Below are 135,515 nucleotides of genomic sequence, written 5' to 3'. Positions count from 1 at the left end.
GGAGGCTGTGCCCCACCCGCCATGAACCTGGCTCCTTTGAGCCGCAGAAGCCCCTCTTCCCCTTTGTGATGCTGTCACCGTGGCCTGAGTGTGACCTCTTGTCTTCTGGCCACCGTGGCCGGTTCTCCTTCCCTGCTGCCCTCAGCCCCGCCACTGCCCCTCAGTCACGGTGGCAGGTGTGCCCCGCCCTCACCCTGGTGCTGGGGTCCCACTGCCCCGGAGGAGGGAGCAGGAGCTTGGTCCAGCACAGGCACCCTCGCGATGCTGTGAGGGGCAAGAGACTGTGTGCCTGTGGGTGTCAGGCCCATCCCTGCTGCCCGGGGCTCCGACACTGGTGTGGGCAGCGCGCGTGTGCGTGCGTGTGTGACGACACCTTGTCTGTGCCACCTGAGGGGGGGATCGGCTGCCTGGGTGAATCCGGAGACTTGGGGGGTGGGTCATGCGGGCAGGAGGGTCTTCACTGTCATTCAGGGATAAAGTTTCGTTTTATTTTTCTACACGTCTCTGCTAGGTAAGGCATTCTGCTGACGAGCGGATGCCCCCAATTCTCCCTGCCAGGGAGGTTTAATTTTTTTAAGCTTTGGGTGCTTTTTTAATAATTTTTTTTACCATGTGGGGAAGGAGATTGTTCCAACTTCCCTGTCTCTCTTCCCCCTGACTCGTCCTGAGAGCTACTGTCCTCTGCCCTGTGCCCCAGCCCAGAACCTGGGGACCAGGGACCACACCAGGACCTGAGTCCAACTGCCCTAAACGGTTCCGACTGAGAGATGGTATCTCTTGGCTCCCGTTTGTACAGCGGGCATGTGTGTCGACTTTTTAACTTCATTTTTTGCGTAATAAAGCCAAACTCCATTCCTGAACACACTTCCTCTCTGGCTCTGAGGAAGCCCAGCACAAAGCACCCACATCCCCCACACAAAGGCCCAACCCCTCCTGTGCAGAACCTGGGTCCCCTGCCTTGCAGAGCGGGGGAGAGGCTGGGCAGGGAGGGCTTAACTTAAACAAAAAACACCACCTTATTTTTCTTTACAAAAGCAAAAAAGGAAACCAAAAAAGATAGCAACCTTTGAACTACATTTCAGTCTGTCTTGTCTTTATCTGCTCTGCAGCTGGGCCTCCTGAGGAGGACCCCAGCCGGGCGGGGGGAGCCCCAGCGGAGATGGAAGTGATTTCACTCCATTTGTTCTGTTAGGGGCTGGGGGCGGGGTACCTGGGCCATAGTGTGGGGTCGCCTGCGCTCAGAGACCTTGTTTTCTCCGGAGCCTGCTCGGTGTGGCCCACCGGTCCTCCCTGCAGCAGGCTCAGCACCGGCCCCCCCATCTGGGCAGCCCCCCAGCACCGCAGGGCCAGGCCTGCAGCCAGCTGGCCCTGCGCAGGCCAGGGCCGGGCGGGTGCTGAGAAAGCCCTTGGGACGCCGTGCAGGCCCCGCGCCGAGCCAGGAGCCCGGGTCGGGGTGAGGGGCAGGCCTCAGTGTCCCGAGCACAAGTTCTGCGCTGCGGCCACCTCATGAGTGCGCGTCTGCGTGGTGGTGGGCTCGCTCAACTCGGGAGGAACAGGGCTGCCCCCCGGGTCTGCAGGGGGACAGTTTGCCACCACATGGTGCAGGAGCCTCAACAAATGTGAGCAGCTGGTTCTGGCCCAGGGCCATGGGGAGGGTAGCTTGGCAGGGGCAGGGCCAGCCGTGCACCTCCCCTGGAGGCTGGCCCCCTGAGGCCATGACATCTGGGGACCACAGGAAGCCCGCTTGGAAGCCTTCTCTTCCAGTGACTGTGAAGTGTGAGCTGAGGAAGAAACGCTCCCACCAACGTTGCACACCCGCCCTCTTGCCCAGGGTTACCACCTGGCCCTGCATTGTGACAAGGGAACCTAAGGGGGGAGGGGGCTGGGCAGACCAGGTGCAGTTTCTGCGGGGGTTTGTTTCCCCCCTCAGGATTGTCTATATTATCTTACAAGTGGTCCTACAACTAACCTAAAACGGTGTCTACTCTCCTATGTGTGTTGCTACATGTTTTGGGGGTTTTTTCAAAAAGGATCTTTCTACGGACACATTTTTGTCACGATCATAAGCCTATTCCCAGGTCCCTAAATTCTCTTCCTCATCCCTCTTAAAGGCCACCTTTGCTTACTGCTGAGCAGCTGGAAGGCCTTTTGGCCCTCCCTGCTTCTACAGTTGGGGCGGCAGGAACGGCTCTTAGGTATCTGTGTCTGCTGTATTTGAGGCTTTTCTTAGGGTAATTCTTGAGTTGAATCTTTCTATCAAAAGTTTATCAAGAGTATGAAGCTTTTTCTATGTGCTGTCTGGTTGCACTCTAGGAAGGTACAGAAAATTATCTAGTTTGTGTGTGAGTTTCTTTTTGTTGGTTTCCCACCCCCCCAAAAAAATCTGCTGGCTTTTGCTCGGGACACCTGGCCCTGGTTACCAGACAGCTTATGTCGGGGGTGGAGGGGGGGTGGCCAGAGATTCAGGTTCCAGTCCATTTGTAAAGAGATGGTTGTCACCCAGGCTGTAGGTCAGAAAAAGGTCTACTGATCAAAAAAAGAGTTGGACGACCACGGCTGACATCCCACCCCCCGCCAGCCAGCCCTGTGACGCCTGGGCGCCTGCTCGCAACCTGAGGTGGCACCCAGGTGGGTCCTGGCCCTCTGCGGGGCGATCAGAGGGAGGAGCCCTCATCGGGGCGGCTGGGGATCTGGAGTGGCTTCCCTGCAAAGTGCTCTTTGCAGTAGTTCCTCGGAGTGTTTTGCCGCCAAGTGGGGAAAGCGGTCCTCAGCCCCCAAAGAGCTGACCGCAGCCGGCTCGGCTTTGAGGCCCTTTGGGGGTACGCTGCCCTCTGACTGGCCTGAGTCTGCGTGCCCAGCCCCTGCTCACTGAGGCGAGCAAGCAGGGTCACAGTGAAGGGCAGGAGAAAGCCAGGGTTTCCACGGCACTTTCCCTTCACCACCAGCTAGATCGGTGACCCCGTGCATCCCAGGCTGCGCTAGGCACAGGCCACGACGGTGGGCAACAGAGATGCCCCTCCGCAGACAGGGTCCGAGCGGCCTTAGGGGTGCACCGAAGCTGTTACATGATCGCACCTAAGAGGGCTGTGAGGTAACGGGACACGCGCTCCGCTCCTGAGGAGTCAGAAAGCTGGAGATGGCAACGTGCAGGCAGGAAGAGGGGTTCCACTTGAAGAGGCAGCAGATGCACATGCCAAGGCCCCGGGGCCAGCTAAACACAATCGCAAGGTTCCCGTGGCAACAACCTCAGGAGGGAGGGCGGGGGTCACCCATGCAGGGCACTGTACGGATGTTACGTTTCATTCCAAGGACAAAGTGTTGAGTTTAAGCAAAGGAGTGTCAGGAGCAAATGTGCATTTTTTGAAGATCCTAGTGGAACACGAAGGCTGGGTTGGAAGAAACCACCAGTGACCCCAGAAGGCAGGTTGGGGTGCGGGCTGCCTCCAGACTCTGGAGAGAAGGTGGCAGCTAGAACAGGATGGCGGTGAAGTGACTCCAGAAGCTTCCAGGGGCAAACCACTGGACTTGGCGATGGGGGCGGCAGAAGGGGTGCCCAGGTTGATCTCGGGTTTCCCGTGTGCACAGTCGGCGGGAGGAGGGGCCCCTCGCTGACCCAGGGAGACCCGGACAGGGAAGGGACAGCGCGTGGGTTTCTACAGCAAACGCAGCTGTGAGCGTGCGTGTCAGGCGCCTCAGAGATGGCTGGCGGCGCTGACGCTTCGCTGCGGTGGCCCTGCCTGGAAGCCCCTCCCCCAACTGCGCAGCCTCGGGTCCCCCTGAAGGCTGCCGCCTTTGAGAGGCCGTCGGAATGGGTGCCCTGTTATTCTCTCTCTCATATCCCACGATGCCTTCCATTCAATTAAAAGCAGTGGCTGTCTCCTCGGATCGCTTGCCCAGCTGCCTCCCGCTTTAGAACGGAATTTCCACCGTAGCAGAGACCTTGGCTCCTAGTAGAGGCTCATTACATATTGTTGAAGAAACGAATGAGTAAACAAAATGTCCATGAGACAGGATGGGACAGCCACAAATAAGAATTACGACTGTCAGGGGCCAGGAGGCACCACAGCCCCCTCCTGAAAAGCCAGGGCCCCGCGTTGGGATGGAGGGCAGGGGCAGGAGTAGCAGAGGCTGCTTCCCAGAGAAGGGCCCTGCGAGTCTGTAGCACCTCAGCCTGCAAAGGCCTGAGAGACACGCGCTTTGGCCGCCTCCTGGGAGCTGGAACTGGGTGCCAGAGGGTCTCCTGGGCCGGTGGTGGGGGTGTCCCAGGGTGGCAGCGCACCGCAAATCTGCTGGGGCCACTGGGGAACGTGTCTGCCTTACACACCTTTGTGTTTTCTGGACCTGCTTAGAGAAAGGCGCCCACACTCAGAGGTAAGGCATCCTCTTGGTTTAAGGCTGGGCTGGGGGTCAGGGTGGGTGACTCTCAAAGTGGGAGGGAGCGGAGATGGGTATTTTCAAAACCTGAGGGCCAAGGGGCGAGGTGAGGGGGGATAACAGCCCATGCTGGTCAGCGGGAGGGAAGTGGGGGGGGGGGGCAAAGTCAGGGCCTTAGCCACCACCTTAGACCCCGGGGACGCCGAAGACCATGGGCAGCAGGGGTGGCCCCTTAGTTTGGGCCTGAACAGAACCAGGGTGAAGCTGCAGCTGACCCTTGGGGTATATGTCCTGGCCCCAAACCAAATGATGACTGTTAATAATGCTGAGGAGCAGAGGGGGAGGGGCAGGTCCAAGGGGGTCGGCTGGTTTCCCCGGGGCAAGCCCTGGGGTCTGGGGAGAGTTGTCAGCGCTGCTCTTGCTGTCCAGAAAAAAACAGGCTCACTGTCCAAGACAGCGCCCCCTGCAGCAGAAAGGGTGCCGCCTCCGCTGGGCACTGTGAGTCCATAGGGAGCAATTGGGGTGTGAGGTCCCGGGGTTCACCTGCCCAGCTCAGGGTGCAAGGTAGCCCAGCTGCTGAGGGATGAGGGTGCGGGTGAGAATTTACTGGGGCCTTTTCATTGCACCCCTTGATTCCGAAGGTAGAAAGCGTTTTCTGGTGTTGGGTTGGTTTGTTTTTTTAAAGGGGTTCAATTTTATGAGAACTGAGAAAGACCTGAACCCCAGATCTCCGAGTGTAGCAGCATTTTCTGTGCTTGGTGTTTTCCTCTAAGTAACTGCATTAGATACTGGTGCTTGGCTAGAATCACGTGCGTGAATGAATGAACTAGTAAATGCACAAACGCAGAGGAGCTTCCTCGCTGCCCGCGGCACCTTATCCACCACCAGGCGGCCTGCGTGGCAGGGGTGGGGCACGCTGCGGGGCCACTTACAGAAATAATATCTCTAAGTGAACTTCGCTCGTCCTCCGAATACTAGTGGATATTTCCAAATTAATCATCTCCATTTTATATGCATTAGCACCAGTCCAAGCGGCACGGCCCTAGCTTGCAAGCCTCATTGCCAGAACATTCTGGGCAACTGCTGTGTTGCCTCCTCCACTGGCTGCAGACCTAATGCCGGAAGAATGACTGGGTTGAGGGAAAGTGCATGGCTTTCCGACGCTGGTTTTCCGACAAAGTCTGGTACGAACAGCCTTCCCCGAGCAGGGCGTGCCTGACCTCGAGTCTCCCCACAGCTGCTGAGAGGCCTGCTGAGCTGGCATGATGTCTGAAAATTGGGTGGTGTTGTTTTTTTTTTCCTCCCCCAGAGACACTGGTGGCTTGTCATGAACTTGCAGCTCTCAAATTCATTGTAATCAGGCATGAGGACAAGGGTTCTCTAATTTGACCTTATAGACAGTAAAGGGCGAGGGGTTGGCCTCAATATTTCATGGTTATTTGACCCCTTCGCTCAAAGCTGCCAAACTATCCACTGCATTCACCCATGGCCGTACAAAAGGGCCTATGTAAATGTCCCCAAGTAACCCCTGGCTCAATTGAGCAGCATAGGAAGAGACCAAGTAAGCAGACTGAAGTTGCTTTTAAGCACATTGCCTTGAACTTCTCCCCTCCCCCACCACAAAATTATTACAATGTATGCAATTAGTATGGATTTCCTAAATATTATCCTATGTAGGAACAAAAGCTCATTGTGGGGTTTTGCTGGTAGTGCTCTCAGTTCACCCGTCACGGCTGCCATGGCAACGTGAGACGGTAGCAATGGAGGAGCCAGCTGCGGGCCCCACAGCTCTGTACCCTTTCCGTAAATCTAAATCTATGCTAAAATAAGGCGTTTATTTAAAAACAACTTACAGGACTCGGGGGATCCTAGTACACTACCATGACGCTTCAAGGCCTGCCCATATTCATGAGTCTCTTCCAGAAGCAAAGCAGGAAGCAGGGCAGCCTCGGGGGTGTGGGAACCAGGCGGTGGCACAGCCCCCGGGTTCAGAAAGGCCCCATGGTCCTCGGTTCAAGGCTCCGCTGTCACTCTGAAAATTCCCGATACTCTGTGAGCAAGGAGCCGCACATTCTCACGCCGCACCCTGCCTCTCAGTTGCGCAGCTGCCCTGCCCTGAAGGAGCTCGTCCCGACTGTGAGCAGCAACTGACCCTAGGAGACAGGAGTGGGGAGAGTAGGCGAGGACTTCTTGTATCCTGCATACAGCATGCACGTTGACGAGCACTCACAGTTTGTAACACATGTACATATATGTTTATATGCATTCAGACTTGGAGTGGGCAGAACGGGGCCAAGTTCTGCCTCTACAAGTTAGTTGCTGACCTGCTCACTTTCGATGAATGACTTACTCTTCTGAAACGCAGTTTTCTCCTGGAAAAAACCTGAGACCTGTTTTCTACCTCCTAGAGCTGCTCTAAGATTAAACGAGAGGATGGTGTAAAGGTGCTTGGTGTGAAACACGGGTAACATCTGCTTGTTACATGGTAACCATGCCTGGGGGCCAAGCGGCAGAGGGCAGAGGTTAATGGCACGGCCTGTTTTAAACCTCAGCTCAGCCACTTCCCATGTAAAGTTGAACCTTTTATTTAGTCCCACTATACCTGGTTCCGTCCTCTATAAAATGGGGATGGTATCAATCCACAGTCCTTTATTGTGAGTTCTGAAGCCCCAGAGCTCTGAAAATAGCAAGGGTTTAGGTTCAGCACAAACGGACCTGGTGGGATCTATGATCAGGACTGACACTCGGCTATGATCTCAACTCCCTCTTACGTTGCATGGGAGTCGCACGATTTCTGCCGAACTGCTTGTGGTTTTGGTGCCGGCTGCAATACGGGATGAGGGTCTGTTGGCTTCCCAAAACCTCAGTGCCCCAAACGCCAAACCCCATCTGGCCCCGAGGGCTGGGGTGAGGGATGGAGGGCCCAGGGCCGGGCCGAGGTTTGGACGCCACGAGGGCCAGGTCGACAGTGTGGACCGATGAGGACGACTGGTTGACGTTGCGGCTTGGTGTCATCGGACCCATTTCGGTTCAGATCTCATCTCTGTCCTCCGTGACCTGGGTGAGCTTGGGGGTGGTACACCAGGCCTCCAGGCAGACAACTTGGAGGGAAGAGGCTGGAGTCAGAAATGACTCCAGGTGACAAAGCGGAGGAACTGGCTCACACCGTTCCGAGGGAAAGGCCTGGTCAGAGGAGATGGGAGCTGGCCTCCCCCTCTTCGTCCTGGGCCTTGCAGCTGAAGGAGGAGCCTCGGCCGCCCAGCGTCCCTCCTCTAGGCCCTGACCCCAGAGACCGGGGAGCCCCACGGGCGACAGAGCAGGCAGGAGGCACAGCCCCCGCCACAGGCCTCCCTTTAGCTGCTTGACCACAGGACCTCCTGGGGCATCTGCAGCCCAGCAGTGCCGTTCCCAGGGGACCCCAGAGGAACTGCCACATCTCCACTTCCCGCCTCCCGCCTCAGCACCCCCTCCCGCTTCCCTCCGCTGATGAGCTGCTTCCTAACGAACAGGGAAAAACAACACAAAACTCTGAAGGCCACGTGTTCCCACGTTGCCTCCCCCCGCCCAGGGACAGCTGCCCCGTCCTCTGCCCCCTCCCTTTCCAAGGGCTGCCCCGTCTCCCCCGCACCTGACCCCACCCACTCCGCCTCCAGGTCCCTCCCCGTCCACCTGGCGGAGGGTCCCTCTTCCCTCCAGGCAGTGCCGCCAGCCAGGCTGTTTCCTCCTGTCTTAAGGGATCTTTAGGGCACACAGCATTCAGGGAACAACTCCTTCAGCTTTTTGGAGGGTTTGAGACTTCAAAATATCAAGTAGAGGGTCCGCTTTCTCTCCCTCTTCCCCTTCTAGTCCTTCTCTTTCCTTCCTTAACAATTCAACCCAAGAGGCATGGGCAGGGGAGGGGGGCAGACCGATCGACAGCTGCCCTCGGTGGCCAGGCTGGGTGTTGGGTCCCCAGCCAGGTGAGGAGGGAACCCCCAGGAGGGTACTTGGTGGGAGATACCAGAGCACGGGGCGGGGGCCAGGGTGAGGAGGGAAGGGAGGGGTCCTTGCATGGGGTCCGTAGCCCAGAGAGGGGTGACACAGGAGTGAGGCAGCAGTGTCCCCCTGACGCGAGGCGTGGGACGCAGGTAAGGTGAGGAGGCCCCCGGCCGGGGGGGCGGGTGATGTGGCCCCCACCCTGCTTTCTCCTTCCCCTTAACACAGATCGCCACGCAAGGCGCCATGAATGGACTTGTTTGTTTCTTGTCTATTTGGGTATCGCCGACCCCCTCCCCCTGACACACACTAGAAGGTCCTGGAGGCAGGAACTTTGGTCACCGCTGTGTCCTGAAGGCATAGGACAGGGTCTGGTGGCCTTTGACAGCTCCTGTTGAATGAATGGGTGAAAGCTGTAGCTTCCCCCACGCCCCCTGAGGGAGCCCAGACAGCGAGGCTCAGCGACACCTGCGTGTGGTGGCTGAGAAGAGAGAAGTGAACCGTGAGGCGGTATCTACTTTGGCCACAGCGAGGAAGAGGGACAACTTTCACTAAAGCAGAAAGGAAGTGGAGGAGCGGGCAGGCTGGGCGGGGGGTGGGTTGGGGACAAATGCCACTAGGGGCACTGCCAAATGCCTCGGTGGGTGGTGGCTGCGCGCCGCGGGAAGCGCGGGAGCGAAGCAGGGAGGCAGGTGCAGCGGGGCGCCGCGGAGCCGGGCGGGGCCGGGCGGGGCCGGGCGGGGCCGAGCTAAGCGGGGAAAGCGGCTCCAGGATAACCCTCCTCTCGCGCGCAGGAATTAAGAAAAGAATAGGAAGTTTGGGGGAACATACAATATTATTTTCAACAACACGATCTTGCTGTTTCAATATCTGCTCTAAATCGCCAGCATCCCGAGCACAGCAACAGTACAAGGGTGTACGCTCATTTCCCCATCCCTGGAGGAAGCTGGGCAGGACAGAAAGTGAATTCGTGCTCCGTACTTCACTAGTTCGGTGGCATCACCGCACACCTTAGCCAGCTCGGCAGCAGGAGGTGCGCGGAGACCCTTGATGCGCGGCGGGCACGGTGGCGGCGTTTATCCCCGTCGCCACCAGGTGGCGCCCGTGCTCCCTGGAGCCCAACCGGGAGGCCCCAGATGTTGGGGGGATCGGGAGTTAGGAGAATGTGGGCTGGGTGGCAGGAAGGACCCCAAACCCCAGGACTCTGCCTCTTTGTCGAGGTTCCGCCTCTCATCCCATTGAATACAGGGTGGGTGGGTGGCTGTGTGTGTGTGTGTGTGTGTGTGTGTGTGTGCACGCGCGTGTCTGTCTGTCTGTGTGTGTACACCCAAAGCTGGCCCCCAAACCAGAGGAGAGTGGAAATCATGCCCCATGACTGAAGGAACAAGCTTCCAACAGACTTAGGTTCAAATCCCTGTTCATCCACTAGTGCTGTGTAAACTTAAGCATGCGGCTTTACCTCTCTCTGCCTGTTTTCTCACCTGTAACATGGGAGCATGTTGCTCACGTCACAGGGTTGTTGTCAGCATTAAATTACATGATGATGATAAACAGATATTGAACCCTCACTAAGGGTCAGGCCTTGCTCTAAGTACTGTTGCTATATCAACTCACTTTGATTTATTTTTAGTTTTTAAAAAGATTGTATCTATTTTTTAGAGAGAGGGGATAGGAGGGAGAAAGAGAGGGCGAGAAACATGAGTGTGTGGAATGTGTGATTGTCTCTCATGCACCCCATACTGGCGACCTGGCCCGCAACCCAGGCGTGTGCCCTGACTGGGAATCAAACCAGCGACATTTCGGTTTGCAGGCTGGCCCTTGAGCCACATGAGCCAGAGCTTATAGCAACTCATTGTTATTTTTATTTTAAAGATGTTATTTATTCATTTTTAGAGAACGTAAGGGAGAAAGAGAGGGAGAGAAACATCAATGTGTGATTGTCTCTCTCCCTACTGGGGACCTGGCCTGCAACCTAGGCATGTGTCCTGACTGGGAATTGAACCAGTAGCTTCTTTGGTTTACAAGCTGGCGCTCAATCCACTGAGCCATAACAGCCAGGGCGCAACTCCTCTTTCAAGTTCTCTTTCATAGGAGAGTGGCCCGTACCAGAGGCCAAGACCCCTCCACAAAAAGGAAGGGAGGCCAGGCCTCACCACCGCATCATGTCCACCTTCCTGCTGGCTCCTGGGGCACTGCCCAGCGCCAAGGCGGCTGCTACCCAAGCAGGGCAGCGGGAGGCAGGGACGGCTTTTTCTGCTCCTGCCCGCCCAGCAGCCCACCGGGAGAGGGACCACAGGGAGTCCACCCACCACAGACAGCAGCAGACAGTGCCTCCCGTCCTGTCTGCCCCCTCCTGGCTTCTGCTGAGGTCTGACAGTCCCCGGACGCTGCCAGGAAAGGCACTCTGTCGTGACCAGAGGATGGCACAGTAGTGGGTGAGTAGAGGCCGCAGCCCGACCGGCGGTTTCAGCCTCGGGGATCACGTGGGAAGAGGCCTTCCACAGGGGGCGGTCGTGATTGCCGGGCCTGTGGAATGTTGGGGGGTGCCCAGAGGCCGCTGGAGGCCAAGAGGTGGTCAGCAGGCAGCAGGCCTTGCTCTAAGCACTGTTGCTATATCAACTCACTTTCATTTATTTTTAGTTTTTAAAAAGACTGTATTTATTTATTTTTAGAGAGAGGGGATAGGAGGGAGACAGAGAGGGTGAGAGGTGTGGGTGGCTAAGCAGGGCCAAAGCTTGAGAGAAACCTGGGCAGTAAGGGTGACACGCGTGCCCTCGCCCCACGACACGTCTCAGGTCTCCAGGAGCCCTGGGCATGGAGGCTTGGGCTGGACCTCCATAGGGAGAGTCACCAGAAGCCCTGTTTTGAGCAATGTGACCGGTCCTGGGGCAAGTGGGTTAAGCCGGGGGTGGGAGTCGGGGGAAGCTGGGGTCTAGGTGAGGGCTGAGGCTTGTGGGGGGGGAGTGGCCCTCAGAGCTGTCACTCTGGTCAGGGCACGGGAGTCGCACCTCTTCTTGGGGTCGCATTGTGCTGCTGCTGCCTCTCAGGCACAAAGCTACAGGATTGGGGTTACCTCGGGTTCCAGGCCTGAGGTTCGGAGTCCTTTGGCCCCATAGCCAGGTGCAGTCATAAACACCTGATTTGTACTGAGGGGTCGGCGCCCTCCCTCCCCGTCTCCCTGGGGCCAGGCACTTGGTCCTTCCAGGTCCCACAGTCCAGGAGCCTTGGGGGATGGGCCCTCCACTGCGCCGGGTCCCCTTTACGCCTGCTCAGATGTGCTGAGATGAAGGAGGCAGAAACAGCATCCCCTTCCCTCCTCCCACCCACTGCGCGCACACAGGCCCAGAACAGAACCACGCCGCAAACAGAAATCAAAGTCTGAGAACGAGTCATGGGAAAAAGGCTGTGTGGCCTCAGCTCAGTCACCGAGCTTCTCTGCGCCTATTTGTTCCCTGGACAACCGGCCAGGCTGCTAACCTCGAGGCGCTGCTGTGACAAGCAAGGCGAGAGCAGACGTAAAGTGCAGGGTGCAGGTGTGATATGCGGTCTAAAAATACAGCTGCTCACGGCCAGAGGGTCCCGTGCCGGACTCTCCCCTCGCGGCCCCCCACGCCCCCGCGGCCCGGGCTGGGGCTGCCCCCTCGCCGCTTTCCTGTAAGGCTGCCGCTGTCGCTGCTGCCTGCCGGGCAACTTCGGCGAGCAGGCTGTCACGGCCACTTCCTGTTTTTCTCCCCAACGAATTTTGCACCAGGCGCTTTCATCACCGAGAGCTGGGGTGATGAGGGGAAGGCGGAGGCTGCCTGGGCAGGGAATCTGGGGGCCAGGGAGCGGTGCCGGCGGGGGGTGGGGGGCGGTTAGGAAGCTGGGAGAGGAGCGGGCTAGACCAGCTGCCGGGGCTCTGGGCTCTGCGGTCTCCACCTCAGAGCAGGCGATGAGCTGGGGGAGAGGCTGCAGGAGACTGGGAGACCGGCCCGCCGGTCGGAGGGGCAGAGGGGTCCTCGTTTGCATCCTCAATCTGGAAACAGTGTTTTGTCCTAGACTTCAGGGGGGCACCGAGGGATGGACTGTGCCAGGCTTGTCCCTGTCCCCCTGAGGCTGCCAGGCTTCCGAGCACCCGCTCCAGAGGCACTGGGTGGCAGCCTCCTCTGGGAAGGGCGCGAAGGTGCTGTGCTCGCCCTGGCCGGGCCCCTTCCCCTCCCATGGCCACAGACCTCTGACCCTCCCTGGGCAAAGCCTCCCTTGCCCAGCCATGACTATGCCCTCCACTCGCTCGCTCCCTCACCCGGCATTTCTACAGACTTACTCATGACAGCCTCCGGGTGTCCAACGCAGAGCTGGGGCCAGGGTGCCGGCCCAGGCCCTGCAGCATCCCTGCCCCCGGGGCAGCCGGGCACGTGGGCAGGCACGGTGGGGCAGACTGTGGGGGCGGCACAGCCTGGAGTGAAGACCCCTCTTGACAAGGCAGCCAGGTGGGTAATATCTGGGCTGAGTATCCAGGCCAATAAAGTAACTGGGGCGGGGAGGTGGTGGGCAGAGGGGAGAGTTGGGAAGGGCACTCCAGGCAAAGGGAACAGCATGTGCAAAGGCCCAGAGTCAGAGCACGAGCTTGGGGAGTCCTGGAGCTGGGAGTCAGGGCCCACGGTGCGGCGTGGAGGGCGTGCGGGGAAGCACCAGGAGGTAGGCCTTGGGCCAGCCGGGTCAGTTCCCTTGACAGTCACATGTGCACCTGGTTCTCAAGTCGCACACGGCCCCACTACTTACCGCAGTCTAGGGCTCTGGTCCAGCGTAGGAGTGGTTCTGAGAATCGGAAATCAGACCTGTTAGCTCAAGCAGGAAGTGGGGACTTTATAGCAAGGGTACAGTCTGCGCCCTGGAACCCAGAGGTGCAGCTCAGCTTGTCAGCCCAGCTGATGCGTCCTGGATCCTTTCACCCAAGAGGACGATTACCAGGGGCGGAGCCCATCTTCCCGGGGAGGAGCTGACTGTCCTGTCTTGGATCAGCCTCCCTTCTGGCTCCATCAGCTCTGGCTAGTGGTCAGGTCAGTGGGCTGAGTGTCTGTCCCCGCGCCCATGCAACAGAGCATTACCAGAAAAGGGGGCTAGAGGGACAGCTGAGTGGCCTAAAAGACGATAGCACCCACGGCCACCCATGCTGCTCGTCCCTGATCAGCACACGCACACCCTGCCTCGCTCGCTCCTTTGGCCTCTCCCAATACCTCCATTCCACTTGTTCTCGCTCAGATCTTTATACCAAGTCAGCCACAGATGCTTCTCTCTTCTCCAAATGTGAGTCAGTCCAAGTCGTGCCAAACTGTTGTGTCCGGGGCTCCGTCCCGAGGCCGCTGTGTCCAGCAGACACCCACCCCCCTCTGCTCCTGCTGAATCTCCTCTCCAGTGCCTCCTTGGGACCCCTCAGTCGACGGATCAGGTGATCCAGTTCACCCCTCGCGCCATACTGGGTCTATGGAAAAGGTCGCGCTGAGATCTGCTGGACGGGCAGAGTGGATCCAACACGCGGGACAAGCTGGCCCATGGCGCTTGCTTTGCTGGTTCCCTCCCTCGGCTTCTTGGGTGGCACACCTGCTGCCCGGGCTCTGCCTACAGGGCACGGAGCCCTCGAGTAGCCTTTCAGGCCCTCCCATGAGGAGTTTTGGGGGGCTTTTGCTAGGAGAGGACGCAGGTGTCCTGACAGCCTGCTTCTTTTTTTTTAATTAATTAATTTTTAAAAATTCACATTTGAAGACATGTTCATTGATTTTTTTTTTTTCCTTTTTGAGAGAGAGAGAGAGAGGAAAGGAGAGAGAAACACCAATGTGAGAGAGACATATTGATCAGTTGCCTCTCATGTGCCCCCTGCAGGGGATTGAACCCACAACCCAGGCATGGGCCCTGACCAGGAATCGAACTGGCAACCTTTTGGTATACAGGACCATGCCCAACCCACTGAGCCACACTGGCCAGGGCCAGTCTGCTTCTTATAGGCGCTGTACGTGGGTCTAGGAATCACTGGAGGATGAGACATTTCAAACCCCAGTTTCCTGGTTTTAGGGGGTTTCCTAGAGTTTCACCCTCCATAACTCCTAGCTGATTGCTTGTCAGTTTCTTCTGGGTGATGTCACTTATCAATAACCAACTCCATGAAGCCCTGTCCAGTTCAGTATTCAGCCTTAGACTGGGCTGTGCCCCAGGGCGGGGTTTTCTTCTTTCGGGTGCGAAGAGGAACTCATTGTCTGACTTGGGGGGGAAGGAGGACGTTTCTTCCCGTCTCTCTCAGAATGCTACCCTTGGCTGCCCTCAGGCCACCTGACCTCTGGAGGCGTTGGAGGCACCACAGGTGTACCCGTGGCTCTTCCCAGGCATCCCATTCCAACTGAGGAGCTCAGAGACTTTTCTGCCCAGCGTGCTCACAGTAGCGTTACACACACGGCGTGGCAGGGAACACGCCACCGTAGAGCAGGTGTGTGAGTATCTGATGCATGGTAGTCACGGGCTATAGGGAAAAAGAATTTCCCCCAGCAAAGTCAACTATTTGCCCCGCTTCTTCCTGATCTTGAGCAGAATTGAAATGAAGCTCAACTTGCTGTGCCTCTGGAAGGCTGCTAGACGTAACTCACTCCACCCAGGTCCTGGACATTTTGCTACCAAGTTTCTTAAGGCATCAGCCTTGGTTGGCACATGTTCTCAGTCCCTTGAGACCATTGAAAATAGTTTTAACTGGTCTGTGGCCACGTGGCAGGAACTGCCGGTGTCCTGCCCAGGAATAAGGTGTTCCTGTTGCTCCTCACTCTGCCACAAGACATCTAGTTTCAAGGCTTTCTTTGAAAAACTGTCTCTTTCAACACCCTACTTCTGATGCCAGTTTATGTATTAACTGGGATTTGTTTGTTTGTTTGTCTGTCTCAAATAACATAAACCAACTCAAACGGGTTTGTACTGGTTGAAGAGTGTCTCTGTAAAATTAGAGGGATGCACCTCCGAGCCCTTGAACTCCAAGGACCGCAGGTGGCCACGAGCAGGAGGCCGGCGACAGACAGGTTCTTCCTGAGAGCCTCCGGGGGCGCCATCCCTGCCGGCGCCTGGACTGCAGACTCTCCGCCTCTGGAACTGTGAGCGTGCCTTTCTGTTGCTTTTAGACCGCTTGGATTTGTCGCAGCAGCCCTAGGAACGTGACACAGATTCTAAGCAGCACATGGGAATAAGGCGTAAGGGCATGGGGGTCTTTCAGAAGAACCCCCGGACAAGAATGCCGGGGGGCCTCACTGAGATACGAGGAACAGGGGCTGAAACGTTGCCCGAAAGCCCCCGTCTCACCTGCAACCCTCTCTTCCTCTCTGTGCCTCTGCCCCGTGGTTCTCTCAGCCTCTCCCTGCACAGAAGCTTCTCTGCTTTCTTTCGTCCTTTTGGTCGGCTAAGAGGCCTCCCAGCAGCTCAGCTTACTGTCCCAGGGCTCAGGCTCCAGGTACCTTGGTTCTCGCTTCTGATTCCACAGTCCTGGGGACGTCACTGATTGGCTCACCTGGGGCAGGTGACCCCCGCCCCCGGCCCCGGCGGCTCAGAGGCGGGCACCGAAAATCAGAGACTGCTGGCTGGCACAGCCACAGGACAGGCGGGGGTGGGGGGCACTACATGGAGGGAACCAGGTGCCCCCCCCAGGGGCCTGGGCACCCCACGTTGGGCACGTTCTTGGTGGGAGCTCCCGGTGGCTGAGGAAGGAAAAAAAGGGAAGAAGAACACCTGTACCTGCCTCCCACAGAGCTTTCACTGCTCCGGGTCCCTGCTGACCACGCCCAGGGTGCACACATATATAACACGTGGTGCGACCCGGCACGGAGCAGTTCTGGGCTGAGCCTGGCCACGTGGCCATCGCCCCTGACGTGCAGGTCTCCATGGCTGCGAACTACTCCGCGAGCTGGGGGGACCCTGACGTTCTCCTGCACAGCAGTGGCCCAGGGGAGAAAGCAGACCCTCTACGATGCTGAGGTGACGCATTTTCTTCCTCTCTTCTTTGGTTCATGGGCCAACCCACTGCTTTTCTTGTCCAGTAGACCCCAGAGCCTTCCTGTCACCTGACTCCAGGGCCTAGGAAGTCCGCAGCTAGTGGAGAAGCTCGGGCCCAGGTGGATGGGGCCCGGAGCCCCTGCCCATCCACAGGCTCTTTTTAGCTTTACACCTGTGGTTGGAGTAACGAACCCCATTTTATGCAGGAGGGGACGGACTGAAGAGTGTGGGGGCAGCGCTGGGTCTCGGGGTCCCCTGGGGAGAAGGTTCAAAAATACTCCCTCACCACCGCCCCACCGGCGTCCAAGGGCAGGCTCTCCGGGGCCGGAGCAGAAGGCCTGGCCCTCTCACCTTCTCCCCCTGCTGTGGCTCTGCCCCCCAGAGCACTGGATTCCCGGCTTTTGACACGACGCCCCCGCTCTCTGCACACCCCGCCCACCCCCAGGGATCAGCCTCCCTCCCCACCACAACCACTCTGACATTTTTTTCCTTAAATAAACTGCCAATTTTAGAACCATTTTAGATTTACAGAGGAGGTGCAAAGATAGCGGCGCGCTCTCACCTCCCCCCACCTTCGCTTCTCAGACCGCTGCCGCCCGGCGTCACTGTGGGACAGCGGTCACGACCGAGGGCCCGAGGCCGACGCTTCACTGTGACGTCAAGTCCGTCCTGCAGTCAGCGCACCTCGGTTTTCACCTGTCGCCCTGCCCCCTCTTCCAGGAGCCCCCCCAGGACACCACGTGACATCGAGTGGCCATGTCCCCTTCGACCCCCCTGGGGTGTGGCAGTTTCTGTCCTTGTCTCTGATACCCTGCCAGCCCGGGAGCCGTGGTCAGGAGTTTGCAGGCCTCCCTCGTCTTGCGCGCTCTGCCCTGGCTACACTCGTGTCTGTGGGCTCCTGGGAGGAAGCCCGCTGAGCTGAATTGTCATTGTCACATCAGATCGAGGCTGCCCGCTGCCAACGTGAGTTGTCACTGATGGTGCTGGGCTTGGTCGCCTGGCTGAGGTGGGGCTTGCCCAGCGTCCTTACTAGAAAGCTTCTCTTTGTCCCCTTTCTTATACGTCCTGCTTTGGAAGGAGGTCACCGGGCACAGCCCACACTGAAGGAGCGGGGACTTAAAGCTTCGCTGCTGGAGGGTACGCAAGGTCCCCACACGACTTATTTGGAATTCGTCCGGATGGGAGACCTGCCTGGTCTCCCTCATTTATTCGTGTGTTTCTATCAGTCTGGACTCACGGATATTTATTTCTGCCTTGGGTTCTAATCCAACACTGTTTTGTTGCTCAAACTGTCCCAGACATGGCCATTGGAAACTTGCTCATGTCACTACCGTGTCCCTCAGGCAGGTCCCCCCTTTGTGGTGTGTGTGGTGGTGTTTGGGGCGCTGCTTGACCATCTGGCACTCCTGGATGCCGCAGGCTCTTCCTGTTCCCACCCTAGAATCTGCCATTTCTCCAAGGAGCCTGGCTCACTCGTGGGGAAGAATGGGACTAGAAGCCCAGGTCTTGCCCCGACTGGTGTAGCTCAGGGGACAGAGCGCCGGCCTGCGAACCAAACGGTCAAGGACTGGTTTGATTCCTGCTCAGGGCACATGCCTAGGCTGCAGGCCAGGTCCCCAGCCAGGAGCGTGCAAGATGCAACCTTGATGTATCTGTTTCACATAGGCGTTTCTCTCCCTCCCTTCCCCTCTCTCTGAAAATAAATACATAAGAAAGTTTGGGGGGGGGGGGGAAGAAACCTAGATCTCGGTGCTGGGCATACCCTTAGTGCTACTTGGGTGTTACCGTTTCTAGGACACTGGAGTTGGCAGAGCAAGGAAATGTACCGGTGGCTGTGGTGGCCTTTTTCACATGGCAATCACAGCCCAGCCCTCCCTAGCTCAGGTTAGAACCCACCTTCTGCTGCTTCTCATCACTCTTTCAGCCAAATCCCCAATTCCCAGCTGCGCCTGCCCCAGATCCTCCTTCTCACTCTTTCCACCCCCACCCCCGCCCCGTAGCCTCCATGACCTCCTTGCTGCTCTCTGACATGCTGCCGCTCAGCACCTTCACACTAGCGGTTCCCTCTACCTGGGATGCTCCTCCCTCAGACACCTGCAGGCAGGGCTCCTCCCTCACCTCATTCATGCCCTGAGCTCAGGGAGCCCTTCCCGAGGCCGCGGCCCCTCCCCCACCCCTCCCCCCTTCTAACCTGTCTAATGTTTCTTTGTGGTACTTACTACTTTATGACACTGTATCTTGTTTCTATTCCCCATAGTTTCTTTCCTCACCAGAGTATAAGCTTTGGCTTGTACAGCGCTGCACCGCGCTCCAGAGCCCAGGGCTGCGGCAGCGCAGCCAGGGGGGTGAGTCAGTGTTGCAAAGCCTGGGTCACCCCCAGGGTACGGAGGCTGAGGGTGGACCCAGCCTCAGGACCCCAAACCCGCTCCCTTTCCACAATTCCTCCGCACCGCGCACCAGGAGGAACGTTAGAGGATTTGTTTAAAAGCCAGCGGCCATTTCTTTTGGTTATTTACTTTTGGCCTCATAATGCCTTTTTTTTAAAAGATGCACTTCATCTTTCCAGTTTTGACCTTTTTCTTTTCTAAATTTAAATTATTTTTCTATTACAGTTGACGTTCCACACCACTTTGTATTAGTTTGAGGCGTGCGGCGCACTGGTTAGATGTCACGGGAACCCTGACTGCGCATCCTCGGAGTAAGGCGCGTCCAGGACCCTCTAACTGTCCACGCTCCGCTCCGCTTCTGTCCCCACGGCCCGCACGTGGCCCCCGGGGCACGGCCTTCTGGCTGTGCTGACTGGGAGCTGCAGTAAGACAGGCGTAGGACATCCTGCCTCAACATGCACCGCGCACCTGCCTCTAAATGGGACGAGGGCCTCAGGGAGCGAAACCCACTCTTAGTACGCGGAATGTAATGGGATATTTTCTACTCTGCTCCATTGTCATACACTTGACCCGCTGAATGGATTTGCGGTCCACCAGTGTATCCATATGTCACAACCTTGCTGCTGCCACTATTGAAAAATTCTGTTCCTGGGTGGAAACACCAGTCCTGCAAAGCACGAAGTCTCTGTTCTAGAAAAAATAACTCAATAGCTAAAATTTTTGGGCGGGCTCACTCTGTGCCAGGTACTGTTCAATCTCAGAAGTGATTCTCAGAGGCGAAAGCCATTATCAGCGCCCCTGTTTTTCAGATGGAGACAAGGAGGCCCAGAGAGGTTAAGTCACTTGCCTGAGGTCACACAGCCCCAACTGTGCAGCAGTCTGGCCCCAGGGAAGAAGCTCTTAACCCCCAAAGCCTCACCATGCTTTTCTTGGCCAAGGCAAAATGACAAGGGTTTGAGTTGGGTAATTTTTGCGCTGCCTAGAAGGAAAGGACCCACAGCCAAGCAGGCTTCCTGCCAGGACGGGCCTCTGAGGCAGGTGTCTGGGGCCGTTCGTTCACATGGGGCTGAGGAAGCGGCCCCTATCCTTGCACCCCTGCGCTGGGGCTCAGCTTGGCTCCTCCCGCCCTGCGATAACCCCGCCGGGTAGGCGCGCGTGGGCGTCGGTGGCGAACCGGCAAGGCCAAACAAAGCAGAACTGCGAGCTGCATCTGCGAGAAGCTGCGGAGGCTCCTCGGCTCTTGGAGGGGGAAGTTCTGCAGGAGCGGGCGGGTGGCGGGGAAGAAGGAAATGGCGCGACCGGCTGCGCGTGCTCCTCGGCGCGGCCTGCAGCCTGCTCTCTGCCCGGCAGAGCCTGTACCCTCCGCCCTTTAATACCGGAGACCCCTTTGCTTTCTCAAAATGGGGCCAAAGGAGTCCCTCGTCGGCAGCTCATGCGGGTGTCCACAGCGTGGCGTGGTGGCGTCCTCCTCGCAGCGAAGGTGCCACTTTTCCTCCAGGGTGGCTCTAAACGCCTCACTGGCCCATTTCATTTACAATTCAAAGGGAATGTGAAGTAGCTTCCTCTGAAGTACACATGACAAGTTAAAAATAAAGTGAGAAAGAGTGATCAGAAACCATAGAGGAAGGAAGAAGGCAAGGCGATCAGGAGCCTGGCGGGGAATAACGACTGGGGAGAAGCAGGACAACTGGCCCTGGCCGTTAGGTTAGCCTGAGGTTCCTGCCCTCCCCCCGCATCCCGCAAGAGGAGGCTGTCCTAATGTGTGTGGTTTCAAAAAGGAAGTGCATCAGGTTTTCAGGAAAGTGAAACGTTCAAAGGAGGGAGGATCTGGAAGCTGTTAGACACTTGCCTAGCTCCCCTCCAAAATGATTCAACCTTTCTGAGCCTCAATTTTCTTCTCCATCAAGGGCCAGCGATGAGGTTCACCTTGGTGAGCCGTGGCCCCTTGCCAAGCGGGGTTCGAGGGGCGGTTGGCAGGCACCTGCCCCACAGAGGGCTCTCTTGGGTGATGCGAAAACGTTCCTCCTCGGTTCCTTCCAGTGAACGCTGAAAACCAGGGCCAGTGTTTCTTTTCAGTGGCAGCCTAGCAAAAGCAGGCCTGAGTCTGGGTTAGGGAATCCCAGGGAGGGCTGCTCGCCTAGCTGTCGGCTCTTCTCTCTGAGAATGTTCCTTTCTCTTCTGGCTTGTGGCAGGATCTCGCTGGATGGGGCTGGAGACCCCCCAGCAAAGGACCAGTGACCTGGGCCTGGGGGCGGGGGGGTGGGGGAGGCTGCCAGCCTCAGGTGTTCTGTGATGAGGCTGTTCGGGCCCACTCCTGGCGACAGGCCCCGCCTTCTTCCGCAAAGGGGCCTGTTGTCCCCACTGGCTCCCCTACAGGTATGCAGGCCAGCGGCCAAGATCTTAGAAAACTGGGACCCGTTAGAAACCCGCTCACGGTGCCTGTGCTCGCTCTCCTTTCCTGGCGAAGAGCGGCAGCGTCTCCGCGCCTCTCCTTGCCGCAGCCCTGCAGGGCCGAGCTGGTCCTGGTAGGCCAGTCTTGGGGGGGAATAGTCTCTCTCCCAGCCTCAGTTTCCTAATCTGTCCAAGGGAACGAAACAGCTGCTGGACCTCGCAGACCTGGTGGAGGATGGGAAAAAGGGGGGAGTTCTAGGGAAAGTCACCTCACAGGGTGATCTGATCCTAAATTCCTGTCTGGGCCGGTCGTGGTGGGCAGTCATGCCCTAGGCCTTTAACTTCTTTACTGAAAGCCTTACCTTTGCCCTAAGCCAGCACTCTCCGTTGTTGTTTCGATGCCTGTAGGTGAACGCACCTTTGGAAATCCAATCCTCATTTGGCTTTCTCTCACCTTCGTGGGATCTTCCCGCCTTAATTTCAAATGCAAAAAATAAATGGCCACGCGGTTCTTCTGTGGAGCATTTGCAATCTTGTTCCCCAGCATCCGTCTTCAGTGTGGCTCAGATAAATTTTTTTTTTTAGATTTTGTCTATTTTTAGAACGAGGGGAAGAGAGGGAGAACGAGAGAGAAACATCAGCGCTAGAGAGAAATATCAGTCAGTTACCTCTTGAATGCGCCCCAGGACAGGGACGGAACCCGGAACCCAGGCATGTGTTCCAGGACCAGGAATTGAACCAGAGACCTTTCGATGTACCAGGCGATGCCCAACCCACTGAGCCACACCGGCCAGGACTCAAATAAACGCTTTCAAAAATTCTCTACGGGGGACCTTTCTTCCGTTGACAGACTAATCAATGAACCAGCTTGCCCCAGACTTGCTGCCCTTATCCCAAAGGGGTGTGAAGCCACTGTTAGAATCTTGAGCAGGGCCGGCCCCCATCCCTGTCTTTCTGCTCACCAAAGCCTGGAGGCTGCTGCTTCCCCCCACCCCCGGCACCCCCGGGCTGAGTTGGGGAGACTTGGAGCCTTGAACCTGCTCCTGGCCTCGCTCACCAGTCCTCACACCCATTTACGGCCCCCCCTGGTTTTTTCTGGCCACTGTTGAAATTCCTTGGGTGTGTAAACGGGAAGGGCCTGGGGGGGCGTTGGTATGGGCTCCGTGACCTTTATTTGGTTGTTTTCCTTTGTATATGTTTATTTTTAAAAAACCAAAACAAAAAGCTCTTGTTTTGAAGAAGGGCAAGATGTAGCTTCCAGAGGCAGCTGGGTGACAACCCTCCAGCCGAAGACGGGGTGGGGTGGGGAAGTGGGGAGGGCAGGGGGCAGATGAGGCAGCGGGAGGACCTGTTGTTTTTCCTGTTGCAAGTAAAAAGGAAACAAAGTGGGAAGTGGAGTGTGCGGGCTGTCAGCAGGCGGGGCGCCCCCATCACGCCCCGCCTCCCTCCCCAGAGGCTCACTCGCGCCCAGCGACCTCGCTCAAGGCAGCCGCTGGGCCGAGCCACCCCAGCCGTGTCAGCTGCACCAGGACCGGTAAGCGCTCGCCTCCGGACGCGTCTAGGGAGGTCGGGGAGAAGACCGGGGCCAAGGGCTTCAGGGAGCCTCGCGGAGTAGCGGGGCCAGCGCGCAGGGTCACCGCGCGCGCGCTCATTCGGTGCGCCCTGCGGCAGGGCGCATCTCCGCGTCAGGCGAGCCCGGCAAGTGGCGCCCCGCGAGCTGGCTGTTAGGACCTGGGCCGAAGCTGAACTAGGGGCCCGGGGCCGCCCCCGGTGCGCCCGCCTAGAGGGGCGCAAACAGCTCCCCTGCGCTCACATCGAGCGCCCTTCGGAGCGGACGGAGGAGCTCCCCGGCTCGGCGGCAGAGCCCCGGCTCCGCTCCCAGCTGTGGGGCGGCCTCGCGTGCACCCTCCGAGGCGCGGGAGACGGGAAGAGTTCAGCCGAGTGCGCGGAGCACGGGCGAGCGGGACGAAGGCCGCCCCAGGCGCGCGGAGGGGCGCGGGCTGCGCTCCCACGAGCGGTGCCGACGCCCCGGACTCCCGCGGAGGCGCGGGGAGAGGGGCGCGCAAGCCACCGCGGGCCCGGGCCCTGCACCTCCTCCTTGGCGGGCGCGGACCCGGGCTGGAGGGGACCGGGCACTCACTCTGGGCTCGTGGACGTGCAGCTGGTCTGTCTCCCTCCCGCCCCGCCGCGTGTTTACTGCATCCGCGCCGAAATCAGCCCCCGGATCTGCAGCGGATCCCGGGTTACGGCGGCAAAACCGCCTCCAGCTTTGCATTTCCGGACTCTTTTTTTTTCCCCCCCTTCTTTTTCTTTTCAGTACATCTTACCCATAATTCGGCCTGAATGAGGCTTTTTTTTTTTTTTTTAAATCGAGTTTCCTGTTTTTATTTAGGCTTCCTCCTCTGCCCCTCTTTATTTGGAAATCGTGGCGAGGGGAACAAGGAAACCTTTTTTGGGGACCGAGATGGGGGGGGCACTGTGTCCCGGCTGCGCTCTGCCCCGATGGGGAGACGGGGTCCTCGGGGCTGGGAAAGGTGCAGTCCTTCAGTGGAAGGGGGTCGGGATGGGGTTTCGGGCGTCGGGGGTGGGAGGCGCCCTGGGGTGGCCCGCGTGCCAGGTCCGGGCGCGGCATCCTTGGGATCTGCCCAGCGTGCGGACTGAGCGCTCGCGACCCGTCAGGTGACTGACTGAGCGGCCTTCGCTTGGTCCGGGTGCGCCCTAGAAGGGGCGCCGGTAGGTCTGCAACCTCCCCGGTCTACCAAGTGGGGCTGCTTAGCCCGGGCTCCTGCTGAGAAGCCTCCCTCGGGCGCCACCCTCAGACATGCTCTGCCCAGTCGCGCGTTGTTTTCTTCTGGGCGCGCGGGGAGCCCTCGCTCTGGAGCCTGGGAGGGGACGGCTCACTGCCCCAAAGGGATCTCCAAACCGAGGATCCAGGCCCCTGCTCACTGCCGTTAGAGCAGACACTGCGGGAGCGCCTGACGGTGCCCTGGGTTCTCGTCGAAGGAATGGGGCCCGGGGAGTTTCCCCCCGAAGAGTCGATCGTTTTTTCCCCAGTGTTCTCGGTTAACCGAGGGCTGACGATGTGGGCTCGTTTCCAGTGGAGAAAACTCAGGCTCAGAAAAGTTAACTTTCTCACCCACGCAATCACAAGTAGCTCTCCAGAGTCGCAGCTGGTTCCGATGCCAAAGCGGTTTCCCTCTGGAGGTGCTGTCGCCTGCAGGTTGGACGAATGTTTCCTAATAGCTCTGCGGGTGCGGGGGTGGGGGGGTGGGGGACGCGGTGCGAACGCACCACCCCCGGTCTCCGCCAGGTCGGATGGATGTGATTAAGTGGGGATGAAAATGCTTCCGATTTGCCGGGCTGGCACCAAACACAGGGAGACAGAAGCAGGCCTTTCTGTGCTGCCCTCTCCAGAGCAGAAATTGCCCGCTTCTTCGCATTTCCGAGTCCTGCTGTGGTTTGATTGATTTCCCCCTTCAGGATTCAGTCGGTCCTGGCTGGGGGTGGGGAGGAGGTGCACAGCCAGGGGCCTCCTCAGACTCATTTTCCTTTTCGGTGCTTTCACAGCCTTACCATTTCATGTCCGAGGAGCAGAAGGTGCTCGGGGTGAAAGACAGCCCACTCCCCACGCCTCCTCGGCCCAGGTTCAGGAACAGCGCTGGCCTCTCTGAGGAAATATAGATGTTTCTGGAATCAGGGCAAGGGGCCCAGGGGTGCTCCGGGGCGTGCCACACCGCCTTGCAGCAGGACAAGCTGCCTTTCTGCAGCCTCAGCTCAGGCGCCACAGAGCGGGCCTGCCTCGTGCTGTGGATGCCGCCTTTTCTCTGGCTTTACAGGGTGTAGCAAGTGGGAGCCCCGGGGCTGCGCTGAGACCGGGCAGGCAGACCTGCAGGGTGCCTGCTCCTGGGGTGGGGGTGGGGGTCGTGGGCGGCGGCCGCGAGCTCACAGGGCGCCCCCAGTCTACACACAGGTGGAGACCGGCCTCAGACGCCTTAGCTTGTGTGCCCAGCAGCCGGGCACTGTTGTGCAGAGGGAGTTTTGGGGTGTACGTGGGGGGGGAGAGGGGTCAGTTCCTGCTTCACCTTGTTTTTCTTCAATTGCACAGTTAAAGGGAGAAGTGAATGTGCAACCTATGAAGCAATTCCCCTTTGGCCGGCTGATTTTTCAAAACCATTTTTGTTTAGAGAGCAGTTCCCCGCCTCCCTGAGCCAGCTGCTCCTGCGGGCCTGACGGCTGGGGCTTCGGGCGCCTCCAGACGCCTCCCTCCCTAGCAACGCTTGCTCAGCCACCGCCTGGGGGTCAGACACGGTCCTCAGCGCTGCTCCTGGAGCAGCCGCCCGCCGGGTCCCTGTCCCAGGACGGAGGGACCTCGGGGGACTGGCGGGGAGGGAGACAAACATCGTCGTCTTTAAATGACAAAGGTTGCAAAACTCCTTCTCTCCTGGCAGCGAACTGTGACAACGGAATTTTCTTTAATTTGGTTGGTGGAAATCCCCCGCAATCATATCAAAAATGCTGCCAGTTTCAAGATGGAAAAAAAATTAAAACCCGGGAACCTCCCTCCTCACTCTTTCCTTGCAGACAAACACTGTTTTTTTGCCTTTTGTCCCAAACCGTGGCCACTCTCCTTCCCCAGGGCCTCACTGTGACGTGTCCCCCCGCCCCACCCCCAAGCTCTGCTGGCTCCTGGCGTGTGAGAACCACTCCCCTCCCCAGGAGCAAACGGTTCACCGCTCAGAGGTCAGGCTGCTTCTAGAAATGGGTGCTTTCCAAGGCGGCCGGCTCCCTGCGCCCAGAGGGAGAGTGATTGGAGGGATGGGTGTGGCGTTTGTAAAGTGGCATTTCAGTCAGCTTCTATTTGTCTCTCCTTGGGGAAAATTGCCTTCCGCTCAGACAGAATGCCAGGGGAGAGACGCGGGGCGGGGGCGGGGGCGGGGCGGGGCGGGCCGAGCCGCAGGAGGAAGGCCGGCAAGCTGCCTGGCTTGGGATTTTCCGTGCTAGAGGATGCTCTGTGCCTTCCCCGTGGCTGCTGCAATGCGTTACCACAGACTTTGCGGCTTAAAGCAGCCCATATTTATCCCCTCATGGTTCTGGAGGCCAGAAGTTCAAAGCCAAGGGGCGAGCCAGCCCTGCTCCCTCCAGCAGCTTGGCCTCTCATCGTGCTTCTGGGCGCTCCAGGGCTCCCTGGTCCTGTGGCAGCGCACCCCTAGTCTCTGCCGCTGCCCTCGCGAGTTGGTGCCTGTCCTCTCTGTCTCTTGTTGAGACACTTGTCGTTGGATTTAGGCCGCACCAGGAAAATCCAGGATGAACTCACCTCAAGAGCCTTAACTTAATTACATCTGCAAAGGCCCTTCTCCCACATAACTATGTTTTCAAACGCAGATCCCAGGCTGGGGCAGGGGACGAGACAGAGCTGTGTCTTTCTGGGATGTGGACAGGTTGTGTTCCTTCTGGTATTTTCTGGGGAAGCCGTTGTGCACGGTCATGTCTGCAGGGAACCGGACACCCCCTGCCTCTGGGTCCTGGGCTGCTGTTTCCCCTGGGGACCTTACGCAAGGATGTCCCCAGAGGCCTTGGCTGTCCCATTGTCTCTAGTCTCCCTGTCCTCCCTCCTGCTTCCCTTTCTGCGACTTGGCCTCTGACTTGGCCGCGCCCTGAGCAGTCAGCTTGGCTCAACTTGGCTCATAGCAGCCTCCCACCTCCGGGGTCCCCATAACAGAAAAGAACATTTCTGTCCCCAACGCCCCTCACCCCCGCCACTGCCGCCGCCCCTGCCCCAGCACCCTGCAATCTAAGTTCTTCACCTGCAGAGAACCAAGCCGCCCCTGTCCCTGCTCTGTCTGCTTGTTTTCTCTCCCTTCCCGTCCTCCCCTCCTTCTCTGCAAGGGCAAGGACAGCCTCCCCTGGGCGGAGGGTCCCACTGAGGCAGGCTCCCCCTTCTCTGCAGCCCCTCGCCTTTCACCGTGTCCTCGCTGAGCAGGGCCAGGGCTCGGCGCTGCGGCTGTGCCCCTGTCCTCCTCCAGGGGCCGCTGTGGCAGGATGGGGCCGGTGGTGCCGGGAAGGATTTGAGAGCTCCTAGGACAAGGAGGATGAGGACTTGGGGGTGTGCACTGGGGGGTTCTCCATAGCTTTCTAGGGGGGGCAGGGCTACTTTCCTGCCTAGCCCCCTCCTCTTTGCTTTTTTTTTTCGCTTTGGCATGAAATCTAGGAGAATTGCTGTCTGATCAATAGGGATGTGGGATCACAGCCCAGTTATTGACACTGAAAACTCATTTGTGTGCAGGTGGGGTGCGGCAGGGTAGGGTGCAAAGGTGAGGATACGGGGATCGCCACATGGGAGATAAAGGATTGTCCTTGAAAGGCAGCCAGGCTGGATTTTCGTCTCAGCCCCTTTTTATCTGCTCAGTGGCCTTGGGCATCTCACTTAACCCCAGGGAGCTTCCGGGTCCGGGGCTGTGACGTTGGGATGGCGGGCCCAGGGTCAGCCCTTGGCCCTCACGCTCGGCCCCGTGCGCCGATGCGCTGGCCCGCAGCAGGACACGCAGTGTCTGTGAAGGCGCTCGGAGGTAGCAGGGGTCCGCAAGGGACGCTTTATTATCCCATTGTCCCAGCGTAGCCACTGCCAATTTGGGTGTCTTTCCCATTTTTTATGTATTCTTAATTTACTTGTGATTAGTAGGCATGTGCTTTCTTACCTTAAACTTTATGTTTCACTTGTGATTAAAGATACGTAACCAAATTTACCATTTCTCAGTATCGTGTATAGCTCTGTGGTATTTGGTGTGGTATTTCGTACATGCGCATCATTGTGCGACCGCCTCTATATCCGCGTCCGGAACTTCACCATCTAGACCCATGAAGTGCCCGCTCTCCTCTCCCCCCGCCCCAGCACCCCCGCTGCCCGCAGCCACCGCGCTACTTTCCATCTCTGTGAATTTGACTAGTCTTGGCGCCTCACATAAGTGGAGTCCCGCAGTATTCGTCTTTTAGCGAACCGTTTATTTCACTTAACATGACGTCCTCAAGTTTCATCAGTGTTGTAGCATGTGTCACAATTTCCTTGTTTTTTAAGGCTGAATAATACTCCATTGTCCGGATGGACTACATTTTGTTTATCCCCTCCTATGTCAATGGATACATGCGCTGCTCTTGTGAACATCGCCGCCATGCGCACAGATGTACAGACATCTGGCCGCTGCCTTGCTTTGAATTCTGTTGTGTACATACCTGGGAGCGGAGTCGCTAGTAATTCTCATGGTAATTCTGTGTGTAGTTTTCTGAGGGGCGAGGCATATGCTTTTGTAATTTCCTTTCTGTGGTGTTTATTTTTAAATTATGCAGGGACCAGCAGAAGTAACGCCTGCTTGAGTGTGGTTGGTAGGGTAATAATATGGGCGTAACCATTTATAGTTCTAATTCAAATATTTCACCTAAAGTGTCACCTGGTGTGCTTGAGTGTGATATTGATATGTTACACAATCACATGCTTATGATTTTGTAATAAAAGATTTTGTAATAAAAAGGAGCATTATTTGTACTGGACCCTGTAGTTCACATACAATATTTTATTCATTTCAGGTGTACAGCACAGTGATTAGACCTTTCAATACCTTTCGCAGTGACCCTCCGATGCATCTAGCACCCATGTGACACCTTAGGTGGCTGTACTGCCTATGTTCCCTGTGCTGTGTGTGGCGACATGCCCGGGACTGTACACAAGTGGCAGTTTGTACTTCTTAGTCCCTTTCATGTAATTTACTTTCTCCAATAACGCTGGCTCGTTAATATTGTCCGCGTTGCCTCGTAACCTAGCCATCTTTGTAACGCAGTGTAAGTGTCCTAAAGCAGGTCACTGTCATTTCCTCAAGGCTCCCCCGTTACGGGACATCTATTTGCTTCCGTACTCACACACACGCACTACTCTCAAAATACTGTAACTCACGTTTTCAGGCATGTGACTTTTTTCACAGTCAAAATGCTCGCACCAAAGGCAACGACCATATTTCTAGCTCTTAGAGCTCAATAGCTTTCCAGGAAAGATTGGTCCAATGTATCTTATAATAGTTTCTTAACACTTTTTTTGGAGTTGAATAACATGGAAAAAAATGTTTACTAATAGGTCTAAGAGGTGGTTGTTTTTTTTTTTTAATTAAAGACTTTATTTATTTTTAGAGAGAGGGGCAGGGAGGGAGAAAGAGGGAAAGAAACACAGATGTGAGAGAGAAATGTCAATTCTCGCACGCCCCCAGCTGGGGACCTGGCCCACAGCCCAGGCATGTGGCCTGACTGGGAACCAAATGGGTGACCTTTCGGTTCACAGGCTGGCGTTCAATCCACTGAGCCACATCAGCCAGGGCTAAAAGGTAGTCATCTTAAGTGTGTTTCTTGGGTTGCTAAAAAGGTTATACAGTGTTCTTTCCGGTTGCTAGCTGTATGGATAGCAAGAGGTTTGCAGCAGTTAAACCCTTGAACTTCGGAATTGGATGGATTCAGATTCAAACTGTAGCTTCCCCAGTTCCCAGCTGTGTGGCCTGGAGTGGAATTCTCACCTTCTCTGATCCTTGCTTTCCTCTTCCACAAAATGAAGCTGATGGACCCATTCCTAAGGTAGTCTTAACTAATTGAAGTAACTACGTAATAAGCATCACCTAGCTGATACTCAGTAAATATTAGCTGTTACTGTTAACGTCATAATGTAATCTAACTAGTCTCCATTCACCTTCAGGATTTCTCTTGTTTGAACAAGGAGAGATGTGTCACGCTTCAGCCAAAGGGACGTAGGTTAAGCACAGGGATCGACTCTTGCGCTGCAGAGGTAGACGACCCTGGAAGGAGCGGAGGGAATGGCGCCCTTGGCTGTCTGGCGGGATTTGGGTGCGAGTCTCCCTGGGACAAGCGAACGAACCGATGTTGGGTGCTGCTTCCTCTGAGCGGCGAAGAGGGGGCTGTGATGAGCCGTGGGGACTCTCGAGGTCCCAGTAGGGCTGTTTCCCCAGGGCCCAGTCTCCCCGCAATCCTGCAGGCTCTGTCACGTGGGAATAGGACATAAAGACTTACTACTGGTTGAGTCCAGAATTCATCTCGGTGACTCTTCCGCTGTTGACATCTGGAGGCTCCTTTGTGCAGTTTGGGAAACTGAGGCAGGGATGCATGGGCAGGACCCTGGGGTTTCAGCACCAGCTCTTTCTTTTTACTTCCATATTTCTTTTTCTTTTAAGGTTTTTTTAAAAAAAAATATTGATTTTAGAAAGAGAGGAAAGGAGGAGGGGAGAGAGAGGCATCGATTTGCTGTTCCGCTTATTCATGCAGTCATTGGTTGTTTCTTGTATGTGCCCTGACTGGGAATGGAACCTGCAACCCTGGCATGTCAGCGCAATGCTCTAACCAACTGCGCTTCCCCGCCAGGGCTCACACCCATATTTCATCCACTTATCTACATAGTATGTTGTGTAATTGCAAAGGCGAACACCTGGTGTGTGCATGTTTGGGAACAAGTGTCATCAACCCTTGTTAGACCGCAGAGGCCTGACACCCTAGCCACCTGAGGGGTAGCCTGCTGGCCACGTGGTCTGCACACTGAGATCTTCTGTCAGGATGTGTTTTTTTAAAAAAATATTTATTAACTTTTAGAGAGAGAGGAAGGGAGGGAGAGGGAGAGAAACATCAATGTGTAGTTGCATCTTGCAGGCCCCCTACTGGGGACCTGGCCCACAACCTAGGCATGTGCCCTGATTAGGAATTGAACCAGCAACCCTTTGGTTCACAGGCCGGCACTCAATCCACTGAGCCACACCAACCGGGACCAGTCAGGGTGTTTTGAAGCAGGAATGGGGAGGATGATTCACCCCTGATTCTGCTGGTTATAGAGGTCAGAAGAGGCGTTAAGTCACAGAGCTGGGGCCAGAGGCGGGTCGGCTTAGGACTCCCCGCTAAGCTACAAGGGCTCTAGCCCAGACAGCAAGCGGAGCAGGCCCGCAGGGAGGCCCGCACCAGCTCCCTCCCTGTGGCCCCGCCCACAGCGTGCGTACTTCGGGGCTTTGCGTTAGCCAGATCAGAATTGCCGCCTTCGCCTTCGTTCACCTAGCTTGCTCTTTTTTTGTTTACTACTAGTAACAACAACGACAAACACTTTTGCAGCATGCACTGTGTGCTAGGCAATGTTTTGGCACTTTGGAAATACCAACGTACTCAACGGCCCTGGCCGGGCAGCTCCGTTGGTTAGGGCATCGGCCCACACACCAAGGTTTTGGGTTCAATCCCCGGTCAGGACATGCACAAGAAGCAACCAATGACTGCATAAATGAGTGGAACAAGAAATCAATCTCTCTCTCTCTCTCTCTAAAATCAATAAAGAAAAAAAGTTATTCAACATTATGTGGTGTTATTGTGATTCCCGTTTTACAAAAGGGGAAACTGAGTCTTAGTAACTTAACCTAGGTATGTCCCAGCTAGCAAGTGACAGGCCTGCTTCTAACCACTGGTCTATGCTGTCCCCAAATGCGTCCCCTTGTTTCCCAGGAGGAAGCATGGAATGGGGGCCTGGGAACCGAGAGCCCAGGCAGGGGAGGGGTGAGCCAGGTGGCCTCACAGAAGGGCTTCCCAGCCCCGTTCTCAGCTGCCCTCTGCCCCAGGGCATCTCCCCTGTTCTTGCTGCTCCTTTGTCTCTGGTTGAAGTTGGCTTCCTGCGCACTGTCCCTCTGCAGTGAGAGGCGCCAGGAGGAAGCAGCCCTGCCCCCGGCCCAGCCGCAGTCCACCCAGAGTGGTGCCCACCCTCACCCTCTGTCCCGAGGAAGCAGGGCCGGGCCCTGGGATATCAATTGCCTCGTTGCCCAGACCTCGAAACTTTCACGGGAAATCGACCGAAGGGTTTTTGAGCTGGTGGGGGACGCAATCAGGGCTGAGGGACTTGGGTGTCTGCTTGGGAGTGGCCCCAAGCTGGTTCCTTTGCCCTGACCCGGGAGAGCCAGTGTGGCACCGTGGTAGGGGCAGAGCTCAGGAATCACCCTGGGTTCAAGCCGGCCTCTCCCTGCGACTGGCTATGGCAGGAAGCTCCAAGGGCCCCACTTTCCCCTTTGTATACAGCCGTGCTGATTCAATGAGGAAGCGGATATAAGGCACCTTCATCATCCTCCTGGGATGCAGCAGGTGCTCAGTGATGGGGGAGGGGAAGGACGTGGCACCTGCCAGGACAGGCTGGCCAGACGGGGGGTGATGGAGAGCTGTCCAGAGGATGCTGTGTCACCCCAGGGCGGAGATGCCCGTCTGCTGGCCTGGGGTTTCATGAGAGGAGAGAGGAGGACCTGTAAGCAAGGCCCTGGGGGGTGGCCCGCTGCTAAATAGCTAAGTCCCTTGTGATGTGTCCCTCCTCCATGGCCACCGTGAGTGTGCGCACGTGTGTAGGCCGGTCTTGTGGGACTGAATCCTTAGCCTATGGAACATGACGTCACCTCAGAGTAGACGGTGTCAAAACAGAGTTGAATTCGTGGGCTTCCCACTGGTGTCCAAGAACTGTTTGTTGGTGGTGGGGACCTCCAGTCCCTGCCATGTTAGAATTGGGTCTGGGACCCCCATTTGTCTGCCTACCCTAGAACCCTGCCACCCAGTGGTCCCAAGGTTTTTTCAGATTTCAAATCCTTATGAAAAGCTGCTGAAAATCATGGCCCCTCTCCCCAGGAACTGCTTTATGAGGACGCTCTTGCATGCAATTCCATTGGGTTCCTGGATGTCCCCTGGGTTCACCCCAGACTCTTAGGGTGCATTGAAAGGCTGTTGGGGTCCTACCACTGGCTTCCCTGCATTGAGATTCTGACCCCAAAACCAACCTCAAAGGCAGGGGAGGGACGCAAGATTCCGAACCGCAAGATTCCGAACCGCTGGGGCCTCGGAAGACATGCTCCCACCACGGCTTGTTCAAAGTCTGCTTTGAAGTGGTTTCTATTTTGTCTTGACCACCACCTAAGTACTATTTTCAAGTTTACTCTTTGCCATTTAAATCCGCTTCTTTGTCCTAAACGCACGGCTCCTTTTGGGGGGCATTCAGCAAGGACCGGCTTTCTTGCCTCCCTCGGTGACTCTCCTCTGTAGGATGGCTCATTCACGAGGCCAGTGTCCTTCAGAACAGTTGCGTCCTGTGGTTTTGTGGCCTCCCTCTCTTCTGCGTGAAGGGCCTTAGCTTGCGAGAGCTGGTGCAAGTCATGGGTGGGTGGAATTATCTGCAGAGGATGGGAAGGCAGAGCCACGCCCGGGCTCCACGTGGCAGGCTCTAGGCATCTTGAGACGAGGCAGGGCCTCCCGAAAGATGAGCATGCAGATAAATCCCCTTTGGCCAATGAGCGGGGATGGTGCCGAGCACCCCGCACCGAGGTGCCCGCTGCCCTTAGACCTTAGCGCCAAGGTGTGACAACCAGGAGGGAGGCCGTGACTGGATACAGTTTCACACGGAGAATGGCCCTTGTGATACCTGGTACGCAGCCGAATTGGTCATGAAGGGATGGGTGAGCCTTGCCCTGCATGGGTGGCTCGTCGCTTGGAGCATCATCCTGTACTCCAGAAGTTGGTGGGTTTGATTCCCAGTCAGGGCACAGACCTAGGTTGCGGGTTTGATCTCCAGTCGGGGCGTGTACGGGAGGCAACCGATCAATGTTTCTCTCTTACATCGATGTTTCTCTCTCTCCCCATCTCCCCCTTACTCTCTAAAATCAATTCACACACCCTTGGGTGAAGATGTTAAAAAGGGGGATGAGCTGCGGGCTGAGACTTCTCTGGCTCCACCGCCCGGACTCTGGGATCAAGGAAGTTAGCATGTGATTAATTACATACAGCCTTGCCCTTGGTTCCGCCAGGTCTGCCCACCTCTGGTGGGATCATTTTTATAGAGGATCCCTCCAGGCCTCTGTGACTTCTGTTTGCATTTCTACCCAACTAAAGAGCCAGTTCTTGGACTTCCTTTCATTTATGTTGTCAAGACGGATGTTGACCTGAACAGGCCCCAGGACCCGTTCCAGTGGACTTGAGCCTTCCCACCGCAGCCTTGCGTCACACTCCCTAACAGAAGGCGCCGGGGACCCCTCCTATCCTGGGTCGTCATGAGACTGCCTTACGGGGCAGGGTGGGGTCTTGATAAAATGGGCATAAATCATGCATTAAAAACCAGGCCTCATGCCCTGAAGATTTGTTAGAAGCAGTTTTTGGTGGTGGTTAAAAGTGGGTCCCAGCCCTGTTTCTGCCACTGACTGTGTAGCTTTGGGGAAGTCATGGGCCTCAGTTTCCTTGTGGAGATGGTGATAATACCTCTCAGGGGGGCTGTTTCGAGGACTTAATAAAATTTTGCAAAGCTCCAGGTATTTACTGCTGCGTTAAAAACTACATCAAACCTCGAGGTATAGAGCAACATTGCTTAATTATGCCCACAGATTCTGTGGGCCAGGACCTGAGACAGGGCTCGGCAGGACAGCTTGGCTGGGCTCTGGGATGCCCGGGGTCAGCTGGGAAGACTCTCAAAGGGCTGCCGATAATTTGAACAGTTGGAGGGCTGGAATCATCTAGAGATTTCTTCATTCAAGTCTAGCTGCCTGGGTGGGGTTGGCTCAGAGGTGGGGCTCAGGAGGGACTGTCCACCTGAGGGCCGACACCTGGCCTCTCTTTCTGGCTGAGGCTTCATCACAGTGTGGCAGCGTCAGGTAGTCACAGTTCCTTCCCGATGGGCGGAGCCCGGAGCGCTTGGTTCCAAACCAGGCGGAAGCCGCATGGCCTTTTAGGACCTAACTTCTCAAGGCACCCAGCGTCATTTCTGCTGTTCTCTGTCTGTCTTTCTGTCAAAGAAGTCGCAAGTCCACCCGATTTAAGGGGCGGGGGGACATAAATGGCACCTCTCAATGGGCCAGATGTTAAAGAATTGGTCTCCATGGTTTGAAACCTGCACAGTAAGCGCAAACATTTAGCACGATGGCTGCTCTCCCTGGAGTCCGGGCCGGACAACGTCCGCTGCTGCTCCCTCCGCTGCAGCCGCCTGCGTCGTGGGTACTTGGTTGTAGGGACTCTCAGGCGCGGGTATTTACCGCAGGGACACTGACTGCGACATGTGGGCGCTAATCCCACTGTGTGGCCCCAACCAGGCCCCGGCCCCGTCTTCACTAAAGGATCTCTAGGGCTCAGCTCTGTGACTGTGCCGAGTCGGATACTGCCACCTTCATCTTCTCACCGTCTTCAAATTTGGCCCCACCTCTAAAAAATTTCCTAGCCCTTAGTTCAATTTTCTTGCCCTCCATGGCTTCTCACACACACGGAGAGGTTTCATTCACAGGGCGATGATTGGAGATCAGTGTTGTGAGTTACCGGGGATTTTCCAGGAGCAATGCCCTGTTGTGCTGGGCGCCCTCCTTCTCCCTTACTCTCATTCTCTCCCAGTAGGTATTCACAACTGATCTTTCCAGCAAACAGAGGGGTATCTTTTCTTCTCTAAAAGATACAAAGAAGTCTAAGACGTGGGGTCCTCCCACGAGGGTCCCTCCCCAGAACTGGAAACTAAGGCTCAGAGCAAGTGGTGGCGGGACACCGTGTGTGACCGGGGCTCCGCGGCGAAGTCCCCATGAGCAGCCCCCGCCGACTGCCCCTTCCCTCTCCGGCCCACGGGCGGGCACCTCTCTCAGGAGTGACCGGGACACTCATCCACACCCAGCTCTATCGAACGCCAGGGCTCCCAGCCTCGCCTTGCCTGGGAGCGTGCCCACAGCCGCGGTGGCTTTGAGGCAGACACTTACGAGAACGAGCATTCCAACAGGAGCATCATTTTTTTTTTTTCTCTGTCCTCTCCCAGGTCACAAACTCCAGAAACTTCTATTAAGGCAGACTTTGGGTCTACCCTAGGAAAATCGGTGGAAGGAAGGAAAGGAGGGAGGAAGGTAGGGAGGGAGGAAGGAAGGAGGGGAGGGAGGAAGGGAGGAAGGAAGCTCCCAACTCTAATTAACATTGCTTTTCAACTACAGATGAGCCATGTTTTGCGTTAACTGGGGGTGAGCGTCTCAAAGGTTAATGAACATGTGTGAAGATGGCAGGGTAACGGGACCAGACACCCCTGTCATTAGGCTCCCTGTCCTTGTGCCTGAGAGTGACAAGGTCAAGGGGGCATGGTGTGCCTAACTATGGAAACTGTCTCTGCTCTTCGAGGGGGATTATTTTCCAGGGTCCTCCTGTTTTTGCGAATAGAATTAAAAACAAACATTTAACTGTTTGTTTTATCTTATTATTTTCTTCCTATAGCCTTCCTAGCCTTGTCCCTACTCAGTGTCTTATCTGAGCACACGTGCAAATGCTATAGGGGAGGAATAATAATTTCCCCTCTACCCCTCTAGGTTCTTGGCTGAAACCCTCTTATAATAAAAAGACAGAGTAACAGGAAGAAAAAAAAAGATTTTAATTACATATGAAAGTACGGGAGCCCCACAAAGATAGGAGATTCAAAGTGACCAGAGCAGGAAGTGTTTGCACTTTTTAGACAAAGAAACAATAAATGTGCAAAGGGTTGCTGAGACAAATGGGTTTGAGCTAGGGGTAGGAAAGTGGAAGTAACAAGGTTTGTTTATGCAGTGTTTTCACCCTAGATTTCCTGTCTCGAGTGATAAGAATGGATCCCACCCTGCTGGTATGGTGAGGGCACCTTCACATGGGACATTTGTCTCCTGCTTTCAGGGGGACAAAGGAGGCTCAGAGGTCCTTCTCGCACAGGCTGTTTCCCAACTACTTTTAATTAAAAATAATATGCCACAGTGCCATATTTTGGGGTGACATATTCTGACCCCCTACAATGCTGAGTGCCAGAGTTGAGTAGGAAGAGCCGGTCTATTCCAGGACGATGGGTGGTTGGGATATGGGTGGGCAGTGGGAGAAACTGACATTTCAGTCCCCACAGTGAGTACCTGGAAGTGTCAGGAGAGGGAGAAGGAGTGGCTCCTAAAGAAAACAAACTTCCCTCTTACTTGTTGAATGTAGCAAGGGCTTGGGGGCGGGGGGCGGGGTGGAGTGGGGGTGGGGTGGGTGGCGGGGGAGGGCGAGCAGGCCCCTCAGGCTTCCCACCTGGTGCTGGGGAACTTAGGAGAGGATCTCTCCATTGAGCATTAGCAAGTGGGGGGTGGGAATTTTAATATTTCTATTTACTCTGACTTTCTCGGTGGTGAAATGAATTTATCCAGTAAACAACCGTAGTCCTCCCCACCCCCCCCAGCTTATCCGCGTTTTCAATTACCCGCAGTCAACCTCAGTCTCAGAAATATTAAATGGAAATTTCCAGAAATAAACAGCTCATAAACGTTCAATGGCACACCCTTTTGAGGAGCATGATGAAACCTCACCCCACCTGCGATGTGAATCATCCTTTTGCCCACTGTATCCACTCCAGTTCTAGGGACTTTCCCGCAAGCATCGTTGCCACAAGCATTTTTGCTGCACACGTGTTCACCATATAACCGATGGGCCATGAGACAATTTTGCTATAAGATAAAATAAAGATAAACTGCATGACAGTTGGTATTTTTGTGTTTGGTTTCATTTCTCCATCAATGAATCAATCGACCACTGTAAAAAAGATAAAATAACAGGTTGACAGTTTGGTTTTTTGTTTGTTTGTTTGGTTTCCTTTCTCTATCGACGAAGTTCTCACCGTTACTCCCAGTTCTATATTGTATGTGACTCTTCGCTGGCCCGCACCATGGCCTGTACGCGCGCACAGAGACAAGAGGTGGCGAAGGTCTCAAATCGCATTTCTTCCCAAAAGTGGTGATTCCCCCAATAGTTGGTTTCTTATTTTTGAATTTTTATTTATTTGCTTATTTTTAGAGAGAGGGGAAAGGAGGGGGAGAGGGAGAGAAACATCTATCTCCTATGCGTCCTTTCCAAGGACTGAACCCACAACCCAGGCGTGTGCCCTGACTGGGAATCGAACCTGTGACCTTTGGCTTTGCAGGCTGACAAGTACCCGACCCACCCCGGTCAGGGCAGATTTGGTTTTTTCTTCTCTCTCTGCCACTGACTAGTTGCATGACATCAAGTCACTCGATCTCATTGTGTCTGTTTCCCACATGTGAGAGCAAACAGCATCTGCTCCATGCACCAGGCACTAGAGACTTTGTATCTGTTATTAATTCACTTCATTCTCCCCCACGTGTGATGTGTCTTTCTGGAATTTGTCGGTGTCCAGTACCTCGCTGCAGGACAGGCAGGATGACTTTTTGGGGCTTTGGCCTTTCCAAAGAAGCCTAGATTTTCTCTGGGCTCCAGAGGAACCAGAACCTGAGAGCCCCAATTTGAACCCCAAGCCAGGCCATGGGATCCCATTGCTGATGAGGACCATGTCTTTGAACTTGGCTTTCCTGCAGAGTCATGCTGGAGAGAAAGGGAAGTCCAAAGGACTGCGGCCCCAGGGAGAAGGCCGCCCGTGGCTGGCATGGGGGGAGGGGAACCACCCAGGCCTATCTGCTCCTTGAAAACTCTTCTTGGTGTCCTGGCACCGAAGGCCATTTTCCTTTCCTGGCTGGGGATAGTTAGGGATACCACGCCGGCCCAGCCAGCGTGGCTGTCCGAGAATCCTCAGTTTCTCTCCGCCCATCCAAGGTCCAGCTGGAATCCCAGCGGCCTATTTCTCATCCTGACAAACCCCAGCTCGGGGATCAAGGGCGGGCCAGCAGGGGGCCCAGGCGTTACCCCACCCCACTGAGTCAGGGCGCCCCAGCAGCCGTGGGATCATCTTCTGCTGCACCAGTCCCCTCCGCAGGCTGGGGACAGGAGGAGGAAGGGGAGGGCGAGAAGCCTGTGGGCTGAGCCCTGCGTTGGCCCCTGGGCCTCAATGGGTCTCACTGCGCTGTCGCCACCTACCGGCCGAGGCACCGCCCTCTCCGGAGGCCGGCTCTCGGGTGCACAGCCCCGCCCCGCTCCGCTGTGTTGGGTGGGTAGGTGAGGTTCGGCCTGTGGATGTGCTCGCGTGGGCGTGTGGTCTTGGTGAATGTGACATTATCTGAGTGCCAGTTTATATAATTGTGTGTGTATGTGGGTTGTGTCTTTGTGAAAGTGTGCACCTGTTTGTCTTTGGTCTCTGTGGCTGAGTGCGCCTGAGGGAGTCCGTGGCCGTGTGTCACCGTGTGTCAGTTTACACAATTGTGCCGGATTGTGTGTGAACGTGTGTGCGAGTGTGTTTTTCAGCGTGTCTGACTTCCGGGGAGGGAATACGTGGGGGGGGGGTTGCCTCCTCCGCCATGACAACCCCCTTTTTCTTAAGATGCCTAGGCTGCTGGGACCCCGGCGCTGACAGAGTTACTGGGTGCTGGGGGCGCGGGACCCCCCACGACCCGGTCACCTGGTCCTCTCCTCTCACGCTGCTGGCCGAGTTTTGCTCGTCGCCCTCCCCGCGTGCTGTGGGCGACGCTGGGGGCTCGGACGGGCGGGCCCTGCCTAGGGCGCCGCGCCTGGAGCACCTGAGAGCGGCGGGGACGCGCAGAGCAATTGGACCTCCGATCACTTTCTTCCACCCACGTCTGCTCTGCCCGGTGGGACCCTGAGGGGGTGGCTCTGAACCTCACACTCTGCTCCTCCTGTCGCTCTCCACTGTGGCAAGGGTTTAAATCCAGGGCTGTGACCCCAAAGTACATTTTGAGGGGACATGGGGCACTGCAAGGCAGGAAGCCTAAGGGTCCAGCAGCAAACAGAAGCAGTTCCCTTTCTCTGCCGCTACGAGGCGGTGCGCGTGCCTGCGGGCGGGCGTGTCTGCGTGGGAGTGCGGGTGAGGCCGAGTTCCCAGCCCTCGGAGCCTCAGTTTTCTCACTTACAACCCCAGGGGGACCGAGGTACCCCGTGCAGTGCGACGCCTGGGTAGCGACGGCAGCGCCAGGAGGAAATGCAGGGGTGACCGCGTTGGCGCTCGGGCACTGGGCCCACATGCACGCAGCCCATTGTAATGAAAAGATGTGTTAGTGAAAGTCCCGGGGAAACCCATTTATTTTCTAAATCCGACTTGTAAGGGGAACCCCGATGGGAAGGAAGGCCCAGAGGCTGGGAGAAAGCCCGCACGCTGGATTTGAGCCCAGAGCCCGGGACGGCCCGTCACTCGGGTGACCCCGGCTCTGGATCCGTGACAGGGTCCCGTGCCCCGCCCTTTCTGGTGATTCCCTGGGAACCCGGGAGCGGAAGCGGCTTGGCTGACGACCAGTCCTCGCTCACTCTGCAAATGGCACGTTCTATCCTTCCGTTACAAGGCGGGCAAAGGGCAGCGTGCGCACGCCGCCCGGGGTCCAGCGGCGGCGCGGAGGCTCCGGGATCCAACCCCGCGGGCCCGGCAGGTGCAGCCGGGATCGGGGAGGATTTGCCTCCGTGGCCTCTCCGTGCCTGGCTACGGCTTGCGCGCCTGCGCTTCGCCTGGCTGGTGCTGTGAGAATTTGGCGACGGTGCCCGCGCGGCGGCAGGTCCTGGCCCCGCCCGGGCCCCGGGGACGCCCCGCCCCCTGGCGCCGCCCGCGCCCGCTGATGTCCGGGCCCCGCCCCGGGCCGCGCCCCTCCGCCGAAGCCCCGCTCACCGGCTCCGCGCCGCGGGCCTGCCCTCAGGCCCCCGCGGGCTCCGCGCCGCCACCCGGAGACTTGCGTCCTCCCGCCGCTCGGGGACCCGCCCGCCGTGTCCCCTGGGCAACCGTCTCCAGGGAGACCGGGCCCCGCCCCCGGCACCGACACCCGGTACGGAGCCCACCTGTGTGCGCGCCTGTGGGGTCTCAGTACCCCCCGGGCGCACGCCTCGCCCCGCCCGGCGCGGGGCTTTGTCCGCCTGGGGCGCCCAGGGGTCCAGGGTGTGGGGGCTGGGGAGGCGCGCGCGTTCCCGCGGCCGACCGGACTCCTCCGGGGAGGCCGAGGCAGGGGGCCGCGCTCTGGTGTGGGCTGCTTCACGCTCTCTTGTCTGCATCTCATTGCATCCCTTTCATGCCTCCGGGGGAGGGGGGCCGGGAACTGGAGTGTCCCGCTGTCGCCCTTGATGGGGTGAGCAGGGCCCTGAGCCGTTCTGGGCAAGCTGTTTACTTGTCAGAGACCCAGCAGTGGCTACGCGCGTCCGCCCCTCCCCCTGCCCCCGATTCGGACGGAGCATCTCGCTCTCGGTCCTTGCCTAGCGTTGCCTCCCAAGCTTTGCCCTTGAACCCGAAGGGCTAGAGGGCGGCGGACCCAGATCCTGAGGTTCTAGCCAGCAGAGCAGAAGACCCACCTTTCTCCCGGGGAAGATCCTCCTCTCTGGCCGCCCTCTTGTGAATTCTGTCCCGGCTCCGCACTTCCTGACCTGAATTCCTGAGGATGAATTTCTCCATCGCCTTCGCTAACTCTTCCCTCCTTGGGCTGCACCATGCTTTCTGCTTGCTTTGTCTTTCCTTGACTTGAAAGTGTTTTCTCTACAATCATATCTCATTTCCCTGTGACTGAGCTGCTGTTTTGTTTTGGTTTTTGGTTTTTCTCTTTTTTGTCTCTTGTTAATTCCATTGATCATAAATGGAAGTTATTTCTTCCTCAGCTCTTGGCACTGACCTCCCATTTCTCTGGTGGCAGTGCCTTGGGAAGTCCTCAGCATCGTCCCCTGGATGCTGAGTGAAGGGACAGGTCTGCCGCACGTTCCTGGGCTCCTCCAGCAGGGTCCGTGGGGATACGTCCTTCCTGGCACAGGCTGACAGCGGGAAGAGTTTCAGCTTGTCCTTGGGAACTGAATCCTTGGAACCGATACCTTTTCCAGTGGCTTCCTAGCACTGGACTTTTTGTCTCATGGGGAAGCCAGTGTTCAAGTTTCCTGCTTCTCAGGACCCCTCCCCAGCCAGGCCCAGTGGGTTCCAGGCAGGAGACTCCCTGCTGTGGAGGCAGCTGTGCCCAGGGTCTGGGCGTAGGTGAAGGGCTGGTCCTGCTTCCTCTCTGGGGCCAGACTATTTCCAGCACCACCCTCTCCATGCTACCTTTTCACCTCCAGGAGCTGGGGTGCATCTTCCTTCATGGTGCAATTTGGGTCTTGAATGGGGACCTCAAGCCCAGGAACCTGCTTTTTGCAGCCATTCAATGGAACTCAAACCCAAGCTGGCTTAGATCTCTTATTTTGCTTTCGGAAACCAAACAAAACCAACAGACAACTCTAAAGATGATGTGAGTCATCTGCACGTATATACATTCCTGCCTCAGGCCCCGAAAGTGCTCCTGTGGTTTGCTTCAGTGCCACCAAAGAGCGGGGCTGCTTTGCCACAGAGGGCGAACCAGGCCCATCCGGCAGAGTGTGACCGGTTTGCAAAAAGGGACCCTGCGTGAAACAGTTGCTTTTAAGCTAAAGTTCTGTGAGAGAATGTGCAGAAGGTTTATGCAACTCTATTCATTTTTTCCTTTCTTTTCACTGTTTTTTTTTTTCCAGACAGATAAGGAGCTCTCAGAGTTGAGCAAGGGCGGAATGACGCTCGTTGATTCCAAAGCATCTTTAATCTGCCAGGCGGAGGGGCCCTTGCTGCTGGCCTTTCTTGAACCATTCCAGAGAGGTAGGCTGGGGAAGGAGACCAGTGGGTGCTGGGGGAAGAAGAGATGTCATTTTGCAGTTAGGTTGAAATCTGAAATTGGTCCTCCACCCTCCCCAACCATTCAGCCAGAGGAGGACCTCTCTGTAGGACTAGAGTTGGAAGGAAGAGAATGACCCAAATTTGTGCTAGGAGCCATGAGCGGGAAGTGAACTAGACCTCAGCTGGCTTCCCAAGGGAGGGAAACCGCTGCTCGGGAAAGGAAGGGCCGGCCCGGCCCGAGGAGCCCGGGAGCCCACTGTGAAGCTGCAGTGTTCGGTGTTTGACTTGCTCTGGTCACGGTGGAGTTGGGCCGGCCTGTTTGGGGGAGCAAAAGTAAAACACTCTTCCAAAGGAAGTGGGTTGAATTTTGATAACCCAGTATCCTTGCTTCTCAAGGAGTCTGTACTGGGGACGTTCTATTTCTCCAGTAAGTTGGCAGTCACTATATCAGTAAGAGAGAATGTTCCTCGGAGCTTCTAGAACATTAGCTTGGGAGATGACTGCAGCCCTTTCATTGAGTGAGTGAAGAAACTGAGCCAGAGGCTGCCATTGGCTGAGTGTCGGCTAGACACCCCTCTCTGGCCTCTTGGAGTGCCTGGGTGTGGTCAGCAAGCTCCTGGGTCCCCGGGCAAGTGGTCCCCTTTGCAAGCTCTGTGGGTATGTCTGTCTTCTGTGGGCACACAGCTCATTTCCTCCTTATCCAGACCTTGAATAGCCACCGTCATTTCAGGATGGAAAGGGGTTCAGGTTACAGAGTGGTGTCATCCTGGGAGGCCATCCCACCCCGTCAACCTCATTTTCTGCAGATCTTCATTGGTACTTTCCAAACTTGTTTGTTATGTGTAGCTCTCTTTGAAAAGATCAAAATATTCAGCAGAATGTTGACCCATAACGCAGGTGAAGACAGATAGCCACTGTGGCACAGAGAGGCTGGCCATGAACTCCGCGCCCCTGGCCCCTCCCGGCCCTGCCTCCCTCTGGAGGCCGCAGGTGCTTTCGGGGGACCCCAGGCCCGGGGGCACAGGTGAAGCCGTGGCTCCTGGTGGCCTGTTGTGGTGACTAGAGTTTCTTCTCCACACTTGTTTTCACTGTCTCGATTCTTGTTTCAGAAGATGCCTTTTAATAATAATTTTAACCCTCATATGTTCTTATTTATAAAAATACTTATTTACTGGCAAAATTTACAAAGTGCAAAAACAAAAAATTGCAAGCATCACTCTCCTTTAATCCCACTCCCCCCAACCATTGTTTCCTTGTGGGAATCCCCTCCCCCCCCCACCAGAGAGCCTTCTGTGTATGTTTTCGGACACCTGATTTTTATTTATTTTTTGTTAAGTATGATTATGGACTTCCGCAGAAATGTAACTGGTTGAATGAAATGTTTGTTTCTGCTCTTTCAAAAGCCCACTAAAATGAGAGTAAATCCTTAAGAAAATGGAAAGGATGAGAGAGAAGGAGGGGTGTGAGCAAAAAATGTTGAAAGATGGAGAACAGGTAGGGGAAAAGAAGCCCAGCAGAGCGCTGAGTGCCCCACGCTGTGGGGAAAGCAAGCTGACATGTCCACAGGACTGCCCGCACACGGGCTCAAGAATTGGGGGCCACAGAGTGTCTTACTGATGCTGGGGGGTAGAGGGTGGCGGAAAGCAGGAAGACGGGCGGGAAGGGTGTGTTAGAGCCGCAGACCCTCGCTGAGCCCGCTGAGCCCACAGAGCTCGGCGGCTCCCGGCTGCACCCCAGCGGAGGGCGCTGGGCTTTCTGCAGGCAGCCTTGGGCCCGCCTGGGGCAGGGAGGCTGGGAGGAGGCACAGGCTGAGGACAGGAGGGGTCAGTGTGAGTTGGGACATTGAGCGGTGGCACCCTCCCCTGGCTGGCTGCCTCCCAGAGCGTGGCAGCCTGGCCGATCCCCACCCTCCAGGCAGGGCCTTGAGCTTCTTTCTGAGAAAATTGACCTCATGAGAAAAGCGAGCCTCAGAGGCTGATATTGATTGAGGGGGACCCTGTTGGAAAGCTACGTTGCTACTTTGTCACTTCCCAGTGACACCTGTCAGCAACTGGTCCTGCCTGTGCACAGACAGCTCTGAGTGCCTGGCTCGTCAGGTTGCACGGGCAGCTGCAGAGCATCACACGGGGACGGAGCCTGGACCAGGAAGGACAGAGACCCGAACAAACAGAAGAAGGGATTACGAAGTCATCAATGTGGTTTGTTGTTTTTTTTTAAAGGAATATTCTTAAAATAGTAATAAGCTCTTCGGTATAAAACTAAGATGTTAATAGTGAAAATTTCAATAGGATAGAGCTGGAAGATTGAAAAATAAATCCTAGAAAAGATAAGAAAGTTGGAGAATCCGTTTGGGAGGCCCCATATCCATCTCAAAGGAGCTCAAGAGAAAGGGGAGAAAGAAATGGAATTTCTTTCCATTTCTCAGCACAATGAATAATAAAAGAAACACTACATAAAAGAAGGAGATGTACCACGGAACATTACCAAGAACTTTCAAAACTCCAGAGATAGAGAAAAGTTACAAAAAGCCAACAAAGAGGCCACATAGAGGAGATCAGAGAACGGAACTCACTGGACTCTACAAGAGCAACGCCAGAAGCTACAGGACGACGGAGCCACCCTCTCAAATTTCCACGGGAAATTAATTCCCAGCTCAGAACTCTGTACTTGTCATTCAAGCAAAATCATAGGATAAAGATATTTTTTAGACATGAATTTTCAAAATTTACCCTCCTTCCTTTGTATCCCTTTTCAAGGAAGATACTGGGAGGGTGTGCTCCACTAAAATGAGAAAGTAAACCAAGAAAGAGGAACAAGTGGTACAATGTGCAATTGTCCCTTGTTCTTAATTTGGTTCAAGTGCCAAATGGCTTTCTGTATTTCAGCTGCTATTTTACTTTGAGTCTTGGGAGTGGGGAGAGAAAAGTAAGCACCGGCCCCACCAGGGGAACGGAAAAGGATTCACTTTCAAGTCTCCCCAGTAGCTGGGACCTGTGACCTGTGGTCCATTTGTGAGATGCACTGATGTCAAGTTTTTGACAGAGGAGAGAGGGATGATGATGGGCTATACCCACGCAGCAGTGAGGGGCTGCAAGTTCAAGTTCTCGCCACAGAGGCGGCAGCGGTATAAGCCGACACCCAGTACGAAGTGGCCGTCAGATACGCAGTGTGGAGGCCACAGAGCGGGCTGCAGTTATGTTTCTTTTCTTGTCCAACTTTCTGTTTTTCCTGGACTTGACAGTTGCCTCATCTTTTTATTTGCTTTCTTTTCAGCATGCTAATCGCTGATCCTTCCTCAAACTCTCTAGCAGAACTATGAGCTCCTCACGGGGCAGCAAACGTGCCATAGGCCATCAGTTCCTCCCTGCTCTACCAGCGAGAGGTGGCCTCTTTATTTGCAGCCAAGCTCCCTGACCGGCGGAGAGAGGGTGAAAGGGATTCCGTGTGATGGCGGAGGGAAGTCCCAACGCTGCGGCCGTGCGGCTGGTCTGAGAGCAGGCAGCCCCACGCGGAGGAGGACGGCGGGCCCTGGGGGGGCAGCTCCAAGGGAAAAGCGGGGCTGGCGGGTGACCTGCCATATCTGCTGGGTTCTGAGGGTTTTATGGTCCTGCTGGAGAGTTTGGGGAGGCATTACACATTCGGACATGGAAAACAAAGATGATGAAAAGCGAGGCAACTATTAACTGCAGGAATAACAGAAAGTTGAACAAGAAAAGAAATACAATCACAGTATGCTGCGTGGCCTAGCTTTGAACAATATTTACACAGTCACAATGATGTAAGCACTGACGTCTGAGTAACGAGAAACGATCGCGTCGCTATATTCAGAAGCTGGGCAGGAGGGTGTGCACAGGTGTGCAGCTGTAGGGAAGCACAAATGTACCTTCTAAAGTAAGAACTTCAAAGCCGAAAGTCCAGAAATATCAGAATAAACCTATACTTTAGAAATGTGGAGATAAATATCCAAAGAAACAACTGAAATGGGGGGTAGTGTGTTTGGTTGTGGAGGTGAGGAGGCTGCAATTTTTTTTTATTTTTTTTTTTTTTTTGCTGCGAGCATTTTAGTTTTGAGTAATTTTAAAAATCACCTGCTTGTATAACTTTCATAGATACTAAAATGGTGAAGTCCTTATTGTGACATCCTTATGCACCCACAATACACCTGTTCTCATTTTCTCCATACTTTCTGAACTGCGTTGCCCACAGACATGTTGCCATGACCATGTATGTGCGTTCAGTGTCATTTAGCGTGGGCGGCATTCGCAGCGCTGTGTAGTGCGCGCGGGCACTCTCCCGATGACTGTGTTCGCTCTTTAAGTTAATGCTCGATCAGCCCTGGCCGCTGGGCTCATTTAGTTGGAGTGTCATCTCATAAGCAAAGGGTTGTGGGTTTGTTCCCCTGTCCCGGCACGTGATCGATGTTTTTCTCTCACATCTATGTTTCTCTCTCTCCCTTCCTCTCTCTCTAAAAGCAGTGGGGAAAAAATAAATGTCCTCGGGTGAGGATTTAAAAAAAACAGTTAAAGTGTGCTCAGTGACTTAGCCATTTCCTTATTATTTTAGATTTATCAGTTTCACAAACAATACCACAATGAATACCTTAGTGCATATAGCTTTTTTTTTTTTTTTTTAAACTTGGAATTGCTTCTTTATGGCAGTTCCCGAATTCCCCAAATTACCAGATGTGAGACCATGGGTTTTTCTCTTGATTTTGACGCGTAGTGCCACGGGCTCCACTTGGGTGGACGATGAACCGAACATCATGAGAGAGAGTGGGGACAGGCTTTTGGCAGCGCAGCTGACACACCTCCCCTGAGAGCAGCGGGGGTCAGGAGTCTCCCCGCCCCCCGCCCCCGCCCGCCCTGCCCCGCCCTGCCCCGCGTAAGACAGACCTTCCAGAGACTCACGCCCCCGCCCCCGCCTTGGGCATTCCTGCCCTTCGCTCCCCAGACCCTTTCTCTTCCGCGGCAGGAGCTGGGGGTGCCGCAGCCCTCCGGACAAGCCCTTCTGGCCTAGTCCTGGGCTTGGTGTCAGGATGTCCTACCTGCCTGGCCTGACTTCTGGACAGTCCCTTCCCATTCCCTTTCTGGACACGTGTCCCCATCCCCAGCTGACCACCGCCAGACAGTAGCTTTGCGTTAGAGGATGCCAGAGGGGCTGCTGCCGGATTCATCGGCCGTCGGCGAGGCCTCCCCGTCGCTGTGGCCTGCAGCTGCGGTGGAGGCCGCTTTCTGCCCGAAGGGCTGCGAAGGCCACCAGGCGTGCAGGAAGCTGTCTGACGGGGGCCTCCCCGAGAGCCACACTGCGGGGACCCCCATGAACGCTTTTGTATTTGGGGAGAATGGCACCTCTGTCCTAAAACTCCACCTGTTGGAGGCTCTGGACCGTTCACTTTTCCTTCTGGTTTGTAGCATCAGCTCTTTGTCAGGGAGGTTCTTGAGGACAGGAGACTTCAAGGTCCAAGTGCTGCAGTGCGTGGCCCCTGTAGAATGCGGGGGCTGGGGCCTGTGGGGGTCTGGGGGGCGCCGCGCGTCCCCCGCCGATCCGCCCTTCCCCAGGCCCTGGCCCAGTGCCTTTCCCTCCTCCGTTCTGCCTCCTGCCTCCCGCTTCCCTCACCACAGCTGGAGCACCTTCTGTATAGAGTGCACAGTCAGGCCGCGTCCACCTCCTGCTTAACGCCCTCCAAGGACTCCCCAAGGCGGACACGACACCGGGCCTCCTTCCCAGGGGCCGCCCTGCCCAGTCAGCGCCCCCGCCCCCTCCCGCCCCCCGCAGACCCCTGCCACGCTTCCCTGATCTCAGGGCCTTTGCACTTCCCATGCCTGCTGCCTGGAACCCTGGGTCATGGAGCCTTTCTGGGTCCTTCTCCTCAGGGGGGCGCCAGCTCCAGGGTGGTCTCTCACCTGGGACCCCTGCCTGACAAGGGCATGCTCCCTGCCGGCTCGTGTTTGTTACAGTCCAGCTCTTTTACTGTCTCAAACTGCCCCGCGTACCCATCGTCCTTTTCCTCGTCTTGATTTCCCCTGTTGGGCTCAAAACTCGGTGAGAGCAGGGATGGGGCCGCCACATCCCGACGCTCAGACCAGCGTTTGCCGAGTGAATGAGTGCCCAGGACGCGGGGCCTGCAGCCTCCGGGAACAAAGGGACCCCTCCACGTCCTTTTCCCCAGGTCTCCCGGGGGATGTGGGAGCTGCAGGGTCTCTGGGCTTTCCCTGGCAGCCAGAGTCGGGGGGAGCTGGTTTCTAGAATGCTCCTTGGGGGTACATGTGCCCGAGCCCCACTGGGAAGTGAGTGCTCTGGCGAAGCGGCTTTGACTCCGTTTCTGAAGTGCCCGCCTGGGTCCTGCTCCCACGGAAGCTGGGCCGTAGGAGGAGTATCCGTTTCGTTCCCCGGGGGAGGCTGCCGGGGACACAGAGCGCCTGATTAGAAGGACTCTGAGGCTGGGAAGTACCTGAAAATAAGCCCCGGTCAAGGGGCCCAGTGTGGACTCTGCTCCGTTCAGCACCATGGGTCCTGTCCCTTGTCACTGTGGCTGCTGGTCTGGGATCCTCCCAGCCTGGGTGGATGGCAGATACTTGGACTATGTGTAGGACCCCCTTCCAGAAGTTTCTGAGGCTCCTTCTCTTGGGCTTTTGGGGTTGTCACTTTCAGTTCTGAAATCCAGGCATTGGGCAGATGTTTTGTCCCAGAATTAACAAGCGTGTCTCTCTACAGGTTTGTGGGAATGGCCCGGGGTGGGGGCAGCCGGGGGCCTTTATGCTCTAGCTCTGGAGTAACTTCTGGAGGCACAGGGCATGTTTTGCCTGGGGCACCCTCAGGGAGGAGGATGTTTATCGCTTAGATAAACAGGACACACTTCTCCTTTCCCTGCTGCCTGTCCCCTGAACAGAGCCTGCGGAGGGTGTGACTCATGTGTTCCCTTTGGAAGCCGTTCCCCAGGACATGTGACTGAGGCACCAAAAAGCCTGGCTCTACTTTGACAAAGGCTGGGCGGCGGCCCCTGGAGAGAGCGTCAGCCACGTCTGCCGCTGGGCTCAGGAGACGTCGGCGCGGAGCCCAGCTCCCAGCCCCAGGTCCATGCAGCTTCCAAAGGAATGAAAGGAATTTTTTTAGCAGGTCTGCCAGCCCAGGGGCTAGAGAAGGGCTGCAGCCTCATTCCCAGCCTAGAGGGAGTGCTTGTGACTCAGGCTATGACATCCTTCTTAGAAATAAATGCAGGCGCCCGGGGCTGCTGGCGGGGAGGGCAGTGGGGGCCCAAGTACTTTCACTGAGAGGCTTGGAGGGACGCTGCTGGCTGCTGAGGACTCAGGCTGGACCCTCAGACGTGCTCAGCGGGAGCCGCTGGCCTTCGGCCTCGGCCCGGAGAGAGTGCGCCTGACTGAGAAGGACCCGCGAAGGGATGCCAGGTCCCGTGCGGGGACCAGGGACCCGCAGCCGGCGCTGCTGTGCCGTCCCACGGCTGCTCCTGCGCACTGCGCTGCGCTGGCTGGAGGTGGGCGGTGAAAGGAGGTGAGCTCCCTCCTGTCCAGTTTTCTTCTGATGTTCTGTCAGCGGTTCAGATGTGGACAGACAGACGTGTGCCTCCAGATTCTGGATGATTCAGAGCAAAGGAGGGTCGGTTACCCATGGTTTGCCTTTGCCTTGAGGGTGGTCCTGGCCCTCTCTTACCCTCTGTCTCTAGGCCACCTCATCTGTCCCCACGGACCCCAGAGACCTCTCCCCCAAGCTCCAAACGGGGGACCTTACCCTGTGGCGGTCTTCACGGGGACGCTCCGTCTGGAGCATCCTGTGGGCTCAGCGTACCAGACTTTGGTCTAAAAACCGTGTTGTGTGGAGAAGATCCAGAGGCCCTGGAGCCCCTGTCGCGCAGAGAGCTGTCAGATGACCAACTCCGCGTGACTCAAAGGCGGCGCAAAGGGCAGGGTGGCTCCTGGGGGCGGGCCAGTTCCTGAGGAAAAAACTCTCTAAATGCGAGGAGCTTCCCCAAATGGAATGTGTTGTGGCGTTAATGGAAATAGGTCATTTCAGGGACAAGTGACCAAAACCCCAGCTCAAACGACTCTTAAGTTAAAAGAGAAGAAAAACAGGGGGCATTTATTGGCTGATTGAGCTAAAAGGCCCAAACTGAAGCAGGGAGAGAGTCCAGCTTCAGGCGTGGCTGGATCCAGGAAATCAGCGGCATCTTCAGGAGCCGCTGGTACTGGCCGCGCTGAACTCCGCTTTCCTTTGCGCTGGCCTCTCCTCAGGTTCCACCCCATGAGCGCAGCCGATGGTCACCAGCAGCTCTAGGTAGTTAGTCTGTGTTTTCTGTTCTCCCAGGGGGAAGTCCAGATGTCAAAACCCATTGTGCTGACTTGACATCCACACGCACATTCTGGAAGCACTGTAAAGATAACGCACAATGATTGGCTGAGCCTACAGGCTGTTCCTGCTTCTAATCCAATCCCGACGGCCAGGGGCATTCAGGGCGCTGATTGGCTGGGCTTGGGTCTCAGGCCAGGAGCAAAGTCAACTCCTCTGAACCACTTGGGCTGAGGATGTGCTGAGTTAGTGAAAAGTCCCCAGCTTCCAGATCAAGAAACCCCAAATTCCCTGCACCCAGAAGTCCCTAAGCCCTTGTCCTCCGGGGTAACTGCTCTCCCCCAGGGGTAAGCCCGAGCCCGAGCCCGTTCTCTGTGTAATGAAGTCATGAGCATGTCCTGTCCTGTGCCTGACTTCATTTGCTCAGCTTTGTATTTGTGAGATTCATTTATATTGCTCTGGGTATTTGTAGCTCATTCTTATTGCTCCATAACATGCCACTGGGAGCGGATACAATTTATTTTTCCATTCAACTGCTGATGCGCACTTGGGAAGCTTCCAGTGGGGGCCATCATGAATGGGGACCCTGCAGACGCTCCTGGACTTGTTTCTGGAAAAGTGCTTGTATGTCTGTTAGGTCCACCCAGGAGGGAGCTGCTCGGTCATAGGGCATAGTCGATACTGTCAAACAGTTTCCCAAAGCGGTTGTGGCAATTTGAGTTCTTGGAGCAGGTTCCATGTCCCTGGCTTGGCTGGCCTCTGGGCTCCCCACATACCGCAGGGTGATGAACATGGGCTTCATAGGCAGTTGGGGCTTGCAGGTGGCTGCACCCTGGGTCCTGGGCCCCCACTTTCTCCTGTCCCGTGTCCCGTATTTCACTGTGTGCTGCCCATGCTGTCCGGAGCCTCTTCCCATTTTGGGAATGAGTGTTTTACACCGAAGCACTTCCCTGCCTTCCAGATGGGTGCGAGTGATCCAGGCTGCATTTCCGTGGTGCCCAGAGGTGGGGCCCGGGCGGGGGAGGGGCACCTGTGTCTTGGGTCCCTGTTTGTCCTGTCGGTCATCTCAGCCGCAGGAGTGAAGAGCCTCAGGTGCTCCTGACTTCTTGAGCTCAGCCAGCCTACGGGCAGCATTGTAAGCTGGCTCTCCAGGATTCCTGACGAGCCCCAACATTTTGAATAAAAAAAAAACCTTCGGCCTGGCCATTCTCAGAAAGAGGAACCCGAAGTAGGATGTGGTTTTACAATCAGAGGATGGGGATCTCGGCAGTGGTGTCAGGGCGGTGGCGGGCGGTGTGCACGCCAGGCCTCTCCCAGCAGCTCTGCCTCCAGCGCGGGGCGACGCTGGGCCCTTCCGGCACGGCCACCGGGGCGTCTGTCTCCCACTCAGCATTTCCTTTTAACTGTTTTTAAAAGTCATTTAAATCTAGAAGGATGTGACTTTAGGTTGGGGAAGTATTTTTCTAAAGAATAAAAATCAGCCCTGGCTGGCGTGGCTCACGTGGTCCTGGAGACCGAAAAGTTGCGGGTTGGATTCCCAGGCAGGGCACATGCCCAGGTCACATGTTTGATCCCTGGTTAGGGCGCGTATGAGAAGGCAACTGATCGGCATTTCTCTCCCACATCGATGTTTCTGTCTCCCTCCCCCCACCCTCCTTCTTCTCTCTCTAAAAGTAATGAAAAAATGTCCTTGGGTGAGGATTTAAAAAAAAGAGTAAAAATCATAAAACATAAAGGAAAAAAGATTGATAAATTTGCTGCATCAACAGTAAAAACTTCTACTCATGAAGAAAAAAAACCCCACTATAAACAAGGTGAAAAGATAACTCCAACTAGGAGATAATTTCCAACTCATTTAATCAACAAAAGAATCCGCTCTAGAGAATACGAAGAAACTCTGCAAGCTAACAAGAAAAAAGACGAATAACTCCACAGAAAAAGGGGTGAAGTTTATAAGCAGGCTCTTTGGAGAAGACAAAGCTTTTATGGAAAACTAGGGAAATGCAAATTAAAATAACAAGAGCATTTTATTTCATTTCATTTATTTTATCTTATTATGCCTGTCTGATTGGCATAAATGAGGCAGTTTGACAGCACTGTTTTCAAGAGGGAGGAGGAGGATTAAGTGTTGCTGTCGCTGGTGGCCGCCGCCATGCTCCTTTGGTAAAGGTGCTGCTGTGGGCGTACCTGCCACAGGCTCTCCTTCTGACCTGACACCTCCACACCGAGCGAGCACCCTGGACCCATGCTGTCCAGGAGCCACCAGCTGGCCTGCTGGCCACACACCGCTCGGGAGCACCTAACTCGGGAGGGTAGGACTGAGGAATGGAACTTGTAAACATTTTATTTAATTTTAATTCATTTCGGTGTAAGAATGAATACTTAAATTCATTTATTTGAAAACTTTTGAAAGCATATTTGGGGCAACTTGAGTCTATGAGCCTACTTTTTTACCAGTCAAGTGTATGAAATCCACTTAGAGATGAAAATCTATTGTGTGAATTGTAGAATACAGACCAGATTTCAAAATAATAGGAAAAAGAATGTAAAATATAGCTCCTTCGTCATTTTTCTATATTGACAACATCAAAATGAGCATGTTTTGGATATAGTAGGTTAAATAAAATATATTAATTTTATCTATGCCTTTTTTTTTTTTTTAATGTGGCTACCGGTAACTTTACACTCCGCATGTGGTTCACACTATATTTCTCTTGGAGAATATTCATCCCGGACTCTGGCGCACACAAGGGGAGGCCAGCAAGAATATACATTGTAGCATTGTTTGTAATAACGAGTTTCAGAAACAGACCTTGAGGTTCATCAACAAGAGAAGGGGTAAATTAATTGTTTATTTAGGTAGTGAAATACCAGGAGAGTTAAAATGAATGAACTAGAGCTACAAGTGTCAAAATGGATTGAATGTGAAGGATATCAGCAAGTTGCAGAAGACTCACTAGTCATACAAAATTTGAAAGCATGCAAAAATAGTAGGAATTATTTGTGGATATGTATTAGTATAATACAAGTATGAAAACGTCCGTGGAGCCCTGGCCAGGTGGCCCCGTGGGTCGGGCATCGTGCCGTACCGGAAGGGCGCAGGTGAACTAGAAGATTGTGAGTCCAATCACCAGTCAGGACACATGCGTAGGTTGTGGGTTTGATCCCTGGTCGGGGTGCCCGCAGGAGGCAACGGTCGATGTTTCTCTCTCACATCAGTGTTTCTCTTTCTCTCTCTAAAATCAATAAGCATATCCTTGGATAAGGATTTTTTAAAAAACTGGTGGATATTATAAACAACCAGGATGCAGGTGGTGGTAACCTAAAGCTGGGGGGGGGGAAGACACGGGGGGGACCTTTAATTGTGTCTGTAACATTTTGTTACTTCCTGGGGAGTGGGTAAGACTGGAGGGGGGCGTTTGGTATGACTGAGATGTTTCAACAAGTCGACCTGGATTTGTTGAAAGAAGTGACCTGGAAGGGGTCTGCCGGTGTCTTGAACTTGGGCCACTGCTGTGAGGGATGCAGACACAATAGCTGTTGTGATGGCAGGTCCCTCGGGCGAGCCAGCGACCTGGGGCAGTAGGCGCCCCAAGCCACGCCAGGCAGGAGAAGGCCCGGGGGAGGCCAGCGTTGGGTGCCCGGACTCCATCCTGAGCCTTCTGCTGTCGACGGTCCTGCCTCCTGTTCTCCACAGGGACCTTCCAAAGGACTCGCCCAGCGCACCCGCGGCGGCTGATGGTGCCTTCGCTTCCTTTTCAGGACAACCAGCGTCTGAGAAGTGAGATAGCAGGATGCCCCCGGGGGTGGACTGCCCCATGGAATTCTGGACCAGCGAGGAGAGTCAGAACGTGGCAGTTGACTTCCTGCTGCCCACTGGGGTCTACCTGAACTTCTCCGTGTCCCGAAATGCCAACCTCAGCACCATCAAGAAGGTATGATCTTGACCTTAAAACTAGTCCTTAGAGTTTGGAATGCAAACAGGCAGAGACACTCAGACTCACAGGGGTCGTTTCTCAGATTTGAGATCCCCGGGTACGAATTTTAAAAGCTATCAATAATATCCAAGAATTGTTTTTAAAAACTCGCAGTTAGCCCCGGCTGACGTGGCTCCATTGGCTGGGCATCATCCTGCAAACCGAAAGGTTGCTGGTTCGATTCCCAGTCGGAGCACATGCCTGGGTTACAGGGTCTGTGCTCAGCCCCACGTCGGGGCGCTGGCAGAAGGCAGAAGGCAGCCAGCCTATGTTTCTCTCTCACATCGATGTTTCCCTTCCTCCCTCCTTTCCCCTCTCTAAAATAAAATTTAAAAAAGTTAAAAAACAACAAAGGACCTTGCAGTTAGAGTCCGCCTGGCATTCCGAACTCGGCTTCCCCACATGGCGTGCGTGGTCCAGGGGAGGGCTCCGTGTGTGGCTCCCTGAGGCGTGCATTCTCTCAGTGAGTGCGCCCGTCCCTGTCAGCGAAGAGCCTTGCTGGCCGTTTGCCTTTAGAGCTGTTGTCCTGGTAAATGTCTCTGGAAATAGTTGTTGGTTTGGTTTGTCATGAGCGTAGGTTCGTGATGTCGTCTTTCCTATAAGCCAGCCGGGCACCTGCTCGGCCAGCTGCCTGCGGAGCAGCCTGGCACCAAGGAATAGACAAGTCACACACAGTAACAGTGCTATTCACTCAGCTTTTATTGAATGAAGGGTCACTCAAAGGAGAACATCAACATGCATCAATGTCCAACTCACACACTAACAATCTAAGAGGGACTATAACACCCACACACAGAGCAATCAATGGGGGATAACGAACCCGAGTCCCAGAGCCTCAGCCCGCGGGTTCAGGAGGCAGCCCAGTGGGCAAGGGGTTGTCGGCGTCTTGCAGGGAAGGGTCTCCGGAGCCAGGTGGGCGGCGGGGCAGGCGAAGTCCTCCGTCCAGCAGGGGCAGGGCCTCCGGCAGCCGATGCCAAGGGAGAGCGGCGTGGCGTGGAGCAGCGCCCTGGGGCGTGGAGCGCGGCTGTCTCTGCAGGGGTCTGGGGCCCGCCTCGGTTATACCTTGGGAGTGGTGGGCTCCACCGTTCTGGGCCTTTTCAATGAACGTCTAGGTACCCTTGATGCCAAGTGTGGGATTTTCCCAGGGGCCATGGGTAGTACATGGCAGCTCTGCTTGACACGCCTGCTAGCAAGTGTGGAACTTCCCCAGGAGCCTGTCTGTGGGTGGTCCCGCTCTGCAGACACGGCTGTTCTGACCATGTGGGCAGATATCTTAGGTGTGTGTCTCCTTGCCAGATGTGCTTACTTTGACTTGGGTAATTTTCTTCTTGAACCAAAGTGCCACGGCTGGCTGACCGCCATTTTAGTTGGCATAAGGGCCTCCACTTGGTTTTATGGGCTTTATGCCGCCTTCATCCGACCCCTGCCGTTTTATCGCCCTGCTCTCCACGTTGTTGAATAATTACCAGGGGAAGTGACTGAGTCAAAAGATTAGACACCTGGATAGCATTTCATAGTGACTGGCTTGTTCCACTTACAATGTTTGAAATGTAATGGGTCATCCCATAGGGCAAGACCTTAAGTCAGAATTTTAAAAGCTGTATTTCAGAGAAGGAAAAAAAAAGAGAGAAGCAGTGGACCATCCGTGAAGGTTTTTTGTTTGTTTTAATCCTCCCTTCCTGGGAGATTTCTTTAGAAATTACATTTTTTTTTTCTATTTCGAAAGTAATATGGGGGTGGGAGGAAAGCCCTGGCTGGTGTGGCTCAGTGGATTGAGTGCCAGCCTGTGACCCAAAGGGTCGCCAGTTTGCCTCCCAGTCAGGGCACGTGCCTGGTTGTGGGCCAGGCCCCCAGTAGGTGGCACTTGAGAGGCAACTGCACATTGATATTTCTCTCCCTCTCTTTCTCCCTCCTTTCCCTTCTCTAAAAATAAATAAAATCTTTAAAAAAGAAAAGCAATATGGACACACTGAAATTTAGCAACCTAAGGAAGAGTAGAAGAAAAAATTACCTATGATCCAGCTATGGGAGAGGACCACAGTTAACTGTTTTCTGTTTTATATACAATATAGTATTTTTTGTGTGTGATAAATGCTGAGTATGAACTTTTTTTTTTTTTTTTTTTTTCTCAGAGTTTCTTATCCTCACAGATTTCAGCACAGGTCTGTGAAAAGGTTCTCATCACAGAAATGAGTATGAACTTTTATATCCCTTTATTTCAGAGTTAACGTGATGACATCTTTTTCATGTTATTAACTTATAGGTAAATAGCATTTTACGGTTAATCTTATTTTTCCGCGTAGAGAGCTGAACACGCGCATATTCACTTTCAAACACGGCACAGATGTAAAATGTGTGGGTCACAGCAGTCTCCCCTCGCGGCCGTTCTCCTGCAAGTTCTTCATCTCTCTATTTATTTATGCCAGCAGCCAGACAGTCAGTATTCTAGGCTTCGCCCACTGTTGTGATCACCAGCTCTGCCTTGTGAGGCAAAGGCACCCTTAGACAATATATAAATGATGGGCGTGGCCAGCGTTCTGTAACCTGGTGGCTTGCCGACTCCTGATCTATGTAATCAATGTGTCTATTGTTGTTGTTTGATGAAATGGGTTTGAATGACCTCTGCTGCGGTACAGTTTCGGTGTTTTCCTCTTACCGATGTATCCTGGAGGGCCCTGTGGCACGGGTGTCCCTGGATCCTGGGTCCCGCCCCTGTGTGATCATGGTCTGTAGTTACCCATCTGCCTGCACGCGTGCTCAGGCTGTTCTCTCCTTGCTCGCTCTCTCCGTGACTTGGCGGTGAACACCTGTACGCTAAAGCTGGACTGCAAGGTGGCCCCCCAGCGATCCTCGGGGACACCTCGCCGGGAGGGCACACAGCCCGCAGGCGGTTCCATGCCCCCCTCGTGTGTTACACTTTTCTGAATTGGCTGTCAGCATTTACAGACCAGGGCAATGAACCCCGCACAGGTAGCTGGGGGGCCTGGGGGTCCGTCCGGCTGGCCGCCTCTCCGAGTGAGCAACCTACAGGACAGACTGGGACCCACCGCCCGGTTCCAGGTGTTGGGGCCTACGCGCCCCCTTCGGGGAGGGCGGTGACGGGGGCTCCTGGTCACTCGTGGGGCTGCAGCTCCAAGGGTCTGGAGAAGGCGGCCGCCTTGGGATCTTGCCATTACTGCCTTCTTGGAGGGGTCGCGCAGGGTGGGACCCCCAGACTGAAGCCAGCCTGCACCCACCTCCTGGCTCCCGGGGGCCCTGCCAGCCGGGCCGGGTTAGGGGGCTGACCGGCGACTGTCCTCTCAGGTGTTGTGGCACCGAGCCCAGTATGAGCCGCTCTTCCACATGCTCAGCGACCCTGAGGCCTATGTGTTCACCTGCGTCAACCAGACCGCGGAGCAGCAGGAGCTGGAGGACGAGCAGCGGCGGCTGTGTGACATCCAGCCCTTCCTGCCGGTCCTGCGCCTGGTGGCCCGCGAGGGTGACAGGGTGAAGAAGCTCATCAACTCACAGATCAGCCTCCTCATTGGCAAAGGTACCCCGGCCAGTGCGGGCCATGTGCTCCAGGCTGCCCTGTGCCCCCAGGGCGCGACCCCCGACCCCCGACCCCCAGGCTGACCTGGCTCCTCCCTGCCTCTCAGGCCTGCACGAGTTTGATTCTTTGTGCGACCCGGAAGTGAATGACTTTCGAGCCAAGATGCGCCAGTTCTGCGAGGAGGCGGCTGCCCGCCGGCAGCAGCTGGGCTGGGAGGCCTGGCTGCAGTACTGCTTCCCCCTGCAGCTGGAGCCCTCGGCGCGGAGCTGGGGGCCTGGCACCCTGCGCGTCCCCAGCCGGGCCCTCCTGGTCAACGTCAAGTTCGAGGGCAGTGAGGTGAGCTGTGGCTCCTGCTGGGCTGCGTCCAGGCCACGTGTCCACGGAGGATGCTGCCCTTGTGGAACTCCCCCGTCAACCACCAGCGCCACCCAAATTCACGCTCCCCCCTGTAGCATCAGATGGTATTTGTGGGGTATCCAGGCATCCCTGGGGCTCGGCCGAACATCCCACCAGGCAGCTCGGCAAGGCAGAAAAATGGGCTTGGTCACTGGTCTGTTCCTTCATTCAGCGACTGTGGCCTGGGTGTCGGCCCTGTGCCTGCCTCAGATCCTGCCCTGGCAGAGCTGACGCTCGAGGCGCAGGGCAGGCCTAATGCAGCAAGGAGGCAAGCCCGCCCCCACACCCCGGGACCGTGGCCCCTCCCCAGGGCGGAGGGCTGACCCTCCCTTCTCCCCCCCAGGAGAGCTTCACCTTCCAGGTGTCCACCAAGGATGTGCCCCTGGCCCTGATGGCCTGTGCGCTCCGGAAGAAGGCCACGGTGTTCCGGCAGCCGCTGGTGGAGCAGCCCGAGGACTATACCCTGCAGGTGAACGGGAAGCACGAGTACCTGTACGGCAGCTACCCCCTCTGTCAGTTCCAGGTGAGGGCTGGCGGCGAGCGGCCCTGGGCTCCTGGGTTCCAATGGCCTGGTCAGAGGCCTGGGGGGGTGGGGGGCTGGTTCCCTGGCCTCTCTTGAACCCAATGAGTCAGGCCTTTGGGGGTCACAGCCAGAGCGTCCTTTTGCTGTGGCTGGGCTGACCCTCCCTGTGGACAGAGGGAAGGCTGCGTCCTCAGGAGGTGGGTGGGGCCAGAAGAGCCGGCCGGAGAGGCCAGGAGGGCCGGGAAGAGGCAGTGGTCAGCATGGGGGTGTCCCCGGACCCCTACTCATCTGGGAAACGGGAGGGACTGCCCGTCGGCCACTCACTCTGCTCCCATGTCTCAGTACATCTGCAGCTGCCTGCACAGCGGGCTGACCCCCCACCTGACCATGGTACACTCCTCCTCCATCCTCGCCATGCGGGACGAACAGAGCAACCCCGCCCCGCAAGGCCAGAAACCACGCACCAAACCGCCTCCCATTCCCATGAAGAAGGTGAGCTGAGCCTTCCACTTACCCCGCCCTCCGTCCTTTTGTCCCACCTGCTGTCTGACCCTAGAGCCTCTTGGGCAGCGCCCCGGGCCGGCGGTGGGCCCGGGGCTCCTCGCCTCCTGCCCCTTGTCAGTCAGTGTTGAGAGCTGGGGCCTTGAGCCTGGGCAGCCAACACGGCCGGGGGTGCTGGGGGAGCCTGTCTGAATTTCCTGGGGCAGCTGCAGGCCTGGCTCCCAGCGGCTGTGCTCCTCACACTCCCCCTGCTTCCTGAACTCGGGCAGAACTCCGTGCCTGCAGGCTCAGGGGGTTGGGGCCCCTGGACCACCGCACAGCAGGTTTTCGGTTTTCTGGTAAAGGATGGCGTTGGCCATAGGTACCGGAGCCTCGCCACAAACCTGCAACACTGCCCCCTACCCCACACCCACGCGCCACCCCAGCCTCCGGATCCTTCCTCTGTAAAGGCCCCGCTTCTCCTCCCTCCCAGCCCTCCTCTGTGTCCCTGTGGTCCCTGGAGCAGCCCTTCTGCATCGAGCTGATTCAGGGCAGCAAAGTGAACGCCGACGAACGGATGAAGGTAGGGCGCCTGGGCCGCGGCGGGGGGTGCAGGTGTTTTTTGCACAAACAAGGTGGCTGTGGCCTTAGAGGGACGGCAGAGGAAGTGGCGGGGGGTCACACGAATGTGGCTGACCACATTACCCAGCATCCCTGCCCAGCGTGGTTGTGAGCTGCTTCAAAACAGGAAGGGGGGAGGGGAGCAGGTTGGCGGCCAGAGAGGCCGATTCGTAGAAACTGGGCCTAGCGAGTTCTAGGTACTTGACTTTGGTAGAGATCGTGGGGCCAGGCCCAGCCCAGGGATGTGGCAGCCACAGTCAGGCAGGGGACAGGCATTAGGAGAGGAGGCACGCGAGCTGGGCTGGGGGCCTTTTGGGGTTCCCAGGGGGTGGGGGGTGGGGGAGGCATGTGCCTGGACTCCTGGGGGCCAAGCCCTGAGTCCTTGGGACAGCCGGCTGGGTGCCGGCTTTATTGTTCTGTCTGCAGGCTGTGAAACCTGGATCACAGAGAGGTTGGGTCTCTGGGGAGTGCTTTTTTTGGGGGGCTAATTTCATAAGCAGGCAGGCAGGCAGGCAGGCAGGCCTGAGTTCCCCTGGCGGAATCGTGGAGGTCTGGATGCAGGCAGCTTTCTCTTGCGGCAGAGCGGGCCGGAGGCAGGGCCCAGAGCTCCTGAGGCATTAAATCCTTCCCCAGCCACGGGGTTCACGGGGCCCTGGGCAGTGGAGGGAGCCCCCGGGCGTTAGGGCTTGAAGGCTCCCTGGAGTTCCCGAGCCCAGCTGGGGAAACTGAGGCCAGAGCAGGCAGCAACGTGCCCTGGGGCCCCGCAGAGTCACTGGGGAGCTGAGACCAGTCCCCTATACACAGCCCACGGCAGCCTTCCCTCTCGCTCCCCCCGCTGCCCGGGCCCCTGGCCATCCGTCCCACCCAGGCAGCCAGCCCCACCGACTTCTGTCCCTATGCTGGACGTGGGATTCAGACCCATGTGGAATGACATTTCAGAAGGAGATTCGGGCTTTAGATGGGTGAGCGACTTGGGAGAGGCGAGGGGGCCGGGCCTCTGCCACCCAGCACCGACGCCATCCCCTCCACAGCTGGTGGTGCAGGCCGGGCTCTTTCACGGCAACGAGACGCTGTGCAAGACGGTGTCCAGCTCGGAGGTGAGCGTGTGCTCAGAGCCCGTGTGGAAGCAGCGCCTGGAGTTCGACATCAACATCTGCGACCTGCCGCGCATGGCCCGCCTCTGCTTCGCGCTGTATGCCGTGATCGAGAAGGCCAAGAAGGCTCGCTCCACCAAGAAGAAGTCCAAGAAGGCGGTGGGTGGGCTGGCTGGGAGGCGAGGGCCCTGTCTCAGGGAGCCCGTGCACTGCCTACTGGGCCCAGTCCGGTCCCACAGCCCCGGTGGCCGCTCAGCTGCACGGGCTCATCCGTTCCCCGCTCCTAGTCCGGCCACTGGCCCTGCCGTGCCCCAGTTCTGGGTTCCCGGGCTTGATTCGGAATGTCGGCTCAGGCCTCTGGTCCTCGTGGGAAGCTGGAGGTAGCTGCGGGGGGTGGAAGGAGACTCGCTCCCGCAGGCAGCAGGGCGGCCTGAGTCAGCAGCTGGCCGGGCAGGAGTGGTGGTTGGGCTCTGAGTCACGGGCCCCAGGACGTGACCGGCCACTGAGCCATGCCGACTCCGCCATCGCTGAGCTGGGCCAGCTTTCTGGGGCGGACGTGGCTTGTTTGGGGGTTCTTCCAGAAGCTGGGAGTGGGGTGCAGAAGGGAGCCACTAGGGGGGCCCCTCCCCCTCTTCAGGCTGGGGGCCTCACAAGGAGCCTGAGTGTGGGCAGGGAAGCCGGCCTGGAGGCCGCGCCCTCTGGCAGTGACGGGGGAGGCCCTGACCTGCCCGCGTTCTCCCCCAGGACTGCCCCATCGCCTGGGCCAACCTCACCCTGTTTGACTACAAGGACCAGCTCAAGACTGGCGAATACTGCCTCTACATGTGGCCCTCCGTCCCAGGTTGGCCCAGGCTCGAAGGGGAGGTTTTGGGGGGAGTTCCCCAACGGGGGGCCATTGCCCGTGTAACGCCATCTGTCCCTGTGCCCAGATGAGAAAGGGGAGCTGCTGAACCCCACAGGCACCGTGTGCAGCAACCCCAACACCGAGAGTGCTGCCGCCCTCGTCATCTGTCTTCCGGAGGTGGCCCTGCACCCTGTGTACTACCCTGCCCTGGACAAGGTCGGTGAGGCCCCTCCCCACCCGGGGTCCGGGACGCCCTGCTCAGAGGCTGTGGGGCTGAACGAGGCGAACCTCCCTGACCCTGCCTCTGGGGCTCCCCAGGACGTGGTCCCTGGGCCCTGTGAGTTGCCGGGGGTGAGGGCTGGGCCGCCCCGCATGTTTGGAGGCTTCCCTGACTTTCTGGAACCCCCTGCATCCTCGTGCAGTGGTCCTCAGCCAGAGGCCGCTGTGCTCCCCGGGGTCCTCAGGCAACATCCGAAGGCGTTTTTGGTTGTCACGACGAGTGGGAGGGATGCTCCTGGCTTCTGGGTGGCAGCGGGAGGCCAGGGAGGCCTCTAAACACCACAGGGCAGTCCCCACCATGGAGGGTCACCTGCCCCAGGGCCCCGCGGGCTGGCCCAAGCCCTGGGGGTGCTGCTGAGAGCGCCGCTGAGAGCAGGGACCCTGGTTGCAGATCCTGGAGCTGGGGCGGCATGGGGAACACGGGCGCTTCACGGAGGAGGAGGTGAGAGGGGCCCCGGGCGGTGGGGCGCGAGCCGGGAGCAGGGCGCGAGCCGGGCGTGGGGCCAGCTGCAACGTCACCCCCTGCGCCCCCAGCAGCTGCAGCTTCGGGAAATCCTGGAGCGGCGCGGGTCCGGGGAGCTGTATGAGCACGAGAAGGACCTGGTGTGGAAGATGCGCCACGAGGTCCAGGAGCACTTCCCTGAGGCGCTGGCCCGGCTGCTGCTGGTCACCAAGTGGAACAAGCATGAGGACGTGGCCCAGGTGGGCTGCGGTGGGGGGGCAGGGCCCAGAGGGGCAGCACCTGGGACGGGCGGAGCCCCCCACCCTGACCACCAGCTCCCCCAGATGCTCTACCTGCTGTGCTCCTGGCCGGAGCTGCCCGCCCTGAGCGCCCTGGAGCTGCTGGACTCCAGCTTCCCTGACCGCCACGTGGGCTCCTTCGCCATCAAGTCCCTGCGGAAACTGACGTGAGTCCCACGGGCTCCTGCTCCTCCTCGGGAGGGCGGCTTTGCCCCGACTGCCTGGCAGCGGGCGCAGGGGAGGGGGCTGAACCTCCCCTGGGGGCCTGCTCCGGGAGGCCGGCCCCTTGCCCGTGCCCTGCCCCCTGGCCAGCCACAGACTGTCCTGAGCTGCGAGCCACAAAGCTCCAGGCCACAGCCGGCTCCCTCCCCCACAGGGACGATGAGCTTTTCCAGTACCTGCTGCAGCTGGTGCAGGTGCTCAAGTACGAGTCCTACCTCGACTGCGAGCTGACCAAGTTCCTGCTGGACCGGGCCCTGGCCAACCGCAAGATCGGCCACTTCCTCTTCTGGCACCTCCGGTAGCTGGATTCAGCTGGCCTCCCTGGAAGGCCGTGGGGAGGGTGGCGGGGCTCTTGCCTGCTGGCCCCGCATTCCCTGCCGGCCTGGGCGTCCTGGCCCGGCTGGGAGGGCCCCATGGCTTGCTGGGGGAGACTCAGCCCCTCCTCCCCCTCTCCAGCTCCGAGATGCACGTGCCGTCGGTGGCCCTGCGCTTCGGCCTCATCATGGAGGCTTACTGCAGGGGCAGCACCCATCACATGAAGGTGCTGATGAAGCAGGTGAGGCTCTGGCCCCCGCCCTTGCCCCTGGCTGGGCTCCGCTCCCGCTCCCAGGCGGGGTCAGCCTGGCCGCTTCAGAATCGCCCGCCCCTCCAGGCCTGACTGCGCCGCCCTCCATTGTCCTGGCCAGGGGGAAGCGCTGAGCAAGCTGAAGGCCCTGAACGACTTTGTCAAAGTGAGCTCCCAGAAGAGCCCCAAGCCCCAGACCAAGGAGCTGATGCACCTGTGCATGCGCCAGGAGACCTACCTGGAGGCCCTCTCCCACCTGCAGTCCCCGCTGGACCCGAGTATCCTGCTGGCTGAAGTCTGGTGAGCGCCCGTGCAGGCCTCCCCTCCCCCACAGAGGCCTGGCGGGAGCCCCACTGACCGCCCTCTGCCCGGCAGTGTGGAGCAGTGCACCTTCATGGACTCCAAGATGAAGCCGCTGTGGGTCATGTACAGCAACGAGGAGGCGGGCAGTAGCGGCAGCGTGGGCATCATCTTTAAGAACGGGGACGGTGAGCAGGCCGGCTGGGTGTCCCCATAGCGCCCTGCCCTCGGGGTCCCCGGAGGGCGCGCCAGGGACAAGTGGGGGGATGCTGGGCCTGGGCAGGGCCGGGGCGCAGAACCCGCTAGACACTGATGCCCTTCCCTCCTGGGGCCGGCGGCGCAGACCTCCGCCAGGACATGCTGACTCTGCAGATGATCCAGCTCATGGACGTGCTGTGGAAGCAGGAGGGGCTGGACCTCAGGTGAGGAGCCTGCCTGCCATCCATCGGTGCCTGCACCAGGCCTGGGGTCCTGTCCCGTTGTCTGGGTTCTCCGCCAAAACTGACATCACCTCCTCAGGGGAAATGGCTGTTCTATGAAGAGCGGGGACCAGTTGAAAACCAGGGTCCCCGGGTGGGGTGAAGGCCAGCCTGGCCTTAGCGTCCGTGGCCCCATTGCTGCCCTCACCCCAAGCATCCCTGGCTTCCCGCCCCGCCTTCCTCCATGCCGCATTTTCCTCTCCCAGAAAACACGTGCTCCTGCTTTCTCTCTGCATCCTGGGCGCGGGCGCTGGCTGCCCCGAACAGCCTTCCTGGGCCCTGGGAATCAGGGGCTCCTCCTCCCCAGCTGCTGCTCGTTTTCCTCCTTTTCAGCCACTTGAGTAGCATCTCCTGTGGCTAGTTTGGGTTTCTTGAGCTCCTCGGGGCTCCAGCTGCCCCGGGGACAGCCCTTGACCGCAGCCCACCCCTCCCCGCACCTGGCCAGGATGACCCCCTACGGCTGCCTCTCCACTGGGGACCGCACAGGCCTCATCGAGGTGGTGCTGCGCTCGGACACCATTGCCAACATCCAGCTGAACAAGAGCAACATGGCAGCCACGGCCGCTTTCAACAAGGATGCCCTGCTCAACTGGCTCAAGTCCAAGAACCCTGGGTAGGTTTCAGACCTCGGGGACAGGCGCTGCCTCTGTTCTGAGAGCTGAGGTTTGCGAGTCAAAGGCGAAGGGACGGGCTGCGCCAGTCTCTGTGGCTTCCTGGCTCAGCCCGTGTCTGCGATGGGGTGGGCTGTGTCTCCGAGCCCCCTCGTTAGCAGCCACCTCTGAACTGCGGGACCTAAAACCGCACCCCTTTATTATTGGCTCAGACTCTGTCACCTGAGCTGGCGCAGCCGAAGGGTTCTGCTGGGATCCCGCACGTGGCCGCTGGCGTCTGGTAGCTTGGCCAGGCTGCAGGGGGCCTACCTGGAGCTCGGGGCTGGCTGGCTGGCTGGCTGGCAGGCAGGCAGCTGCCCCTCGCTCCGCTCCGTGTGGCCTTTCCTCACTGGCCGGGAAGGCTCCGAGCTGCACAGACGTTGAAGGCCATGGTGTCCCATCCCCCCTCGTCCCACCCAGGGAGGCCCTGGACAGAGCCATTGAGGAGTTCACCCTGTCCTGCGCTGGCTACTGCGTGGCCACGTACGTGCTGGGTATCGGTGATCGGCACAGCGACAACATCATGATCCGCGAGAATGGGCAGGTAGGGGCAGCGCCTGTCTTCTGGCCTCGCCCTCGGCCTTTCTGCTCTGCACTCAGCTCTAGAGAAAGACCTCCCTCTGCCCCCCTCACCCCGCCGGCTGCTGCTCAGTGTTTGCCCTTCCCTTCTGGTCCCTTAGCTGTTCCACATTGACTTTGGCCACTTTCTGGGCAACTTTAAGACCAAGTTTGGAATCAACCGTGAGCGAGTCCCATTCATCCTCACCTATGACTTTGTCCACGTGATCCAGCAGGGGAAGACGAACAATAGTGAGAAATTTGAAAGGTAAGAGTGCCTCAGAGCCCCGAAGTGCCCCTCGGACCCAGGGCTGCAGACAGGGTGCAGAGAGGGCACTGCCAGCCCACCTGGAGGGGGCAGCGTGGGGAGGTCGCTGGGTCCTGCAGGAGGAGGCAGGCTCAGGCGGTGGGAGCTCTTCCTACAGGGCTGTGTCCAGGGGGTGGGCGCAGGTCCACTGGGTCTGGGCGGACCCAGGGCCCACGTGCCCCTGCCTGCAGGTTCCGCGGCTACTGCGAGCGAGCCTACACCATCCTGAGACGCCATGGGCTGCTCTTCCTCCACCTCTTCGCCCTGATGCGAGCGGCAGGCCTGCCCGAGCTCAGCTGCTCCAAAGACATCCAGTACCTCAAGGTAAGCCAGGGCAGCGGGGCGCACCAGCAGAGACCAGGCAGCTCCAGCCGTCCTGAGGCCTGTCTCCTGGCGGTGTGACCCAGGGTACCCCTCCCCCGAGGGTGGTGGACCCCACAGGGCGTCGGGAGCCAGCAGCGGGGGCTGGGGGAAGCGGCCGGAGGTAGCCCGCTTTTGCTGCAAGCGGGCATCTGATTTTGCGGGGGGGTCTGGGGCCTGTCTCGGTTTGGATCAGACTAAAGAGCTCTTCCCAAGAGAGGTGTTGGGTGGCTCTCTCCTCTCTTCACTCAGTTCTTTCAGGAGGGAGCTTGAAAGGCCCAGACAGGGAGGAAGCCCAGGGAGGCGGGAGGGCTTGCCTTGGAGAGCAGGGGCCGGGCCCCTCAGTGCATCCATGGTTGGGCCTCAGGACTCGCTGGCGCTGGGAAAAACGGAGGAGGAGGCGCTGAAGCACTTCCGCGTGAAGTTTAACGAAGCCCTGCGCGAAAGCTGGAAAACCAAAGTGAATTGGCTGGCCCACAACGTGTCCAAAGACAACAGGCAATAGCCGCCCCCACCCAGCGGCCCCCGGACCCCTCCGAGCCCCCGGCCAGGATGTGAGCAAACCATCGGTCTTGGGAACAGGCACCGCGGGGCCTGAGAGCCTGAGCTGCACCCAACGGGGAGGAACTCTCACAACCGCCTTTTGTTTACACTGGTTATTTATTAATGACTTGAAATGTTTCAGGAACTAAATAGCCATAGAAATGCATCCTCTGTGCAGGGGAGGGGCGCCGTCCTCAGCGTCCCGGATCAGAGCCCTGGGCTTGGGTGAGAAGACACTGTGAGCTGGGCACCTGGAGACAGCGCCTGGTAGAGGGTTGAAACCCTGGGTCTTCCAGCGGGTGGATGTGGACCCAGCAAAGACTCTCTTCCCCGTGGGGAGCCGCCGTCTTCCCGGGGCTCCCGGGGGTTAGTTACCTGGTGCCCGCCGTCCACGCCTCCGTTCACACCACCCCCCGCCCTGCCCACCCTTCGTGCTCCCTGTGGACTGAGTTCTCTGCCCTCTCGATTCAGGGATGCTTGCTTTCCACTTTCTAAGTGACTCTTGGGTACGGGAATTCTCTCATCTCTCTGCTGTCAAGTGATTTTGTGTGCGGGTAGGAAGAAATATCCAAACGTTGAACCTCTATGGCTGGGGAGAGCAGCCTCAGCCCCCATAACGTATTACCTATGCTGGTCCTCAAGATGTATTAAAAAAGTCTGAGCTTGATTGAGCTCATTCTGGTCCTGGGTCAGGGGAAAGCAGGTCAGAGTGCTTTGTGCCATTATCTGTGAGCTTCCTCTTAAAGCAGGTTTTAAGGAAGGACTCGCGCTCTTCCAGAACTCTCGCCTTCGAGAACCTGCTGTGAGCAATCGGGCCCCAGGGGTGTGAGTTCAGGGTGTCGTGGAAACGTCCTCTGATGGTGTGTAGCTGAACACGAAGCCATGGGCAGATCTGGGCAGCTCTACACATGCCGATTCCTGGGCCTCTCCCCGCCTCCTGAAGCTGGCTGTGGGGACGGGACCAGGAACCCGGGCCTGGAGAAGCCCATCGGGGCCCACCAGGCTACCCGGCTGATCTCAGAAAGGCCTCGCAAGGCTCAGCAGCCCCGGAGCACACCTGTTCCCTGTAAGGGCTGTGTTGCTGAGGCCCACCTGGCCCGGTCGGATAGAGAACGCCCGGGGGCGTGTCTGTGTTATTTATTTAAAGGAGTCCGTGCGCCCTGGCACGGGCAGCACACTTGGCATTCACAGCAATTTCTGATTTGGGTGTACGGCCTGTGTGCCTGGTGAGAAGAGTATTTTCTATTTTTTAAATCCTTTACTTTTTCTGTGTGGGGAAGGTGAGTTCAACGTCACGGATGTAGGCTGGAGGCCAGTGCTCTGTGAAACCTTGAAATGAGAGGTAAAAGCAGATGACAAGAAATAAAAGCCTTTGTATGTTATGTTCTTGGCTCAAAGAGAAACGGCATGCAAGATGACAAACCACTCGTGCTCCCGCTGGAGTTAGAACCAGAACTTTATTGTAGTGTAGACACTTTCTGGCCTGGCATCAACATACACGTCGGGAAAGTGGGACCACAGCGGCTACAGACAGCGAGGACGCGCGCCTCCGCGTTGGCGTCTACCCATTGTCTAAACGGAGCAGCTACAGTGACAGTGCGTGGAGGGAGGGCCACACAGACACAGGACAGCGGCAGTGTCCTCGAGACTAGCAGTTAGGGTTACACGACAGTATTCAAAATCATTTCCCCCCGTTTTAGAAATCTAAAATTTTACATGTAAATTAAAAACAAAGTGCTATAGGGGCTTTAGCTCCTGACGCCCTCTCCTTCACCGCCAAGCACAGCAGCAGCAGGGCCCCCACTCCTGGGAGCGGGTGCCCCCCACCTCCCGCCGCCCTGGGGCTCTGAGGAGAGAGCAGAGCGTGCGCTGCTGCAGGGGGTCGGAGTCTGACTCGGGGCCTCTGGCTGTGTGTTCGGCGAGCGTGTTCCCAGATCGGGCAGGCCCACGGTGGCTCCAGAGCGAGCGGCGCGGCGGCTTGTGCCATCCGTGTGTTCCCTAAGTCCTGGCGTATGACACGCACGTCGAAGCGTGAGCCCCAGGGCTGTACACGAGGAGTCCAGGTTCCTGCACACGGCACTGTGTGCACAGTGGGCCCAGGACCCCAGTGCCCACCCCCTCTGCCACACGAGAAACAGGTGGGACCCCAAAGACGGGCGCCAGGCATTGCCAGCCTCCAGACAGGGTCCCCTCCCACCAAGCAGCACGCCAAGTCCCTGCCCTTGACTGGCCGGGCCCCACCTGGGGTCGGAGCCCTGAGGCTGGGGCAGTCCTGGGTGCCCAGGCGGGGCAGGCCCCTTTCCCCGTGTCCGGGCAGAGCAGGAGCCCGGGGGAGGGTCTCCCGCACTCCGTGTCTCCCGCTCGCGCTCCGGCCCTGGGTCACACTGGCACAGAGGACGTGAGGAATCCCGATTTATTTACAAAATATTAAAAAGTCAGTTCATCATCTACATATTAACCCCCATTCTGCCATTTTATACATGCACTAGTTTGGAAAAACAAAATTTAAAAAAAAAAAGGATTACCAGGTGGGAATGAGAGATTTTTAACCCTTGGTCACCAAGTCCAGGCACTCGGTGTTTTCGGAGGAGCGAGGGCCACACGGAGCGAGGTGACTGGAGGGCGCGCGTGTCAGCTCCTCACGGGACAGAGATCCAGGCGGAGGGAGGGGCAGGGAGGGAGCCTGGGGTCCTGCACACCAAGCGTGGGCGACGGGGAGGGTCAGCAGACCTACTGGCCAGAAGGACTTTGTACATCGTGGACCCTTGGGGCCGGTACGAAGATGGCAGCAGAGTCCCGGGAAGCAGGACACGAGGGCGCAGCGGTGGCTCAGTAGCTGAGGGTGGAGTCGTCCCACTCCAGCTGCTGCGGCCTGTCCCCGGTCCGCGGGCCCCCGCGCTCCCCCTCCTCCTCCTCGCTGCTCTCCGACTCGGCACTGGTGACATCGTCCTCCTCCTCACCATCCTCGCTCTCTTCCTCCTCCTCCTCCTCCTCCTCTTCCTCGCTGTGTTGGTCCTCGTATGTCTGTCAAAGAGATGGCCACGTCAGTCTGTCTGCTGGCCCCCACCCCAGCTCATGATCCGGCCACCCAAAGTGTGTCCACGTCCGGGAGCCCCAGCAGAAGGGAGCCCCAGCGGAAGGGAGCCCCGTGTCTCGCTCCACAGTGAGACAGGCTGGGCCGCACTAAGGTCGCCTCATTCAAGATGAAACGAAAAACGGCTCTGGTAGCCACCCTTTAGAGTCTGTGCGCCTGGGGACGGGGTGTCTCTACACGTGCTGGGTGGCATGACCTCGAGCAAGGCCTCCCCAGGCCTCAGTTTACCCACCTGCAAACAGGACACCTACACCTCAGAGAATCACCGCACGGGCCACACGCGCGGTGGCCACGCCGCCCTCCTGAGGCGAGCCCGGCTCGGGCCAGGCCCACGGGTGCTCGGCCGGGGCCGCCGGCCTGCGCCTACCTCCATGGGGTTCACGGTGATGGTCAGGGCCGAGTCGTCCCAGTCCATCTCGCTCTCCTTGCCGGCGTCCTGGTCCCGCACGGCTCGCTGGTGAGCAGCCCGGATCCGGAACACTCCCAGGATGATCATGAACACCAAGAAGCTGACGCACACCACGATCACGACGGTGGCCGTGCTGGGGACAACTGCAACGAGACGGAGACGGCACGGGGCCGTGGCCGCAAGCCCTGACCCCGAGGGCCGTGCCCTCGGCCGCCTCCGCACGGACCCCAGAGGACAGGAGGGGAAGTCGCCAAGGCTCAGCGCGGGTTCCAAATCTGGGCCCAGCTACGGCCCTACAGCCGTGGCCACGTCTGTCCCTGTCGATGCTTTAGTTTCCTCGTGTGACCCGGACCAACAGCACCTCCTCTGGGCTGGGGCTGGGCTCTCGGCAGGAAGGGAAGAGGGCGGGCAGGCGGGGGGAGGGGCCCCACAGTCCTACCTGCAAACGGGTGGGGGTTGGCCAGGTTGTGGCCTGAGAGATCAACAAAGGAGCGATGCTCAGGGTGGACGAACTGCGGCTGGGCGGCCATGTGGTTGGCGTGTTCCACAGGGTTGGCTGTGTGGATCACGTTCACCTGCGGCAGAGGGAGAAAGGCAGCCTGCACCTGCCCGAGAGGCGGGCCCGTGGTCAGAGCTGGCGCGACCAGGGCGCCCACAGCGCTCCCTGCGCTGGTGCTGGTGGGCGGACGAGGGAGGGACAGGACAAAACCGAGGGCAAGCACTTAGAACTGCGGTGACAATGTGACACTGTCACACATCCAAGGACTATACTGCTGTTCAAATAATTCGTCTTTATTGGATTTGATAAAAGAATCTCTGCACAGCAGACTGGGAAGGGAACTGAGGGGGCAGCGCTGGGCCCTCCCCACCGGCCCTCTGAGGAGCTCTGGCTGAGACCGTGTCCCCTCGCCCTGGAATCCCAGGCGTGTGAAGGAGAGCACACGTCATGACCGTTCCTTCCTTTCAGGTGGCTACCCTCTGGCTCAGACCGAACTCTCACGGACTCTCGCGCCCGTGAGCTGAGCCTCCCGCCGCCAGGAGGCCCGGGAGGGTGTGAGCCGCTCGAGTGCCGGCAGCGCTTTGGGTTTGTTTGTCCAGACACCAGAAGCCCCGAGGGACCGAGGGGCGGCCCTGTAGGCCCCGGAGGCTCGGGGGAGGACGAGGCCCTCTGGCCGTCGCGGCCTGAGTCCCCAGCACCAGGCTCAGCAACGGCAGGCCTGCCGGCGCCGCCCCTGCCTCAGCAGCCGAGGGCCCCCCACCGTGCGCACCCACAGGGGGCCTGGCTCCTCGGATGGCGCTCTTTCTAACACGTCACACCTCAGGGCGTGGCCACACCTCAGGGCGCGGCGCGGCCCGGCCCCGCCCCCACCCTGAGGCACTCACTGCCTCGGGCCCCTGACCTCCTCCCTCAGAAGGTGCCCAGCTCCCGCACGGAGGCGGCCTAGGCGCGAGGGGAGCACCCCCGGCTGCCCCACTGACCTGTGTCCCCACCCGGCGTCGGTCTAACCAGCAGCAGCCCCCGGCTGGACAGGGCCACACCTGGGGACAATCCCATGCCACTGCCACCACGGATGCTCTAAACGTCAACGTCTGCCGACGCCAGGGCCGAGCTGGCGCCCTTCTCCGGGGAGCCCGGCACTCACCTCCACCTGAAACTCGTTGCTGACGTAGCGTCCATTCAGCTCGGAGCAGACGAGCTTGAACTTCCGGTCGAGCAAGGACCTGGAGTGCCAGTTGCGATAGCGCAGGAGGCGCAGCACCTCCTCGTAGCTGGCCATGGTGTCCACGCCTGCAGGGGCGGGGGGGCGAGGACAGGGCCGGCGGCTGAGGCGGCCACACGGTCTGGCTTTCCGTTTGCAGGAGCAAATGCCCAAGCGTGCAGGAGTGGTTTCCTGCTTGAGGGGACGTGCCGCATGCCTGACCTCTGCCCCCTCTTAAGGTTGGGACATAAGGCGGGGACCCCGGGAAACGGCCTCCTTTCCCACCTCCTCCAGGACCCTCTCTGGGTTCTGGGGTGCGAGGGAGGGCAGGTGCATGGCTCCGGCTCCTGCCGACTGGCCGGCTGGGCCCACCGGGCCCACCAAGGCCTCTCACCTGTGAAGGTCACGCCCAGGTCAGAGCGGCTCACTTCCATGCCCCGGGGCTGCAGGTGGGCCGCGTCCACCTCCAGGCTCTCCTGCTCGGGGTTCAGCTCCTCCCCCTCCACCGTCACCTCACAGGTGTCCAGGTCGTGCACGACCTCCTCTGACACGAGGGACTCTTGAACTGCAAAACAGGCCGAAGGGGAAATCACAGCCGCTGAGAGCCAGGGAGGGGTCACGCGCCACAGCTTACAGGCTCATCCTCAAACTCAGAGCCCTTTTAAGGACCCATGACAGGGGACAGGAGGGGCACTTTCAAGAAAGGGGCTGGCCCTCCCCGGGCTGACCAGCCAACGGAGGCGCGGCCCCTCCAACAGCACCTGTCCCTGCTGCCCCTCAGGGTTCAGTGCGATTTGGGTGTCAAGCCAGAAATGAAAGGACTCTCCGTGGGTTTCCAAAACCCATAATGAGCTCTGCCCTTGGATCAGATTCCAGAAGCATCCAGACATTGAAACCTCCCACCATGTCCAGGGGGAGGACCTGGGCCACGGGCCGCAGGAAAGGGCTCGCAGCCGCCCAGTTTCGAGCCGAGGCCAGGGCCACCGCCCCAGGCAGGGGGCGGTTACCTGTGGGGTCCTCGTCCCCTTCCCCGTCGGGCTCCACCTCCCTCGTGATGGTGCTGATGATCCGCAGCTCAGGGAAAAGGAAAACTCCTTCCGAGCTCTCGAACTCAGACGCCGCTCGTGCGAAGTGGTGGACGCCACTCAGGCTGATCTTGGGCTCCTCCGGCTGCAGAACCATCACGGAACCGTCGACCGGGGGGACTGCAATGCAGGCGGCCTCGTTAGGACACCTGCCGACAGGGGAGGGAATGGAAGGCCAGGGCTGTGAGAGGCACATGGGGCGGCACACACAAGGGATGCCACCAACACAGGACAGCGGCCACTCCTAGAATGTGCTGCCAAATGTTATTAGCAAACATCATTCTAACTTTCTGGCTCCCCTTTCCTTACAAAGGGGGCACTGGGTCGACTGAGGAACCTACATACACGCATTTCTTCTCAGGGGTCAGTGAGCCCAGACAGGCTTGCTGTTAAGAGCCACACGTACGTGACCACGCTGGTGAGCTTGAGCCTCCGGATCCCGGGGGTGGGGAACTGCCGCGAGTTCAGGTAGGCGACGAGCCGCAGGGCCTTCTCCACCTCCCCCACGTCCTCTCCCTCCAAGGTCAGCACCGACCGGCTGGGGTTGGCTTGGATCTGAAATTGCACCCAATGGGGAGAGGAGAGGAATAAGGTTCCTGCTGCAAGATGCTGAAATCACAAACGCTTTGGCAAAAACAATGTGAGCGGGGGATCGATTTCAATGGTGACCCAGGGAAGAAAATGCACGTAATTCCGGGAACCGAGACCCTGTTCCTACAACGGCGACCTCGAAGGTGCAAACGTATCTGTGATACAAGAAATACACATTTGGTCTCTGCCCTGGGTTTCCAGACCAGAATGCCTACGCCCCTGGGAACTTCCTGAGCGACAGGAGCATCTTTTATTACTCATAGTCTCTTCCAACCACCCCAGAGTTTAGTTAATGAGGGGACTCTTGAGGGGCATGGGGAGTGTTCCTAGATAGTTTCCGGATGGGGGCTGGTTGCCAGAGGAACCAACGCTGTGACGAGGCTGTTGGGACTTCCAGCCCCACGTCCTGAGCTCTGGGGACAAGGACAGGGGCCGGAGATCGAGTTGATCGCCAATGGCCAAGGACATCATCAATCACGCCTGCGTAAGGGGACCTCCCTAAAACCCGACCCGTGGGGCTCGGGCGCTTCAGCTGGCGCGCACAGGAGGAGCTGGGGGGCGACATGCCGGGACGGCGAGGACGCGTTGGGTGCCTGCCCGCGTTCCTGCCCCTGCGTCTCCTCCATTTGGTTTTTCCCAAGCTGCATCCTTTATAATAAACTGGCAATAGTAAGTAAAGTGTTTTCTGAGCAATTCCAGCCAACTGCTGCACCGAAAAGGGGGTGGGCGTGGAGACTGTCGGGACCCTGACTTCAAAGCCACGTCCAACAGAAGAGCAGGTAACCCAAGGGCCAGGTTCCTGCAAGAGCCACCTGAAGTGGCAGCAGCGCGGTGGCACGGGGCCCTTAACCCGCGGGGTCTGCGGCTGAACCCCGGCAGCGTCAGAGCTGCACTGCCGGACTCCCGGGGGGCTGGCGTCCGCTGAGTCGGGCAACTGGTTGGTGTGAGAGAGGACCCCACGTGTCCTGTGTCCGAGGTAGCGGGGTAAAAACGGCTCCGGGGGAATCGCAGATCGATCCCGGCCCGCAGCCCGCCGCCGCGAGCCCCGCGCTACCTTCACGCCTCTGCCGCCGCCCTCCGGGACTCGCAGTTCCAGCCCCTCCTTGCAGGTGTACAGGCAGTCGATCGCCTTCTTATCTGTGAGCTTCCCAGAGCGGATCGTCAGGCCAGCCAGGTCGCCGCGGAAAAACTGGGTCATGTGCAGGTCACCACCTGTGGAACACGGCGGGGCGGGGGGCGGGGGGGGCCGCAGGGTTAGGCGTGCAGCCCAGAACCTCCCGCTCCATGCCTCAGTCTCAATGCAGTGTTACCGGTGGTGGCAGCTCGATGGATGGACATGCGGGTTAGTTCAGACCGAATCCTGTTAGCCTGGCAATGTACATGGAAGCGCTATGGAGACATTAAATCGTTCGTGATCATGCATGTGGCCTGGAGAAAAAGAGGACTCGGGGGTCCTTCACCCGAAGCCTGGAAGCCCAGAGGTTCCACGAGTGTCCCCGCACATCCAGGCACTTGCTGGTAAGGGTGGCCTGGCCCACACCAGTCACCATGGGGCACGTGTCATATCCTACTAGCACCCGCCTCTTCAACCACTGTCTTGTCGACGAGCTGGCTCACGCTGCGGGCTGCTCTTCCTAAGCACTCGGGGATACGCACAGACCCGGGGAGCCCACGCAGCGTGACGAGCAGGAGCAGAGGGACGCTTACAACCGCCCCTGCACTCAGAAGCCTTGGACCAGGCCCTTCAGGGGACCGCCGTGCCCACTGCCCTCGTGCCCGTCCCCTCCACGGAGGGTGGCTGGGGAGTGAGGGTGTTAGAAGGAAAACAAAACCCCAGAAACTGGCTCTTGACAGACCGCAGAGCACATGACACTCAACCTTGTTCTCAGGCTGACGAGGGGAAGAGACCGATTTTCAGCATCAGGCCTCACTCCTCGTAAGGACACTAGATGCTACAAATCATTGCTAGGGATGGGATTTCTAAGAAATGTATGTTTAAAATTTAGCATCAGGCTGGAATATCTGAACCAAACCGCCTCCTGTCTCGTGGTTCAGCACCTGAGGACCAGGAGACGCTCCCGCCCTGGCCCAAGAGATTTCGGCAGCCAGCCTCGGGCAGTAGGATCAGGGTAAAATTGGATGAGAAAAATAAAAAGGCCATTAATGCGGAGCAGCGAGGAGTCATTTGCTCGCTTCACCTGGGCTCAGAACGGGCAGAAAAGGGAACTCCCATGAAGCAATGGTGGGGGGGTGTGTGTGAATAAGGCAAAGCAGCAGCTCAGATGGCGTTGGGAACCAAAATGCAATGTGGGCGTTTCATGCAAAACGCGGAATGAACCGATGTCTCGTATTAAATGAAACATAAGAGTGGACCGTAGGGAGAAAATCCAGCGACCTGCCGAGGCCACAGGCAGAGGCTCGGTGTCATTGTCACTTTCGACTCCTGAGTACTCTGCAGGGAAGCAAGACAGAGACAACAGAGAGGACCGCGAGGTTAGGCTTTTCAAACTGGACCTTGAACGTTGGTTTTGAAAAGCTACCAAATACAAAACGCGGAGAGAAAAATTCCCCTCGGGCCCCCCTTGGGGACATACTCCAGCTGAACGCAAGCTCGCCCTTGAGCGCCTTTCCGCAGGAGCGGCACTCCCCCCCACGCTTCTGGGCACCCTTCCAGCCCCCCGCCCCATGCCCTCCTGCCCGGAGCGAAGGCGGGACTCAGAGTGAAATGGGTCCGAGCCCCTGCACTGACCTGTGTCCTTGGCCCTGGCCCCCGGGTCCGATGTCCCAGGGAGGTGCTCACACCGACCGCAGAGACGGCCCGGGTACAAGGGCCACCTGGCCTGGACCCACAGCACTGTCCTTCCCAACAGGGGTGTGTACGTGGCCACACAATGGCGGACAGTAAGCTCGTAAAAGTACGTCTTTTTTGAAAGCTCAAAACAAGTTCACGTCGGACTAGATTTTAATCTCTAAGCGACAGAGAAAAGGCGTTTTCCACCCTTTTCTCCAACCAGAAAGGGAGAGTCGAGGTCAGGGAACTCACCCGGAGAGACAGGCCATCCTGTGGGGTGGGCCTGGGGTTCCGACCGGCCACAGCGCCCGGGGCTCGCGGCCCAGCGGCCGAGTGTCACGTTACTCGGGAGCGGCACACCGGTGACCAAACTCAGTTCCCCTGTCCGGGTCATGTGGGGGAGCCACCTGCTCCCACAGCCCCGGCACAGGCTCTGCACCATGGGCGGCGCGGGGGGACGCAGGGGGCGCTGGGGGCGGGGCAGGCGGGGGTCTGGGAGCCCCCACGGCCCCTGGGACACCCCCCGACGCAGCGCTCGCCCAGGCTCTCCGTGCTGAGCCTGTGAGGGGGAGGGTTTCAAGTCCCCTAAAGGGAGAATAAAGGCCTTCCTCCTTATCAATCAGATTTTTAAAAATCTGTGTTTGGTTTGGGAATTGAGGCAGATTTTTTTCTGGCCGAGGACATTGAAGACCGAGGTGAGAACGGCCATGCTGACGGCAGAAGCACTGTGGCGTGAACAGGGACCAAGGCAGGCAGGGCGCGCCGTGGGTCTACCTTAACCCAAGCCCCAGGGCTCCCAGGATGTAAAATAACACTGAGGTTGCCCTTACGTTTTTATTTTAAAAATAACTTCTTAGAAATCTTTGTTTAATTTGGGAAGCAAATTTGAACTGAAAATATAAGACTGCAACTAAAAAATTCCTGTATCCCGAATAATTTCTTCCTTGTTCCTTGGTCTCAACATTCTACTTGCTCATAGATGAACCGTCACCAAAATTAAATGAGGGGATTGGTGAAGAGATTCACTGTCAATCACTGCCTGACTCCTTTTCACTTGAAAGGCTCTGCAGGAGGCCCGGCTGGGCTGACTCGGTTGGACCTTGTCCCACAAACCTAAAGGTCACTGGTTCGATTCCTGATCAGGGCCTGTGCCTGGGTTGCAGGTTCAGCCCCCAGGCCAGGCACATGTGAGGCAACCGATCGATTTTCTCCCTCCCTTCCCCTCTCTCTAAAAATTAAAAATAAAATTTCAAAGGCTATGCAGGAAAATTATGAATTGAAATTCTCCTAAAAGAGGCAAAGCTGTCTTAGGAATCAGGCTCTTCCACAAATTCCCACCCTGACCTGTGGTGCGATGTTTCCAGTGGAGAGGAAGTAAAAAGATCTACTGAGCAGTGGTGGGGGCACCCCAACGTGACCCAACACAGGTCAAGTGCAAGGGTGAACGCGGGGCCCATGAACCTCAAGGGCGGACTGGGGGGGCCCCTGAACTTGGGTGGGAAAAATTAGGTGCTTATTTTCACTAAGTTCTGAACTTTAGTTTTCCTTTGATTGTAAATGGTCAGCCACAAACCACAATGGTATTAGCAGAAACTGCGACTTTGTCACCAAGAGAAACTGCTGATATTTTCCTATCATGTCACATTGTCGCAGACATCACCAGAATTGTCACAAAGTCCCTTGCTGCTCTGACGTGATGGCAGGTAGTGGACCGGCTTCTAAAGCTTGTTCTTTGTTGTTTTTTTTTTAAGATTTTATTCTTTATTTTTTTAGAGAGCGGGGAAGGCAGAGAAACATCAGCGTGAGAGAAACACCGCCTGGTTGCCCCTCGTACATGCCCCGAACAGGGACCAAACCCACAGCCCAGGCCTGTGTCCTGGCTGGGAACTGAACCGGTGACCTTTCGCTCTGCGGGACAATGACCAGCCCCCTGCGCCACTCCCATCCCGGCACCTGCTCTTCATTTGCTGCCAAAGCAGCACAGGTATTAATGTTTCACACATTTAGTCTGTTCATACTTTGCTAACTATATTTCAATTTAACCGGTTACCTTTGCAACCCTGTGTATTTTATCTTAGAGATTAATGAAAAATTATCCTGAGGAGGCTCCACAGCACAGAGAGGCTAAAACCCCTCATCCGGGGGTCAGAGCTCAGGTCCTGGGCGGCGCGCCGGCCCTGAGGGCCCGGCCGGGAAAACACGGCCGCTACTTCTCAGAGCCTCAGGGTCTAAAGCTACAACATAGGGATACAAACAGCTTCTACCCCATAGACTTACGGTAAAGACTAATGCGATAAATACACAGAGGAATCAGCACTTAGAAAGTACACACACTTTCTAAGTGTGTACTGGTGGGGCTGGTGTGGCTCAGTGGATGGAGCGCCGGCCTGTGAACCAAAGGGTGGCTGTTTGACTCCCAGTCAGGGCACGTGCCTGGGTTGCAGGCCAGGTCCCCAGCAGGGGGCACATTAAATGCAACCTCACACTGATGTGTCTCTCCCTCTCTTTCTCCCTCCCTTCCCCTCTCTAAAAATAAATAAATAAAATCCTAAACACACACACACACACACACACACACACAAATGGCACTGTTAGGCTGGTGGCTGTCATCACAGCTGTCCTTGGTCTTTCAGCAGAGAGCTCCATGGATGCCCTCCCAACACGGCGCTCACTGGAGGTGTCCCCACCAGGCGGTCAAGCACTAAACCCACTGGAAGAGTCCTCCAGGCCGAAGCACACTTGCATTTTTGTGCCGGACTGTTGCCTCCTCGTTTTTATAAGCCTTTCAACAAACTGATTAATTTATAAAATGTCCCTCCACTGTGCTCTCCCTCCGTGCAGCGCCCCCGCCCCAGGCTCCCAGAAAAGGTGCTGGTGCAAGTTCGTCCTCCAGCACGACTTTAGTGAGTGCCCATCGTCAGAGCTGCCCGGGAACATGGCTGGCTTGGGCAACGTCCCCAGAAAGGCTGTGCCCAGGAAAAGGAGCGGTGAGGTACAGGAAAGGAGGCCAAGATGCTGCGAAGACCGGCATCATTTAACTCCTGAGCCCTGGGGGGACAGGGGGCTGTGACCGGTACCTTGCCAGCAGGCCCCCACCACGAGCTGAGTCTCGATCTTGGACGGATGAAGTGGGTGATCTTCAGTCACAGAGAAGGGCTCATGGGAAACCCCGTCCACATAGAGAGTGACCGTCGGGATTTCCACGTTGAGGACGTAGTGATGCCACTCCTCGTCACAGACCTAGGGAGGTCAAGGGAAGGGTTAGAGCCTGGATGTCCACCTCCCTGCTCCTCTGGGGACCGACGATGACAGCAGCGCAGCCGGACATGGAGAACAAGTCACCCGTGAGGAACATGTGTCTTCCTAGAAAGGGAAAGGTTTTTGGAAAGTATCTAACAGTAAAGTACATCCCGCCCAACCCCAGCTCACAAAAAAGGGCCAAGGCAACCCTGTCGTCCTAGGAAGGACTGTCTCTCTTCTGCTAAGAGCGTGACACCAGGGAAGTCCTGCATCGGCAGGAAGGACACCCTCTTTTTCTGAATCGAACTGCAAACACCTCCAGTCTAGGAGGCGGCGCCCTGCGCTACCTGCGTTTTCCTTCCCAATTCCGAGCCGGCGAGCTATGTAAACAGGAACAGGAGCACAGGCGGCACCGAACTGAGCTGAGTCCCTTCTCTCTCGTGAATGAGCCTCTCCTCCCCGGCTGTCGGCGAGGACAGTCATCTGTGGGCTCCAAGGCCCTTCCAGGTCTGACACCCTGACTCCTGGCTTTAGTGGGAGAGGCAGACGCTCCAGAACACAGACAGGCGGAGGAAGAGGTGCTGGGAGATAAAGTTGTTAAAAATGTATTTCGAACAGGCTTGCCCAATTTACATTTAAATTCCAAGAAACGAACGTGAAATGGAGAGCTTAAACAGACCGGCAGCCTCAAAACAAATGAAGTTACCAAAGCCTAAAAAGTCTGCTCCTGATAAATTAGAGGAAAAAATGTAAACCTTTAACGTTGTATATGTTTATTATCTGTACGTGATCTATATGTATATTTGTATGTGTATATATTACATGAAATATTTCTAAATAAAGGAACTGCACATAATTCACTTGTGAGACTGGTAAGATTTTAATTTTAGTTTCAGTCTCTATTTAACAGACGCTCTGAAGGGGAGAAGCTCCTTCAGAAAGCAGCTTCTATCACACCCCCGGTTTTCAAACTGCTGCGGATTTCCAGGGCATCGGTCAGTAACATCACCCTTAGACCCACACCAGCCCCGGCCGCGCTCAGTGACCAGGCGACCACGCGGACACCCGCGTGAGTAGGGGAAGGAGGCAGTGGGCCCCTGAGGCTGGGGCCACACAGGGTGCAGCCGCAGACTTTTAACACCATGACAGCAACAGAGGGGAGGCAGGCCCCTAAGGCCGGAAAACAGATCATGCTGACTGACTGTGCCTTTTGAAAGTACAGGGAAACTAATTTCATATCAAAACGAAGCGGGGAGGGACCACAAACTCAATCCCATATGACACTTTTCAAAGGAAAAAAGAGAAGGACTAATACTCTTCGGATAATGAAAGCATACCTGAAAGACATGCCTACCAAAGAGACGAAAGGATAAGGCATTCAGAGCCGCTACAAGACGCTAGGAAGCCCTGGAAGGTGTGGCTCAGGGGGACAGGGCGCGGGCCTGGGTTGCCAGCCAGGCCCCCGTTTGGGTGCAAGCAAGAGGCAAACAATCGATGTTTCTCTCCCTCTTTTTTCCCCTCCCTTCCCTTCTCTCTAAAAATAAATAAATAAAGTCTTTTTAAAAAATTAGTAAAAGATGTTAGGAAAACGACACAAAATATAAATGAACATAGTTCATAATTAGAGCAACTAAGAAATGAGGTGACAAAACATAAGAACGAATTAAGGAGAAAGGGACAGATACAGAAAAACAGGTAAAGAATATCAACAAAAGGTGAGAACAAAACCAAAGCAATGAAAGAGAACACTAGAGTTTCAACAACATTAACAACAACTTTCTTGAAAGAACGAAATGTTTCCAAGTATGTACAAAAAGAACACACCACATATCTGGGAAAATAGACCCAAAACACATACATAAAATTAACTAACTTAGAAAAGCAAGGCAACCTTTGGTCATCCAAACAGAAGACTAAGCATTTTGGAAGGGAAAGAAAATCAGATTGTCAGATTTTAATAGTCACATTTTATGTCGGAAGACAATGGAGAGAGAGATTTTCTGCCCTTTGAAATTTTAAACATGAGCCAGAGATTTTTATATCCAGCTAAACTGACCTTTAGTATAAAAGCCACAGACAAGCTATTAAGACAACATGGGAGAACTTAGGAATTATATTGTCCCTCTGACCACTTCCTGGTAGCACACGTTCTGCACCCCTCAGGACAGGGAAACGAAGTGCCACAGAACTGAGCATCACGGCTGCTTAAACCACAGGAAGGGAGACAACCGGACACAGAGCATACAGACCAGGGACACGTCGCCCTGAGTCTGATCAGCCGTCAGAGCCTGCTGTCGCTTGACAGGATACACAGGCAGAGCGGGGTGACAGATGGCACACAGGGACGCAACTGGCCAAATCCAAACCACTGGAAACTATGGGACAGAAGACCCGATTCTGTCGCTCAATAAATTCCAAGGGGGAAAAGAAAAATCCATAGATTAAAATAAACCCACGGGGCACACTGACCCATCGCAATGCATGACCCCTCCTGTGGATACTGCTTCAAACAAACAAACTGGAAACACAAAACCGCACACGAGACAGCCTGAAATTTGAACACTGGCTGGATTATCTGACGATCAAGGAGCTGTTCATTTTTTTAACTGATGTTTTATTCTTCAATGACAGCTGGCACACAATATTATATTAGTTTCAGGTGTACAACACAGTGATTAGAATTTACTTTCGAAGTGGTCACCCCAGTAAGCCTAGTGCCCGTCTTGCACCACAGAATGATTGCAACGCGACCGACCCTTGTTCCCTAGGGTGCACCTTACATCCCCGTGACTGTTTTCAGGACCAGCCACTTGCACAACCTGATTCCTTCCCCTTTCCTGTCCAGCCCTCATCGCCCCCCAATCTGGCCACCACCAAAATGATCTCTATCTGTGAGTTTATTTTGTTTATTTTATATTTTTAGGTTACACGTAAGTGAAATCAAGTTTTTGTCTTTATCTGAAAGAATTGTTAATGCTTTCAAGGTGTGAAAAAGTGCTGTGATTATACTTACCTTTTAAAGATACGTACTTCATTATATAGGATAAAATGCTGTACCTGGGATTTGCTCAACATTGACCAAGTAGTTTTCAAGGGGGTGATGAAAATTATCAATAGTGGGAGGGGGAACAATGAAACAAGACTGACCAAGAGTTGTCAACTGCTGAGGGAGGTGACAGGTGCGTGGGGCGCTCTTTAGATTAATCTGTCTACTTCTGCCTGTCTGACGTTTCCCGTACTAAAGTTTTTTAAAAATGTAATCGGAAGACACTAAATATGTAAATACAGACTCTGGTTACTATAACAGAACTGTACCTAAAATGTTTACTTATGTTGCAAAACAATTTTTTTCTGGACTACACCTTTCTTTAGTTTCTTGAAAAATGTTAAGATAAAAGTTTCTAAGAAAGAAATGATATGTGTAAACAAAAATCACCTCCATAAGAGATGAACGTGACCAAGCGGACGGTCCCTCCGTCCCTCCACTACCACATACTTTTCTCCTTTCTCATTTATGCTCTTATCTTCCTATTTTGTAACTGCTTTAGACAACATCTTAGCAACTACAGGCACATATATTAGCTCTTTTGCACTTACTGCATGAGACAAAAAATTAAGCCAAGGCCAAAGGTCTCCTTCTTGTCCCCACCCCCAATCAGGACAAGAAACAACCTGCTGTGATCTTACTGAAACGGCTTTCCTCCGTTTTCAGCATCCTCTCATTTCCTGCAACAAAGCCATTTGGTTCATGTGATACTTGCTTTTCCTCACAGCAACTGCTGGGAAAGCAGCTCTGCAAAGATGTGACTTTGTCGAAAGGAACATCACCGCACAATATTGAAGCAGCAACCCCCGCAAGCTGGCAGTGCCGCTCAGCGCCGCCCCTGAACTTGCTGAGGCCCCGGGCTCTCCAGCGCCATGTGGGAGAGAAAGCCTTAAATGACGAGTAAACAAATGCAAGGACCTCAATCCCAATTTTTAAGCAAGGGCTGCTTTTTCTGTAAGTTATAAAACAGTATTTTGAATTTAAAACATACGATTTCTTTATATTAATATTTTATATATAAAAGACATATACAGACAAACGAAACACCTTAGGCTTTCCGTGGAAAGGTGTTCAGTGGATTTAGTTTGCTATCCTATGACCCACAGACACAGGAATCATATAACCACAAGTATACACCGCCGGGGGGCGCTTGGTGGAGAAAAGGCAGGGGCAGGGGTGGGGGGTGGGGTGGAGGGACATCTGCAACAGCAGCAGCAAAAAAGAAAGGTAAAGAAACAGAAGCACGCACGGCCCAGAGGCAGCCAGACCCCTGCAAGGGCGCCCGCCTGCCCCCGCCTCCCTCACCTGGGTCAGCTTCCAGTGGAACTCTGCGGGCCTGTACTTCTTCTCTCCTGAGGGATCCTGACGGAGGAGGAAAATAAACCGGCAGCCGTGGACAAACAGGGAATAATGGTGCCGGTTCATATCTGCAAAGACAAATGCAACCGGCCAATTGCCAACTTAAGATCCAAAGGAGAAATAAAAGCTGTTTCTTGCATGGAGTTTGAAGACACCATTTTATCAGCATAAACAAACTCCCCAGCTGGGCCCAGGCAGGGTTTAGGAACCGACACGCCTGGGTTTTTACTATCAAATGCCCAAACGTCCGGGCGAGTTGCTGAGGACGAGGCGCGCTGGCGCAAAACACGGACCGCCTCCCGCCACCAACCAGCCCCTGGAGGCCTCTGGGGAAGGAGGTACCCACCTCCCGCAGGCACGGCGGGGGCCACGGGAGCACCCACCCTTCCCGGCAACGCCAACCTGTCCTGTCTGAGCTGCAGAGGATCGTCTCCTTCCTCCTGCCGAAGGGCCCGTGTCGCATCCACACAGAGATCGTAAAAGGCTCTTTGGGGTTGACGGAAACGACGCCGTCTGGGATCCTGACGGCCTGGGTGCCGTTGAACTCGAACACCTGGTCGCTGTCGTGACCGTTGTCGGTGGGGAGGCCGACGGTCCAGTTCAGGGCGCTGCTCGGGGAAGGAAGCAGCTCGGCAGTGCCAGCCGCAGCACCTGAAACAGCACGGGGGCCCTCGGTAGGCAGCGTGCCGAGGGCTTGAAGGGCAGAGCCGTGCAGAAACACGCCGGCGCGCTGTCCTTGTCTGGGGGTCTATACGGCTTGCTAGATCCACTTTACTTTTCCCAAAAAGGGATGTTTATGACAAGAAAAATTCAAAAATAATAAGCATGGATTTTTTTTTAAAGCTAGAAGAAAAAAGAAGCATTACCTGTAATCCAAGCACTTCCAGGCCTTTATGAATGGGTACACATTATAAACATGGAGTCCTGTGCACATGCGCACACACATTCCCATTCCTGCTCTTCTACAGCACAACTGGAAATGTCTGGCGAGCGTCTCACCAGACAGACGTGCCCTGACTTACTCAACTCACCTCCCTGGTGGACTGAGGCTGCTCCATTTTCTCCGAGGAGGATAAACCTTGACCTGAGGGGAACCTTTGTGTGTCTGTCTCCCTGACTAGTCCCATAGAATAAATTCCCAGAAGTGGAATTACTAAGCAAAAAAAGCATGAAAAAACTTGCAACTATTTTACACATAGCCAAGCTCAATTTTTAAAAAAATTTCTCTGCAGCTCTGGCCAGAGTGGCTCAGTTGGTAGGGCGCTGTCTTGCAAACCAAAAGGTCACGAGTTGCTTCCCAGTCAAGGAACATGCCTGGGTTATGGACTGTTCCCCAGTTGGGGGCATGTGAGAGGCAACTGATCGACCCTTCCCTCCCCGCTTCCCCTTTCTCTAGAGTCAATAAGAATGTTCTCAGGTGAGGATAAAGAAATTTTTGGTCTGCATAAGATTTTATGGACTCTCTCAGCCGCTGGTCCTTGGCTTCCTGAATCCCAGGAGCAGCAGGATTTGGCTGGAACAACCTGGTCTCTCGAGGAACATCCAACCTCGGTCCAAATCCCAGCTCTGCCACTTCCTGACAGTACGCCCTTGGGCAAGCGGCTTAGCCTCCCTCAGTCTCAGTCAGTCCTCCAGAAAAACGCGACCAGCACCCCTTCTCTGCAGGCCTGACGGGAAGATTAGGTGAAACATCTCGAGCGCCCAGCACACGGTAAGCACCAAAGTATGGGATTCTTCCCATTCTTCCTACCCTTCGACTGCTCTGCTGGGAAAATGTTCGCTTAAATACCATAAAAATGGCATTTCGAGAAAGTGAGTTTTCTACGTTATACTTAGATACATAGTTTAAAATAGAAAACGTTCCAGACCTCTCAATTTACATACATCAGGTGCAGGATTGTGAAAATTTGGACTCAGAGTCATGAAACACCTGAGTATATTCATCGCTGGGATGCAGCGGCAGAGCACAGACTTTCCCCTTTTGCTTTTTCACCAAAGAACAATTTCCAGGGACAGGCGAACACTGGCGGCCGCGCCCTCACTGCGGCGGGCAGGCCAGCGAGGAGACAGGCAGGCGTCGGGCGAAGCTCCCTGCGAGCGAGCAGACACTGCGGACTCCCAAGATGCAAAAGGCTCTTCTGGTTATGAAGAGGCCACTGAAGTCACTGCTATCTTATCAGCAGCCAAGGAACAGCGTTTTCCAAGAGTGGCACCCAAACCTCACCCTTAGCCAAACCAGAAAACGTTCCCAGCTGACGGTGGAGACGCGGCAGGGGTGGGGGGCGCGGTGGCAGCTCTCTGCCAGGTTTACAGCCAGGCTGCCTCTCGGTTCCTCTCCCCCCCTCCCCCCAAAAAGCCTGTGGTCCTCGGCCCATGGAACCCTGCATAAGATGCGGGTGTCTTTAGTTTTGATTTTCGTCTTCCCATTTGCCAAAAGCTACCTCATTATCTGTATTTTTCCCTTTAGTCCTTAAAGAAACATCTTGTTTCATTTAAAACTCCCTCCACGTACATAATTTCTATTGTGATGATTCTCAATGTGTCTCTGAGAAATTCTATCTTCAAAGGAGCGATTCTTGAAAACGCGCACACACACAATGTTTTGAACAGACTTTCACAGGGGGTCACGTACCCCCGGAAGCCCGCCCCGTGTGAAACCTGGCGGGCGAGGCGGCGGCAGCCACGTCAGGGCGTTGGAGTCGTCCCGCCTATCGACCACCCGCCGGCACACGCACACCCGTCTCCGCCTGCAGGGTCCCTGTCGCCCTCTCTGAGGACCGCAGGCCTCCTTACCACAGAGCCGGTGGAGGGACTTCTCCGAGTAGGTGTCGCGGTCACAGCCCTTCCCTATGTGGCTGGTCTCCAGCTCCACCGTCGCCTGCACCGAGGCCACCGACGCGTCGCAGGTCTCCAGGCGCAGGCTGGGGAAGAGGGCCAGCGCGCCCGTGCCTGGCTCGTACTCGACCCTGTCGCTCCACCCTGAAGCGGCCGCACGTGGGCAGGAGGGGAGGGGAGACGCACGGTCAGGCTGCCGCGCCACACGGGTTTTGAGAAAGGGGCGAGGGCAGACAGGAGGCGGCGCTCACCTTGCCAGCCGGGGGTGCAGGTGGGCTTAACGCTGATCTTTACCAACACGTCCTCCGCTGCCCTCTTCTTCCCGCAGTCGTAGGCCGTGACGGTCAGCTTGTACTGGTGCTCCTTGCCGTACTTCAGCTTCTCCGTGTTCTTTATGTAACCTTCCGGGGGAGAAACCCGAGTGAGACGGCGGCCCGGGCGGCCTGCACTGACGCCGTCCTCTGCCGGAGCACCCGGTGTGTGCCGGCAGGCGGCAAGCCTGCGTCCGCGACGCCCTCGCAGCCCGGCTCGCCCGAGCCGTGCAATGCAGGCCCCATCGCCACAGGCCCCGCCGCTCAGCTCCGCTGCTTCCTACGGACCATTTTTGTTTTTATATTTTACTTAAAGATGTACAGATGAAAGAATAAGACAAAATAATTCAAGTCCTTCAAGTGTTAAATACAAGATCAAGCTTCATTAAATACTTCTTGCTAAAAGATTTACTCTATGAGAGAGACAGACAGAGAGAGAGAGAGGGAGAGATTTCCTCCCCCACCCACGAGAAGAGAAGCCTACTTTTGACCCTGAGTACAGGTGTCTGGGACCCGTTTGTTGTGGACAGGATTTTAGCAAAGATCCTGGCCTGTGCATTAATGATGGAGACATTGTATCACCCTGAAGCCTTAACCTCCTGAAGTTAAACTCTAGAATGAATTGATTCTGTTCAATTACTGAGAAAGGAAGGCATCTGGCAATGAGGTATAAACCTTCACCTTAGAGAACAGGCAGAGGATTCAAATCTGATGGAGAACAGAAAACAGGACCAACAAAAGCTCCGGCTCATGTGGATGCACAGAGATGGAAAGGTGAGACGGTAAAAACATGGTAAACAGGGGATTTTTATTAGTTTGGTGGGAAAGGAAAAAGCAACGTCCCAGCAGAGAACACAGGGCTTTCAGGGGGCAGTGAAAAGCTGGCCACATTTGGTTTCTGCTGTGGACAAAGCATTCGTGTGTGCCGAGGGTCAGCGCTGAAGTCCTAACCCTCAGGGCGACGGTACTAGGGGCGGGCCCCTGGGAGGCGTTTAGGATTAGGTGAAACAAGGTGTGGGGGGACCCCCACATCGGAATCAGCATCCTCATGAGAAGAGGAACAGACCAAAGAGCCCTGTCTCTCCCACCACGTGAGGACAGAGAGAGCCAGGGAGCAGGCCCTCAGGGGACCCTGAATGGGCCGGCACCTTGATCTTGGACTTCCCAGCTTCTAGAACTGTGAGAGAGAAACACCTGCTGTTTAAACTGTCCGGCCCGTGGCGTTTTGTTCTAGCCGCCCGAGTGGACTAGGTCTCCAGCCTGTGAGTTTCACTGGAGTACAAAGTTTGGGTTTGAAACTGGTAGGCTCAGGAGGAACAGCCCGCCCGGGGGTCCCCGTGGTGCGGGAGCCCCGCCCCGCCCTCCTCACCGTCTTTGTCAACAGTGAACGGCACGTCCGGAGTGACGATTTCATAGCTGCAAATCTGGCTGAACTGAGGGGAGCAGTCCGCATCCACGGCCTCCACCCTCAGGAGGCTCTCGTACCGCTTCCCCTCGACGGCCGTCGCCTGGTAGGACTTCTCCTTGAACACGGGCGCGTACTCGTTCACGTCGCTCACCTGGATGTGGACGGTCGCTCTGGAAGGGGACAAAAGCCCGTGCGCTTTGCTTGCTTTTCATCCCCCGCACCAAAAAATGGTCTGCCCTATTTTTCTGCTACCTTTTATTACATTTTATGAAGATAAAAATTAAACTACTCATTTATTTTTTATTTTTTTTATTTTTATTTTTTTTTTACTAGGTGTTTCCTGCATGGTTTGTCTCCTCAGTCATTGTCCAAAGGACTCTGAGAAGCTGTAGGAATATGCAGGCGCAGACTCAAGGCCCGGCTTTCTCTCCAACGTTGTGGAAAGGGACTGTACATCACTGGGCGGAGCCCTATGCTCCCCTACGCCACCTGGACAGAGCCCGGGGAGAGTGACCTCCCGGGGTATCCACGTTGGTTAAACTACTCATTTTTAATTTAACGTGGAGACAACAGAAATTTAAAGCAGGAATTTGTATCGATTCTCCCAGGTCCTAGGAATAAGGCAGCAGGTAAGACCACAGTCACATCAAATAAGAAAAAATGGGATTTTCTTTGCCAACATGGGCCCTGCCATGCAGCAGGGAGAGAAGCGGAATCAAACCTCTGATAGCTCCCTAATCACAAAGTTACAAAGAGCTGGGTTCAGAAACCACTAGAGCCAGAGGAAGACGGGGAAAGAAAGAGAGAGGGGAGACAGGAAACTAGTCCTGTCCGGCCTCCAAGGGACAGAGGCCGTCAGCGACCCGTGGCTGGGCCACCGGCTAGTGCTGATCCCCCAAACACGGGCCCTCAGCGTTGCCCGGCCTGGTGAACCCCGTGCGGCCAGGCTCCACCTGCCAGCTCGGGGGCGGGAAAAGGAAGGCGCCGCCGGACCAGCTCCCCAGACGGGAGCCTGCGGGTCTCAGGTGCTGCTGGTCAGGGTGTGCCCCGGATCAGACACAGTCTCTGACTGAAAGCAGCTCTTTGCGAGGACGGCGGCGTGTAAAAAGTGCGCAGGGCGGTCCACCGGCACGCGGCACCCCAACGTTCACCAAGACCCTCCACCCCCACAGCCAGCCACCCTGGCCCTCGCGATGGCAATGTGACACCGCATCACCCTCGTGCCCCTTTCCTTAGCAAATGCAGAAGCTGGGACTCCACAAAATTGAACCTGCCTGATGCCGAGGGGCAGGTAAGTGGCAGGGGAAAGCCCAGAATCCTAGGCCCCCGTCTTGCCCAGAGCCCCCCCGTTACGCCGGCCACCCTCAACGGGCAGGAGGGGCGGTAGCACCCGGGCGGGGCCCACACCCCTCGGCTTTCTTCGACCAGCTCAAGTGAAGTTCGTGCCTTCGGAATTCACAGGCAAAAGATAAATGCAGCTACAAAACATCCTCCTAGGGGAAGGGTAGGCTTTTCGTATTTTCACTGTGGGGCCTGGGCGCCTCGACTAGAGTATTTGGTGGGATAAAATCACTCGCATCCAGTTACCCAGCAGCGACTACGTGCCTGGGCCCAGCGGGGAGCCGTGCACGAGGGTCTCGGGTCCCACGGCACACACCCTCCCCCGGCGGCTTGCTTCTGTACGGGGTCCGCTTACTTATGGGACTTCTTCGCGCTGGCGCTGCCGTCCGGCCCCCGGCCGCAGTCGTAGGCCTGGATGGTGAACGTGTAGTCTTTCTGTAGCTCACAGTCTAGTTTCTCTTTGGAGCGGATCAGTCCCTCGCCCGTGGACTTATCCACCACCACTGCGTCGAAGGGGACGTTCTGCCCGTGAATTTTAAATCCACAAATCTCACCTGGGGAGTCAAAGCAGCGCAGGTTAGCATTCCTGCCACGTGTACCGCCTGCGCGGTCAGTCCCCTCCACCCCCGTCGCCCCCAAAGAAAATCAAGGACAATTCGGCAGCCAGGGGTTGAGAGGGTCTGTGGACAAAGCGGGGGCGCCGGGCTTTGTGACAGGGTCAGTTCTGGGGCTTTAGTAAAAAGAAGCATGTTTTGGCTTTCCAAGCAACTTGTTTAACTTTGCATCCATTCATGCAGGAATACAAAAGAGAGGAAGAGGAAGTGTAGACAGGCATTTCACAGGAGAACTTAGGACCACTCCAGGGTCACGTGAGCTCGTGAGCAACCAGCCCAGGCCTGGTAACCCGAGAGGCTGCCCCGGCCACTCGGGAGAGCTGGGCAGCTGTTTTGGTTTGGACCAGAGAGAAGGCTATAAAATGCACAGTTAGGTGTCGAGAGAGGAAGAAGCGTGAGATATAGGTTCAGCACCGTAATTACAGAAAGTCTGTCAAAAAAAAAAAAAAATTCAGAAGAAACAAGTCTTCCTGTGCAATGAGCCTGGCTAAAATTAGGGAATCAAAGCAAACTACTGAACGAGAAAGGTAGAAATACCAACTTGTCAGGCATCCATTTCAACAGCTAGCGTCTACCGGTGAGATGCAGCGTCCACTACAGGGAGAGGCTGGCTAGACTGTCCCTCGTCTTGGACGTCATCCTGCCAGACCTGGAGAGGAAGCCTGCCTGGGGGCTCAAGGGCCTCTACCAGCTCAGGGAGGAGTAACAGTCTCGGTTTCCGTTCTTGGCCATGGGAGAACAAATGTAACTGTTTTGATGTACACAGAAAGCTTCACAAAATGTATTTCACATAAAAATGAGACAGAACTCTTCCAAATTTATTTACAACTCATAGAAAATGGTTACTAAGTGAATCTCTTAAGTTCAATTAAGTAAAAAATGTACAATGTTATCCATAGTGTTCAAATGGATGTCTGATTTCCAGATATTTCTAGCCAAGGGTTTGGTTACATACAATTTCCATCAATATATTTAAAAATAGAAACAAAGTAGGAGAATAAATGGGGGTAAAAGAGCATGACAGCTTCTTCTGTTTAAGGGCTGATTCCCAATTTTATGAACAAAGTTAGTGGGTTAATATTCATAAGAGGGGTAGAAAGAACCCTTTATCACCTTCTTTGGTGACTGTCACCTCAAAACTCTCTAAAGGGAGAAAAGATAAACCCATGTCAGTAACACAGGAAAGAATGAAGACAGAACAATAAGGAAAAAAGTCAAAGATGCACATGTCACACAGAAAAGCTGGACACAATTTGACAATAAGCTCAGTAGCCACTTGCTTGAGTTGCTATAGCAACACTGGACCTCCAGTAACAAAGTCTCTCTTCGAATCCTACTTACCACCAACTACTGCTTAGGTTTTGAAATTACACCCACCTACCCTTAAAACACTGCTATGTCTCATGCCTCCCTCAGAAGCGTTAGGGCTTCCAACGAATACTTTAATGATGATAACTTAGATGTACACCTATTTGTTCTTCATAGTTTTCAGATTTTCATTTTTAATATAAGTTCCTGTGGTTAGAGTCTAGTAACATTCAATTCACCGTTAGGTTAATGAAACAAACAGTTGGAGCAATGGGTTTTATTTTAATCCTTTGTTCTCGAGCTGATTAAATAGCAGTGTTTCTCATCTAATCTTGGCTCTAACCCAACCAAGGCAACAAACAGAAACACCTTTTTGCACAGAACATCTGCTTAAGTGGGAACTGAAACCAGACTCCACTCTAACGGCGGTGTTGCTACAATGGCCACTGTCGATACTGCGAGAAAACGCTAGCCCGCCGAGCCCGGCTCGCCTGGCCCGGGGTCCCCTCGGTGGGGGGTGAGGCTGTGCGGAGGCGCGGAGGCCAGGAGCCCCGCCGCCCCCACACCGGGCGCCTTCTCTCCCCTAAAGGCATTGTGGCCTGAACCCCCTTGTTTGTTTGTTTGTTTAATGATTTTACCATAGAGGTGTATGTCCCGGATAGTGTTGATTCATTTTGCTTGTTTCTGAGGTTTGAACAATGGAATCACACCGTATAGAACTTTGGGGTCTTGCCTTCTCACTGCAGTTGGCGTCTGAGGCCAGTCGTGGTCCCGGACGGCGTGCGCAGCGACCGCGCAGCAGCCGCTCCCCGGCAACGCGACAGAGAGCCCACAAGCCAACCCGGTGATGCGCGTCAGACGCAGCCAGGCATGAGGCAGGCACTCAGCAACGGCCGCTAAGGCCGCAGTCCCCTTCCCTTGGGTGCCGACGATGCCGCCCACGGTGCCGGTTTCTGCTGTCTGTGAACACGCTATGATGGCTCTTCCCGTCTGTGGCGCCTGCTGCGCCCACGCGGTGTCTTTCTCGACCACCCCGGCCGGTGCCGTAGCCACTGGCTACACAGGGCTGCGTCTAATTAAATTAACATTCACATTAAAATTAAATATTAAAAATTCAGTTCCTCCGTCGCACTGGCCGCCTTTCAACAGCCGCACGTGCCTAAGAACTCCCTCGTGGGAGTGCAAACGCCAGACCTCCTCATCACCACGGCGAGCGCCAAGGACGGACGGACGGACGGACGGAGTGGCCCCAGTCTGGCAGGCCGCCTTGGGCCGGCGGGCCGACTCCACCGGTGTCACATATTTGAACAACCCGCGTGCTAACAATTATTTTTATCTTATTAAACATCATTTGGTGGCACGAGGAAATTATGTGAAATTCAAATTTCAGGACTATGAGCAAAGTTTTATTGGAACACGGACACTTACTAGTTCTGCACTGTCGACGGCTGCTTTCCCACGACAACAGCAAAGTCATGGGAGTCACTCACTGCCAAAGAGACCACAGGGGCCGCAGCGCCTCGGATCCTTGCTGCCCAGCCCTTCACAGAGACGCCGGCCGAGCCCGGCTCCCGGCTCACACCTACGAGCCGAAGGGCGGGCGTGGACGCGTGTGACGGGCCCCCAGCTTGAGCTGATTCACTCTATCAGGCTTCGCGCTTGAGCTGTGTACCGGTATTGCATGATGCATTTTAAAATAGGTCAAGTTGCCCATCTTTAATTCAGAGGAAACGTCTGTTTCAACTTGCTGAGAGGACGACAGTGAGGTGGCCCTGTGACCTGAGCTGACCAACTGGCGTGGTGGCACGTGCTGTCCTGACACAGGCCACTGTGCAGGGAGGTGCAGGTTTAGGCCCTGGATCAAGCGGGTGACGCCGCGCGTTGCTGAGTGAGGGGTTAACAACACTCATCTCTCAGGTGGTGAACCTGACTCAGTTTCTGTGAGGAGTGAGCGGAACTGTCTGCCAACAGATTCAGCTCCCCACATCGCTCCCTTGAGGCTTCGCGCTGGGAGGACGGGAGGCAGGACATGGAGTGCGGAAGGCCGTGGCGCGCTTTGGCGCTCCGATTCTGTACTGCAGGTGTTCCGGGAAGGCTCCCCGGATAAGGTGACATCCGAGCAGAAGCCAGAAGAAACTAAAGAAATGCAGTCATCGGTGTAGAATTTCAGGGAGAGGGCTCAGCGAGTGCAAAGGCCCGAGTGCAAAGGCCCGGCGCAGGCTGGGCCTGGCCTGGCTCAGGAAGAGGAGGTCTCGCTGCAGGCCTGGCCGAGCAACGGGGAGGACGGGCGATGAGGTCAGAGACCTACCCTGAACCTATGCTGGCTCTACCAGAACTGCAGCTTGTCCTCCAGGTGAGAAGGAAATGACTGGAGAGTTCTGAGCAGAGAAATACACGTATGTCTTACATTCTGAGAGACGCCATCTGGCTGCTATGCAAAAAATCAGTCTTTAAGACTGCAAAGATGGTTACTGGGGTAATCCCAGCGGGAGATGCTGAAGGCCAGAACCAGGGGGCCACAGGGTGGAGACAAGTGGTCAGATCTGGGGTATGTTTTGAAAGTAGGGCCAGGGCCGTGCGATCATGAGTGAGAAACCTCAAGGGCGATGCTGCATTCGGCCGGCTTGGCAGGGCCTGGGGAGGAGGCTTGTCCTGTAGCTCTGACCCTGCAGCTGTACTACAGTTTTTGAAGGAACAGTGTCTGAAAGGTATTATCAAACGTGAGAACATAAATTATTTGGCGCTGGCCGGGTGGCTCAGTTGGTTGGAGTGTCGTCCCGCACACCAAAAGGCTGTGGGTTCAATTCCCAGTAGGGGTGCATGTGGGAGGCAATCAATCGACATTTCTCTTTTACATCCATGTGTTTCCCTCTCTCTCTCTCTCCGTCTCCCTCTCCTTCCTCTCTCTCTAAAAATCAATAAAAAAATAAAATATCCTTGGGTGAGGATTTAAGAAGAGAATGTAAATTATTTGGATGCTCATTATGTATTTCTAGGCTGCTCTCTGAAAGACTGGATCTATTTACAGTGAGAACAGCAAAAAAAAACAGACCGGCATCTTTTCCACCTGCCCCTGGTTACGCTGAAGTTGGCTACTCGGATGGGCCGCACCAACCGATCTTGGCGCCTCAAACCCACGGGCACTTACTGAGTTGCCAGGCAGGCTGGGTCCCTCCAAGCCATTTTGCCAGGTGGCCACCTGCACAGCTGGCGCAGCACGGGCCCCTCACACTGGCTGCAAGACCCACATGTCGCCGCTGAGCCGTCACCTGCACGCCAGCCAGTGCACGCCTGTCACCGGCCCATCGCGTCACCCCACCTAGAACCGCGACGTGAATGAAGGAGGCGACTCCAAACGCAGAAAGGCCGGGGCGAGGGAACGAGATGACACCTGACGGCGGCTGAACTGAGGCGGCGTCTCAGGAAAGACTTGGGGGCCTTCAGGAGGGGGACCAGCGACTGGAACCCGGCTGGACCGGATACGGAGCGGGAAAGAGTCCACAGTGACTCCCGGGCCTTTGGCTGGCGGTGCCCGTCAGGGGTCAAGGCTTAGGAGGAAGGCAGGCGTCCGGCGGCCGCTCCACTTGTCCAGCGTCTTGCTCCCGAACAGTTTGAAGCCAGACACTAAGCTGTTTCGTCCGTGCAGAATTCAGTAGATATGTCTGACAGAGAAAGAGCTGTCCCTCAACGTAACTACAGTAACGTTGCACAGCCCGCAACATCGCCGACGATTCCTCAGATGTTTTCACAGGCAGCGTCCTGCTGCCCCTCCAATGGCAAGTCTTGCTCCTCCTCCCTCCGAGCAGGGACCCACTGCTGTCAGTAACGCCCTGTTCTCCCAGGAGCTGAGCTTTCAAGCTTTCATGTCGTCACTGACTCATCCTGGTTCCCTCTCCCCTCCATCCCTGACGTACAGCTACATACACAGGACACTTCCATGCGTGCAGTTACATACAATACGGTGACCCCCTACCTGGGGAGGCGCGTCCCCACCCCTTTGCGTTTGCAGTCCCCGCCTAGACTCCCCTCCTCTCAGCGGCAGCCATCGCACCCTATGCTCTTGCTGCCCGGCCTGGCCCCGCAACGGACCACGGGCACCCGTTCCGCGAGGCAAGCCTTCCTGAGAGCCTGCTCCCACCACGCCGGAGGCGCCCCCAGGTTCCCGACGGCCTGCCCAGCTGCAGGCTAGCCTTGAACAGACCGAACCCTCCCCATCTCTCCCCGCCTTGTTCTCCTGAGATCATCTAAAACTTTTATGCTTTGCGTATTCTCCAGAGGCCTGGCATGGTTACTACTATGTAATCATTCCTGATCCCAAGCCTTCCCTGGAGGCAACCGCATCCAAAACGAGCTCATGCAGTTGGTACGACACGTACGACGCTTCTGTCCTGGTACCCAGATGCGCGCTTAAAACTGCTACTCAGCTGACTAATGAATGCCTTGTATTTTGGTAGTTTCAACACACAGAAATGGCAATCTCATGTGGCTTAGCCAAAGGCATCCAATGCATTGCTACAAATGCAACGTCAGCCCCTTGCACGCGCTGAGAAGGCAACACAGGGGGCGACGCTGGTGCGCCGTGGCCAACCCCATCGGCCCTGCTCCAGGCGGGCGTCACATGAATGACAGAGAGCACGGAGAAAAGGGTCCTAGACCTACAGTGGTTCCAACTAAACAGCCACGAGAATGAAGTCCCCGTTCCTGCCCTGTAATTTCTTTCGGATTCTCTTTCTACGGTAACTCTTTAGCTAACCTTGTGAAATCTCTGTACCCGGTCTAGGAACACAGGAAAGGACGCTGGGATAAAACCACCTTCCAAAAAGAAGAGCCTCAGAAGAGGCGGGGATAACAACGCGGGGTGCTCGGCGTCTCCCACGGGCAATGCAGAAGGAACAAATGTCAAAAAAGGCAACAATGGGGCCTGTGTAAGGGGTCAAGCTTTTAACTCCCCATCAAATACACAAAATGGACAATGCAATTTCCTCCCCACCTCTACTTAGGCTTTTGGCGATTAAGGGAAAGGGATTGAATAAGAAGTCTCGTCAGTTTGCCTTGGCTGGTGCGTCTCAGTGGACTAAGCACCAGCCTGTGAACCAAAAGGTCACCTGTTAGATTCCCAGCCAGGGCACGTGCCTGGGTTGTGGGCCAGGTCTCTGGCTGGGGCATGCAAGAGGCAACCAACTGATATTTCTCTCCCTCCCTTCACCTCTCTCTGAAAATAAATATATAAAATCTTTTTTAAAAAATATAGTCATTTTAATTTCCTAAACTACTTGACAAATACCAAGACTTTGTTCTATTTCACTGCAAGGAAACATCTGTGCCTTCAACACAGATGTCTGATGAGTGACAATTTACACTGCACTTTGGTGACTAAGCCGCCAACGTTACCATGTATTTATTTCAGAAGTCTGACAAGCCATCTCCGGTGGTTACCCACACGCTCCCGGGATGGGGTCAGACTGCGAGCCAGGATGTTTACGATGTTTTGAAGATACTGTTATGAGAGCCGACCCAGGGATGAATTGAGGCTGGAGTCGGACACCTGGCCGGGAGGGCAGCTCCGCCACTCACGAGCTGCGTGATTTTGGGGCAACTCATCTGTTCCTCCTGCAATATTCAGAGAGCGGCACTCAGTCCCAGGCACTGGCCTGGGTACAAACCACAGGACCGTGGACAGCGGACACTCTGGCTGCAGAAGGAGTCAGTACAGAACTCCTGACTGTGAGCGCTCCCTAAAACGCCTGCAACGTCAGGGATGCGCAATCTGCTCAAAAACATAAGCTGATAACCCTACTCGAGTGACTCCCACTGCGCTGAGCTTCACTCCCACAAGAGAGGGACAGAGGTAACCACTGCACATGGCACACAAGCGCGGCGGGGGCGGGGGAATGTGTGTACGCACGCACTCAAAATCGCGTTTCTTCCAGAGGAGACCCACATGCAGTGCTAAAAATGATTCAAATCTGAAGGAAGGAGGGAACATCAGGAAGATCCCCTTGGCTACTAGACAAGCGCTGCGCGCGTCCGCAGCACAGAGCGCTTCTCCGCCCGCCTGGACCTCTCTCCGAAAACCCGTGCGCGGGTCAAGCCGCTGCTGCAAGCAGCCCAGGCCGGCTCTCCGGCCACTTTCCTGAAAATGGGATGTGACACTCGGAGAGAACAAAGAACAAATGTATTGCTTAAATAGCTCTTCAGAAACACATTCATTTCCCTCCATTTACACGCGGTAAAATTAATGTACCATCTGATCTATACGAGTTAATTGAATTTTTCCTTATTGATCCCTAGACACACGGCACACACCAACATGAGAAATTTTGTCCTGGAAAAATATCATGTAACAACCACTTTTTTTTTACTATATACTTTATTGATTATGCTATTACAGTTGTCCCATTTCTTTCCTCCTCTCTGTTCCCCTCCACCCAGCACCACCCCTCTCCCCAGCATTCCCCGCTCCCCTTAGTTCATGCCCATGGGTCGTACATGTAAGTTCTTTGGCTTCTCCATTTCCTATACTATTCTTATCCTCCCCCTGCCTATTTTGTACCTACTATTTATGCTGCCTATTCCCTGTACCTTCCCCGCCCCCTGTTCTTCCCCTTCTCCTTCCCCTCTGATCTGCATTTCTGTGATTCTGTTCCTGTTCTAGTTGTTTCCTTAGTCTGTTTCTGTTTTTAGGTTCAGTTGTTGATAGTTATGAGTTTGCTGTCATTTTACTGTTCATACTTTTTGATCTTCTTTTTCTTAGGTAAGTCCCTTTAACATTTCATGTAATAAGGGCTTGGTGATGATGAACTCCTTTAACTTGACCTTATCTGGGAAGCACTCTATCTGCCCTTCCATTCTAAATGATAGCTTTACCGGATAGAGTAATCTTGGGTATAGGTCCTTGTCTTTCACGACTTTGAATACTTCCTTCCAGACCCTTCTTGCCTTCAAGGTTTCTTTTGAGAAATCAGCTTATAATCTCATGGGAACTCCTTTGTAGGTAACTGTCTCCTTTTCTCTTGCTGCTTTTAAGATTCTCTCCTTATCTTTAATTTTGAGTAATGTAATTATGATGTGCCTTGGTGTGTGCTTCCTTGGGTCCAACTCCTTTGGGACTCTCTAAGCTTCTTGGATCTCCTGGAAGTCTATTTCCTTGGCCAGACTGAGGAAGTTTTCCTTCATTATTTGTTCAAATGAGTTTTCAATTTCCTGCTCTTCCTCTTCTCCTTCTAGCAGCCCTATTATTTGGATGTTGGAATGTTTAAAGTTGTCCCTAAGGTTCCTAAGCCTCTCCTTATTTTTTCGAATTTTTGTTTCTTCATTCTGTTCTGGTTGAATGTTTATCTCTTCCTTCTGCTCCAAATCATTGATTTCAGTCCCAGTTTCCTTCTCTTTACTGTTGGTTCCCTGTATATTTTTCTTTATTTCACTTTGCAAAGCTTTCACTTTTCCCTCCATTTTGCACCCATACTCAACCAATTCTGTGAGCATCCAGATTACCAGTGCTTTGAACTGTGCATCTGATAAGACTGGCTATCTGTTCATCACTTAGTTCTATTTTTGGAACTATTTTTGATCTGTTCTTTCATTTGGGCCGTATTTGTCTCAGTGCACCTGTTACATTGGGATGGGTGGAGCCATAGGTATTCGCCAGGGCAGGGCAACCCAGGTAGCTGAGTTGTGATGTTGTCTGTGGGGAAGGGGTCCAAGAGGGAACAAGGCCGCTTGCTTGGCTCCCTGCCAGCTTTCAGTCACTTCCCCCACTACCTACAAGCAAAGTGGGCGCTTCTGGTGCTGATTCCTGGGTGGGTGGGTTTGTGTACGTTCTGGGATCCTGGGGGTCTCTCCAACAGACTCTCCTGTAAGGCTGGGAGTTTCTCCTGCAGGCAAAACCCTCACAGGTTTTTACCTCCAGAGGTTCTGAGGCTCTCTCTTCCCACTCTGGAACCCGGGGTTTCACGGGCTGTCTTGTTCCCCAGCTGTTCTTCTGGGCTATCTGCACGCAGATGTGGGACCGCCCGGTCTGCCAGCCGCTGCCTTGCCATGCATCCTCTCCGCCCCGGCTGCCCGTCTCCGCCCCTCCTACCAGTCTGGATGGATGTTTCTTTCTTTCTTTAGCTCCTTGGTTGTCAGATTTCCATACAGTTCGATTTTCTGGCAATTCTCGTTATTTTTTGTTTTTAAATTTGTTGTTCCCCTTCTTTAGGTTGTGCGAGGAGGCAAAGTGTCTCTACCTATGCCTCCATCTTGGCCAGAAGTTATAACAACCAGTCTTTAAAAATCAGCTCACACCCTGACCAGTGTTGCTCAGTTGGTTAAGAGTCATCCCGCAAAGCGAAAGGTCTCGGGTTAGATTCCCAGTGGGTCAGGGCACATGCGTGGGTTGCAGCTTTGGTCCCCAGTCAGGTCATGTGCAAGAGGCAACCAATCAATGTTTCTCTCTCGTATCAATGTTTCTCTCCCTCACTTTCTTACTCCCTCCCCTCTCTCTAAAAAAAAGAATATATTAAAATAAATCAACTTCACAACGTGAACGGTGACTCTGAGGCAAAGAAGGGGTGGCAGGGCACACTTCCGCGCCTGTCAGGGAAGTTACTATGGACACAGCTAAAGCAAGAACCGCTCTGATGTGCAATGTGCTATTAAATGTTAGCAGAGTAGCAAATTCCCAAGCAATCCCAGATTTGTCGCTATCGTCAGGTTACAATCTTATGAAATACCTCCACTTTAAAAATTTATCGAAAAGGAAAATCTGAGCCAAAGGATTTCTCTGTAAAGCCTGCGCGACGTTTTCAGATAAAGCTCTGCAGGTAACCGACACCGAGGTGGTGCAAGGACGACCCTGAGCTGGAATTACCCGGGTCCTTCCTCTCATGAACCAGCAGCACCCGCAGGTTAGAAGGGCAGAATCTCAGGGCCCCTAGACCCTCAATATCCCAATCCACATTTTAACATGACCCTCAGGTGCAATGTGTGCAGTGACATTTGAGATGCACTGGCCTAGGTGTTACGTGTCTGATGACATCAAGACATGGGATATAATGATGCGATGAAATATCTTGCTTTTCAACAAGTACAGGCTTTTAGTCAGGAGGCCCCAACTATTAAAATAAACAGGAAAACATATGGTGCCCGGGAGCCCCAAACTGCCCTCAGCCACCAAGACACTTCAAGAAAGGGTGAGAAAAGATCCTGGCGCTTCCCACCCAGACCGAGTGCCCGAGGGCACCAAGGACGGAGAGAAAGCCCGCGCTGCTCCTACCTGCGAACCGCAACGGGGCGTCTTTGTCCAGGGCGATCAGCGGGGGGTCCAGGAGCACGGTATTGTCATTTTCGGTCACTATGCCGTGATAGGTGGGCTCAAGCCACGGCTTGTGCTTGTTAGCTTTAAAAAAGGAAATACAGCCGGTCAGAATATTTTAAACTGAACTGTTTTTGAAGGTATACATCTATTAAAATAATACAGCTCCCACTGGTCTGGAAAGCCACACTTGTATTTTTTGTTGCCAAGTCTGGTATCAAGATCTAAATGGGATGAAATGCTAAATTGCAGAGTAAGTACTGGAGAGACCGTCCGAGTCCAGGAAGAAACCAGATTCCGCTCCAGAAGCTGAAGGAGAAAGACTGAAGGCCAGTAGACAAGCTCGAACCGTTTTCAATCTGTCACAGGGGAGTCGCAAAGAATGTCACGTCTTTATGACAGTACAGTAACACTTATTTAAAATTAGCATTACAAACAAAAATGTACAAAAAAGATGCAAAATTGACAAGGCTTATGAATACAAAATTACAAACATAAGGTATTAAAATAGAACGACAAAATGCCCATTTCCTAAAACACTTGACTAGGAGTCAGGCTGCCTGAGGGGTCAGATTCCAGCCCTGTCCCCTCTTTGCGCAGTGCGTGACCTTGAGCTCTGACTGACCCCTCGGTCTCCCTTTCCTAGTCTGCAAACCAGGGCCCCCCCACACACACAGAGGGCTGGGGCCATAACGAGAGAAGTGAGGTTTCCCTTCTGGACTGGGCGCTGTAACTGCTACTTTTGTTTCTAAGGCGAGATGCGTGCTGTCCGGGCAGGTGCTTGCCGGGTACCATCCGTTCTTAGTTCCAGCTCCTCCTGTTTTGCCTGGGGCCTGGCTCTGTCCCCATCACAGCCACCACTTCCACTCTGAGCACCCCGCTCCCCGAGCATTCTGAGCTCCATGTCACAGATGGAACCTTGTCATTTTCTTTCTACTGTCACCTCGAGCGGTACCAGTTTGCGTTACACCGCGGGTCACGTGTGAACCACGGGACTCCTCAATTGAGCTGATCTGCCTGGAAGGCAGGGCGCGGAACTGCGTTTGCAGGTAGGCAGCGCCTATTTGTTGAATGAACTACCCAGATGCTTTGCCAGGAGTGCGAATCAATTCAGAAGCACCTGAAACTAAATGCAGATGCTTAACCACCTCCAACACGACGTCACCGGGCCAGGACACTATCCCTCTGCTGCTATGCGATGACCATCACGAAATGACAGGAAAACATCACCTGTGTTCACTCCGCCGCCGCCGCCGTGCACACATAAGGGCTGACGTCTGGAAGCTACCAGCTCTCTGATGGACACATGGTCCGGCGTTGATGACACCACACCGAGCCCTCGGCCCACCCTGGGCCTTCGCTTCCAAAGTCAACCCAGACCCAGAGGACTCGTTTAACGGGTACAGAGTTTCAGTTTTGCAAGAGGACAAGGGTTCTGGGCATGGGCTGCACAACAATATGAATGAATCCACCTAACGCCGCTGTGCAATTGAAATGGTTGCAACGGGAAACCTGGTTATACACATTTTCCCGCATCTGGAACGCCACACACACCCCAAACGCAGGCGCGGCCATTCCCCTCATCGCTGCCGCTCACCTGGACCGTGTATGACAGCGGCGGAGCGACCGCGCCCACTCTTGCCCTCCCGCACCGACTCCTCCCACAGCAGCCGAGGGGTCTGATCCCAACGTGTCCTCAGAGTCCTGCGCTCACAGCCAGCCGCTCACACCACCAAAGAGCCACCGAGGGCCCCTCGGCTTTCGTGTATGCGGGATCGATCAACCCACCTGCCTATCATTATTTACTGTATTGGGAATGAAAACCCAGATAAATTTTAGTATTTTTTAAAATTCATTAAAAAATCCATTAAAAGTTAACATACCAATTATTTTTATGAAAACTACCTTTTTTAAAAACAAAGTTTTTAAGTTTAAAAACTAAGAAGAGGGGCACCGCTTCCCATTCTGGGAATCTCCCTACTGTCCGGCTTCACAGAAGCCAGCTGGCCTCCCGCCTCTGTGACCCGACACGCCGCCTCTAGAAAACTCCGCCGAGCACGCGTGAGAATGGGGGGAAGGCAAGGTAACGTCTTCATGTTTATTAAAATGGCCCTAGCCTCTCGGGTCCCCTGCCACAGTCTCAGGTACAAGTCACCGTGCTTCAGGTCTCTATTCAAATGTGCCCTCCTCCAGCCAGGGCAGCACCTGCCGCCGGGCCCCCATTTCTTCCTCTTCTGCCGCTCGTCCGCTCCTGGCCAGCCCGGCGCAGGCCGGGCAGCGGTGCCAGCCTGGGACCCTGGGGCGGGTTCCCCGGCTTCGGCCACGGGCCTGTTTCCTCATCGGTGCACCGAGGACGGGAGGAGCGCCCACCTCACAGGCTGTTCTGTGATCAAACCCATCACATGCAACAGGCTGGGACAGTGTCATATACAGGAAATGCCACCAGGTGCTGTTGTGTCGTTACCTTCTCCTCCTCTGCTCAGACGTGGACAGACGGGATCTGGGCGGGCATGACCTTTTGTTGCCTGCTAATCAGTGTCCCATCACTCAGGAACTACCTGGCCAATGAACGAGTACATAAGGAACCTCGCAGGTAGTACAAATAAACTCAGCATCCTGGTTTGTGAATTCTCTCATAGAGAAGAGAGTTTGGGCTGAGAACTAAACAGCAGGTATCATTTGGTGTTTTAAACACTGGGAAGGTGGTATTTTTTTGTTTCTGGCAGGTGGATGTCCCAAGTGAGACGATGAGAGACTCCGGAGGCCCTCGTGCGGCAGGCCCCGGGGGATCTGTGCCCAGGTTACGGAGGGACCGGCTCTGATGCCAAACCAGGCCAGGCCAGAAAGGCCGAAATTTAAAGGGCCTTTGGCAAACATCTGCCCCCCACACAAGAGCGGCTCCCGCAATGCTTGGTAAAGGGGAGACCGCGGAAGGTTAGGGTCGGCCGGCCCTCCCCGCTGAGAACGCTGGTGCGGTGGTGCCGCGCGGGCACCCCGAGTCGGCTGCAGTCTTGGGTCTGGGAGGCCCACTGGACACAGAAAGTTCTGGGCAGGCCAAAGGCGGTTCCTAAGGCTGCCACGCCCCACTGCTCCAGGCAGCTCCCCGCCCCGCGTGCTATCTCCCGGGCTGGGATGCAGGCGGCGGGTCATTGTGGGTGTGACGCTGACAAACAGGCCCCTGCGCAGAAAGCCCTCTCAAACCGCCACTGCTTGTCACTCATCTCTCCTTTCAAAACGCAGAAGCTACTATTACGTCAATCTACTGCTGATAATGTACCATTAAGAGCAAGAGTCAATCCCCATTTGTTTTCATATTTAAGGTTTTATTAATAAAATTGGAAGCACAGCAAATAAAATTGAAGACTATTCCAATATGTGAGTCCCAGGAGGAAAGGAAAAATACTAGGCAAACTGCAGGAGCCCTGGGACAGTAGAAAATATAAAAGGTAGTAATATGAAACGTGTATTTCTGCTACACTAATGGAAAGGCCTTGAGCTGAAAATGGCCAATGGTTCAAGGCAAAAAATAATTTTGCAGTGATACTCCCAGTTCTTTTTATTTTTTCCCCAGTCTTCTAATTTTACAATTCAAACTTCCTAAATTGCTCCTTTAGGCTGGCGGTAGAATGAAGAGATTTGGCAAGTTCCAAAGACTGAACTTTTAAATATTTAATAAATGATATTTTTAATATTTCATCACATTCAATTGGCATGATAAAATATTTATGGAAACAAGTGACTGATGTTTCTGTAATCATCCAAAAAAGAACCCACAAATAAAGGCGAGAGATCACCAGCCACAGGCCCAGGAACGGGCCACCCACGCTGCAAGTCCGATTCGTTGCTTCAAATTCTGGATCACAAAAAAGCCAACACAACTTGGAATGGCCTAGTCTTCATTAAAACCGGGAACTGGCCAGGCAACCGATCATGCAGACCTTCTGTAGACGTGGGCTACATCCGGGGTGCATGCCTGTCACTCTAGGACATGGGTAGTTTTTGTGGTCATGAAATCACCCTATTTAAAAATCAAAGTGAAAAGAATACCATCGTCAACTTCAGGGTTTATTTTTTTAAACAGATTTTATTTATTTATTTTTAGAGAGAGGGGAAGGGAGGGAGAAAGAGAGGAGGAGAAACATCATGGTGTGGTTGCCTCTCAAGTGCCCCCAACTGGGGATCTGGTCGCATGCGCCCTGACTGGGAATTGAACCAGCAACCCTTTGGTTCGCAGGCCGGCGCTCAATTCACTGAGCCACACCAGCCAGGTCAGCGTTAACTTTAAATACAAAAACTTATACCTTCCTAGTACATCCGAATTCTGTGGGCAAAAGAGAGGTTGCCCCCTTGTCCGCGTCACACAAGTTGCAGACCCCCAGCAAGGAGGTTCCAAGTGTGGCAGCCCCAGCACCAACCCGGCACCAGAGTTCTTGCCTGACAAGTTTGTTTACAGAGAGAAATCCACCCTTTCGAAAAACAAACTTAGTGTGTGCCTCTTCTCAGTACAGAACACCTATGTTGGTAATATATGCCCAATAACAAGATAATAATAAATAACGACAGCTATATGTTTTAAGAGACTGCAGGCATTTCACCGGTCCATCTCAGACACTTCCATGTTTTGTTTGCAGGTTGAACGGTTAACCTTGGTCTGCCAAAAGAATCTGCAATTAAGAAACACTGCCACTAGGTGGCGATAGGTGCCTTGGAGTACATGCTGCAAATGACAGGGCTTTAATTGAAAAATCCGGCTCCTGATTTACTAAAGGAGCAGCATGTAGTCTGTTAGCAGATCCCTCATTAAAGGCAATATGCATAGGAAAGTGTCTTAAACCATAAAAGTATGACATCTCCAGCTGATTCTTTTTTTCTCAAAAAACATCTAAAATGAGTAAATTATTCATACAGTTCCAAAATAAAAATATAAAAAGGCCTATGTTCTTTGGACTCCCTGAGCACTGTCTCCCGTCACGGGTTCCCATTTAGAGCAGATCGCCGCGGGTCCTTCCAAGCGGCCTAACGGCCATGGGCTTTCGCTCTGCTCAGGAGCCCAGGGACTCGGCGGTGTCTCCTCAGCGCCCTCTGCTGCGCACAAGCAGGCTGCCAGGTGCCGGGCTCCCGGGAAGCAAGGCGCCATTTGTCAGGGGACACAAATGTGTCCCGACCATCCACATCCTAAAGTGATGTGCTCTGATCGCAGGGTGAAGCGTGGTAAAAGCAGGGCAGGGGACAAACTCCACGCTGGGGACCATGACACGCAGCCTCCCTCTCGGGGCAGCCAGGCCCCTTGCCAGAGGGAAGGAATGAGCCGCTGCAGGGCCCCTCCCAGTGGGAGCCGAGCCTTCCACCCAGAAGGGACTGGCTCACTTTGGCTCCTACCTCAGGGCCGGAACTAGTCACGTGGCCCCACCCACACCCACCAGGTGGGGAGGTGCAATTCTAGCTCATTCCTGCAAGAAACAGCAGGAAATGTCAGAGATCGACCCTGGGGACCATCAGAAGCACAAGCCGGGGGACCTCCCAAGGACAGCCTTAAAAGGAACATCCTTCTCGGGGAGTGTTTTTAAACAGAATAAACACACAAATAAGGCACAAAGGTAGAAAAAGTCTATGGTCCATTCTGGGACTTAGTGAGACTGCGATGAATTCAGGGGTGTGGGGGTGCAGCTGGGGCGCGGCCTGAGCCCTGTAACTTAGGGTGCGTGTCCCCCTTCTCTGCTACCTCTGTGAGCTCCCGCGATTCTCCAGACAGCAAGAAGCTGTCACAAGTGTTACACCGTGTGGTCTGGTAGGAAAGGCAAGAACCAAGTAAGTGAACTGTTTCTGACTCTAAGTAGCGGCAGGCTCTTGAACCGTCTGTGCCTGTTTCTACGCTGTAAGTCGGGCGTGGGACTTCCGTCCACACTGTTGTTTTGAGGATCATCAGTGACGTGAGAGAGCAGCCCACTCGGTGCCTGCCACACGGGTGCTCAGCGACTGTGTTGATCAATTCCTCTTAAGCAGGTGCCTGTTTTAGGAACAGCTACGAGAGCAGAATGACTGGCCGGGGAGACTCAGGAGGCGGTCCCATGACAACCTCCCTTTGTCTTCTTCCTCAGGGCAACCCACGGCTGCCGGAAATCCCTACAGGCTCGGGCCCTGGAGAGGCCTAACTTTATCCCTTCTGTTTGGCAGAGGAGAGAGGTAGTATTATACAGTGATACTCTTAAGCATAAAACAAAAGGCAAACAAAAACACCTGGCTTTTTTAACAACAAAGGAAACTTGTAATCAGCCACAGCTGGTAAGTGGGTATTTGTCCTTTTAGGATTGGCTTCACTCAGCGTAATGCCCTCAAGGTCCCTTCACGCTGCAGCATGGTCACCTTTTCACAGCTCAGCAATACTCCACGGCTTGCTCATCCATTCACCCTTCAAGGGCACTTGGGCAGCTGCCCCTTTTGGCTGCTGTGAATAACGCTGTCTCGAACGTGGGTGTACGAATGTCTGCCTGCAGCTCTGTTTTCAGTTCTTTCGGGCTTACGCTCAGAGGTGGAATTGCTGGATCACTCAGGAATGCTATTTTCAGTTCTTTGAGGAACTGCTAATACTGCTTTCTTTCCATTAGCAATGGCTCTGAGTTCTAGCCCCACTGACAGACACAAGGTCCAGTTTCCCCCCCGTCCTGCCACATGGGGTCTTCTGGGTTTTGGAGTAGCTGCTTGCGGGTGTGACCAAACAAGGTGTGTATCAGGAAATGTTTATCTTTTTGTATTACATAAGATACAAAAGTAGAAAGAATAAAATAGTAAGCCCCATGTATCCAGGACACAGGACCAATCTTGTTTGACTCACATACTCCCGTTCCTACCACCAGTTTCGATCACTTGAAACAAATTCCAGATATAACTCCCCCCATCAATACTTCAATATACAACTCAAAAAGGTAAAGACTCTCCTTAAAACTAACCATAATGGCATTATCACCTAAAAAATTCACAATTATTTAATATCACCAACTATCCAATCAGGATTCATAATTATCTGATTATTCTGGTATAGCATATAATTTAACTCAAAACACCTCTGTGTGTGGTATTTCAAGCTGAATTCTACTGTTAAGAAAGAAAAACTTGAAACCATTAATGACCCTTACAGAATAATGCTTTGGTGGTTTCCAGGACTTTCCCTTTTTTCACACTAAGTATGTCTATTACGTAGGGTTTTTAGAGATGTTCTTTATCAAATTGAGAGAGTTCCCCTCTCTTTCTAACTTGCTGCGAGTTTTTATCATGAATGGGTATTAGATTTCATCAAAAGCTATTTTTGCATTAATCAATGTGATCATGTGACTTTTCAAAACTTTCATTTGGTGGATTACTGACCTCAGAATTTTGAAATGGCCTTGTGCACATGGAATAAATCCCATTTGGTCATGGTATACAGTGCTTTTTATACACTGTAGGATTTGACTTGGTAGTATTTTACTGATGATTCTTTATTTAACAGCTTTATTGAGATTGTCATTTAAAACTTTTTTTCCTTGCCCTGGCTGGCGTGGCTCCGTGGGTTGAGCACCAACCAGCCTGTGAACAATCGGCCTGTGTTCTATTCCCAATCAGGGCACATGCCTGGGTTGCAGGCCAGGTCCCCAGCAGGGGGCGTGCAAGAGACAACCACACATTGGTGTTTCTCTCCCTCTCATTTTCCCGTCCTTGCGATCTGTCTGAAAATAAAATCTTTAAAAACAAACACACACAAAACAAAATTATTTTTCTCACTATATTTCAATTGTTTTGACGTGAAAATTCAACTGGCTTGAATATATCCAGTTTTGTATGTTCAACATCAAATACAACAGGTACTCGTGGGCCGCGGGCACCTCCCAGGGCCTGCGTGTACATGAAGACTGGCCCACAAGGTCTAGCTGCACTGTTAGCCAGGAGACGGCAAGTCACGCCACTATTTTTCAGAAGTCAGGGAGTGATTATCGCAAATGTGCTTTTAAAAATTAGGATTAAAAAACAAATGGAGTTAACATTTCTGATATTAAATCTGGCTTACATGGAGCACCCCCAAACCTGGAGACCAAATCAAGGGAGGTCCGCTGTGAAGTGGCGGGGCCTTCTGGAGCAAAGTTTGCTACCTCTTCGTGAACCCTCTCCGAAGGGAAAAGCGTGAACACACAAAATACAGGGCAGTAGCTTAAGGGGCTTCTGACACCTGCGGAAGCTGGTCCAGGCTACGGACTCACTATTTCCAATAGTGAACTACTGGCTGGTCCTTGGAAAGGAGGCACCTTCTTCTAGCACTGCAACAGAACCGCAAATCAAGTTGTGAAACTAGGCTTCTTTTATGCTGTGATTATCAAGTTTTATTGTATCTCAAGGTGTTTGGCAGTAACCTCTTAACAGTCCAGGGAGGAGACTTCCCCATGGGCGACCCTGGGAAACAGACAAGGGAGGAAACACAAATAAGGTGCGACGCTGTTGCATTTTTAGTTGAAGGCTAGAGACACTGGAAAGGGCCAGAGTAACAAAGAGGAGAAGGTGACACCGAGATGGCAGAGAGCAACAATGCGGAGGAGTGAGTGCGCGTGAGAAAGACAGAAACACAGTGCTTTCACTGAGAAAGAAAATAAAATGCCTTCCAAGAGGGCTGCTCCCCCTGTTGTTCCGCTAGTTACTTTCATAGGTGGGTCGCTGTGTTACACTGTTCAGGAGGATACATAATTAAACACTGTTACTTCACTGTTATGAGAAAGATCAAAAGAAACTACACCGATACATAGATGGACAGATGGTGAGGTGGGTGGGTGGGTGGATCCACAGCCAATATAAGGGTTTCCCACTGTAAACAAGTCCCAGGTATGTCCTGTGGAGAGACAGGTCTACCGTCTACCACCTGACCCTAGGCCATCAAGGATAGTGAGCCTTTTTTATTCATTATTACCAGGAAAAAATAAAATTTTAACAGAAGTCACCAACAAATGTTTTCTTAAATGTTTACATTTAAAGAGGCTACCCTTCAGTTATCCATTACTCCATTTTATAAAAAGTTACTATTTAATTTTCCAAAGCAACTTAATATCATATTCCCAAACTTTTCTAGTAAGCAAATGAAAACATTCCACTAGCAGGAAGGGCAGAAGTCAACTACTTTTCTAATTCAGCTGTTCTACTCAATATTAAAAGAGTTGCCCCATAAAATTAACAGGCCAAGCACCGACCCAAAACCCAGCCTGCGAGGCCAACAGCATCTGTATTCCTTATTTACTTTAGCCTCCTGAGCTCCACGAAGCTCATGTATCAACTGAAGGCCTCTCTTTAATGTCACAGACGTGATGTGGCTGTCACTAATATGGGAGGGAGCCTCGGGTCCAGCTGCAAGATTTCCAATGGCAAAAGCTCCTGCACAACTCTTCTAGAAGTCCCAAAAGGTGACAGGCGAGGTGTGCAGGGAAGGCAGTCCCCAAACTCGCAAGCAAAGAGGGGTCTCCCCGAGGCCCCAGCCTCAGCCGGGTGGGTCCACGTGGAAGTGCTGCTGGGCTCACAGGACCCAGGACCGAACACCCTGCAGCCAGCCCTGCTCCCCTGCCAGGGGCACAAGCTGAGCCCTAGGGCCAGGAGCCCTTAGCGACAGTATCCCTGGAAACAGGAGGCTCTCGGACTGAATCCCACAGCACCCCAGAGGGGACGCAGGTGGCGGTGTTTCCAGGCTGACCTCCCCAGGGAACTGGGGGGCCTTCTTTGCCCGGTGTGGATGGGCACTGCGTGGGCTCTGGGCTTCAGTTCGAGGGACCTGTGTGTGGTTCTCCAGCTCCGTGCCCGCAGGTGGCGGCTGTTCATGTGTGAACACTGAGGAGGCAGGCGTGTTTTAGAACTCAGTTTTGGGAGGAGGAAAAGGAGGGGGAGAGGAGAAAGGGATGGAGTTGGAGAATGTGTCTTCCTCACTCAGATGTCTGTCTCTTTGTAAGGAAGGACAGGAAACTGGAGAAATGTGACCTATAAAAAGATTAAAACTGGGATCCTAACAGACGAGGGAAGACCACATCGCAGAGGGCAAAGACTGTGCCCCTATCCCCAGGCCTCAGCAGTGTCTGTTGCTGGGATGGGGGGCAGAATATTCTAGCTGTCTTCCCTCAACGACACCGCCTGGGCCACACCCTGCAGCCTGAGCGGGTCAGGCTGACCTGGCTGGGCAGGTGGGAACGAACATCTTTAGACCTGACACACTCGCCGACAGAACAAACGTGAACGGAGGCCGTGAACAGAGGCACCAGGAGAGTCCTCCGGTAAGAGCCGCTGGGCCAGCTCACTTTTGCCTCCTTCAAAGCCTTCTTGCCCTCTGTGCACCCCGGCCCTGCAGAGCTACGCTGGCAGGGTGGGGGGCGGGGCGGGTGTGCGTCCCTGGCCTCCCTCTCCTGGGACCCTGACTCAATACTGGTACAGCTGTGTGTGTACCACTGGCTCCCTGCCTCTGCTTTAGCACAAGAGCCCCCTTAAGTGAAGTCACGTCGGGTGTGACTATTCATTCTTGGCAATGTGGCATCTAGAACTGCTCCCAGGCAAAGCGATGCAAAGCTGCGACCCTGATCTTTGGGGTCACCTGGCTGCCCTTCTGTACATGCTCCGCCCCCCACCCCTCCGCCCCAGGTCCCTAGCGTGCGCACGGCCCACCACCGGCACATGCTTCCAGACCCCTCCGTGGGCGCCCCCCCCAAGCCTGCCTGCTCCCACTTCCGGTTCCTCTCAGTCCTGCTACAACTGGCCAGCTTGTCTGAGGAGGTAATCTGAGTTGAGTACTGAAGAATGACAGTGACTTAAGGTACCCACACTTGCATTTTTACAAAGAAGTTCGACGACCTAATAATATAAAAGTAGAGAATAAGAAGAGAAAACCAAGAGCCCCGCAAGCTGGCGAAGGGAAGCATTTTTGGAACTGAGTCCTTCAACGCCTGTCCATTCCTATCTTGAATGCATGGAAATTATTCAGAGCACATGTGTTTTTATGCAGTTTTTTACAAAATTAAACCACAATGGAACCTGTCGATTTGTTGATTTGTACACGTTCAATTATCAACTCACTCTTACAATGCAAGTCGGTCAGAAATCCAGTTACACAAAAACATACGTGCCATGGTTTCCTAACACTTCCTATTTTGCAGCGTTATCAGAAAGCACAGGCCCAGTTTGCCCTTTTCTTTCTTTGTCATCACCACACTTGTCTTGAGTTAAAATAGGGCAGGGCGCTGTCCTGAATCCGTAACCTAATAGTCCAGTGGTGATTTCCAAGCTCTGTGTGCGTTTTTAGTCTCCTGACCTTCATCTACAATGGAAAACCTTATCATCTATAGCTCAGAAAAGGCCACATGGCATTCAAGACCTGCTGATGTGCACTGCGAAGTTCTTAACAGCTGTCGCCCAAAGTACTGCCATGCGCTGACTAGAAGTGTCTAATAAATCCCTGATAGCTAGTCAGAAACATCACTGTTCTGTCCTCGCTCCCCTACTTGTTGTTTCTTTATTACCTCCATTCTTACAGTATTAATGACAGCAAGACAAATGCTTTTACATAGTTCCTACATTATTAATAGAATAAGCGTTGCAACATTTTTCTTATAGCAAACACAGAAAATGAAACAGCTCACCCTTACTCTGCCATGGAGTCTCTCAAGAAGCACATTCATGTTAGAAAGAGAATTCATACGACCAGGGAACGGAAGCTCAGGGCTGGGAAGACGAGGGGGCAGAAGAAAAATACATACTTCCTTCCCTAAATTACTGGGGGGCGGGTTTTGAACCCCAGGGCACTGAAAAAGCATAGCCAGAATCGCCAACCTGCACTACGGCTGACCCTTAAGGACCGTGCCACGCACGGGACACCTGGCCCTACGTGGGAAGGAGAAGGACGCGCCAATGATTGTGGCAGTGATCAAGGACAAAATTCTAGGCTGGTTTTGGTGCCTGTAGAGGAAAAGAAATCACAGAGAGCTCGTGACGTTTTCACAAGAACAAGGTACCCAAACATTTTCTTTCCTGAGGGCAATTTGGGAAGTCACGGGGGAGCTGGAACCACGTCACTGCCAGGCGTGAAGCGCCAGAGCCTCGGGCAGAACTGCGGCAGTGCCTCCCGTCCTCGTGGCAAACGGGGGACAGGGACTGGATGCAAATAAAGACCGGCAGGCCTGTCGGTGTGATGACCGCCCGAAAGGTCACTGAGGAGTGAACCCTGGAACCTGAACAGTCTCTCACTTTTGAAGGCCCAAACGTGGATGGGTCTCTTCAACCTTCACATCAAATTGGAGGAGGGCATGAACGGATGGCACGTGGAGTCAGGATTCAAACACACGTGGCAGGATGGAGCAGCGGCTCATGCGCGGCAGATGAACGTCAAGACTGGCGCCGGAACAAAGCAGCGGTGAGGTGAGAAGCACGGTCCCACCCCAATGCGCCCAGAGGACCTGGGGGTTTGGGTGAAATAACGCGGATCCGCCGCGGTGGCCAGAGGCTTCGAGCCGGGGCGGTAGCCCCAGGCTACGCCAACTCTGCTCCCACACGGGACTCTCGGCCCATCTTAAAGGCGCTACCCGAACCATGGAGCACACAGGGCAGAGGCCGCAGATCTGGGGATTAGACAGGAGACCCAGAACAGCCAACTCAGTACTGAAGGACACGAACAAAACTTACGTAAGGCCACAGCAATCCAGACAGGGAGGCACGGACACGCAGATCAGTGGAACAGAACAGAGCCCAGAAATAGACCCACACAAATACAGTGAACTGATCTTTGACAAAGGAGCAAAAAGGCAACACAATGGAACAAAGTCTTCTCAACAAATGGTGCTGGAACAGTGGACATCCACTTGCAAAAAAAAATTAATGTAGGCACAGAGCTGACACCACTCACAAATACTAACCCCACATGGACATAGACCTAAATGTAAAATGCAAAGCTATAAAACTCCTAGAAGGTAAAATAGGATAAAACCTAGATAATCCCAGGTATGGTGATGCCTTTAAGTGCAACACCAAAGGCACTCAATGCATGAAAGAAATAAATGATAAACCGGACTTAATTAAAATTAAAAACGTCCGCTCTACAAAAGGAATGAGAAGACAACCATAAGCTGCGGGAAAATATTTGCAAAAGATGCATCTGATAAAGGGCTGTCATCCAAAACATACAAAGAACTCAATAATAAGACAACAACCAGACACATCATCAAAGATATATGGCCCTGGCCAGTGTGGCTCAGTTGTTGGACGTTTCCCGCAAACCGAAGGGTTTCCAGTTCAATTCCTGGGGAAGGCGCATGTCTGGGTCACAGGTTCAGTCCCCAGCCGGGCTGCGTGTGAAAAGGCAACCAATCGATGGTTCTCTCTCATGTCACTGCTCTCTCCCTCCCTTCCCCTCTCTTTGAAATCAATAAGCATGTCCTCAGGTGAGATTTAAAAAAAGAAAAGACAAAGAAAAAGGAAGATATCTGAGTGCAGATGGAAGGATGTTCAACATCCTATGTCATGAGGGAAACACAAACTAAAACAATACCAAGATGCCCCTATTAGAATGGCCAAAATCCAAAGTGCCGACAGCACCACATTCCGGTGAGGACGTGGAACAACAATGGCCCTCACTCTGGGAACGCAACACGGTGCAGCCACTTCAGAGGACAGTTTAGCGGCAGCTTACAAAACTAAACAGACCCTTGCCACAGGATCCAGCGATCATGCTCCTTGGTGTTCACCCACGAGTGGAAAGCTTAGGTCCGCACGCAGCCCTGCACGTGCGTGTTCCCAGCCGCTCTGTGCACGTGGCCCAGGCTTGGGGGCTTGAACCAAGATGCCCTTCGGCGGGCGCGCAGAGAGTCTGTGGTCCATCCAGACGACGGCACGGCGCTCAGTGATAAGAGGAAACGAGTGATCAAGCCATGAGGAGATGTGGCGGGAACTTGGATGCACACTGCTGAGTGGAAGAAGCCAGTCTGAAAAGCCACATGCAGTGTGACTCCAACAACATGACATTCTGGAAAAGACAAAGCTATGGAGACGGTAGGAGGATCAGTGGTTGCCAGGGGCTGGGGGGGAGGGACAGACACAACACAGAGGAGTTTTAGGGCAGTGGAAGTGCTCTGTGTGACGCTGCAGTGGGGGACACACGTCATTTGTCCAAACCCGGAGAATGTCCCACACGAGGAGCGAACCCAGAGGTGAAGCGTGGGCTTGGGGTGACGGTGCTGCCGAGGCAGGTCCCCAGGTGTAACGAACGTACCACGTGGCACAGGATGTCAGCAGCAGGGGGGTGGGGGCGTGCACGTGTGGGGAGCGGGGTGCACGGAAACCCTCTGTGCCTTCTGCTCAATGCCGCTGTGACCCTAAAACTGCTCTAAAAAACCCCACATTTATTGACTTTCTAAAAAGCTGTATTCACCTTGTGCAATGTGAATTTTACCTCAAATTTTAAAAAGGGGAGAGTTACAGGGACTTGAGTTCATAAAACAACAAACACATAATGTGGACTATAGTGTTCTAAACATTTACAAAATCGGCTTCCTCCTAACAACCCTACGAGATAGCTACTGGTATCCTTTTACAGATGCAGAAGCTGAGGCCCAGATTAACCAGCCTGTCCAAGAGCACACAGCGGTGAGCGGCGGAGCTGGGATCTGCGCCCCAGCCACTCAGCTCCGGAGTCCGTGTTCGCGGCCACGCGCTGCCCTGCGCGGCGCTCTGGTGGAGGCCCGCTCACCGGGCCCCGCGCTCACCGCAGAGCGGGCTCTTTCCAAAAACCTGTGACTTGGGCAGCGGGCAAATTTCTAAGGCAGTCCCATAAAAAGTGCTACAAGATTAAAAAGAATGTAATTTTGTTAATACAATGTATACTTTCTCCAGAACTTTTAAAACGCTTTTCTGATTTTATAACCCTCCCTGACTCAACTGCGCATGAAAGGTTTGTAACAAGACACCCAAAGTCATTGTTTCTGAATATTATTTATTACAGAAAGACACAGGGTTAAAGACCCTCTTGGTTGGTCTCTACTACATTCCCACTTTTCCTACTCTGAGCTACAAAAATATCACACTGACAACAACTTCAATCGTTTCCTCTGTGGGAAATGGGCTTATTGAGCTAAATGGTATCGAAAATCCCTTCCATTTCTGAAATTCTAGCCATATAATTCAGAAGCTGACGTTTTTTAAAAAAAGACTAGCAGATTTTTAAAGTTCAGGCGTTTAAAAGTACTTCTCATTCTAATGCAGTAATATATAAATTATCAGAGATTATCTGAGCAGAAAGACAAATTACCAGGCTTTAAAAGCCCAGGAGGACTTTACCCTGAAAGGGGTGAAGGGCCGCGATGAGGCGGCCGCGCGAGGGAGGCTGGGGTTGTGGGACGCAGTGAGGCAAGAGCTCGGCCGCGGCAAGCAGCCACGCAAAGTGGACCGGCCAGCGCACACACGACCGTTCCCCACGCAGACACACAGGGCAGGCGCAAGCCCCTGCACAACTTCTTCCAGATTCTGAGAAAACGCCCAGTGATTTTTTAGGAAAATTAAGTGAACAGCAGTACGGCCTTCGCTTATGGTGGAAGCTACAAAAAGCATTTTTACAATGAAACCAGCCATTTAAAGGTCTCAAAAGGGCCATCTTGTGAAGAAAATGAAACAAAGATGGTACTCTTAAAAAAAAAAAAGTCTTGATTTATTTCCTATATCTCATGCTACAGAAAAGACTAATACAAGAAATGTATAGTACTAAAGAATAAACTCAAATACACCTGATTTCAATGTCTGCTTTGCTTTTTCATCTATTCCTGCCGTCTTCCCCATTAGGAATGTATCCTTTAGCCCTGGCTGGTGTGGCTCACTGGACTGAGCACCAGCCTGTGAACCAAAGGGTCACAGGTTCAATTCCCAGTCAGGGCACATGCCTGGGTTGCAGACCAGGTCCCCAGTAGGGGGCGCACAAGAGGCAACCACACATTGATGCTTCTCCCCTCTCTTTCTCCCTGTCTTCCCCTCTCAAAAATTAAAATAAAAAAGGAATGCGTCCTTTAACAAAATTAAAAACAGAAAGAAATAACCCACAGACACACATGGCGGTACTGCCAGCCCACCGTGAGGCCCCTCCCTGGTGGCAGCAGGCATGTGCTGTACCTTCCAGGCAGGTCCAGGTCCAGAGTGAGGGCCAGAAGAAATACAATTAACTCTCATTTCTTTTTCTTTTCTTTTCTTTTCTTTTTTTAAGTAAATCGCCTGCAGGCTTTCCTTTGCTACCTTAGCCATCACTGTGAAGCAAACCACTGGTGTATGGCCCCTGACCGACAACTGCCCAACAGCAACAGTTGCCAGGGCGCGGTCTGAGGATTCTGGGGGTCCCCAAGGCCCTGTCAGGGGGTCCACAGAGCCCTCCCTTTTCCTGCTACCTGTCTGTATGAGGCTGAATTTTCTTCATCTACTTCAACCAAAAAAACAGAGCAACGGGTGGATCAGTTCTCGGCCTCCTGGCTAAGATCAAGGGCAGTAACAGGCTGAATGGGGAATTCCCACTGTCTTCTGGACCCACGTCACAGAGCTTAGCAGGAACACAAGGCAATGCCAGTCTTCTATCTTGTTTTTGTTTACTCTTCATTTAAAGTACATTGTGCCCATCAAATGGGTTTATTAATGCTATTTTAAATAAGTTAATAAATATTTTAATAGGGTCTCAGTTTAACCTCCAATTGAGCCCGCATAACTGCATCTCCCCGAGGCCCTCAGGGGCTTCTGACAGCTCCGGTCCCGACACCCACCAGTCTGGAGCCCAGGAGGTCCTACCACATCCCTCTAACAGGTTATTACGCCCACCATACCCAGGACAAATGCTCAATGAACGGCATCAAGAATGTTCTAAAATACCCTGTATAAAAGGAATTCTTTTTGTTTAAAACTATGACTATGTAAATAAATTTTTATTTATGTACGTGGGGAAAAAATAATCTAGAGATGCACAAACGTGTTAAGACTGATGATCTCAGAGAGGCAGTATTTTAGGTCATCTTAACTCACTCCTTGTTTTGCTCTAAGCTGCACTTTCCTTTTCCCCGGTCAGGTGGTAGGGGACGCCCGGGCGCGTTCCCCGGGCGCATTCCCCGGGCTGCTGTGCGCGAGACGCTCCAGGGAGAGCCCGAGCAGGGTGTGCGGCACACGCGGGTTACGCCCAGCCCTGCCGCCCCCCCCGCAACTCCCCAGCGCACGTCTGTGTGCTAAAGCGGCGGGGGTCCTGCAGTGACGGAGCCTGTCTTAACACACTTCTCAGACTCGGGTGACCAGCAGACCCCTTCACCCAAGCAACACCTGTCCGTGTGACATACCCAGGGGGCCCCGCCTTAGAGATCAACTCGTCACCCTGCACTACGACAGTTCGAAGAGGAGGCCTGCGGGTAGGCGGTCCTTTACCATGACCGTTAGAAGGCACTATGTCACCATTACCTAGCGTGGATGACTTCTAGTAAACGACACATACGAATCCAATCGAGACCGTTTGGAGGCGATGCAAAACACCTTTCTTACTACTTTCTTTAGTAAAATATCTCTACACAAAGGAGCAACTGTGATATAGATGTAGCAGCTTAAAATTTCAACAGTTTTAAACACCAATTCCTAAGTGAAATTGTCTTGGATGACAAGCATTACGTACGCTGGACCACAGGTCATTCCTTGAAATAACGCACATGAGGAAGTATTCTGTGAAAGGGTCGCCTGCCCGGAGAGACCGTCCCCGTGTGGTGGCTGCACAGCCTCCCGCCCCCACTTCCCCCGCAGCCGGCCACCAGGGCCTTGCTGGCCCCCGGCCCCTCCTTCCGGCTTCCTCTCGTCCTGTTCAGGATCACGGTGAACAGGCCACACCGGCCCCTCTCTCAGGCTGGGCCACCTAGAAGCCAAATCACAGGCCGCCCCCCGCCCCCAGCCTCTCGCTCTCGCTGCCTTTGTTCCAGGTGTGGGTGCGAACCGTGGCGTGGCTGGTGCCCCCGGGTCTTTTAAAGCCGCTCTTCTACCTCGAGGCCTACTCCCCACAAGATCGTGAGGAGCACTTCGCCGTCAGTGTAGGCGATGATTAATAGAGCGACGGTGTGTGCTGTGGTTTACCGAAAATCTGCCCGACCGCCGCTTGTCCTGGGTTAGGCAGGTTCCCCACAATCGCTTTCGGAGCTTAAACAATTTATAACAGTGGTTGCAGGGGAAAATACAATTTGAGTTCCAAGCTGAATTCTTAATAGATTGCTATGAATTGCTTTTTCAGGTCACCTGGGAATCTGAAATGGATCCCAGGAAACGATCCATCAAGACAGAGCCGGGTTAGGGCAGGTAAGCGGAGGTGGTAACGGGCTCTCACGCACGTAGGGGTGAGTTCCCTCCACCCGGGTGCTCAGACCTGAGGATGGAGAACTAAAACGTGCCTGAGCATTTCAGGGGGAAAGACCTCAATGCAACCAGGACTAGACAGGGATCAGCTTTTGTTAGCCGCTGTTGAGGGTTGCTCAGATGTTGGGGTTCCATCACTGCCCACTGCACCAGCCTGCCTCAGTTTACCTGTGTATGCTTGGGTGTATGGTTGAGGCTGCTCTATTTCAAGACAAGGCTTTGGCCCCTAATCCCTATCTCCTCCCCTACACCACTCCGCTGAGTTGCTAGACAAAACAGAAACTTTGGGAAATCCTTTAAGCCTTCTCCCTTCAGGCCTAACCAACCAAAACCTGGCCTAATGGCCTATATCTGCTTTCTCGTTGCCCCCGGATTCGCTCTGTCCATCAGCACCGAAAACCATACCCGTATAAACTTAGTAATAAAAAAATTCAGCGAAGACGTACTTCCTATAGGCACTACTTTTTTGAAGTAATAAAAAAAATCTCAGATCTTTCAAGAATACTCAGAAGTGATCATTCTTGCCCTGGTTGCTGTGGCTCAGTGGACTGAGCGCCGCCCTGCAGACCAAATGGTGGCCAGCTGGGTTCCCGGTCAGGGCGTAGGCCTGGGGTGCGGGCCAGGTGTCCAGCTGGGGGCGCGCGAGAGGCAACCAACCGATGTTCTCACACATCGATGTTTCTCTCCTTTTCTTTCTCCCTTCTTTCCCCTCTCTCTAAAAATAAATAAAATATTTTGTAAAAAAGAGAAATAATTCTATAAATAAATGGGGTTAAGAAAGTTTATCAACTGAAAAAGCATGTATGTATTAATCGCTGACATTTCATCAAATATTAACATTAGTTCTTAGTAATAGAAGTCATCATTGGGGGAAGGTAAGTTAAGAAATTATCTCATTGGCACTTGCTCCTCCAGATATTAAAAGGTTTAAAAATGTCAGATTTCATATAAAGAAGGATTTATGTCATTTTTCAATCGTAGGCTTTGAATATTTAAAAGGTGCTTATTAGTTGCTTCTTTTAATTAAGCAAGAGAAGACTTCATACACTTAGGAATGGACTTGTTAAACTGTTGCCAAATGAAAATGCTTTATTCAGGAATCCCAGGCAGATATTAATGGACAGCTACCAAAAACTCATTAGCGAGATCAGACACATTGCCAGTCCAGGGCTTCATAACCCAGGCTGCGGCTACGCCCAGGAGACAGCCCGCCATCCACAGAGCACTGGTGACCGAGGGGCTCCGACGCGTGGGTAGCTGCTGCGCGCCCTTCAGTCCCCCACGGTTCCTTCACCAGCCGGGGCCGAGGGGGAACGCGCACCAGGGAGAAAATGAAAGTCAAGCCAGTGCATTTTGCTACTTATTAGCTCTCCTTATAAACATTTGAAAAGCATGACACACACACACACACACACACACACACACACACACACACCAAAAAAAAAAAAGAAAAGAAAAAAAATTAGGGACTGTCCGAGAACTTTAATTTGTCCTGTTATCCTTGTTACTAATTCCATAAGCAACAGGAAACTGGCATGAATCAGGGTATTCTAAAGGTACACCTAACCTGCCTGCCGCGAAGGCTTTAACACCCCAACCAAAAGTGACCCTGTTCCTCAATGAGCCGCCACCTCCTGACCACGTGATCAGCTCGCAGGGTCTACTGTGAATTTAGGTGATCGGTCCTTTGTTAGGTGCTGGGAGACGGAGAGGGGCACGCAGCCTCCACCCTGAGACCACCAGAGAATACAGGCCTTCCAGGGAGGGGAGGCGTTGCCCAGGCGCGGGCACCCGCTGGCTCACCCGAGGGGCCGCTCACCTGGACGGCGGGCTCGGGCTGAAACCTCAGGGCCAGGCCTTTGCTCCGGCTCTGAATTCGCGGCAATATTACGTCTATCGATATTCAGGGCGCGTCACCCACATGTGAGGGGCTCCACGCTTGGTGTAACGCTGCTGCCCTCCTGAACTTCTTAATTTTTGAACAAAGGGGCCCTGCACTTTGATTCCGCCCTTGGCCCCATGTATTAGGCAGCTGGTGCTGTCAACATTCATCATTACCTACACCTAAAATATGCAAAATTAAATGTGACTGCATCCTGCATTTAAGATGGAATAAATTATGTTCTTTAAAGGCCACTTAATAGGCAAGCTTATACGAATTAGTCTCGAGTGTTACATACTTCGATTTAAGTTTACGACATTCAATTTTTTTTTTCTCAGGGGTCCTTAAAATGGAAGTATGATATTATATAATGAAAAATTCTGCAGTACTAGGAAGAGCCCAGAATAAATATATCTTTGTTAGACTTTAAGTAGGTACTAAACAAAGATGACATTCATTTCTACCGAGTTTTAAAATTCACTTGGAATCTAAAGACATATTTCTAAGTGTTTTATACTATCTATGATTGAAGATTGGGCAAGTACTAAGGAGTAAATTAAAGAATAAAAATCAAAAAACCAGACAAAATAACACACTTTAACAAAGCACACGTTTTAGCCAATTAACAGAATGAGAATTAAAGAAGTGCCATTTTCTAAGCCAGTTGTCATCTCAGAATTCTCGTGATTCTTCCAGTCCCTTCTGCAAAATTACACCCCGATGCAGAACCTCAACAGTTACCCTGTGCGTGACTAGGCTCATCCCCAGTCACGCAGCCTGTGACGCTCCTCAGATCTGGGCCGTAAGTCAGGGGGAGGGGGGTGCTGGACCATTGATGCCTTTCTTGAAGTGACAGGTGGTAACAACAGAGAGCTGTGGGATTCGATGCCACCAAAGATCTGAAGAGTTGAGAAGATTCAGTCCCGAGAGCGCAACTGAAGGTTCAAAGAGTGTTCTGAAGAAGAGCGTTGCTTTGGGCGCTCGCAGGCACCCAGGCTGAGAGATCCCTTGTCAGGGGTGAGGGAAGACAGGTCTGCTGGACAGGGAAGGCTGCTCCCGTGTAGAAGGCAGACCTTCCACAGCTCCTTTCCACTGCAAGTCTGAGGTGCTGGGTAGCAATGGGAGATAGTGGCAAAGGGAGAAGCTGGTTGGACGAAATGCCAGTTTGTCCCTGGAGCAGGAGGGAAATCAGCGACGTGAAACTCTAATAAGAAAGCTCTTTGATGGCTGTGAAATATGGATCTGATTAGAAAGAGGCTCCTGGAGTGATTAGTTGTGTGGGTCAAGAGTGAACGCAGGGTGGAGCAGGCGCTTTGGGAAACAGTCTGGCAGGTCTTCAGAATGGGAAAGTTATCGTAACACCCAACAATTCCCCTCCTCGGTATTAACCCAAGGGAAGTGAAAATATTTGCCTACACGAGAACCTGCACATGAAGGTTCACAGGAGCACACGTCAGAGCAGCCACAAAGTGGAAAGCAACGCCAACGTCCGTCAACTGAGGAGTACACAGAAGAACCAGTGTGGTGTATGTCCGTACAGTGGGACACTGCCTCAGTCTGTTTCGGCTGCTATAACAAAATAACAGACTGAATGGCTTATAAACAACAGAAAGGTATTTTTCACCTTCTGGAAGCTGGACCCAAGATCAAGGTGCCAGCAGATTTGGTGTCTGGTGAGAGCCCATTTGCTGGTTCTCAGGCTGGAGAGCCACCTTCCTCACCTGGCGGAAGGGGCGAGGGACATCGCTGAGGTCTCCTTTACGAGGGGCACCACTCCGACCCGCTCGGGCTCTGCCCTCCAGACCTGGCTCCCTGACCAAGGCCCCACCTCCGAACATGACGACATCAGGGCTTTGGTTCCCACATATAAGTTTTGGAGGGACACAACCCTATAGCAAATATTATTCAGCCATAAAAAGAACTAAAGTTCTGACACATGCTGTAACATGGACGGATCTTAAAAACGCCGTGCCAAGCAAAAGAAACCCGCACAAAAGGCTACATATTGAATGATTCCATTCCTATGAAATGTCCAAAATAGGCAAATCCAGAGGAGTGGTGGCCAGGGGTTGGGGGGAAGGAGGCAAGGGAAACCAGAGTGACAGCCAAGCGCTAACGGAGTTCCTTTCTGGGGTAATCAAAATGTTCGGAAATTAGACAGAGGTGACGGCCGCATAATTTTGTGAGTGTGCTAAACTGGTGTGTGAATTGTACAGGGTCTGGCACAAATAACACCCCTCTTCAATTACAAAATCTTTTACTGCAAAATCTAAGCACGTGATTCTGTCACATAACAATATCACACGCAAGCACGCCATAGGACATTGTAGGTGAAATGTTCAAATTAAAACTATGAATTATTACACCCATATTGTTATACCCATATTATTACCCTACCAAAGACACTCAAGCAGGCGGTACTTCTGCCAGACCCTATATTTCAATGAAGCTATTTAAAAATTTAAAAAAGAGCCCTGGCCAGGTAGTTCAGTTGGGTAGCGCGTCATCCTGATACACCAAGGTTGCAGGTTCCACCCCAGCTCAGGGCACATACAGGCAGCAACCAGTGACTGCATAAATTGGGTGGAACAAACCAATGTTTCTCTTTCCCGCTCCTCTCTCTCTCTAAAATCAATAAGTAAAAAGCAAAGATAGATGTAGGGGGAAAAAAGGCATCTTTTGTCATAACAATGCGTTTAAGAAATTCTAGACCAAGGCAGATTTGAAAATTAGCAGACTCTAGACATTCTTGTAACAAGATAACCAGACTGGTCTAAAACAGATGACTGTAAGACGATATTCATGTCTGACCAAAAGTTGGAAAGAAAATGATTCTCCCTGTACTACGCTGCCTACCATCTACTTCTTACTGGGGTTTTGGAATGGAAGGAAGGTAGCTTTCAGATGTGTTTGATAGGTTTTTAAGATGTTCTAAATTCAGTTACTTTGAAATAACTGAATCTTTGCTTAGAGCTTTAAAAATAAAAAAGCCTTAGCAACATCCAGTGAAAAATTTAACCTAGTATCAACCTACAGCTAAATGAGAAAATGGACAAAAATATTCCTAAAGCGGAAGGAAAGGGCCTATCACATCAGGGACGCGTGAACGCCACGCTCCAATCCCAGGCGGCCTCGGCTCGATGGAAAGGCTGAGCCCCTGCGCCAGCCTGACCCTCAGGCAGGGGAAGTGCCACAGTCTCAGGGTTTCCGCCTTGAGCCTGCGCGATCTCCACTGGTACCAGATGTCACTTTTGAGGGTTGTTTTCCGAACCGTGCAAGAACACAGCATTGCATAAACCATACTCACCACTCTTGAATCTGTATCGCTGAAGCTCTCTATTTTATTATCATCAATATCCTATATTTCGTTTATAAAAAGACACAACATTTCTTCAAGTGCCTGTGCCTTTACCAAATCGAGGCCATAGAAAAGACAAGGTCTGCCTGTGTGGCTCAGCTGGTTAGGTGGCATCCAGCAAAGCGAAAGGTCGCAGGTTTGATTCCCATGATTCCCAGTCAGGGAACATGACTGGTTTGAGGGTTTGGTCCCTGGTCGGAGCACCTACAAGAGGCAACTGATCAATGTTTCTCTCTCCCATTGATGTTTCTCTCCCTCTCTTTTTCCCTCCCTTTCCCCCTCTCTAAAAATAAATATATGAAATATTTAAAAAAGAAAAAGAAAAAAAAAAGCAAGGTCTGTTTTTAAAAACATAATGATCTAAAACCTCAATCAGAATATGTGAGAAACAGACTCTGGGTGATTTTCCAGGATAATTTCCTATTTTGTTTCAGCTCTCATATATGAAAACCTGCCCTGGCTGGTGTGGCTCAGTGGATTGAGTGCTGGCCTGCAAACCAAAAGGTTGCCGGTTCAATTCCTAATCAGGGCACATGCCCAGGCTGTGGGCCAGGCCCCTAGTTGGGGGCATGCAAGAGGCAACCAACAGATATGTCTCTCGCACATCGATGTTTCTCGCTCTTATTCTCCCTCCTTTCTCCTCTCTCTAAAAATAAATAAAAATTTTTAATTTTTTAAAAAAAATAATAAAAACCTTATCCAAAAAATTACAATTTCTTGTCTTAGAAAGCAATACTGAAAATATTTCAATCTTTTTTTGGTCTTAAAATTTTAACATCCCACAGGTTCTTCATTTTAAACATTAAAAGTGGGTTTAATAAACTTAACCAAGTCCCAAAAGCAGTTCATGGAATTACAGGATTTTCTCATTTCAATGCAAAAATATTGCCATCATATTTCATTAAAATTTCACTTGTTGTCCATATTCCTCATATCTAAAACTGAAATTTGTTTTTGCTTAAAAATAAATAGCATCAACACAGATAAAGCATACAAACTCCTAAAACTTCCTTTTGAAAATGAATTCCTATGAAACTGCTTGGTTTTATGCTTCTTCTCCTAAAGGTAGAATTTAGCTAGTAGATAGACTCTATTTAACTGAAGATTCCAATTAATCAGTTATAGCTCTTAAATCAGAATACATTCAGAATTATTATTTTATTATTTCTTCAGCTGTTACAGGCCTCCTGTATGAAATAAATGTCATTTACTTTAACAATAAAAATGTTAGATTGCGCATAATATTGAAGTCTGTATTAAAATGACTTTTCTCCTCAAAGTTGCTTCTGAAGAAAAAGGTAACGAATTAAGAAACCACTTTCTAAAAGGCTGAGAATTACAGTTCTTTTCAAAACGGACTCAAGTGGTAGCCACAAAGTTACAGCCTTCAAAAGCTGCTAACGATTTTCAAGGCCTAATATCCCCAACACAGCAATCAAAAGAAGGGTCCTTGAAAAACTATCTACTAATAAATTCTGATACCCATGTTGCAGAGTTTAAGTTGTCTATGGTCTGTAATGGTTTTTTCAGTATAACATTTATCTGTCAGGCGAAAAGAAGATGCATATGCCAACAAACCAAACCAAATGCCCTTCCATCTTGGGTCATATCTTCTAGGGAGACTGACAATAAACAAAATAATAACATAATAACAAAATAATAACAGTGTCAGAGTAAGTGCCCTGGCACATAGGAAAAGTGAAGCGCGAGGGAGGATTCCGGGGTTCAGGGACAGAGGTGACATTTCCCACAGGGCAGGAGAAGAGGCCTCACTGAGAAGTCCGCGTACAGACAGGAAAATAACAATGTTATTTATTTGGCTTTGCAATGCACTGAGCGATTGCACTTGGGGTTTTTTTTTTTTTTTAATTCATAGAAGCTTTCTATTTTTTCTATTTCAATTTTCTATTTCCTCTTAATTGACGGACTAGAGAGAGGGAAGGCAGCCTTGAATATGCCAAAGATATTTCTCCTAATATTTTGGTTTATTTCATGTTTTTTGAGAACGATAGCTACAATAAAAGTGAAATATAGGGTTCTTCCATAAAACATCTAATAGTCAAAATGCAATTCAGGTTACAAAATCTAACATTCTCTGCAGCAATTTCTAGGCGATCTTTATCCATGAATATTTATTAGAGGTAGCCAGAGCACAAACATCAGTCCCTAATGTCGTACTGTCTTGCAGCAGTAAAAAAAAAAAAATTCTTTGAAATGATCATCTTAACATAAGCCCACGGAACGTGTTTCCACAAGTTGTACATTTACACAGAAAATTCACTTGTAACATTTCAAAATGAAATCATTTTATAAGCATTTCATGCAATAGTCACAAGGCATCTTCTAACTTGCAAGCTGAAAAAAAATAACAAATGCAACGGACTAACTGATGTTTAAATTTGTTTTTATTTTGAAGACTAAGAATTCTTAAGCACTATAAATGCACCAAGGAAAGCTCAGAGCAAAGTTGGCAAATTACAAAGGACTCAAGTCATCTTTTACGTAAGACTTCTGTTAGTGCGTCATAATGAAGATATTTGATATTGAAATGTACACCGTTTACGTATTTCAATAATGCCAGTGGGCTAATCAGCCCATTTTCTGATTCATAATGATTAGCAAATGTAGGTGAATGAACAAAATAATATGGATTTCAACATGAAAAGTTACCCCTGACTAAATACACTTGACCTATTCCCAAAATACCCGACCCAAGCACATATTTTAAAAATGTGTTCTTCCCAAGAGAAGCAAAACTTTGGCATTTTTGCTTGGGTATATTAAACTTTCAGATTTCCATTTCACATCTGAAAAATAACATTTCAAACTTGGCTTAATGTAACTTTTAAAAATCAAATTGACAGCAATCAGATACTTAGTAACTAAGATCTGAATGTGACAGAGTCAACAGAATGTTAGAAATGAAATGAAAGAAGTATTCCAAGTTTCTTATCCTCCATGAGAAGAAAGAAACATGGGACAAAAGATGCATTTGCCTCTTCTGCCCCTTAATTTGTTAACACCGTAATTCTCTCCATCTGTCGTGCCCAAGAAGAGAAAATGAGTTTTTTAAAAGCGTGCTGAAGTGAAATACGGCCATTTAATCTGGACTTGCATCAAGCCTGTCCCCCGAAAAAAAATTTTTATTAAAAAAAGAAGAATAGATTCAAGTACTCTAGAGACTACAACCGGATTACTTTGCTCGAAAGGCCAAGGAAAGCGGTTACGATTCCAAGATCCGTTCGGAAGCATGTATCTGCAATGCGTAAGCTTTTCGTTGGCAAGATCAGTCAGTATCAGAAAGCATATAACGTTTAAAAGTGGGGGGAAGGTTAAGACAACAAAATAATCAATTCACTAAGAAATGTTTTTCGCCAAGTAACCATAAAATAATGTCGGCCCTCAGGAATCAAAGGGGGCTTTCTGGTTTCTGTTGAGACCATCGGGGTCCTTGGCACGATCTAAAGTACCGCCAGGAAAAGGTGCGCCAAGACGTCGGGGGCGGAGGGGACGAAGATTTCTAAAACATAGGGTGAGACCGCGGTCGTAAGCCTCAGCACAATCTCACCTTTGGGTGAGAAGGTGGGAGGGGAGCAAGAAGTTTCAGCTTCTGCTCGTTTGCGGAAAGGACCCTGGGAGGAGGAGGAGAGGGACGAAGATGCGGTGTCCGCGGTGCAGGCTCGGGATCTTGGAAAAGGATGCGGAGGAGTGGGCGCTTATGTAAGCAAGCAGACACCAAAAACTGTGCGTGCGCCCCCAGCCCGATGCACATTCTGAGCACATACACACGTACCCGGCATCTCCCCTGGGGGTGCAGCCCCAGCCCGCGGGCGCTGTCGAGGACGATGGACCGAGCCTTGGGCCCCTCTGCACGTCCCCCAAATCCGCGCCGCCGCCACCCGGGGCTGCGATGGGGGCGGCCAGGGCCCAGGTGCCCCGCCCGGGACAGAGCTCGGCTTCCCCGAGCGCCTGCAGCGCGCGCCCACGGCCTCCGGCGCCCCGACCCCGCGCGGGACGCCCGGCCCCGACCCCCGCGTCCCGACCCGGCTCCCGGCACTCGGCCTTGTGCCCGGCCCCGGCCCCGACACTTACCTCGCACGGCCCAGACCTCATCGCCGCACAGCAGCCCGGCCAGCAGCAGCCAGGCGGCCGGGGCCAGCGCGAGCGCAGGGCGGCGTAGCATCGCTCGGGCTCCCGGCGCCGCGGCCGGCCCAAGGCGGCAGCGGCAGGGAGGCGCGCGGGGCGCCGAGCGGGGCTCCGGCGGCCCGGAGCCGGTTGCTTCGCGCCGCGGCGAGCACCAGGGTCCGCGGAGGAGCCGCCGCCGTGACGCTGGGCCGCGCGCTCGAGCCGCGAGCGCCCTCCCGTCCGCAGAGGCAGCGCTTCGCTGGAGGCAGTGGCAGCAACTAAGATGGCGGCGGTGCTCTCTCTCGGGTCCGAGGAGGGTACCCGGCTCGGGGCGGGGTTGCAGGGGGCGGGGAGGGGCGGGGAGGGGCGGGGAGGAGCGCGAGGGCGAGGCGCGCGCGCGGCGGTCCCGGGGAGCGCGCGGGACGCGGGAGGGAGGGCGGGGAATGGGGCGCGCGCGCCTCCGAACTCGCTGGCGGGACTCAGGGCGCGCGCCCGCGAGGGCGCGCCCGGCGGGGGCTCCGGAGGGGCTGGGGGGACTCTGGACACTGCGCCTCAGCCCCGGCCGCAGCCCAGAGCATCAGCTCTTCATTCCCCACGCGCGCTCCCAGGCTTCGGAGCCGAGAGAGGGGTACCCCGCGGCCCGGGCCTCCCCTTCTGCGCGTTCCATCCCCGCCCCCAAGGAGTGCAGACCCCGCTGGAGGGTGCAACCCATAGCCCCTGAGCGCCAACACCTTGGCCCCTTCGGGCATGTGACGTCCCCCTAGGGCCTCGGTGTCTTCTGCCAAGTGGAGGGGATAAAGGGGAGCCCGCGGAGTCGTGATAGGGGTTCAAGGAGAGGAGGTCAGCGAACCGCGGTCTGTAAACAGTCAGGAGCTGCGCTGCAAGTGCTGCAGGGGTTCCAGCCCAGGGCGCGGGGTGGCGGGTGCTGCTTGTCCCAGGGAGGCCTTTCTGAATTTGGAACGCAAGATTTCTCCATTTGCTAAAGAAATCCGTCTGTGGCTTTTTAAAAGGTGGCTTGCGTGCTCGCCCTTTCTAGAAGATCTTAGTGTGATGCTCCAGCAGTGGGCCCCTTAGAATTACGGAGATCCGAGTGGATAAAGAGCCGCTCCGGTGGCTCCCTAGAGGGGTCTCGGGTCCTCCCTTTACCTCCTGTACTGGGCACCCCCCCCCCCGCCTTCCCCCGACCCCTGGGACCACCCACACTGGAGCGGTGATGGAGGGCTTCTGTGGGGCGGGCCCTGGGAGACATCATTGGCTCCATTTTGCAGATGAGGAAACTAAGACAGGTCCTGCCGTCCCCAGTTGGGATAACTACTGTAGAAAGAAAAATGGGCGCAACAGGACGGCGGCATTAGGGAGGCACCAACAGCAAAAGTTAAGTGGCGATAAAATATTGATTATCCCAGACTGCTGAAGAGTTATCAAAGGCGAGTCACTGCAGGAGGACTGTCACGGCTGTGTGTGCCCAGGGGGTCTGGCTGGGGCACCATGGAGGGGTGGGCAGCTGTGGAGGCTCGGAGAGAGGGAGGGAGTCCCTCAGTGGTGGAGAGCGGAGCACTTATTTAAGACAGTAGCGGGTCAGGAGCCCAAAAAGGTAGCCTGAGGCCGGAGTGTGAAGTGCCTTATGTGCCAGCAGGAGGGATTTGGACATATCTTTCAGGGACGACCTTGAACAGCAGTGAACAGAGGCAAGATGTGACTTGAGGGTTTCAAAGCCATCTGTAATGAATATGCTCCTCCTCATCCTTTGTCCCTCAAAGGCATCCTCCACCAAAGCCTGAAGGCTCCACCTGCTTCCCCTGCCCCCCTCCTCATCCAGGGGGACTTGACTCCCTTTGGGTGGACCCCTCCCAAGGCACGCGCTTGGCCTGGCCGCCTCTAGGCCACCCCTCCACTCCTTCCAGCCAGCACTGCAGAGTCATCCTCCCCAGGCGTTGCTGTTGCTTCCGTCCCTCCCTGGCTCCTCGAGGCTGCTGTCACCTTGTCAGGCCCAGACAGCTCTGTCAGGCTTCAGGCCTCCCGGCCCCAGCCCCACCCAGCTGACCTCAGGGCCCGCTGTCTCCACTCTCTGCCTTCAGTTCATTCCTTCCCAGGAACAGCATCATGCCGCACACCCTCCTCCCTCTCTGCCCTGAGCCTCAGGTCCGTACAAGGCACCTCTGGGCTGCCTCCTCCAGGAAGTCCTCCTGACTCTCAGGCCCTCCTTCCCCACACCCCACCTCCTCTTAACTGGCTGAGACTTGATAATCTGCCACTTTGTGTTCTTTTCTCCTCTCCACTATTCTAGTGGGAAGGCCTCTGATGGTACAGTCAGACTGCCCTGGATGGGAATCCTGGCTCCTGCTCCTACAGGTGACCTTGGACAACTTACGGACTGTCTGAGTCTCTTTCCTCACCTGTCAAATGGGATAACAATACCTATCTCCTAACCGTGAGATTTAAATGAAATGATGCCTCACAGAGGCTAGGATTCAGTTGGTCTAAACATGTGGCAGTTTCTCTGGCTCTGAGGAGCCTCCTGAGCTCCTAGCGTACTGCTGAGCATACAGTAGGAACTCAATAACAGTCCAGTGGTTTTTCTGTGTTTTTTTTTCTTATTATGGAAATCACACTTCAGAGGGTAAAAGACTGCCCCTTGGGTTCCCAGGGACCTATGAGATTTACAAAACAAAATCAGAAAGGTATAAATAATCTCAGAACTGCGTTTGGAGTCCTGAGGCTGATGCCAAGGGGGAGGGTGTAATGTATTCAATTCCATTAGAAACACAAACAAAAGCTCTCTGGTGTCTGGAATCCTGATCCCTTTATCTTCTCACCCTCCCTGTCCCTTAAAGAAACAAAGAGGTAGATCAAAAAGGTCCAGCAGCAGGCGGGCGGGCAGACAGCCGGTGAGCTCAGTGCCACTGCACACGCCTGGATCTGCCCACCGGAGAGGCGGGCCAGCTGCAAGTCTCTGCCTGACTGTCTTGGAAGCCAGAGAACCAGTGAACTCCGCTTCCGGTCGGCCTGACAATAGCATCGGCCATGTTGGCACTTTTCAAAGGCCTCCACGTGATGGATTAGTTAATTCTCAAACTGGCCCTGCGATGGGGGTCGATGTGGACTCCTGCTCTGGGCAGCAGAGAGCGGCCTTGCCTGAGCTGAGCCCACAGCGCTGGGGGCCCCAGAGCAGCCAGGAGTGGGGTGCCACCCAGGCCTGTCCTTTAGGGGTCCTTGCATGGGAGGAGAAGGTGGTGGCTTTGTCAGCCAGGCAAGGAAGATCTGAACGTTCAAACTCTCAAACAAGCATTAGGTAGAGAGGACACAGAGTGTCCAGGGTGCTGCGTCTTTTGAAATGAGCCCTGCCAATAACCACAGCCTCTGTACTAAGCTCATGTCATTTATGTCTCCAGGAACACTCTCCAGAAAGGACTTTTATTGTTCCAGATTAGAAAAACATAGCATTTGTTCGAGAGCTCATTGCTAGGAAGGAGCCCTGGGATCCTATGTCATGTCTGTCCAAGTCCCAAAGCAGCACCTTAGCCCCTTTGTGAAGTTGCGCCCTGGGTATGAGAAAACGCCCTGCGCTGGACCCCCAGCTTGGAGCCGCCGCCGTCAGAGGTGGGTTCCGCCACCCTCTAGCTGTACGAGGAGGCCGCAGGTGGTGGTCCTCATCCCCCCTAAGCCTCCTCACTTCCCCTGGAACACCATTCCTAGGGCCAGAAGCGGCCGTTAGGATGCACACGGGGGAGCTCTCTGTCGGGAAGCTGGGCCACTCTCTGGTGGGCGTGTCGTTCCTGTTGTCCACGCAGAGAGCCTCCGCTGTGCTTGCAGGCAGGTCAAGCGGCCAACGCACCTGCTCGCCTGACAATGTGCTTGGGAGCAAACCCACTCCTCTGGGGAGGAGGCTCTGAGACACCTGATGGGAGGCGCCGGTCACAGCCTCTCACAGGTACTAAAGCCGCAGCCCCCAGCAGCACCACCAGGACCCACCGGGAGCCCCGCCAGGTGCCCAGCCCGGCCCTGCCGCTGCCTTCCAGAGGCCTGGCCAGGTCACTCTGTTGCCATCAGAAGGGATAATAAAGGATGTGGCTTAGGGTAGAGACTCTGATTGGACAGACATGCATTCAAATGCCTATCTACCTACTTCCTTCCCTTCTGTAAAATTTTAATTTAATTTTTGAAAAGGTTTTATTCATGTTATTTTTAGAAAGAGGAGAAAGGAGGGAGAGAAACATTGATGTCTGAGAGATACATCAATCGGCTCCCTCCCTCACACCCTCGACTGCAGACCTGGCCTGCAGCCCAAGCATGTGCCCTGACTGGGAATCGAACCAGTAACCCCTCGGTTCACAGGCTGGCACCCAATCCGCTGGGCCACACCAGCCAAGGCAATTTAATTTTTTTTATGGTATGATGGTATGTTAAATATTTGCATAGTTCCAAAGTCAAATCTAGAAAGCGAGGTGCTCAGGGAAGTTCAGTTCCATTCCTGTCGCTTCATCCCTGACCCCTCCTCCCCACGTAGATGACCATGTTGTCTGTTTGGGGCTTATCCTTTCCTTTTGGTTTTTTTTAATACAAGCAAATTTTTTTAATATATTTCTCTCCCCTTCCTTAGAGGAAAAGCAGCACATCACACCTGCTGTTCTGCCATCTTGCTTTTTTCACTTACTACATTACCCTGGAGATGGCTCCATCTCCATCTACAAACAGGCTTATTCCTTTTCATAGCTGCATAGTATTCCCTTGTGCGCCATGCTATTGTGCTATAGTAAGAAACAGACAGACATTCTCCTTGGTGCCTAGCTCAGAGCTCCTAACCCTTGGAATTTCCTGGGTGAGTTTTAGGATGGAGGCCTGTCATCAGAAAGACCAAGCCATGACCAGAAGCTTGGAAATTTCAGCGCCACTCCGCCTGCAGGCTCAGGGAGAGGAGAGGGGCTGGAGCTCGGATCAGGAATCAGTCAGGCTCACGGGACGAAGCTGCCATAAAAATCTTCGAACTACGGGATTCAGAGAGCTTCTGGGTCGGAGAACACAGCCCGGTGCTGGGAGCGCGACACGCCCCAACTGCAGGGACTCTTCCCGTGACCTCGACTTACGTGCCTCTTCCTCTAGCTGTTCATTTGTATCCTTTATAATAAACCAGTAGAGGTACGTAAATTATCGAATTTCGACAAACTATCAAAATTGAGAAAGGGGTCGTGGGATCCCTCAGAACTGTAGCCAAGGAGGACAGAAGAGCGGGTAACCTGGGGACCCACTACTTGGGGTTGCCATTCAATGTGTCAAAACTAAGTTAAATTGTCAGACACTCCGTTGGTGTGCACAGAGAATTAGAGAATTGCTTGGTGTCGAACCCCCGCACATGTGCCGTTGTGAGTAGAGAAACGGTTTTCCTTGCGTGGACATGCGAAGGCTGATTCCCTCTGTCCCCTGTGGACTGAGGGTGGTTTCCAGTCTTTCTTTTCACAACGAGTCTGGCAGCGAGGCTTCTCGTATCCTTTGCCTGTTGTGCCGCTTTCTAACTCACTCTCTTTGTGGCCTTGGGTGAATGAAGTCCTTCGCCTCCCATCTCAGTATCTCCCTGTGTAAAATGGGGATGAGTCCCCGCCAGCCTCAGTGTTTGTGGGGAATAGAGGAGCCACAAACTTATCTATTATCATTTTCGTTCATTACCATCTGTGGCTCCGAGCTTTGCCAGTGGCATTGCTGTGGTCTCCAGGGAATCAGACTCAGACTCCCTACCGCTTTCTCGGGCTCTCCATTTGCAGAGGAACCAAGAATTCCCACGCAGCATCAGCCATCAGCCATCAGCCATCGCTAGCTGGTGAAAATTTCCAGGGAAGGAAGACCTCGCCTTCCCAGGAAGTCAGGCTGCTCGCTTTTGCCCTCCACCTCCATCCCCAAAGTAGGGATAGGGCT

At 54.3% G+C, this 135,515-nt stretch overlaps 2 protein-coding genes and 2 non-coding genes across 14 annotated transcripts; 1 reads left to right on the top strand and 3 right to left on the bottom strand.

Moving 5' to 3' along the window:
* The first annotated feature begins 22,595 nt into the window (after positions 1-22,595).
* Positions 22,596-68,586, top strand: PIK3CD (phosphatidylinositol-4,5-bisphosphate 3-kinase catalytic subunit delta). Of its 4 annotated transcripts, none has more exons than XM_054579787.1 (24): positions 22,596-22,659; positions 42,525-42,645; positions 54,727-54,899; positions 58,245-58,473; positions 58,580-58,809; positions 59,213-59,392; positions 59,735-59,884; positions 60,366-60,455; positions 61,525-61,746; positions 62,332-62,428; positions 62,517-62,647; positions 63,102-63,152; positions 63,245-63,412; positions 63,497-63,618; positions 63,828-63,971; positions 64,130-64,229; positions 64,360-64,538; positions 64,614-64,726; positions 64,882-64,960; positions 65,463-65,630; positions 66,088-66,211; positions 66,348-66,493; positions 66,724-66,856; positions 67,260-68,586. In XM_054579787.1, the coding sequence occupies exons 3-24, from the start codon at positions 54,759-54,761 to the stop codon at positions 67,395-67,397; spliced, it is 3,135 nt and encodes a 1,044-aa protein (XP_054435762.1). In that variant the 5' UTR covers positions 22,596-22,659; positions 42,525-42,645; positions 54,727-54,758; the 3' UTR covers positions 67,398-68,586. The 4 variants fall into 4 exon arrangements, with proteins under 4 accessions (XP_054435762.1, XP_054435764.1, XP_054435763.1 ...); XM_054579789.1 differs by lacking the exon at positions 22,596-22,659 and adding an exon at positions 40,735-40,834 and having other exon boundaries at positions 59,231-59,392; XM_054579788.1 differs by lacking the exon at positions 22,596-22,659 and adding an exon at positions 40,735-40,834 and having other exon boundaries at positions 63,248-63,412.
* LOC129075694 (small nucleolar RNA SNORD25) lies at positions 57,064-57,132 on the bottom strand. The gene has a single exon (XR_008529670.1). It is a non-coding gene; the product is annotated as a small nucleolar RNA SNORD25 (small nucleolar RNA).
* A 195-nt stretch (positions 68,587-68,781) lies between the features above and the next one.
* CLSTN1 (calsyntenin 1) lies at positions 68,782-129,901 on the bottom strand. Of its 8 annotated transcripts, none has more exons than XM_054579791.1 (19): positions 129,576-129,901; positions 101,824-101,946; positions 92,373-92,402; positions 91,001-91,199; positions 89,266-89,474; positions 87,837-87,986; positions 87,544-87,729; positions 85,153-85,401; positions 84,697-84,818; positions 80,183-80,345; positions 76,710-76,766; positions 75,369-75,526; positions 74,130-74,278; positions 73,646-73,872; positions 73,033-73,203; positions 72,582-72,727; positions 71,378-71,543; positions 70,897-71,081; positions 68,782-70,459 (listed from the first exon to the last, which is right to left on the bottom strand). In XM_054579791.1, exons 1-19 carry the CDS (start codon positions 129,664-129,666, stop codon positions 70,265-70,267), a joined length of 2,976 nt encoding a protein of 991 aa, XP_054435766.1. In that variant the 5' UTR covers positions 129,667-129,901; the 3' UTR covers positions 68,782-70,264. The 8 variants fall into 8 exon arrangements, with proteins under 8 accessions (XP_054435766.1, XP_054435767.1, XP_054435769.1 ...); XM_054579792.1 differs by having other exon boundaries at positions 71,378-71,513; positions 129,576-129,900; XM_054579794.1 differs by lacking the exon at positions 76,710-76,766.
* LOC129075693 (small nucleolar RNA SNORA73 family) lies at positions 89,636-89,839 on the bottom strand. The gene has a single exon (XR_008529669.1). It is a non-coding gene; the product is annotated as a small nucleolar RNA SNORA73 family (small nucleolar RNA).
* Positions 129,902-135,515: the final 5,614 nt, after the last annotated feature.

Source organism: Pteronotus mesoamericanus, unplaced genomic scaffold, assembly GCF_021234165.1.
Source record: "Pteronotus mesoamericanus isolate MK-2021 breed Mesoamerican mustached bat unplaced genomic scaffold, CSHL_Meso_final contig_557, whole genome shotgun sequence".
Classification (NCBI taxonomy): Eukaryota; Metazoa; Chordata; class Mammalia; order Chiroptera; family Mormoopidae; genus Pteronotus; species Pteronotus mesoamericanus.
The sequence above is the reverse complement of the archived record's forward strand: the minus strand, read 5'-3'. Positions and strand labels throughout refer to the sequence as shown.

Coding starts and splice junctions, on each gene's coding strand:
- CLSTN1 (XM_054579791.1), bottom strand. CDS start 129,666: ATGCTACGCCGCCCTGCGCTCGCGCTGGCCCCGGCCGCCTGGCTGCTG. Junction 92,403..101,823: donor CGCCCCGTTGCGGTTCGCAG/GTAGGAGCAGCG, acceptor TTCTCCCTTTAG/AGAGTTTTGAGGTGACAGTC. Junction 87,730..87,836: donor CTGCACCCCCGGCTGGCAAG/GTGAGCGCCGCC, acceptor CGGCCGCTTCAG/GGTGGAGCGACAGGGTCGAG.
- PIK3CD (XM_054579787.1), top strand. CDS start 54,759: ATGCCCCCGGGGGTGGACTGCCCCATGGAATTCTGGACCAGCGAGGAG. Junction 64,539..64,613: donor ATCCTGCTGGCTGAAGTCTG/GTGAGCGCCCGT, acceptor TCTGCCCGGCAG/TGTGGAGCAGTGCACCTTCA. Junction 66,857..67,259: donor AAGACATCCAGTACCTCAAG/GTAAGCCAGGGC, acceptor GTTGGGCCTCAG/GACTCGCTGGCGCTGGGAAA.